This window comes from Crocuta crocuta, unplaced genomic scaffold, assembly GCF_008692635.1.
Source record: "Crocuta crocuta isolate KB4526 unplaced genomic scaffold, BGI_CrCroc_1.0 scaffold445, whole genome shotgun sequence".
Classification (NCBI taxonomy): domain Eukaryota; kingdom Metazoa; phylum Chordata; class Mammalia; order Carnivora; family Hyaenidae; genus Crocuta; species Crocuta crocuta.
In genome coordinates this window covers 2,483,054-2,622,915 of record NW_027530847.1, presented here as the reverse complement: position 1 = coordinate 2,622,915, position 139,862 = coordinate 2,483,054, and the positions used below count along the sequence as shown (strand labels likewise).

Below are 139,862 nucleotides of genomic sequence, written 5' to 3'. Positions count from 1 at the left end.
TCGTGGGACATAAATATGCTTTGGGACAGAACAGGTGTTCTACAGATGCTGACTCCTCCTTTGCCAGAAAGTGGCAAGAATATTAGTTAAGGTCCCATAGACCTTGAGAGAGGCTGATCCATCTGGTAGGTAGAGAAGGACATTGAGTATTCTTTCATAGCTTTATTGACATACGGCTTTATCGAGATATGATTCACTTGCCATACAATTCGTCCGTTTAAAATAGACAGTTGTGTTCTTTTTACCATATCTACAAATATGTTCGACTGTTACTACTTCCAATTTTTGAGTATTTTTTATTACTCCCAAAAAGAAACCTCGTGTGTGCCCTATAGCGGTCACTTCCCGTTTCCCCCCAGCTCTTCCCTTCCCCTCAGCCCCAGGCACCCACTGATCTACTTTTTGTGTGGATTTATCCATTCTGGACATTTCACATAAGTAGGATCATAGAATATGTGGTCTTTGTGTGTGGCTTCTTTCATTTAGCATTAATGTTTCCTCAGTTCATCCACATCATAGCATGTGGCAGTACTTTGTGTTTTTTAATGGCTAAAATATACTCCATTGTATGGCCGAACCACATTTGATTCATCAGTTGGTCATTTGGGTTGTTTCCACTCTTGAGCTGTTATGAGTAATGCTGCTTTGAACATTCCTGTATAGGCTTTTCTGTGTGGTTCTATGTTTTCATTTCTTTTGGGCATATATCCAAAGGTGTATACTTGCGGGACACAGTTCTTGGGTCATATGGTTACTCTGTGTGACCTTTTGCAGAACCACCTATTCTCCAAAGTGGCTGCGCTGTTTTACATTCCCATCAGCAGAATGTATGAGGGTTCTGATTTCTCCAGATACTAAGTGTTAGCTTCTTAAAGGGGGATCTGTGCAGGTAACCCTGTGCATTTCGTATTTCAGATGCTGGTAACAGGAAGTGGAGACTTGCAGTAAGATTCAGTCTTGGGGATGAACGCAGACTAGAAATCATCCAGAGGAACTGCCTGTACCTCTGGGTGAAAGGCCTTATGGGTACTAAATAGTTTGGGGTGTTAGGAAGGTCAGATATTTTTAAGCCTGGCATAATGTGCAGCCTTACAAAATAGTTGCTGGATACATGATTAAAAACGTGGGTGACACATTTACCTCGAGGTAGCCCATCCTTGATTGTTTTAACTTTACTAATCCTTCCATGTTTTAACTTTACTACTCTTTCAGCTTTGCTTACAGAGAAGTCTGTGTGTGTGCTGCTGAAGCGAGCGCATACTTCAGAGAAGTCTGTATATCCTAGGCAGGGCGCTGCTTTTCTCTCATAACCCTCTTACACACCTTCTAAAAGGCAAACAGGGTGTGAGTTATGAGATCACTAGGGGTCATAGCAGTCTCTACCACCCTCCCCTTCCCAAGTCAAGGAGCTTGAGGTTCTAAGGTGGGGGGCAGCTTCCTTCCCAGATGGGAAACCTTGGGCACCTGGCAGCAGCTGGGACTGTGAGCTCACTCCTGGCATGAAGTTTGCCTCTGTTCCATGAAGTTGCCCCATTTGTGGATTTGGTTGGAGCTCAGTTAAGGTGGACCATCTGTATGCACCAGAATGGTGGTGTCTTTCAGGTGATAGTCCTCTTAACCCCAGCGGAAAAAAGCCCTCACAGAAGGGCTCATTCCCAGCACACAAAATGGTGGCTAAACTTGGTACTTATCTCTGCTGCCAGGATAAAAACCACTCTGGGCAATCATGGAGTGCTGTCTTGCATGCTGGGCTCTCTACACTGGGTCCCTTCCCTGCACAGCTGTGGATCGCAGGTGGTCACAACCTCCTCTTGCCCCTTGGGTTCCTTGGGTCTTGAAATTTCTCCTCTTAAAAAAAGCTCCGCTCCTCTCTCAGCTCCACAGAGGCCCATTGCGACCCACAGAACTACTGCAACCCCTAAGTCTGGCCCCGGCATGGTGCGAAAGAACCCTGGTGTGGGCAACGGGGACGATGAAGCAGCTGAATTGATGCAACAGGTAGGCGCCTCCTGTGTGCAAGACAGGAGTCACTTCGGAGGAAAGGACCCTTGGCAGCACTGAGCATGGGAGGGCTGTCTGTGCTCTTGTGGAAAGACCTGCCTCGTCCCCCTGCTGAAGCCGTCCTTGTGACGTGGGAGCATTTGGGGCGCGGTGTGGGGGTGTGAGTGTGCACGTGGAGGGGGAAGAGCGGGGTCGGGCATGTCTAAGGTCTGTGAGTGTGACAAAAACCGATGTCTTTGAAGACACACCGCTGTGCTAGAACCCTGTGGAAGGTTTCCAGAACTGTTAGGGTTCTGTGGGATTCAGAGAAAGTCTCTTGAATTTGGCTCTGACAAAAGGTAAAGGAGAGTCTTTCTAAATAGTAATTAAAAAGAAGATAGCACAGGCTCTCTGCCGCAGTCCTGGGTCACTGAAGAGCCAAGTGAGAGGGGAGCTGGTCTGGGAAGCCTGCTGTTGCTCTTCCTTTCTTGTCAGTTCAGTGACTTGAAATGCGTTCTTCAGGGTTAGGCACCTGAAGGCCCCCGTCAGAGGTGTCTGCAGCTCTGAACAGAGTTTAGACTTTTCAGACATTTTCTCACCAGTCCTTAGAGTTGTTTGTTTGCTTTTGGATGATTCTCTTGATTCATTCTGGTTTTACAATCAGGGATGCTCTATGATTCCTGTGCATTTGGGATTGAATCCTTTTACTTTTCTAAGAGTCAAACCTTAAAACCTGATGCAGTGGCCTCACTTTGACCTGGAACATCTTGTGACCCATACCCTGCTCCTTGGAGATCAGGACGTAAGAGCCTGCCCAGAGAGCACAGGTGTTTGTTTGTTTGTTTTGGGTTTTTTTTTTCAGTCTTCGATTTGTGTGTGCCCTGTGCCCCTAGGTGACATGGGAACATCAAGGTGACTGGGTCACCATCCCCATTAGTGTGGCTGCCTTGAGTGCCCTCTGGGCATGGTCACCGTGAAGTACAGAAGTCCCGGAGAATAAGACTTCCCGGAAACTGCTGGTTTTCTGGCAAGGATGGACGCAGGCAGCAGTCTGAGAGAACAGCCGTGCTGCTCAGCCCCAGGCTGGGTGGCCAGCACAGGGTTGATCTCGGACTCTGGAGGGGACACAGCGGCTTCTGTGGGATGGCTGCTCCTGGCTCAGCTCGAGTCCTGTGCGATGGGGCACAGGCTGTGGGTTGTATGGATTTGGGGATTTTCTGGGCTCTGCCACTTTACTTCTTCTTGGGGTCACTTAGCCCCTCTGAACTGTGTCGTGTGAAGTAGGGCTCATATTTGGCTCATGGTAGTTGAGTGGACTACATGAGCTGATGTTCTGTCCGGTTCCTAGAGTGGGGTCTGGGATAAACGGGGAAATGGCAGCAGATAAAAGACCATTGTAGTTATTATGGTTTTTGTCCATGGTCTTAAGAGAGTGAAATAGATTCTGAATTACTTTTCTTAAAATACTTTTTTTTTTGTTTGTTTTATTTACTTTTGAGACAGAGACAGAGCATGAGTGGGGGAGGGAAAGAGAGAGAGGGAGACGCAGAATCTGAAGCTGGCTCCAGGTCAGCTATCAGCACAGAGCCCGACGCAGGGCTTGAACCCATGAACCGAGAGATCATGACCTGAGCCGAGGTCAGACGCTTAAACGACTGAGCCACCCAGACACCCCTTGAATTGTTTTTTTAAAAAGTTCATGTGAGACAAATTGTTTTGGTGAAATATACAGATGTTAATAATAAGAACAAAAATGGCTGACGTTCTTAGAGCGGTTTGCCATTGCTGTACTGAGTACTTGGGCTTCACTTTTGCATTAGTGCTGTGAGGCCGTACAAACCAGGACAGTGTGCCTGGGGAGGTTATGTGACCTGCGCTGGAGTGTGAGCCAGCTGCCTCAGCCCTACCTCAGGAGTACTTTGGCTTGCACAGGGTTTCCATTTTAATATTTTGTAATGTGAAGGATTTTTTAGATTCTCTCCAGGTTGCCAGAGTCCTTACCTGTAACACCCTGTTACTGCTTCCTTGGCTCATTCACATGATCTGTCTGGCCCCTTGGAAGTATTTGAATTTGTGGCCCTTGATGAAGGTGTGGAGGTCTGGGGGACATGACTGATGTGGGAAATAGAGCCAGATGCGCTTCTTAGGGTAAGAGGACAACAGTGTATTTTTACACAGATTACCTCATAGTATTCGATTCCTTAGGAGAGCTGCAGTGATTCCACATTCTTAAGGCATCCTGGAGAAATTTACTTTTGGTTGATTTGAGTCCAAAGCAGCACTGTTCAAAAGAAGTAGGATGCAAACCAGAAAGCATATCTATAATTTAAAATATTCTAGTAGCCACCGCCATTACTGAATATATCTAAAGTGTTAACTTTTTAACATGTGGTCAATACAAATCAATGAGATATTTTACGTTTGAAGACTGTTACTACATCTTTGAAATCCAGTGTGTGTTTTAATATTTACAGCCTGTCGCAGTTGCATTGGCCACATTTCAAGTGTCCAAATAACCACTTGTGGCTCCTAGCTACCGTACTGGCCAGTGTAGGCCCAAAGCATTCTCCTTGGGTTTCCTAGGTTATGGCTATTACTTTTCTACAAGAGAAGGTTTAAGAGCGGCATTGATTACTAGTCACAGAGTTTTAATAACCTCATTAGTAAGCATTTCGAGGAGTGAGGAGTGAAAGCCAGTGATTTATTAGTGTGTGCTGATTGTTTTGTGTGTGTTTCTTGTGGATACATAGTTATTGAGTGATACTGTAGAGGGGTGCTGGTTTGGCCCCACAGGTAGGGCCCAGAAGGCTGGCTCGTGGTGCCCTTGATGATTTGTAGGCCTCAGGAGGTTTGAGTGGGGTTGTAAGTGAGGTGCTAGTGACTCATGAGTGGTAGACTCCAAAGTGTAGCATACTTTTTGAAGCTATTTTGACTTCCTTTTCATCCTCAGTCCCTAATGTGATTAGAAGACCTCTTGCCTGGCCTCTCATTTCTGGAGGCTTCTTGACGCCTGCTTCTGAAGGGGGAGTTTTCTTCCACCCTGGGACAGGACTTGATCCCTTTGGCTGTAGCTGGCTGCCTGTGAGGCGGTAGGGAAGCTAAAGAAGTGGCTTGCTTCAGATTTTGCAGCTTGCTCAGAAGGCTGGACTAGTTTTCTGCAGTGCCTTTCTGGCCCTCAGAATTCCCTGCTCCCCAGTTGTTCTCTGCAGCTGCACCTTTGGTTTCCTGGCTTGGCCTTCCCTGTGGCCCCAGCCTGTGTGTCCCGTGAGGATTTTATGCTGCATGGTATGTCATGTAATGTGCATTTCATGAGAGTTAAATCAAATGCACACGTCATAGATTTGAATATGCTGGAATGAAGATGTGCACCGTGCTTCAAATACACAAAGGGCCATGAGAGTTGTTAGGACTTTGTTACTCCGATTAGATAGATCTGGCTTAAGCACTGAGATCTGTTTCTTCATTGGCCTTTTGTGGGGAAGGAGAGCCCCCCAGCGGGGCACCCGGAGGACCCTGTAGCACGTGCGACAAGCCGATGAGATGCTCATGGAGCTAGCTGTGGAACGTGTTGGGTCTGCTCCTTGCTTCCGGGTCCTGTCTCCCTTTTGAAACTCTCTTGGGAGAGAGACAGGTGCCAGGATCCTCTCCTCTTTTGAGTCATGGATCTCTTTCCCCAACCCCAACATGCGGCAGCCCAGCAAGAACCATTGAGTTTTCCATGCCCGGGCCTCTGTCACTTCCAGCTGTGTTCAGCTAGCAGTAGTCATCTGTAGTCTTCTCCTCCTGGCTCGCCATTTCTTCCCACTTCTTTGGACCGGACTCTCTCTTTCCATTGACCTCCACATGCAGACAGACTGAATTTGAGCAGTGGCATGCGGTTTATGATTGTCAGCCACCTTGCCGTGCTAGGTTGTGGAGTCTGCTTCGGTATTTGTCTCCAGATCCCCTCCATATCCCCTAGTTTTTTCTCCTTGATCTTTTCTCAGTCCCTGAGAAGTTCCTCATGTTCCATGGTGTGGCTTGCCTTTCCCTTGGGGCTGTTAGAGTCAAGGTGGCCATGAACAGGCCCACTTTATTTACTTGGAACTGAAGAAAACTGATACTGAACTAAAGTGGCGGTTTGTCCCTGCTAGAGAGTTTGATGGAAGGCCACCTCTCCTTTGGGTTAGCAGGTGGTCTGAGATGTTATTGGTATATGAGCGCCAAGTATCTCACCCTTTTCAATGTCTTATACAGGTCAACGTATTGAAACTTACTGTCGAAGACTTGGAGAAAGAGAGAGATTTCTACTTTGGAAAGCTAAGGAACATTGAATTGATTTGCCAGGAGAACGAGGGGGAAAACAACCCTGTATTGCAGAGGATCGTGGACATTCTCTACGCTACAGACGTATGTGTTGACATGAGGATGTTTTCTTGCCATTTGCCCCCAGAGGAAATGTGTTATCTGGTTGGTGTCAGCAGACTCAGTGCTGATGCTTGTTGTGTTCCAGCATAGCAGTTATCAAAAGACTTTAACTTTGACCCCTCAGAGTCACCTGGAGGGCATCTCTGCTCAACCTCAGCCTCTGCCTTGAGGTCTGTGAGCCTTTGAGGCAGGAATAGGACACGGAGGTGGCTGGCTTGCCCTGCTTCTGTAGTTTATGACCACTGATAGGTGATGAGTGCTACAAAATGCTCTTAACACCACCATCCCGTTCCACCCCCTACAGCATGGACCCCTCAGCCTGAGGTGCTATCTCCATTTTATCAGGGTCCCAGGCATGACCTGGGAACCAGTTTGATGTTCTCTGCCCACACCTGTGAGATTGTAGTTTTGTTCCTCCTTCCCAGGAGTGTGCCTGGTTCCTCTTTCCTCACAGTACTTTATGGTCCCGTTTCTTGGGATCCATGTGTATTATTACACAGCGGAAGCTGCTGATATTAATCATGACATATTAGCTGATCAGGGAAGACTGATTTTCCCTAGATTTAGGATTTGGTATCTTGCTGTGTCCACTGTTTAATGGCTTTACTTTTGTGTAAGTCTGCATACCTAGCAAGGTCTGTAGGATCAAGCTACAGTGTATATCTAAGTGTTTTGTAATGTGTATGTATAGCAGTATACAAGTAGAAGGTAATGTTAATATTGTCGTTAACACTGTTCTCTAAACATATCAAGTGAATTTTGGGGGATGAAGACAGATGATTAAAAAAATACTTTGTTCAGTAAACCCTTATTCTGGGCTTGCTCTGTGCGAGCTTGTGAAAACAAAGGGGATGAAGATATAGGGTTCCTTGGGCTGGTCTGAGTAGTACTTTAGTGGTGTCATATCTGAGGTAAATTCAGCTGTAGAGACTTAGTTTTTTTTAAAAAAAGATGGTAGTTGAAGGGAAAGACTGATCTTTATGGTGGTGTAGCCACTGTCAGATGCCAGAATGGCCTGGAGCGAGAATGAGGCCAGAGTGTGAGCCTGTAGTTGTCCCGTGCCGCTGAGGTTGAGTCAGTCTTACGGCTCTGGTGGGTATTGTGGGCATGGTGAGCATCCTGGGTGAACCGCAGCACCCACAATTGCATGTGTGGTTCCTAAGTGTGGTCAGAAGAACGCAGAAGGGAAGAGCAGGCTGTAGGACAGCTGCTGGCCAGAGATGGTGTCCTGCTGGACTTCATCATGACCTCAGGGGCTTTTGAGGGTCACTTTTCTTGTTTTTTAACAACCTTATTGAGGTATAATTGCATAATGAACTGTACACATTTAAGTACAACTTGATGTGTGAAATCACCACCATCATCAAGAAATCAACTTTTGGGAGTAAATTTGTGCTTAGCGCGTGTCTTTTGTAACATGTGTTTCCACTGTCTAATAAAAGTAGTGGTCGCTGGCCTTGTGCTATTAAATGTCAAGGGTGTGGTAGAGACAGGAAGAGCCGTAGACTTTGAGAGGCTTTAAATATGAGGAAAGTGACCCCACAGTAGAAACTGTTCATTTGGTGCTGAATAACAGCTTTCCCCTCTCATTTCCCCATTTTAGGAAGGCTTTGTGATACCTGATGAAGGGGGCCCACAGGAGGAGCAAGAGGAGTATTAACAGCCTGGACCAGCAGAGCAACATCCGGATTCTTCACTCCAAATCATGTGCTTAACTGTAAAATATTCCCTTTTATTATTCTTAGAGGACTCACTGGTTTCTTTTCATGAGCAAAAAGTACCTCTTCTTAAAGTGCACTTTGCAGAAGTTTCACTCTTTTTCCAATGAGTTTGAGTTAGGAGCTTTCACCTTGTAGCAGAGCAGTATTAACACCTAGCTGGCTCACCCAGGAGCAGAGAGTCCGACCGTGGGGCTCCCCGTGTGGATGCTGGTAACACTGATTGCTGGAGAAGGTGTTTTTATGTAAAGCACTGAGGTGGTGGATACCTCAGTAGAGAAATGTAAAGACTGATTTGAATTTTAAGCAAATGTGAAATCTTGGCAGAGAACGTTTTAATAAATAAATGCCTTAAGAGTATTTAAAATATGCTTCCATATTTCAGAATATAAAATGTAACATGACAGATTTTGTCTTTGACATTGTGTCTGGGAAGGAAGGACCAGACCTCTGGACCTTTGGAATCTGCTGTTCACAGGCCTTGCAGGGCTGTTTGAATCTGCAAAGGCCTAGACCTTGGCCCAGAAGGAAAGTATAAAAAGTTGCTCTGTAAAGCCATTTGGTGTCCTTGACCAATTGTATCCCTGCTCTAAGAAGCAAGAGGCATTGTTGCCTGAACGAATAGAGGGTATGTTTCAGCCCTGCCATGTTTGAGTTGTAGAGCTTCAATTTCAGTGAACATTTCTCTGACGATTTTTCCAGTTATCCCCGAAATTTCTGTGTATTGTGTTTTTTGGGAAATGAGGTGTGTCCAGTTTTTAAATCTAACAACTACTTTTGGGGACTTGCCCACATCTCTGGGATTGGAATGGGGGTCATGTCCTATTTTACTGTCTTTTGAGTTTACCTTGAACTTGTTTCTCTTCTCTGCTCCCCTTGCCCACTGGGGACTCCTCTTTGGCTCCTTAAAGTTTGCTGCTTAGAGTGTAAGTTCAGCAGGCAGGTGGTCATGCTGCAAGTTCTTTCTGGACCCCTGGCAGAGGGAGTGACCAGTGAAGGCCGTCGCTACCTTGGGTTCTGCAAGGCTGGGTGTTCTCGGGACCTGCTGTCCACAGCCCTCCACTGTTACCGGAATACTTTGCCAGTGCACTAGTCTCTTTGGAGATCAAATTCATTAGTGTGTTACTAAATGTTAATTTTCTTTTGCAGAAAATACAGTACCGTGTCTGAATTAATTATTAATATTTAAAATATTTCATTCCTTAACTCTTCCTCATTTGCTTTGCCCCTAGCCTGTTCAGTTCCTTTGTTTGGCAGAATTCTGCAAAATGTGTGTCACCCACTACTGAGATTGTTCAGCCCCTGATGTATTTGTATTGATTTGTTTCTGGTGGTAGCTTGTCCTAAAATGTGTGTAGAAAGCAGATATTTTATGATAAAATTGTTGTGTAGTGCATGCTCTGTGTGGGATTCAGAGGAAAACCCAGATTCAGTGATTAACAATGCCAAAAAATGCAAGTAACCAGCCATTGTTCAAATGACAGTGGTGCTATTTCTCTTGTGTGGCCTTTTAGACTTTTGTTGCCCTAAAATTCCATTTTATTGGGAACCCATTTTCCACCTGGTCTTTCTTGACAGGGTTTTTTTCTACTTTAAACAGTTTCTAAATAAAATTCTGTATTTCAAGAGTGTCATGTCTTCTGAAGTTTGTCTTGCCCTGAGTATATTCTTTTAGGTTCAAATGGTAAGGTACCAATTCTTCTTTCTTAAATTTGGACTGATCCTTTCAAACCTTTCGCTGTTTCAAATGTGCTTATTTCTAAGCCTGTTTCTTTTTTCTCTGTTCTTGACATTACATTTATTTCTCCGCTTCCTGCTGTTAGACATTCTCATGTTACTGTGAGAGGTCTTTGAGAAGCCCAAGGCTTGGCCCATCTGCCTTGAAGTCTTTTCAGGCCGATTCCACCAGAGAAACATACGGCTGGATAGTGCTTGCTGGATACCATGGGGAGATAACTTTTTTTCCTGCTGAAAGTATGTTTCAAAGGCAGTGAACACAGTCTGAATCTATGAAATAACCTGAAATTGTCATCATTTTCCCCTCCTTTTAAAAAATTCTATGCCATAAAAAATGAATTCAAAGGGAGACTTCGCTGCCATTTTCAGTATGAAATAAATGGATAGGAGGTAATTTTCTGTATGATCTTTAGGGTGCCTGCTACAATTATGGACACTCTATAAACCCAACTTGATGATTTTGCTTAGGGTTAAATCCATATCCTTGTCACTTCCTCTAGAAGTTAATAGTACGCACCGTTCAGAAGGAATTTGATACCCCCGTGTTGGTAATCTACCGGAAGATACCTCCGGGCATGCTTGGAGTTTGTGACGACGTGTTGGGTAATGTGCACTAAGTTACCCTGGAAGCAGTGAAGCTGCCGCTGTGTGTACCTCTGACCTAAATCTGTTGACCGTGTTCTTTTGGCTGAGGCCTATAAAGTCTTTTGATCTGACTAGTTCAGGTTAGGTCATGTGCAGTTAACTTGAATAAGCTGCTTGGTTTGCTTGGCATGTTCTGTGTTGTTTGAGGATTAGTAAACAGACGGGTCCTCTGGCTGGATTTGCTCAGGCAGGTGGTCCTCCGACGGATGGGCTTCAGAATCACCTGGGGAACTTGACTGACATAACGTGTTTCTGAAGCCCATCTCTAGAAATTCTGAGTTGGAAGATTGAAATTTTTACTGTGTGCTTCGGGTGACCTGGGCTTGATGTAGCCTGCAAGTTCAAGTCTACTTCTGACAGGCGGGAACACCTGGTGTGAGTCCTTGCAGGCCCCTCTTAACTCTGTGACTTCTGAGCTAATAGATCTCTCTTCTGACCTGCAAAATGGGGATGATGAGGTTGGCCAAAGTGCCTCCCTTGCCGGGCTCCTGTTGAGATCAGAATGAGCTGACAGAAAAAGCAGCCCCAATGTAAGAAAAACCTACATAGGTTTTTCAGCTCTGGCTGACATTCTCTAGAATGTCTAGATGAGAAAAGTTTAGACAGGGTTTTTGTGTCCTGAAAATCCAGGAGGACATTGCTTAGGATATGCTTGGAATACTTTGTAAAATAAGTAACAAGTTCTTTTATTGTTTCTGTTTCAGCTTGGTGGTGGTATTGAGGAGTCCAGCTCCTTTAGGTTTTCAGACCATGATTTTGACCCTGTTTTTCCTGAAGTCTATAAACACACATTTCACCATTGTCTTTTAAATAAAGGCTCGCTGATTCAGTAATTCAGATTCATGGATTTAAAAACTTGTACTTTCTTCAAGGTATACTCTCTGGAATGTAATGTGGTTTTGGAAAGGAAGCAGTTCTCTTTTGCTGTAACCAGAGTGACTCTAGAGAAGTTTTTCTGTGAGGATTTCATAGGGTTTTCTGTAAGGTTTGGTATGAGGAGCTCCCTTTGTGATGTTTGCCCCAGTTCACCACAGCCCACAAACAAAACCTAGGCTCCAAGCCTGTTGAACCTAATCAGATTAGCTTGCTACATAGGGTGTGGGTGACCCAAACCTGACCAGTGTCAGCAGAAAGAGTGGAAGTGGAAGTAATTTCTTTGAACCACACTGAACCCTAGCCTGTGGTCAGTGATGACTTAAAATTAGGACTGTGTCATACTTTTGAATTCACACATTGCATTTATAAAATTTTAAGACCGGATGAGTTCATATTTAGTTCTGATACTTGCTTTTTTTTCTTACTGTTTTAACATTTGAGGATATAATTGAGTATAGAGTCTTTTGTCTGAAAGAAACCCCATGGAGGGATTCTGTACTTAACACATTCAACTTGACTGTAGTTAGAGCCATATACCCAGATGACTTCAGCCAGATTGTTAGGCAGTTATAACTGTTGAAGGTCTCTTTCCCTTTGGGCTTAATTTGAATTGGAAAGAAATGTTATCTTAGTCCTGGAACACAGAGGTGGTAGGCAAGCTTCATTAATTTGGTCATGTAGATAAGCAGGCCTGCCCTTAGAGTTGGATTCTGTAGGCCCCTTAATCCGAGACCTTAAAGTCAGGGCCATAAAAAGTAAAATTTAAATAACGTATATTCTTTATACCGGAGGGTTTGAGGTTCTGAATTGTAAAATGAAAATAGCCTGCAGAGACCAGTTTCTGCAGGTAGGAGAGGCAAATCTTTGTCCTGTGACTGTTTGAAAGCAAACCAGGTTAACCACCAAAGCTTAGAACTTTGTAGATGGTATCAGGAGAGAGAGTATTGCAAAGTGATCTGTCAGCGGTTTGCAATTCTGTCAGATGTCGGTCTTTAAAAATTAAAAAAAAAAAAAATCCTCCTTTTTCCTGGTTTATTTTGAATGTTTTCCAGTCTGCAGGAATTGTTGGTGAGGTGGATGCAGGTAGGAGGAAGAAGGAGGAAGAGGAATTTATTTCATTTACTGCTGTCTTTTAACTTTCAGTTCTGGTTGTAGAATGAGACTTGGGGAGTGGGTAGGTGTGATTCAGCCCATCTGGGTACGTTCTGACAGAGCTGGGTGGTTCTTACTCATTTCCAATGGGGGCAGAGATGAGTTTCTAAGATTCAGCCTTAATGGATGACTCACAAATTGCAGTGTATACTATTAAAGTTAAGGCCAAGGTCAAGCATACAAGTAGGTAGACTGAATATATAAAGGGAGGGTGTGGCCATAGTCCTTCTCTGACCTTTTCCAAAATGAACATGGGAGTCACTGCTGCGGTCAGGAGGTCAGGACCCAGGAGCTGAGAAACCATGGCCCTCCTCCAGGGTCCTGCATCTGGGGTCTGCAGAGTACAGCTTTCCCTTGACTCAGTGAGGGTTGGAGCACGGGTGGTTTCCCCAAGATCTCTTCTGGGCCAGAGTTACTTAGGTCTGCAGAAAGCTGATAGGACACCGGAGCAGAGAAGAATGGAAGAGGGCCCAAGTTCTCGCAAATGTGGCTTGCACCTGGAGGCCAGTTTTCATCTGGAGAGGGACAGGATTTGTTCAGAGAAAAAGCACAATGTTTCTCACCATCAGCTACGTACATTTTGCATGCGAAATTTAAAAAAAAAATCTTACTGACGAAATTCTGAAGTGTACAACTTCTGTGTTTTACTATAAGTTTTGACTCTAAAGGAAGGAGCTTTGACAGAAGTGGTCACAAGTGGTTCAACACATGTTTGGCTGCAAGCTTCAGGAAGAACTTTGCTAGTAGTGCGGCAGGCCCCTCCTTACCCTCGGGGGACGCGTCTTCAAGACCCCAGTGGCTGCCTGAAACTGTGGCTGGTACTGATCTCCACATGTACCATGTTTTTTCCTGTACAGATTCACTTATGATGGAGTGATTTACAGATTAGGCACAGGAAGAGATTAGCAACAATTAGTAGTAGAACAGATGGAACAGTATGCTGTAATAAAAGTTAAATGAACGTGGTCTCAGTATATTTGTGTACCGTACACACCCTTCCAGTGACGATGTGACATGATGAACCGCCCACGTAGTGAAATGAGGACAGGGGAATGACACAGGCGCTGTGACGTAGCCTTTGGCTACCATTGACCTGAGGGTATGTCAGGAGGAGGACACAGATGACGGTGGGTGGCAGGGGCTGCAGAGAGGGGGCTGCTGTATGCCCGTCCCTGAATCGCCCTGTAGTACAAGAGTCTAAACACCCCGCACCCAGGACCTGCCATGGCTTATCCCAGTCAGGCATGAGTTAACTACAGGTTCCTTTCCGCTGTTGCTCTCTTGGCAGTTGTTTTATTGTGTTCGTATTCATATTTCTTGTAGTGGGGCCCACTGATAGATTTTGAAGTAGTTCTAGTGATTTTTTTAAGGTTTGTCACACCTCATGGTCATTTGGACTTTAGCATTCTAGAGGTTTCTTACCCAATACTCATTTTTTTTGTATTTTATGTTTTTCTACAAAATGATGTGAGTTAAAACATAACGATTATATATGACTGCTGTTTTTAGTTTAAAATTTAAATCCTGCATGGTTGAATGGAATAAATTGTGTGTGTTTTTTACAGGTAACTCTAGGCTATCCCAGCTTGCTCTGTGTGCACCTCCGTCCCTATTAATTTTAAAGGCTGAGAGAAGAAATAATTCAATGTCGAATGAAATAAAAATAATTTTAAAAAATTCCTAAGAATTTCTAATTCTATGACTTAATATCCCCCTCCCCCCAATCTTTAAGAAGTGTTTTTCTTTTTGGGGGGAGGAGGTGGGTAAGTAGTTACTGAACCACATTGAGAACCTGCCTTTTTCCTTGAATCATGGTATTTTGAAGTCTCTGGTGTTTGAACCTGAGTTTGGCACTGGTGTGGAGAGGAAGAGCATTGTTTTAAGTGTCACATGAGTCTGTAGAGTTGTTGACTCAACTAAGGTGTGATCTTGAACTTGATACTAATCTTCAGGGTCCCCTCCAGTCCCAACAGTCACTCACTTACCTCTTGTTTATTCACGTTCGAAAAGGAAAAGCCTCTCTTTTTGGCTGTCAGTTTGCATATGAAAATTGTTGACAAATTACATAAAGTGGAGAAGAATACAGGTTGGTGTGTGTGTGTGTGTGTGTGTGTGTGTGTGTGTGTTTGACTCTGTCGAGGAATAACTGACACATAGAATTAGGATATGGGTTTTGCTGCTTTGAGCCCCTGCAGTGGTACAGCTGGTTGACCCGGCTGCTCAGTGGAGCGGAGGTGCCGTCTCCACAGTGGGTTCTCACATTTGTCACCACAGCCCTGGCCCTGGGGTTGCTCCTTCCAGCAGCACCCTGGCATCTCTGCGTAGGGGACCACTGTCTCCTTAGGATTGGCAGAGGTCCTGAGCTAGTTGCAGGTAGCTTTTTCCGGAATTTATTCAAGCTTTTTCCAGAAGTATTTTTTGTGCAGAGATTGATCGAGGAGATTTTACTTCTACACATCTTCTCTTCCACCTCTGTTTTTGGTTTTTTTGGGTTTTGCTTTGTTTTGTTTTGTCTTTTGTTTTTTTAACCTGAGTTACTGATGATCATTTTCACTCTTTTTAGGTAGAAGTTTTCTGAACTTTCTTTACCTAAAAAATGAAATGCATCGTAACAGTTCCCATTTTTTTCCTCCTGTCTCTTCCCAGGGAAGGAGAAGTATATTTATTGTTGTTATTATTATTATTAAAATTTAGCATATTTTAGTCCCACATAGAAACAGTGATAAGTGCAGGAGCTACTGTGAGTAGAAATGGTTAACATTGGGCTGGAGAATGAAAATTCCCTCCAAAATGAGTGGGAAGCAGTTAAATGTGGGGGCATTAGCCATGTTTTTTTTAATTTCAATAAATCCTCTTAGTTTATTAATATTTAGTTCAATAAAACTGATTTTAAAAGATATTGTGCACCTTTTATGGCCTTGCATTGAACCACTCTACGTTTAATGTTCTACAATGTGACAAGATCGTGTTTCCATTACTGATGAAATGGGAGCAGACCTTTTTTGTATGTTGGTGTTGTCTTTGTGGCATTGGTCTCGGGAGGTCTTGTTTGGTGGTAAATTAACGTCTTGGTGGCATCTCGGTCGTGAAATGTGATTTAGCTGGGCATCTTTAGCCCTGGAATCCATGTCCCTGGGTGAAATCTTCCCAAGAGCTCTGCCTGTGACCGAGTCACCCTGTTGCGTTGTGCCGTGGGTCAAGATTGAACAGTGTTGCGCCTAGTCCAGGCCTCTCTCAGGCTGACTGAAGGACCCCCATCCACCGTGCCCTGGTAACCTTCCTCTTCCCAAAGAATTGGGGCTCGTGCAGAGGACAGTGTAGAGAGCTGCTGTGCCTTCCAGTGTCCCAGCTCTGGGGGCCAGTTGGCTGTTCGGTTTTGGTGAATCCTGCTTTATCATCCGGCTCCCTGGCGTTTTCCACAGTTTCTGTGAGAGGTGGGCACTGTGCTGTGTATATGTCCTGTGGGTCATTTTGTACTCCTCCTTGTCCTGGCTGTGTGTGCTGTAGCTCCTGTCATTGCTGTAAGTTCAACTTTATCAATAAAAAGAATGTCTCAAATTGGATGAAAGATGGCTGCGTGGTATGGTTTGTGGGCTGGAGTCTGATGTTCCATTTTGTGTTCTGTACATGGAATTGTCCCATCTTCCTGGTTCTTCTAAACATGGCCAGCTGACTCTGCAGTCAGGTGGAAGCCCTCGGAGTTCCACGATGACTTCATAGAGGAGCTACTTTGGACTCAGGGACAGTTGCCAAGATGCCTCAGTTGAAATGGAAGTCAAATACCACTATACCTCTGTCAAAAATAGCCAGCAAGGTTACCTGGGGAGAACAGATTGGGTCAGGGTGAGTGAGGGTTTGGGATTGAAGTTGTCTCCCAGAGATCGGACACCTGGGCCCTAAGATGGATTTGCCTGCAACCAAAGGCTGAGCAGGAGGGCATCTCCAAGCTGTTTCCAGGGCAGCTGTAACTGCTTTTGGCCTTAAGTCACCTGCCCCTACGAGATTTTTTTTTTTCTTTTTTTAATTTTAGAGCATGAGCTGGGGAGAGGGGCAGAGGGGGAGAGAGAGAATCCCAAGCGGGCACCATGCTCAGTGTGGAGCCCGATGCGGGGCTTGATCCCACGACCCTGGGATCATGACCTGAGCAGAAACTAAGAGTCGGACCCTCAACCCAACTGGCTGAGCTGCCCGGGGGCCCCTGCGAATTCTTACCAGGGAATTCAGCAAACCAGCGGTTCTCTCCCTTGCCTAGCGTGTGCCGTGCCCCACCCCGCCGCCTCCCCCAAAGCAGGTAGCTGTGACAGTGCTCGTGGGGGTACTTCTCCTGACCTCTGATTCTACACAGAACACGCTCCACCTCAGTTTCTTCTTCCTCCAGTATTAGAGGACTACTCTCTGCTTCTTACTCTTACCCTTGACCTTTTCTTTTGGATATCTCTTGCCTTCATCCAGTGTTTTCCTCTTATTGTTTCAGTCCACAAACATACACAGAACAGTGTGTTGGCCAGACACACGCTTCTCTCTCATGAAACTTTTAGTAATTTGGAGTAATTAAAAATATTTAACTAGTTGTAAGAATTCCCCTTTGTCCAAAATGATTGTGAACATTTTGCTTTATCATTATATATGTTTATTGAACATTTGAGAATAAATCACACTGTGCCACTTTGCTCATAAATACTCAAGTGTGTATTTCCTAAGAATAAAGACATTCTCTCTTACAACCACAGTACAGTAGTCAAAAGCAGGAAACAACATTAAGGACCTACTAATGGGCCTTAGAACCCCCTGCCCCCCAGCTCTCAATGCTGGAATCCCTGCCCAAAGTGCTCTGAATCTGATTCCTTGTGGGCCTGTTCTCCAGCGCATCACCTCTGAGGGCAGCCCCGTAGGTTTGAGGGAGCCGTGGGGCAGTGGCGGTGAGGTGGCCGTCCACATGCCCTCAGCCATAAGCCCTTTGTCCAGGATGGGTTGGGCATGATAGTTGCACAGAGGTCTTGGAGGATGGCTCTCTCCCCACTGTCAAATTCTGGCACTTAGAGGAGTTCAGAATTCTAATTTTTAAAAAAAATTTAAATGTTAACAGTGCAGTATTGGTTTCAGGAGTAGAATTCAGCGATTCATTACTTGCATACAATACCCAGTGCTCATCACAAGTACCCACCTTAAGTACCCATCATCCATCTAGCTCATCTCCCACCTCCCTGCCTCCTTCCACCAACCCATAGTTTGTTCTCTATCAATAAGGGCCTCTTGTGGTTTGTTTCCCTCTCTTCTCCCCCCTCTTCCCATATGTCCATCTGTGTTGTTTTCTTAATTTCAGATATGAATGATATCATATAGTATGTGTCTTTCTCTGATTGACTTATTCTGCTTAGCATAATACATTCTAGCTCCATCCATGTCATTGCAAATGGCAAGATTTCATTCTTTTTGATGGCTGAGTAATATTCCATTGTATGTATGTGTGTGCATGTGTATGTATATAAATATATGTACACACACCACATCTTTATCCATTCATCAGTGGATGGACATTTGGGCGCTCTCCATAGTTTGGCTATGGTCGATAATGCTGCTGTAAACGTTAGGGTGCTTGTACCTCTTCGAATCTATATTTTCGTATCCTTTGGGTAAATACCGAATAGTGCAATTGCTGGATTTTAAGGTAGTTCTATTTTAGTTTCTAGAAGAATAATTCTAAATTTGAACCTGTTTTTCCAGGTTGCTATGAAAGTATTGGTCAAGGTAGGGGAATAGAATGTGTTTTATTTAATATTATAGTAACGATTTATAAGTACTTAAAACGACTTGCTATGTGGACTTCTTTTTGTTCTCTTGTCCTTGGTCCCATAATTGTTAAGGGTAGTCGTTTACAAATGTGTGTATGTACAGAGACACATGTTCTTATGTGTGTAAATACATACCTATTTATCATTTATAAAAATTGGCGTTATATTATGTGTTGGTTTTCTTTTTTTTTTTTTTTGCATCTTACTTATTAGTAACTCATGGAAATCCCTGCTAGTTGTTTGCTGAAGGCCAGATTCATCCTTTTGAGTTTTTCGGGGATGATCTGAGTGCAGGTGTATTGATTTACTCAGCCATTCCTCTTCCATAGCCATTCACCTTATTTTTTGTTACTATCAAAGATGCTGTACAACCCCTCCTACTCAAGGGTCTTTCACAGGTGAGTGATGTAAATCACTACCCACCACTTGATCCACTTCCAGTGAAATAAGTCCTAAAGATTGCTGTGAAAATTTTTTTGAATTAAAAATAGAGAAACGCGGGGCACCTGGGTGGCTCAGTCGGTTAAACACCCGACTTCGGCTCAGGTCATGATCTCATGGTTCGTGGGTTCGAGCCCCACATCAGGCTCTGTGCTGACAGCTCGGAGTCTGGAGCCTGTTTCAGATTCTGTGTCCCCCTCTCTCGCTGCTCCTCTCCTGACCATGCTCTGTCTCAAAAATAAACATTTTTAAAAAGTTTTTTTAAATGAGAAATGCATTTTAGACTATAGAAATTGTCCACAACCTACCTGCCAGAGATGACCACCATTAAATTTGGAGTATATTTTTGCAGGCTCTTTCTACGCATGTGCCAACACATATGTACCTAATGTTCTTTTTTTTTTTAATTTATTTTAATGTTTTATTTATTTCTAGGAGAGAGAGAGAGAGAGAGACAGCGTGAGCAGGGGAGGGTCAGAGAGAGAGGGAGTCACAGACTCTGAAACAGGCTCCAGGCTCTGAGCTGGCAGACAGCACAGAGCCCAACGCGGGGCTCGAACCCACGAACCGCGAGATCATGACCTAAGCGAAAGTCGGACACTTAACTGACTAAGCCACCCAGGCGCCCCCCTAATATTCTTGACAGAGTAGACTTATAAATGCACTTCTGCAGCTTTTGTCCTTGGTGACCTTTAATGGCCATGTTCAGAGGCTTTGTCTTTTTCCTACCATCTTGGTCCAGTCTGTGGCATCCCTTCCTCCTGTCTTTTGTGTGTTTCCCCTCCTCTTTCTATCCCTTAAATGTAGCTAATTCTCAGTTTCAGGCCCCATATTTCCAGGTTATTTGTTTTTCATTTCTAATTGGACAGCCCAACGTCATATGCATGAAGCCATTTTCCCTACTTGCTTCCTTTCCTGGAAATGTTCCTGGCATTTGCCTCAGTTACCCTGTTTCTTGGCTTTCAAATCTCCTTTCCTTTGGCTGTTATCTCGCCTTTGGTTTTTAAATATGAGCTGTCGTCAACCCAGTTTAGGTTGGAACACTGTTGGCCAGTCTTCAATCTTCCCTCCACTTATGCTGATGAATTTCCGTAATTGCCCTTCATTCTGCTCAGACTCCCTGGCAAAATACTGGAGATTCTACATTCTGCTTCCATTTTTCTTTTCTCTCTTCTCTCCTACTACTCTTCCTTTCCTCTCAGCCCCCACAGCCCTTTGTCAAGCCAGGCTGGCTCTTGAGCTCTGTCTCCTGAGCATGTCTGGGGCTTGACTCTTTCCTGGCCATTCATTCCCACCACCATCTTTAAGTGCTTTTCCGATTCTAGCTGGTGGGGCAGACTGACGCTCTAATAATCCTAACAAAGTGCTCTCTTCCATCTTACACGGAGGAGCCACTGACCCAGTAGAAATATGCCCTTCATATTCTCAGAGCAGAACTCTGTGGACTAGACCGCTCCCACGCTCTCATGGGATCCTGTGTTGCAGTGAGGAGGGCTCTGTCCATTCTCCCAAAGAAGTCTTGTCTCTGGGTGCACTGGAGGGCAGATGAGGGCAGGGGGTATATGTGGTGGCAAGTGGGGCCATCCTTCCCCACCTCCAGAGCAGGAATTTGACCCTTTGGACAAATGCCCATCCTGCAGCTTATTCTCCTGATACATGAATTGTAGTCCACATGGTCTCACTGCATGGCCTCTTAAACCCATTCCCACTCTGGAAGGTGTGGCCTGCTTTGGGAAGCCTCTGGCATTCACTTGGGAAGCCCCAGGGCTTCAATAAGACAGCTCCTCCCATCAGGGGAAAAAGGCTCACAGGGAAACAGCTTCCTGCTGGAGAAGCTCCGTGGGGAAAGGGACGCTCTTCAGATGTGTGCTGGGGTGTCCCTGGGTATAGGGCAGCACCCCACCCCTACCCCGACCCTGGCCCTAAATTCTTTTCCACCTTCCTGTGACCTGGCTAGGTCAGCCTCCCACATGGTCTTACAAGGTTAAAGTGACCATGATTCCTTATTCTAGGTCAAAGCCAGTGTCTTCCGAGGACTTAAGAGAAAACTCTCAGTCTCAAAAGGTAAGAAAGGTCTCTACCAGGGTAGCAAACTCCGATATTCACGAGGCCATGTAGGTACTTATCTGGGCACTGTTCCAGGCTTCTCTTCCCTTTTGAAAGGACTGTATTGGCCAAATGCAACAGATCTGAGGCTACCGATTCAGTCTCCATATGGACTATCCTTCCTTTTGTCCAGTCAAGTTGTGGCAACGGCGGGGTACGCTGTACAAATTACTATCAAGCCAGATAAGTATTTAGCATCTATTGTATGCTTGGGGCTGGGGAATAGAGAGATAATTAGTACAAATTAAATGAAGATTAAATTAAGATAACTAGGCCCTTACCTTCAAAGAGCTCACTCTGAGACAGGAGTAGTAACAGAAGCTGTCATTTCTCGTGTAACTACAGTTTGCTGAGCCTTCCAACACGTCCGGGGGCTGTTTCGGCCTCACCACAGCCCTGCACGGAGGGCACTGCAGATCTCAGTTTTGCAGATGAGAAGCTTGTGGCTCAGAGAAGTGATGTGATCTGCCTCAGATAAATTAGCTGGGAAGTAGAGAGTCAGGCAGAATTTGAACCCAGAGCTCTGGGCCGCTACAGCCATGTGTTTCCTGTCACACCTTGCTGTCTGCATGTACAGAGAGACATGCAAAGCATCATGCACGCATGACAGATAGGAACAGTTTGGGAGCATGGAGGTGGCAATGATGAATGTCACCTGAAAGTTAGGGAAAAGCTCCTTGGAAGAGGTGTCATTTGAGCCAGGCTTTGAAGAATAAGTGGGAGTTCATATCCAGGAGAGATGGTCTGCATTGCATAGAGGGAATATGTGAGTAAAAGTGGGTTGTTGTGTTTGGGGATGGTGGGGAGTAGTTGGTGTGCCTAGGTCAATGGTGTGTGCATCAAAACTAGAGAGGTCAGGGCCACAATGCCAAGGGCTTTGAATGGCACACTCAGGAGGGGCTGTTGGTGGAGTAGCCTGGAAAGTGTCAGAGCCAGGAGTAAAGTCATAATCAGATCTGCCTTCCAGAAAGATGATTGGTGCCAATGTTGGCAGGTGGATTGGAAAGGAAGGCCAAACTCTTGTCCCAGTTAGGGGACATCCTTGTACTTGTCCCAGCACAAGGCCAGTGTCTGGGGTAAGCTGGAGATGTAGAAGAGGAGGGCTTAGGTGTAGGAAAAAGATCACAGTAAGAATCAACAGGAGGGATGGTAAGAATGTGTAGGAGAAGGGACAAGCCAGAGATAATGCTGAGATGTCTAACACAGGGCCTGCGTGGCTGTGGTAGTATTAACGAGCTCATCTCTTAGGCTCCACGAAAGCAAGTCTTCACTCTGTTCACTCGTGTATCCACAGTGCCCGGCACTCAGCAAATGTGTGTAGACCCTGAGGGAATGAATGACATTTCACAGGAGGATGAGCACATTTGCTCGTTTGGTGGGGTTGGTGTAGGGAGAGTGCGCCATTTAACTTACACCTTGTCTTTTGGCTTTTTTGAACCAGTCTTCTTGAGTGCCCAAGACCCAAAGCAGTACATTTCAGTGAACAATAAACACTCAATGGTTAATGGTCCACTCTTGGAATCTTTGATGACCTGAGCCTTTTGTGACCTGAAACATTGTGCTAAGTGTCCAAATGAGTCCCGCAGAGGGGAAGCATTCATTGTTGAGGACTGAAGGGGTGGGATTGGCTATGTGGGGGACTTGGGGAAGTGGGAGGAGGAAGTCAAAGTTCCCTGTCAGGGGTGTCTGCGGGAGCTCTGTGTGCAGACAGATCTGATCTGACCTTGACCCAGGCAGGTGTCTGGGATGCTCAGGACCAAATCAAATTGGCTGGGGAAGAGAGAGCTGGATTCCTTGGGGTCTTGAATTCTAAGCACTGAAGATTGAAACAGCATAGTTACTGAACAGAAGCGTTTTAAATTGGAGTCCCGGTATGTGGGAGGTGAGAGACCTTGGCTGTGCTGGCTAACCTCACTGAGCCTCAGTCATGAGACTTCAAAATGGGAACCCCCCAAAGTCAGGAGAGGCCATCTAGATCTTTCTTGGTCTTCTTAGGTCTGGAGTGGTTAAGATTTATTTGATGGCCTCACTGTCACCCTGCATACCCTGTCCATCCCCAGAGTGTCTGTTCAATGTGATGTGCTTAGAAATGTTCAGCTCAGGAAATCAATCTTCTCAGTCCCTGGTTCCTGTAGTCATGTTTGTTCCAGGCACCCACCCCAGGTGGATTCCAGAAGAGCGAGGAGGTTCTTAGCTCGCCGGCACCATCCGTCACCCTTAGCCAACATGAGTCTCAACTGTTTGCCCAGCTACCCATGGCCAAGATGGAGAAAATGTTTGAGGATAATGTTGACCCAACCGGAGGTAAAGCCGCCTTGTAGGTTCTGTCTTTGGTTTTTGCACAGGGCGGGACCCATACCTGGGTGTGTGAAGGGTTCAGATTTGACAAGCGGGTTTTGCCTTCAGTGTCTCCTTTAAAACTTGGTCATTATATAAATATTATAAGCATATTGGAGGCTATTTCATATCTAGAAAAAAAATACCCCTAATCCAACCACCCAGATGTAACGAACTGTCAGCATTTTGGTGTATTTTCTTCCAAACAGTTCCACAAGTATGGTTTATTATTTATTTCTGTGTAACAGTATTCCCACAAACTTTGAGGCTTAACCCAGGGGTTTATTGTCTCACAGTTTCGGTGGGTCAGGAGTCTGGACATGGCTTAGCTGGCTCCTCTGCTCACTAGGCTGGGGCTGTGGTATCATCTGGGGCTTGAAGGGGAAAGGGTCCACTTCCAAGTTCACTCAGGTTGTTAGCAGGATTCAGTCCTTTGCAGCTGTAGAACTGAGGGCCTCGGTTGCTTCCTGGCTATTGGCCAACAATTGCTCTCAACTCCTACATCTGCCCCTTTATTCCTGGCCATGTGGGACTCACTGACATGGCGGGTTTCAAGGCCCAGGGTAGCCAGGGAGCTCGCAAATCCAGCAAGATGTGTACCACAGTCTTGTAAGTATGCAGTTATGAACGTGTACCCCATACCCCTGTCACCTCTGCCGTATCCTGTTGGTTAGAAGCAAGTCATGCCTTCTGCCTTACTCGAGAGGAGAGGATCATGGGAGGGAATGAACACCGGGAGGTGGGCATCCTGGGGCCACCTTAAGTATCTTAAGATGCCACAGATGATTATGTGTGTTTTCACGTGTCTATAATTGTACTATGTATGTAACTTCAGACCCACCTTTTTCTTAATGTGCAATACATGAAGGGCTTTTACATACTGCTGTGTAGTCTTCCAAACCACCATTACGAATGGACGCAAGTGTTCTGCTGGTGGACTAAGCCATTCCCCTATAGCTGGACATTTAGGTTCCATTGAGTTTAAATAACACTGTTAACAACATCCTTTGTGCATCACACTTTTTCTCTCTCTCAAGCTTAATTTTTCTCCTGGGGCTGAGACACATCAAGGTAAATAATAGGACTACTTAAAGCATCTTTGTTTATATCCACCAGGCTCTGAGTATCAACTCTGGGGACATGGCTCCTTGCCCCATCGAGTTGAGTTTTACAGCCATGCCGTGATGTGGGCGGGGAAGGATAACACATGCCCCGTGGACAAATGGACAGAAGTGAGGGGCAGGGAGGAGTGCTGCATGTCTGACCCAACAATGAGGTGGTTTCTGAGTGGAGCTGTTAGGGGTCGGTGTTTGGCAGCTGGGAGTTGCCACCACCGTGTCTTTGAGGACCCCAAGTGCGCCAAATGTGTCTGCGATTTTTACTGTGTTTTGTTTGAAGGAGGCAATAGATTCATGCAGTTCACAAGTCAAAAAGTGCTTTTCCCATGATACTGTTTTGGTCTAAGTGAAAATATCCCCCTGGGCCCGGCCCTCAGCTGCCCAGTTCTGTTCCCTCAGTTGGTTACTGCTCTCAGTTTCCTGCGACTGGTAGAGGCACAGAAGGTGGGTAGTCCCTGCCCCGCTTTCTAACGCAGTGGCAGCCTCCCGTCCATGCCGTTCTACACCTTGCTTTTTTTATTTTAGCTTTATTGGGCTATAATTGACGTAACTTTGTAATACATTTGAAGTGCCCGCCATGCCGATTCTATATCCGTATGGATTGAGAAAGGATCTCCACAATTGTCCACTCCTGCTCTTTAAAAAAATAATTTTTACCATGTTTCCCCTGTTGCTTTTTACTTAGTATGTCTTGAAATCTTGTCATATCAGTATAAAAAGTACTTCCTCATAAAAACAACAACCTGGCCACGTTTTAAATGGAGGAAAGGAAATTCACCTTTCGTTGATACAGGGTAAGAGAAAATAAGATCATTTTTCTCTTTCAAAATTGAGTCTTTGAAAGAGGTGGATTATAAACAAGGGCTCCAAAACCTTTCTTAGGAACCCTGAGCATAAGTGACTGCCTCAGAGGGAAAAGGGGAGGTACCGGGGTTCTCCTCTCTGTTCTGCAAGTTCCCTTTTGGAGCCTTAGTTTTTTTTTTATTTGTTGATTGGAAGTCTTTGAGAAGGGTCTGTGGTTCTTTTTTTTTTTTTTTTTTTAAGATTTTATTTTTAAGTAATCTCCATACCCAGTGTGGGGTTTGAACTCACAACCCTGAGATCAAGAATTGCATGCTCCATGGCTGAGCCAGCCAGGCACCCTGAAGCTCTATGGTTCTTAAGGGAGTGCCCAGGCATCTCCCAGGACGTCTTCAAAGTGTTCATGTGCCCGTGGCCCTCACCTCTGGGGCCTGCCTGGGGGAGCCTGTGGGCTGCTGGGGGTGGGGGTCGAGGGTGAGCCACTGAGCTGGGGACCCTGCAACCCCAAGCCTGTGAGCCAGTGGGGCACTGACCTTCCATACAGGTGCTCCTGAGGGACACGGATGGCACACTCCACTTTCGCCAACGGAATATTTCATCAAGCACTGCCAGGCACAGTGAGAATTAGTGTCAAGGGGCACCTGGCCAGCTCAGTCAGTAGAGTGTGTGACTCTTGATCTCGGGTTGTGAGTTCAAGCCCCATGTTTGGTGTAGAGATTACTTTAAAATATAAATTAAAAACAATTTTTTTTTAAATTAAAAGATGTTTATTTTTGAGAGAGAGAAAGAGAGTGCATGCACGGGTGCACTTGAGTGGGTCAGGGGCAGAGAGAGAGAAGGAGACAGAGGATTCAAAGTGGGCTCCACACTGACAGCAGCGAGCCGAACACGAGGCTCGAACTCCTGAACCATGAGGTCATGACCTGAGCTACCAAGGTGCCCCTAAAGGAATACTTTTTAAAAAGAATTAGTGTTGGTACAGAGCTTCCTAGATTACCAAGCCCTCTGTGGGATTTGATTCAGTTGTCACGAAGCCCCGTGGCTTTCCCTGTGACTTTATACAGGAGGGGCAGATACAGATGACAGGCCCAAATGCAGGGGCCTGGGCGCCCTGACATGGAAACTGCTTCCGTAGGCAGCCCACACTGCATGTAGCACTTCAGACACCAAATTGAAGGAAGTCCTCTTCCCAGGAGAGCCAGGGGTTATGACCATGCAGTGCTCCAGCTTGGTGACCGCCTTCCAGGAATGCAAGCCCTGTGGGAGCACAGGCATCCTCCCTCCTGCACAGCAGAGGGGAGGCTAGGAAACACTGTCTTCTTAAATATTTTAAATATAGCAGTTGTTTTTAAAAATGCTTGTAAGTGTCTAGAAGAATAGAGGTAAACAGTCCATAATCCTACCTCTTGGCATTACAAAGAAAGAAAGGGCAAGTGGGAGTTTCCCAGGAGATCGGGAGGGCAGATCTCGGCAGGGAATGGCCGAGGAGAGGTGCAGGGGTGTCACTGTGCTGGGGCAGTGAGGGGTGTCGGGGGGCAAGGCTGGGAGGGCGGCGGCCACAGAGGATGCACAGGAGGGGCCCTGAGCCCCAGCCCTGGGCTGGTGGGGACCTAACACACCTGGAGCTGCTGGAGAAGGAGAGGTGTCTCGGCCAGCGGGACGGACGGGCGTGGGAGGCAGGGGACTGGCTGCTCGCACGGCTGCCCTATGGAGGGTAGTGGACATTCCGATGGAGGGGAGGGAAGTCTTCTGGCTTCACATCCTCCCAGCGCCATTATGTGTTCTTGAGTAAGCCCAGAATGTCTCTGTGCCTCTGTGTCCTCACCTGCGAGATGGGGAGAACACCAGTACCTACCCTCAAGAACCAGAGGATCCTTGTGAGGATGCAGAAGGGAGGACACTGGGTGCTGCCCTCAAGTCTGCAGCCCGGGTGACTCGCTGGAGGTGACACCATTAGCTGAGATGGCAAACACAGGAAAGGCCAGCACGTGTTGGGATGAAGATAATAAACTGGATTTTAAACATGCTGAGTTGAAGGGGCCAGGGGGACACTTGGGAGCAGAGTCAGAGACATGGGAGAGACATTGTCTCCTGAGATGCAGAGATGGGTGAATAGGTGAAGTCACTAGAGAGTGTCAGAGAAGCAAGGGGACAGTGGCAAGAAGCGGAGGCAGATGCCAAATGACAGGGCAGGGCAGGCCACGGAGCCTGGGGGAGACGAGAGTGACCAGTGCGGTCTCTGAAGGCAGGAGGCCCCAACGGCAAGGAAGGGTGCCATCAGGGGTGGTCCAAGGTCCCTGGTGGCTCAGGAGAGTGAGCGGGTACAAGTCGGGGTGTGCCGGGCGCTGGAGGGAACTTGCCAGTGGGGTGCAGGTGGAAGATGGAAGGGCGGGAATGAGGGTGGACCCTCCCCTGAGGAAAGGGCCCAGGACCACTGAGACGGGAGAGTTGGCCGTCAGAACACCCCCTCCCCGCCCCATCTTCTGAGCTGGATGGGTGGCTAAGCTTAGAGGCACAGGGAAAGGTGGCTAGAGAGTTCACACTGAGTGCAGTTCAGAAGTTAAATACATGCATCTTTACACTGAGGCGTAATTCTCCTGCCACAAAATGCATGGGTCTTTAGGGTCCAGCCCAGGGACTCCTTCCCGTGCACACATTCACGTAAGTACCACCTAGATCAAGCCATAGAACATTTCCTGCCCCCACAGAGTGTCTTGACTGATTCTAATGGTGGCCCCCTCCCCAGGGAAGTCATATTTTCACCTGCAAGTTTTTATCGATTAACCTTGGTTAATTGAAAACCACCTTGGTTTGAGGTGGGTGAGAGCTGCTTTTTAGGGGGGAACAGGGGCCCTGCCTGGACCCCCACAGTGTACGTTTCCTTTCCAAAATACCTTTGTGTCTATTGCTATTCTCAGAAAAATAGCTGATAAACTGTTTATAAGAAGTGTATTAAAATAACATGGCGGGAACGATATATATGGCTTCTTAGACACCTGAGGGAGGGGCTGGCCCCTGTGGTGCTCTCAAGGGGAATTTGTTCATTCAAAGCTGCATAGAGGCTCTTTGGCCCCCTGGCTCCCTCCCAAATGGAAGGTTCTGTGTCACGGACTGCCATCTGATGGACGCCCAACCCATACCCAGAAGGACCAGATCGCCGGGGTCAGCCTCAGGTGCCACCCTGTGGCCTTGGGCATAGGAGCTCACCGCCATGCGTCACAGCTTCCTCACGAGTGCCTCTCATTACACGATCAGTTTGAATACATACAGAAGCACCCAGTGTCATCGCGTCCACATCCCAGTGTCCACAGTAACACTTGGGGACAAGCGTCTGCTGTGTGCCATGGACCCAGTCATGGAGGGCACAGGCTCCCCCTGCCCTCGCAGAAACCATGGGCGAGGGTGGTAACAAGAAGGTCGTGGGCAGGGGCCTCCCTAGATATTCCCCTGGAAGCCTTCCCTGCAGAGGGGACTGGAGGGTGTAAAGGCCTTGAGGTGGGAGTACCCTCGGTGGTGTGAGAAGTGGCGTGGGGACATTATGGTTGGAGTCAAGAATGTAGGAAATGGCAGTGGGAGGTGAGGTCTGAGAGGAGACAGAAAACGCACGGCCTTCACACTGTGGTGAGGATTCTAGATACTGTTGGGGACTGTAGAAGCACTTTTTTTTAGACTGTGATTATAAAAAGATAAAATCTAGGCAGTGATATTGGCCCACAGGCAGACAGATTCCCTTATAGTCACAAAATCCAGCATGGGGAGAATATCTCATCCCTCCCCTCTGCTGCCCTCCCCTCCCCATCTTGCCCTCCAGCCAAAGTTTGTATTTTAACTGCCTTTGAAAGACTTCACCTCTCCCTCTGTGTATCTGAATTAATTTCTGTCTCTTTGTTGCCATTATTCATTTTTCTTTTGTTCTGAGTTTTCATCTCTTTCCTTTGTCTCAATGCCTGCCTTCCTCATTCAGGAATGGGATCAGATCTTTTCTCACCCAGCGGTGCTGTGAGGCCAACACAGTGCCCTGGCCTGGAAGGTGTGTGGCCGGTATCTGTGGGCTGAGCGAATGCTGAGCAGGTGGCATGCAGGAGACAAGCCTGCAAACAGGGTTTTCTGTGTGGCCTCCCTCAGTGCCGGGACACCCGAGAACACCATAGCCACTGACGGGCCCTGAGACTAGCTGTGCGGCGGGTGATACTCTTTCCTCTCTCTTGAAGCCCTGGACATGCAGGCTTTCATTAAGGCCGTGAAGAAGATTCTGAGCAATGTGTCAGATGAGATGCTCGAGATGCTGTTTCTGAAGGTGGACACAGACTGTAATGGCTCCATCACCTGGGTGAGGACGGGGCCCTGCTACCTCGGGCAGCTGCAGGGAGGCGGGAGGGTCCAGGTGTGGCCCATCGTAGAACACGGGGAGGGTGGAAAGTGGGGAGGTGGTCAAGGCATCAGCCTCCTGTGGATTCTGGGCTGCTTGCTAGAGGGAAGCCTCCTGAGACTTCCGTAGGGGGGCTCATTGCAGCTCCGTGTCCACGACCTTCGCTTGAGACCCCCCAGCGCACAGCGGTGGGCAACAAGGGCACTGCCTGCCTGTCAGGTGGCCTTCCTGCACACTGGCCTCCCGCTCGCCTCCAGCAGGTGCCGTGGCCATCCCGTGGCCCTGCCCTTTATGGTCACCAGGCCAACAGGCAGACCTGTGGATGTTCAATCCAGAAATGTCAGAGTTTTAGCAGATTTTTTTTTCCTGATCCTACATGTTCTATGAAGAGCAGACGTAGCATTTAAGAATACAGAATACAGGGGTGCCTGCATGGCTCAGTCGCTTAAGAGTCCGACTCGGCTCAGGTCATGATCTCACAGTTTGTGGGTTCAAGCCCCACATCGGGCTCTGTGCTAACAGCTCGGAACCTGGAGCCTGCTTCAGATACTCTTTCTCCCTCTCTCTCTGCTCCTTCCCACATGTGTTCTGTCTCTCTCCCTCTCAAAAATAAACAAACATAAAAAATTTTTAAAAAAGAATAGAGAATACAGAAGGATACAGAAAAGCACAAAAAAATTGTCTGACATATTAACCCAGCAAAGCCGACAGTGATAACTAGCCTTTATACGAGGCACTGTGCTAAGTCAGGTCTTTGTATAGTAAAACCTTGGATTGCGAGTAACTTGTTCTGCAAGTGTTCCACAAGACAAGCAAACATTTCTAATACATTTGAACTTGATAAATGAGTGATGTCTTGCAATACGAGTACTACGTGACACCGAATGTCACATGATCACAACTGAGCCAGTGGTTCTCTCTTGCTCACTCACTGTGGGATTGTGGGTGATCATCTCCTATGCTCAGATGCTTGGTCTCAGGCCATGGTGTTTGGTAGAAATCGTTAATTTTTCAGAATGTTGGAAGGTGCCCACTACAGGCGCTAGAGTGTTTTTTGTCACTTCAAAGCACCTGTGGACAGTCCTTTGCTTTTCCACACAAGAGTAAGTTTAGGAATGTTTGCTTCATTCTAGGTCAGGCTGCCTGCAGATAGAGACCCTTTCCTCTGCTGCCTTATTGCCAGTTACATTAATTACAATATAGGATACAATTTATTGGGGTGCCTGGGTGGCTCAGTCGGTTGAACATCCGACTTCAGCTCAGGTCATGATCTCATGGTTCGTGGGTTCGAGCTCTGCATCAGGCTCTGTGCTGACAGCTAGCTCAGAGCCTGGAGCCTGTTTCAGATTCTATGTCTCCCTCTCTCTCTGACCCTCCCCTGCCGATGCTGTCTCTCTTTCTCTCAGAAATAAATAAAAACATTTAAAAAATTTTAAAAAAATTTATTAACACTGTACTGCAGTCACCATCCATTAGTAATCGTGAAAGTTGTCCTACTCAATAACCCTCCTTTCTCTCGTCTCCCTCACACCAGCCGCAAAGGTTTCAAAGGTATATACAGGTTAATTTGCTTATTTTTCTTCATATTTTGTATTTTCATTATTATTCTGTATATTATAGTATTGTGATCATTTTTATATGAATATTTTTGGGTTGTATAATGAATCATCTGAGTTTCCATTATTTCTTATGGGAAAATTTGCTTTGATACACAAGTGCTTTGGATTACAAGCATGTGTCCAAAACAGATTATGCTCGCAAACCAAGGTTTTACAGTATATTATTTGACTTCATGGGAATCCTATGAGATAGGTGTTGTTATGTACCTTAATTTGACAGATTGAGAAACTGAGGTATGAAGTAGTTAAGAAACTTGTCCAAGGTTATAGAGCTGGTTAGCAGCTGAGCTAGTCTCCAGCCCTGAGGAGTTTATTTAAAGAAGTCATGTGTTAACTACTCTGTCCTTCCTCCCCATCGGCTTAGGTACACATTCTGGTTGGTTGGTTGGTTGGTTTTTGTTTCTTTTTTTTTTTTTTTTCCATTTCTCTTAATATTGTACAATAAATGTGTTTCCAGAATTCTCTGCTATCTACACAATGATCTTTCTTAATAACTCCCTCTTTCTTGTGTAGTTTCAAATAGATGTCTGATTTTGGCCTTTGTGAGGCTGGTTAATAGATTCTAGAATTGCCCTATTGTCCTGGCCACTTCTGCTGCTGTTAACTTCTTATATGAGTTGAGGCAACTCATCTCTACTGTTACGAGCCTCAGTCTTATTATCCATAAACTGGGGATGAATAAAGAGAGTCAAACAAAGTGCGGGGTATGGGGGTGATGCGGAGATGTATTTAGCATTAAGGATCAAATTAAGGAGGGAGGTGCTGCTGTGTACTTACTGGTAGGCCCTTCACACATCCCAGATTCCGGAATAGCTTAGTTGGCTTGGCTACTTCCCTTGGCCACCCTCAGGAAGCAGCGACCGGAGCCCCTTGGAAGGGGTTGGTAAAGATAGGGGAGAAGCTGGAAGCCGGGAGTGGGTTCCTGAAGCCCGGTGCGCTGACCGCTTGGCCAGTGCCATCCTGCCTGGCATTTCTTCCCGAGGCAGCAGAAGTACATGGATTACATGATGAGTGAGTTCCAGAGGAAGGAGCTGATGAGGACGAGCCAGTACCGCCTGCACTTCCGCCTCCCCATGAGGATCATCCCCCTGTAAGGAGGCTCTCCTGGGACTGAAGGGGTGTGTGTGAACAGGGCGGGGGCCGGCTCTGCTGGGACCGCCCCTCCCTAGTCCCTGAGCCACTCTCTGTGGGGCCACCAAGGGTCTGGCACTGGGCTCATTTTGGCCCCCCAACCCTGCAGGTGAGCCTGAGCACGAAGGTAGATGATGTGTCCCCACTTTACAGACAAGGAAACAAAGGTTCCGAGAGGTCAGAGGACAGCAGTGGGGTTGCTGTGTCCGACCCCCACCCCCCGCCACCCCCCTCCTTGCAGCATACGCTGCTCCTTCTGCTTCCTCCCACCCCTGCTGCCGGTGGGTCAGGACACAGATGGCTCACAGGGCAAGGCGTAAACGCCATCACAGGAGACTGCTCCTGGAGGCCACACTGGGCCTCCAGAACGGGCGTTGGTCACTCCTGGAGCATGTGGCTCTGGCCACAGCTTGACTGCCTCGACCCTGCCTGTTTGCTCCTCCTCGTAGCTCCTGTACCCCATGCCCTCTGGACCTTCACCTCATCTTCCTTCTGTGCCATGGCCCTGTCTGCCCCCTCCTGCCTGAACTCCCCAAGAATGAGGAGCCCTCCAGTGGCTCTGGCCAATGGCCCAGGTCTTTTCCCGGAGCCCACCTTGGGTTTGCACACCTCCTGCCTCGTGTAGGTGGCCACGGCTAGGGATCTGGGTCCTCTGGTCCAGTGCTTGGTGACCTCCATCAGCGGCCTGGTTAGGAGGGGCTGTGGTCCTCAGGGGACCACCCCCGGAGCAGGCTGCGGGGAAGACCATGAACCAGAGGCAGTCTCTGCCCTGGAGCAGCTGGAGATTCAGAAGGATGGTAATGAAAACCATGAATGGGCAACTAAAATTTTTTGGTCAAGATTTAATTGAGGAATAGCCAGTAAATGTGAATGATGAAGGATTTTATAGCAATATGTTTTGGCCTAAAACTTTGCTTGAGGTAGCCAAGCCTTCACAGGTCTTTCTATTTCCTTGGGACATTTTGATTCCACGGTGCTGAAAGGGCCAGAACCAAAAACATCAAGGAGCCTGTCCCTGTTTCCCCCTATTTATTTTCTCAACCTACAAACCCAGAGAGCATTTCCAGCTGGACAGAGAAAATAGCCAAATCATCTTTAATTATCTTCACGAAAAAGTCATCTTGAAAGTCGGCTCCCCTTTCGTGAGCCTGGGTCAAGCTCACCAAGCACCCGTCTCCCAGGTGCTGGTCTCCCGAGGGCTCCCCTCACCTCTCATGGCATCTACCCCTCAGAGTCTTGGTGGGCCTGACGCGGCAGGTGGCAGTGGGAGTGATAGAGGGCAGACGGGGCAGAGCTGGGGGCTGCGGGTGGGAGAGGGAGGAGCCGTATGCAGACACAGCATCCTCCTCTCTCCTGCTGACAGTGTTTTGAGGTAGAATTTCACAGTGTGGGGTAGCCCTCAGCCGCGGGTCACATGGTGTCCACAGCAACATTTGGAAAGGGCTGTGGCTGGAGTAGGGACCAAGATGCCCATGTTCTAGTTGAAGCTCTACCCACAGCCAGGATGTAACTCTGGGGCAATGCTTATCCCTGGGTCCCTGTGAGGTGAGGGGACATTACCTGCCCCTCTGGGGCCTGGAGGTGCGGGAACACCAGGAGTTTGTGCTGTGCCATGTCCAGAAGTTAAAATGGCGGTGCCCTTTCCTAGTCAGATAGCCAGCTTAGCCATCTTGGGGCAGGACAGAAGGCACTGGAAGGCATGACCGTCGCTTGCTGGGAAGGCGGCTTGGTGGCTTCCTGCAAGTCCCGGCCTGCTGTAGGAGCTGTTTGCTGGGCTCAGCGCAGGGCCTTGGGGGTGAGGAGTTGGGTGCATGGGGCTCTGTTGATACTTTGTCCCCTCGTCCACTTCCACCTCATGCTTGGCTTGTATCCCCTTCTCTACCCTGAGTTGCTGGAAACTGTTATTTTAAAGGTTTCAGTCACGATCCCCCCTCCCCTCACCTCCTGTAGACTTTTTCTTCTAAAAGAAGGTTTGCAAAAGACCTCTGTTCTCTGCCTTCTCTGACCCCATCCCGTCACGAGGAAGCCGGCTGGCTCGTGGAGCCCTGTCTCTCACCAGCGGTCTCTTTTTCTTTGGGCCACAGCTGGTAATGACAGAAGCCTGCCCAGCAGAGCCCTGCGTCTGGAGGAGACAGCTTGAGTTCTCGGTGGTGTGTGTGTGTGTGTGGGCCCACGTGCGTGCGTGGGTGTGGGTGTGTGAGTGGGGCTTCCTTTGTCCTTCCCCCTCTGTGCTCCTTGTTCTGTTTTTGTTTGGGTCCTTCTCTCTCCTGTCACCTTCCACAGGAACCATGGAAGTGAGATTGTGAAGGTGCAGATTTTAATCCAGCGGTTCAAGAAGATTGGGCACCTCCTGACAGTCACCAAGGATGGGATCTTGCAGATCTGGTCTGAGGCCTTCTCACTGATTAGCTCCTTTAGGGTGAGGGGGGCCCACACGTGGAACACACATGGGCTGGTCAGAGAGCCTTTGCCTTTGTACCCTGGCAGTGAAGGTGACCTGGGTCCAGAGTGGGCTCATGCTGGGGTTCATAGTCTAAGCAGCCTGCATGCCAAGTCACTGCTCCTGGGGCCAAGTCCTGGCTTCGCTGTGGGACCGCGACCCTCGCGTTTCTCTTCTGGAAGCAGAACTGCACCTGGATGCCCATTTGCCTTGGGTGTCCAGCAGACACCTCACACCCCCGCTGTCCAGATAGGACGTCACTGCAGCCCTGGCTGCCAGCCCTGCCCCCCCATCCCAGTGCAAGGTGTCACTGTCCACCAAGGTTCCCGTGTTAGCAGTCTGCTTCCTTTCCTTTTCCTGTCACGTCCCCTCTGTCCCCAAGTGTTGCTGATTCAGATCCTTTACCTGGACCAGGCAGGAAATTGCAGTGGTTGTGGGGGCTCCGGAGCCCCACTTAGAACCTGACTGTACCACCTTCCAGCTCTGTGACCTTGGACACTTTGTAGATAGCCCTCCATGCCTCAGTTTCCTCATCTGTCAAGTGGGGTCACAGTAACCCCCTCAGGCTGTTGGAAGAGTATGATGACATAATCCACATATGGTACTCAGAGTAGGACAAGGCATACAGCACACACCCGACACACGCAAGCTGACATCACTGTCTGTGTGCCGTCAGCTCCTGGCCAAGCGTGGCGAGTGAGGAAATTCCCAGCTCTTAGTGTCCCTAGTGCTGCCGACCCAGCCCAGAGTCTGCCAGCAAATGAGGAAGGCGCAGCTCTCCAGGGGAGGAAGGCTTACTGAGCACGCGGCCAGCAGCATGAGGGCTTTGCCCGTGAGACAGCAGAGTGTTTCATAGGCACATCAGGGGTTGCCCCCTGGGGCCGGAGGGCTCTCAGGCACCTGAGGTCCATGGCGGCCCAATGACTCTCTTGAGAGTACTTGGTAGCTCAGGACCAAGGGGGGACTCACACCTGAGTCCCTGAGGCTGGGGTTTCTGGCACCTTCCACCCTTTTTCTTTCTGTGTGTTTATTTTGGTGTGTGTGGGAGGCCACATTATAGCCTGAGCTCCTGGGTGTAGCTGCTACACAGTCACCTCAGCGCCCCTCAGAGGCCAATCTGGGAGGGATGAGGAGCACTGAGAGAGGCTCCCGGGGAGGCCCAGCATTCCTGTCTGAGGGGCTGCTTGGGAAAGTAGATGTTGGCAAGAGCGATCCACTAAACACCATCCGTGGTCATGTAGATGGAAAGCCCTGGAGCTTGGTGTGTGTGTGGGTGGGGGCGGTGCCTGGGCTTTACTTCCCAGCTGTTACAGCTTGGGCAAGTCACTGAGACCCCCCAGGGCTCTGGGTTTCTGGAAGGAACATGGAGGTGCTGGGCGTACCATCCCTTCCATTGTGTGGGGAGTAGAGGCGCCTGGCCCACTGTCCTCGCTGACCAGGTGCCCAGCTGCCGGCAGGGGCCTCCCTGCTCTTGTGTCTCTGAGTCCTGATGGAATAGTCCACTTCCTTCCCCTGCCTTTGCCATCCCTTCTGCGCATTCTCCAGGGTTGCTACCTTAAACCTTCCCCCTCCCTTCTGTTTCAGACTGTGCTCCTGTCCGCTTTCTTCAGTTCAGAGTGTATTTCAGGGAGCAAAACACAAATTCCTTAGCCAGCCACCCCTAACTCCTCCCTCATCCTCTCTGACCCTGAGCCTGTCGGGCCGACCCCCTCTTTTCCCTGGACACCAGAGCCCATTTCTGCTGCCATGACTTTGTGTGGAGGGTCCTGCGCCTGGAATGCCCATTCAGATTCTGTCTGCATGGGTCTTACGTGAGGCTGGCACCTCGCAGCCTGGCAGGGTGATTTCTTGTTACTAAGGTCACTTGAACCAGGTGACACCCACAGACAGTAAACGAGATGCAGACAAAACGAACACAAACTAATACAATGTCATATGTTCATTATAGCTCAGTAAAACTGGGGTGGGGGAAAGAGTCAGACATGCAGGGGGGCAATCAATGGAAAGTCAGTCTCCCTCTCCCAGACCCGAATTCTCTCCTGGAGGCAATTGCTATGACCAGTGTTGGGGCACTTTTCTGTGGTTAGCCTGCACGTACACCCTCCTCTCCCCTTTGTTTTAAAACATACACATGGTAGCACATTATAGTGCTGCTTTCCACCGTGCCTTTCACTTAATAATAGATCCTGGCATGGGGACAGCCCCCTGGTTTGTAACGTCTGGATGGCATCCTATGGTGTGGATTTAGATCTGCTCTCCTTTCCAAGCAGTCTCTGGCCTGTTGCATCACAGCAGTGTGGTAGGGCCTGCCTTCACACGCACTTCTCTGTGAGCACGTGTGAACACATCCCTAGATGTGTCTTGGAAGTAGATCCCTGGATCACAAGCCATGCACATTTACAACTTTGATGAGCTTGTTAAATGACTCTCAAAAGGGGCTGTGAGGATGGGTGTTCTTTAAGCCCATTTCACAGATGTGGAAACTGAGACTCAGAGAGGTTAGGGAACTCCTCCAAGTTCCTGTCAGTAGCTGGTGGGAGTGCTGGGCTCCACACCAGCGTTGTGGCCCACTCCAGGGCCTCGGGTGGCGGGAGAGGGTTCACGGGGTCCCACGCCCTGGCATGCCCTGCCAGGCAAGCCTCCCCAGCCCGAGCCTCCTCTGCTCTCCCTCTGGCCAGCTTAACCAGATCCAGCAGCTCCACAACCAGCAGATGTGGGTCATTGACATGGTGTGTCTCCACAACATGAACCTGATTGCGATTGCATCTACTCACCAGAAGATAGGTGAGTCCCTGATGCCCCACCCCCGGCAGACTGTCCTTGGAGGACCTGTCACCAAGCCAACTGTGGGCATGGATTAGCGCCCTCTGGGGGGACTGTGGCTGGTAAGCAGAGGCTGCACGTTGTCGCCGGAGGCCCCCGAGGCCTGGGGTGCGGGCTTGGGTTCCATGCCTGCCCTCCCCCTCCGTCTCTTCCCCAGAGTTCTTTGATATCAGCAACCATAATTGTGCCCAGGCCTTCACCCTCACGGATCTGGACAGCTGTGTCCTGGCCATGGACTACTGGTGAGTCTCGGGAGATGCATGCAGGCTGGGCAGCAACCATGGCACTCAGTGTGGGCGGGACTCCCAGAAAGCCTCTCTGGAAACAGCCCTGGAGCGATTCCCACCCTGTGCGCTGGTGTCCTCCTCGCCGAGCTGCCCTGCCTTGGGGGGGGGTCACTCAGTCACCTGCCCCTCTTCCTCCCACTACCCAACCAAGGCAGCCACTGAACTCTAGCAGAGGCTTGTCCCACTGTGGCCGAGGGCTCTGGGAATGCCACGGTCCAGCAGTAGGGGTGAGTTGGTAGCAAGCAGCTGGAGGACCAGGGATTCATTTGTTTTAGCTTTATTTTAATTTTAATTTTATTTATTTTTATAGTTTATTTACTTTTGGCACAGAGAGAGACAGAACTCGAGCAGGGGAGGGGCAGAGAGAGAGGGAGACACAGAATCTGAAGCAGGCTCCAGGCTCTGAGCTGTCAGCACAGAGCCTGATGTGGGGCTTGAACCCATGAACCACGAGATCATGACCTGACCCGAAGTTGGACACTTGACCAATTGAGCCACCCAGGTGCCCTTATTTTAGCTTTAAAAGAAAAAAATACTGATTTCTTTTGGACCTGGTTTGCCAATAATCTGGGTGTGGGCGGCTGGGCCCACGTTTGTCAGCTGGAAAGGGCAAGCCTGGAAAATGTGTGGGCACTGGCCTCGCTCCTGGTGGAGAAGGAGGTGGAGGGGGCTGTTGGGGTCCGGGAGGGCGGAGGGTTGCAGTCGGTATGCCCAGCCCAGCCCCTTCTGTCTCCACGTTCCCTCAGGTCTGACTATCACAGAGGTGTGTTCTGCTACGGGGACACCAAAGGCAATGTCATCGTCTTCACCTCCGACAATGTGACCCATGGGCTGTTCAACCCCCGGATCCTCCCCAGGACCTCCAAATGGGGTAGCTAAGACGCTGGGGAAGGTGGCGGTGGGGAGATCAGGAGCCTCTGGCGACTTCAGCTCAGCTCAGAGTGACCCGTGGGACGTGAGGTGATGAGGTGACCTCAGGAGCGCGGGAGAAGGGACCTGAGGAGAGGCGGGGCAGTCTCTCTGATGACGGGAGGTTGCACGGGTGAGGAGGGGGGAGAGGCTCAGGACCCGCCTCATCCCAGCAAAAACCAACCTTGCCAGCTGTGTGACCTTGTGCAAGTGAATCACACCCTCTGGGTCTTGGGATGACGGCACTAACCTCCTCCAAGGTTGTGGGGAGGGTTCTGCTCTCCTTGGCTGGGAGCCACCTTTGGTGGGTAGGGGTGAGGCAGGAGGGCTGCCCTGGAGGTGGGCTCAGTGGGGCCTGGGGGAAGGCCTGGCTCAGCGCGGACAAAACCTGCATAAGCCCCGTGACATTTACTGTGCACTTGCACGCTGAGTGCTTCCTGCACATGGCCCCCTGCCCACAGCTAGGAGGGAGCTGCTGCTGTTAAGCTCAGGAAGAGAGGAGGAATGGAAGTTTAGGGGGTGAAGCACTTGCATAGGCCCCACAGGGTAAGTGTCCCGAAGCAGGCCGTCTGCCTCAGAGTCTGCACCTTAACCCCTAGCCGGGCTGTATCCCAAACTCGCTAAACACGGAAGGACAGTGTTTGGGGCTGTTCTGCCCAGGGAACTAGGTCCTGAGTGTCGGGGACGCGTCTGAACTGGACCCTGTCCAGGATCGAGGCTTCGGTGCATGGTGTCAGGCCTCCAGGCTGCTTCATATCCATCTAGAGGAGGCCCGGTCCACCAGGGGCCCCAGCCATGGGGACACTGACTCCCATTCCATTCAGGACACCAGAGCAGCCCCTAGGGCTTCCAGAGTCCCTGAGCAGGACACANCCACCCATCCCAACCCCCAGCTGGCTGGGAGATAGATCCTGCCCGGGATACAGCAGTGGGGCGCCACCCTCCTGCATCCTTTCCCATCGGCCTCTGCCCCTGGAGCCTGCCCGGCTCGGCCCCAACCCACTTGCCTTGCCCGGCTGCAGTCACGCTGTGTCAGCCTGGGAAAGGGCGTGGGAGGTGGTGGTGGTCTTTGAGCTATGTGTTGGACGGGAGGTCAGAGCGGGTATGGATGAAGCTGGGGCGTGGGATGGGAGTCCTTCCATGCCACATGCTGCCTGAAGGCCGGGGGTGAACATGAAGGTGGGCTCACTGGTGTGTTGACCATTGACCCCTCTGTACCTCAGTTCCCTTTAAAACAGGGATGAGCATGCTCAATTAGAGGCTTTTCTGCAAGGTGGAAGGAGGGCCTACAGTGTGAGGCACACAGTAAGGACCAGGGGATCCCTCGGCTGACCCCCTGGGGCTCTCCCAGCACACGGGAGAGGCAGACGGAGAGGCAGACGTGTTTCTAGTGAGGCCCCTGGCTAAGCTTCCTCCTTCCTGCGCCCGCCCCACTTCTGCAACCCTCTACCCCTTGGTACTTCCTTTTCAGGCTTCTTCCTGCTCTTGCAAGGTGGGGCTGGTGACTTTGCAGCACAAAGTGCTTGGCATAGGCCCCCAGGCCCCTGGGAGCTTCTCTCAGACTTGAGCCCAGCCTGTCCCAGTCTTTCGGCCCCACCTCCTTAAACCCTGCTCTACAGGGAGGCCCAGGCTTGTCCCCATCACCGCTGGCTCCGTCTGTCTGTGCCAAGCCTTTCTTCCTGCACCCCGGGGCTCTCCTTGGAGGCTCCCAGGCCACCAGCTGGCTGTGGAAGGTTTCGGGGGCCAGGAGACCCCCCTGGATGCCACGAGGGCCAGGCTGTGCACAGTGTGATTGCTCTGGGCACAGTTGCCCTCCTTGGAACTTGTGTTTGCTGGACAAGGCGAGGCGTGTAGTTTGAAGCAGGCTGGTAAACTTCCAAATGATCCTTTACAGAATAAATAGGGCCGAGGGTCTCAATTTGTTCTCTACTCCAGCAGACTTGGAGGTCCCTAAATGAGAATCACCTTGGGGGCCACCTAGGCGGCTCGGTCAGTTGAGTGTCCGACTCTTGATTTCGGCTCAGGTCATGATCTCATGGTTCAGTTTGTGAGATCGAGCCCCCAGTCAGGCTCCATGCTATCAGCACAGAGCCTGCTTGGGATTCTCCCCCTTCCTCCCTCTCTGCCCCTCCCTCACTTGTGCTCCCTTTCTCTCTCTCTCAAAATAAATAAAATAAACTTGAAAACATAAATGAATATATAAAAACTAAAAACAAAAAAAGACAGAGTGAGAGCATCACCTTGTTTAGACTGCAGCAGGCGGGGAGAGGGAGGAGGCCCAAGATGTGGGGCCAGCTCTGGGCTCTGAGCACAGTGTTTACCTGCCCATGTCTGTGCTCTGTGTCAAGTTCACCCCACTGAACTCACCAGGACACAGGACGGCTGGAATGAGCATTTGGATGGAAAAGTGTTGGGACATGCAGGAGTTACAGAGCAACTTGAGGTGTCCCCTGGCAGGGCTTTGCTGGTCTGGCAAGGCGGGGAGCTGGTGATGTGGACCTTGGTTTTTCTCTTATTAGATCACTGCATCAGGGTTTCTGCACAGAAGCTCCTAAATGAAAAGTCCCCTTTGTATAGAAGTTACCGGTTAAAGGTAAGTCGTAGCTTTCCTTGACCCATTACCATGGTAATTATCTGCACCCCAGCACCACTTGACAATAAATATAGGAAGTGGATTTGCCCTCTGGGCTCAGTCTTAGGCCATGAGGCTCCGTCTCCGGGAGTGCGGAGGCAGCTATTGGATCCTGCAGCTCTCTGTGCGGAGAACAAGGTGTCCCCGGGGTGGCTCGCCCCTCGCTGTTGCTCAAGCCTGGTCCTGGCAGACACCACCTCTCTCCTGGATGGCTGTAGTGGCTTCCGGCTGTTTCCACACTTCCTTTCTCCATGCAGTGCTTGACTCCATTCAGCAGCCGGAGGAATTATGAGCAAGAAACAGCCATGTCACTCCTTTGCTGCAAACCCCCAGTAGGCACCTGGGCGGCTCAGTCGGTCGAGCGTCCGACTTCGGCTCAGGTCACCGTCTCGCCATTCCTGAGTTCGAGCCCCGTGTCGGGCTCTGTGCTGGCAGCTCAGAGCCTGGAGCCTGCTTCGGATTCAGTGTCTGCCCTTGTCTTTGTCCCTCCCCTGCTCCTTCAGGGCCTTACCGGCCATCCCGGAACAGCCCTGCTGCCTGCCTCTGCCCGTGGCCCTTCACGTGGCAGCGCTTGTATGACTGACACCAACTGCAAGGTGATTTTCCCAAACCACCATGCAGTTCTCAGGCCTCAGCTGGGTGACCTACAATTCAGCTCGGTTCTGGCACTGTCTGGCCGGGGTCAGCGTCAGATCCTTCGGGGTAAGGGTCAGTCCCTCAAGACCGCCCTCCGCCTCAGAGGCCGGTTACAAGTTCAGGTTGTCACCCGTGTTTCTGACCCACTGGTTACAAACGAGAGCTTCCCATCACTCTCTGGGTTCGCTTAAATTGCTAGAGTGGCTCACAGAACTTGGAGAAACATTTTACGACTAGATCACCAGTTTATTATGAAAGGATACAACTTAGGAACAGCGAGATGGAAGAGATGCACAGGGCAAGGTATGGGGAGCAGGGGTGTGGAGCTTCCCTCCTATCTCTGGTACAAGGCTCACCCCACACCTGCACATGTTTACCAGCCCAGAAGCTCTCTCTGAGCCCTGTTCTTTTGGGTTGTTGTGGAGTTTCATCACTTAGCACTGGCCCTTGGCGACCAATTCAGTCTCCAGCTCCTCTCTTCACCCCAGGGGCCAGGGGGGTGGGGCTGAAAGTTCCAACCCTCCAGTGTCGTGGCTGCTTTACCTGACAACCAATCCTCAAGGGTTTTCCAAAAGTCACCTCATTAATGTAAACTCGAGTNGCTACACATGGCCAGATATCATTGTTTCTCATTGCCATGTAGTATTCCATGATATAGATAAAGCACATCTTCTTGATCCATTCGTCGGGCACCCTCCTACACTGTTGGTGGGAATGTAAGCTGGTGCAGCCCCTCTGGAAAACAGTGTGGAGGTTCCTCAGGAAACTAACAGTAGAACTCCCTTATGACCCAGCAATAGCACTGCTAGGAATTTACCCAAGGGATAGAGAAATGCTGATGCATAGGAGCACATGTACCCCAATGTTCATAGCAGCACTCTCAACAATAGCTAAAACATGGAAAGAGCCTAAATACGAACACTTTCTTATCAGGAAGTTCCAAGGGATTTAGGAGCTCTGTGCCAGAAATGGGCATGAAGACCAAATATAGACTTCTTTTTTTTTAATTAATTAATTTATTTTTGAGAGAGAGAGAGCATGTGAGTGAGGGCAGAGAGAAAGAGAGAGAATCCCATGAGGTGCAGAGTGAGAGGGAGAGAGTGTGGAGCCAGAGCAGAGCTTGAGCTCATGATCTGAGCCGTAGTTGGATGCTTAACCAACTGAGCCCCCCAGGTACCCCTAAATATATATCTTTTATTACAAATCACGACATCACAGCTCACCACCCCCCAGCTTCCTATTGTTCACCCACTGGTTTCTCACCCTGTTACCATCTCAGGCTGGCAACTTCTAAGTACAGGCACTCCGTGTGTTGTCCTGTCTCCAGGACAGTGCCTAAAGGGCTGGGCCTCAGCGGGCTTCCAGGACACTTGTTGAACAGCTAAATGAATGAAGTAATGAACCTGACACTCAGGGCAGCCCGGGTTGTGTGGTCCCAGGCTCTTAAATGCTTCTTTCCCCGCCAGCAGGGTGGCTCCTTCAGGCCCTGGGACCACCAGGAAGAGTCCCTCACAAACACTTTCTTTTCCATCTTCTGTGGGAATTTCGTCTTGGGCTTGGTTTTCCACCCCAGTTGCTGAGTGTCCCCGGTCGTTCGGCGCCTTCACCATGATAGATGCACAGTGAGGCAGTGCACGTAAAACCTAGCCCAGTGCCAGACAGCCCCCTCTGTTGTCCTGAAGAGGGAGATCTTCAATTGGGAGGCCAAGCATGGGCTGAACCGTAGAGCCAGAACCTAGAGAATTCTGAGCCTGGGCCGTCAAGGCTGCCCTCTGTTTAGTGGCTCTCTGCTTTTTGTTGCTCAACTAGCACCGGAGAACATTCCCAGGGGAAGCATCCAAGGCCCCCTGTGGATAGGAGGGACTGAAGGCTCCGCTACCTCCAATCCATCCTTTCTCCCGCGTGGGATGAGGTGATGGTGATGTCACATGGGCCTGACCTTGCCTGTCCTCTAACTTAGAAACAAGAGTCCACGTGATAGCGGACTTGGGCACTATTCGCCTGTCTCACTGACCAGTGATGGCACAGGATTGGGCTGGGACCGTGGGGCCATGTCGCTGTGTTAGAGCCATGATCCCTAGCGGGCACGAGATGTGGTGGCTTCCTGGCCCTTCCAGCCCCTACCACCGTCCCTCTCTTCCCAGGCTCTTCATCCCAACTGGTGCCAGCAGGTCAAGTTCATCCCCCAGCTGAACATGGTGGCTTCCTGTTCGGCCATTGAGAAGTCCTCTCTGGTGCTGACATTATTGCCATCCAAAGATCTAGAGAGCCCCAAGTGAGGAGCATCTCTCTCCAGCCTGGGGTGGTGGGGTGGGGAGGGGGTGGGTGTGACGGTGCCTCAGAGGGTCTAGCTTCACCTCAGCCACAGGTGGCCGTCCCTGCTGAGAGTAGGCCCGCCCTCAGGACGGTGGCATCCTGTGGATCTTGCTGGGTCCAGGGAAGCAGCGTGGTCCTGTGGGCCAGCAGTGGGGGCTGGTGGTTAGCAGCTGGGCTCTACGGTCTATTATTTTTTAAATTGAGCTGTAACTGACCAATAGCATTAGGTTAGTTTCAGGTGTACCACATAATGATTTGGTATTTGTATATACTGGGAAACGATCAGCACAATAAGCCTAGTTAGCAGCCACCAGCACACAGTTACCATTGCTTTTTCCTGCTACAAAAACTTTTATGGAGTCTGGTTTTAATCATCGCCACCAGCGGCAAAAACGTAATAGGCCTCTTTTGTCTGGTTTATACACAACACTCAGCACAGGAGCCGGCGCACAGTGTGGGCTGGTGTCGGGAAGATATTTTCTCAATGAAGGAATGAATGTGAGTTGCTTTACCTCCGTGTTCCTCACTCGGTGTCCCTGTCTGTAGAAGGTGGTGATAGCTTCCTTCCCTCAGTCTAGTCTCAAGGCTTAGCGAAGTGATGCTGTTGGTGGTGTATGATCAGTGATTGGCAGCACTTACTTATGGAGATGGTTCTAATCTAGTTCCTTTATTCTGAGTTTTTCTACCCCAGAGTGAATTCTTTTCCTTCCTTTCCTTTCCTTTCCTCTCCTCCCTTTCTTTCTTCCCTCCCTCCCTCTCTTTTCCTTCCTTCCTTCTTCCCTCCCTCCCTCTATTCCCTCCCTTCCCTTCCCTTCCTTCCTTCTTTCACAATAGTGATTAGTCCCACAAGTCTATGTACACATGTTGTCCCTGTAAAAAAGTAAAAACATTATAAATAACCCTGCACTCCTCCCCTTGCCCGGTCCCCATGTCTCACTCTGCTCTCAGATGTCCTGCTTCTATCATTTTCGTGTGTACCTCTCCCTGTGCATTTCACAGAGAGACCCTTGGGCCCTTTAGGTCTGTGACATTTTGCTCCTGGGCAGGTGGAACCAGGAGGTGCAGCCCCGTCTCCCCATGGGAACAGCAGGAGATTCAAGGCCTTGCTGGGGGAGCAGCTGGGTGACGCACAGCTGGAAGACAGAGGGCCACTTAGGTCCCATCTCTGTCCCTTCCTGTCCCAGTTGCTTGCCAGAGGGAAATTCAATCCTGGGATGGTAGGGCTAATTTAGGCTAAACTCCTCATTCTACAGATTGGAAACTTGAGACTCAGGGGGAGGAAGTGATTGTCTTAGAGCAGACGTTTGAGCTGGGGACGTGTCCCGGGTCTCACTGCACGCCCAGTGTCCTATTAACCAGAGTACTCTGCGCACACCCTCACCCAAGCCCTGGAGCTAACTACTGGTTGGGCCAAGCGCCTCAGAGAAGGCTGAAGTGGCGGGGTTCGCTTGGGGCTTCCGTGCATGGAGCCTCCGTGCCTGGAGCGGGGCAGTGTGGCGGGGTTCGCTTGGGGCCTCCATGCCTGGAGCGGGGCAGTGTGGCAGGGCTTCACTTGGCGCTGGTTTGCAGCAGAGGCTCATCTCTCTGTTCTGATGGAAGTATTCCCTCATGTCTGCGATATGTGTTTCATTCAACTTCTTGTTTTATTGGGTCTAAATGGCAGGTGGATATCACAGGATCACCTCATCCTGGCCGTGAAGGTCTCCATGGTCTATCCCTAATCCCTCCCCTTCTACTGTCCCACTCCAGCTACATGGCCCCCTTGTGGTTCAGGTGTTCTCCTGCCTCAGGGCCTTTGAATTGCTCCTCTCTGTCTGGTACACCCTTGTTTTTTGTTGTATGTTGTTTGTTTTTATTTTTTCAAACATTTCATTACTAAAATTTCAAACTCACACCAAAGGAGACAAAATAGTGTAATGCTTTATTTTTAAATGTTTTTTTTAAGGTGTTTTATTTATTTTTGAGAGAGAGAGAACGAGAGAGAGTGAGCATGAGCAGGGAATGGACAGAGAGAGAGGGAGACATGGAATCCAAAGCATACTCCAGGCTTTGAGCTGTCAGCACAGAGCCTGACGCAGGGCTCAAACTCATGAACCGTGAGGTCATGACCTGAGCCGAATTTACCGACTGAGCCACCCAGGGACCCCAATTGTATAATGCTTTAATATCATTAGTACCAAGTTAATCTTCCCCCATTTGTCTCAAACATATATTTTTACAATTATTTGGAAAGAGATATGAATAAGTGTCTAGATCGTTGAGCACGGGAACGGTGTGGTCTGATGCATACGGCATCCTTTTGGTCACTCTGTTGCAAATGGAGTGGGCAGGCATGGAGATGGGGACTCCAGTGGGGGCACCATTGTAATAATTCAGGCTGCACATGGTGATGGCCTGGACACGGGCGATGGAGGGGAGACAGGGGACCTGAGATGTATTTTGGGGGCGGGCTGGAGAATGTATTCATACACATACCTGCGCATACCCTTCGGGTTGCCTGCATGCAGTACAAATGTCAGCCGGCAGGTGGCACTATTGACTGATTGCTGGTCTTCAGTTCCAGGCAAGCACCTCTTAGGGCGTGGCCTCCACTGGTGGGGTCTGGCATTGTCACCCCAGACTCTGCCTCAGCTTCCGAGGCAGTGTGGGCCTGAGAGTTGGCTCCCTGGCAGCCAGCCTGGGCTGAGCTCTTGAGGCGCTTGCAGCCAGCAGTGAATCTGAGCGGACGGCCTGGGTGGAGCCCGAGGGAGCCCGTGACTGACCCACAGCCTCTCCCCCGCTTGCCCCCCTCTTCTCTCACTTCTGCCTCCGCCACCTAGTTGAAGCCACCTGAGCTGCTTGCCATGGCCGCCTCCCCTGAATCCCCTCTGACCTTCCAGTCCCTTCTCTGCCCCCCAGCCATCTGCAGACTGGTCTCCGTCAGCTAACCTGTCAAGGCCACCTGTTTATTTCCCTGCGGGACCTGCCATAATTTGTGCATGTCCATCTCCTTGTCTCTCTGTTCATTTATTTGCTCCTGCTGCTTCTCTCTGGAAGGAAAGCTCCATGAAGGCAGGGCCATCACATCTGTGTCCCCAGTAATCCTGGGAGGGCATAGGAGCCAGTAAATCTTTGTTGCATGAATGAGAGAGTCAGCCTGAAATAATTTCTGGTGATGTTTTGATGACATTTCTTTTTTTTTCTTTTAGTGTTTTATTTATTTCTGAGAGAGAGAGAGAGAGAGAGAGCAGGGGAGAGTTGGAGAGAGAAGGAGACACAGAATCCGAAACAGGCTCCAGGCTCTGAGCTAGTTGTCAGCACAGAGCCTGACACGGGGCTGGAACCCACGAACTGTGAGATCATGACCTGAGCCAAAGTCAGATGTTCAACCGACTGAGCCACCCAGGCGCCCCTTGGTGACATTTCTTCCAGAAGATTTCTCTGTGCATATATGCACAGAGGGAGATGTATCTGGTTTGGCAACAAATGAAATATGTTTATTTGATACGTTCTTCTTGAAAGTTTCAAATTTTTGAGGAAATCTTCTGGCAGTAGAAGGGAGGGCAGGTTTGGAGGGGGTGTAGGACTAGAGGTCAAGAGATGTGCCAGGAGGCTGGCACAGAAATGAAGGGGGCCTGAACTAAGCCAAGGCCAGGACGATGGTGGAATGTGGGCAATGAGGGTTTGGGGCCCAGCTGGTAATGGGAATGCTGGAGAGGGGGTGGCAAAGGAACCAGGTCAGGGACAAGTTCAAGGAAGGCGAACTGTGATTGAGGGCTTGGGTACCATACAATGGGGGCCTCTGAGTTGAGTTTTGAAGGGAGCGTGTGAGTAGAAGGAGCCAGCAGGGCAGGATGGATGGGTAAGAGGGAACAGCAGATGCAAAGTACTCTTGGGCCTGACCTCCCTGAAGCCCTCGCCTGGGTCACCCTGGCCCTCTTGAGCCCCATCTTTCCCTCCTGCCACACCCACCCTGGGTCTGAATCCTGATGTCCCCACATGGCCAGCCTCATGGCCTTGGGCAAACTCCTTAATGTCTGCTTTCCGTCTGCTTAATTTTTTTTAATGTTTATTTATTTTTGAGAGAGAGACAGGGTGAGTGGGTGAGGGGCAGAGAGAGAAGGAGACACAGAATCCAAAGCAGGCTCCAGGCTCTGAGCTAGCTGTCAGCACAGAGCCCGATGTGGGGCTCGAACCCACGAACCGTGAGATCATGAGCTGAGCTGAAGCTGGATACTTAACTGACTCAGCCATCCAGGTGCCCCATTCTTCTTTTCCTTTAAGTTATTTTAAGTCTATTTATTTATTTATTTACTTACTTATTTATTTATTTATTTAGAGAGGGAGAGAACATGGGAGCAAGTGGGAGAGGGGCAGAGACAGAGAGGAAGAGAGCATCTCAGTCAGGCTCCATGTTGTCAAGGGCAGAGCCAGATGTGGGGCTTGAACTCACAAACCCTGAGGTCATGACCTGAGCTGAAATCAAGAGTCAGATGCTTAACCCACGAGCCCCTCGGGTACCTTAGGGAATCCCCTTCTTTTTAAAAATTTGTATCATGGGTTGGGGGGACACTCATCTAGTATGGTTGAGGCGAGGACCAGGTTAGGTTTGCCCTTGGCACGAGGCACACGTGTCACAGTGGTAAGGAGTTGCTCCCGCCCTGGGGTTGCTGTCCCCTACAGGTGAGGGGTGGGCGCCTCNGATACTTTCTTGCCTCCCTGCAGCCCTGCCTCTGGCCCCTCCCCACCCCAGCCTCAGAGGCTCCCCTGGGGACATGGCTCCCAGCCTGCAGCTTTCCCCCTTTGCTGTTGTAGGTTATCAGTGCTGAACTTGAGGAAAGGGATTCTCTGCTTTGATTACTGCCCAGACAAGAACTTGGTGGGTAAGTAAGCCTCATGGCACACAGAAACCACTGGCCTGGCAGAAACGGGGGTGCGGGCTGCTGGGGGCATGGGGACCACCGGGGCTGAGGAGGGGGCCTTGCAGGGCCCAGCTTCCTCTCGTGCTGCTCCGGTCCCTGCTCGCGGGCACCTGGGGCAGCGTGGTGACTCAGTCTCTGCTCGCGTGGAGGGGGAGGTAGTGGGGCAGGAGCAGCAGAGGGGTGGATCGTTGGGACCGCCCCCCCCCCCATCTGCCACACCTGCCTGGGGTCCAAGGCGTGATCCCAGGAGGAGTTCTCAGCAGAGGACCCCAGTGCCTGACGCCCGGTTTTTGACCCCAGTGACTGGTGGCTATGACCCCCTCATCCGCCTGTGGAACCCCTTCTTCTCAAAAAGGCCCGTGTGGCTGATGAAGGGGCATCAGACCTCCGTGACGCACATCCTTGTGAACAACAGAAACGGCAGCATCCTCCTCAGCGTCTCCAAGGACAAGGTACTGTCCTCGTGTGGCGTGGCTCTTACACCCGCAGCTCCTGTTCGGGCAGGACGCTGACCCTGGGATGATGACCTGGCTCGGTGGCCAGGGGGCGCCAGTTGGCAGCAGCCTGGGGCCCAGGGGAGTGGCGTGACCTCCCTGCCCATGGCTCCACACCCAGCCTGGGGCGTAGAGGGAGGAGTCGCCAAGAGGGGCCTGTGGTGCTCTGATAGCCGCCCCCCTCCCCCAGGCCTGTGCCTGCTCTGAGCAGTCCGCCAGAGCTGCACTCCCATGTAGCCTAGCCTGGCTTCTTACTCTCTGCTCCTGGGCAAGGCCCTGCCCTCTTCTGAGCCTCAGTGCCCTCACCCACAGGATGGGTTTTTGGGAGGCTGAGAGCAGGGCTGGCAGTAAAGCAGCTGGGGCGTGTCTGGCACACAGTAGGTGTATAATACATGCAGGCCATTCCCTCGCCCTCCCCCTGCCCCCAGACCCAAACTCACACCTCTGTTCTCCCAGGGGCCCCTCCTCGGCCGCCCAGGATCTCAGGGCCTGACTGGACCTTCTCCAGTGCCCGGGGCTCCTCGCTCAGGGCCTGTCACTTTGCGGCCCTGCATCGACTGGTTCAGAGGATTGCCCCATCTACTGTTTGTGTCTCCTGGGATTCAGTAGATTGAGAATTGCGGAACCCTTGGGTCACCCAGGCCACCCCCCCGACACAGCCCACGCTGGCTATTGTCTGGCATCCTCCCGGCAGCCCCCAGAACTGGGTGTCATGGGCTGTGCTGAAGGATCTGAGGCTGGGGGTGGGGAGGGTCGGGGGGCAGGTGGGGCAGGTCCCAGTCCTCACAGTAGCGCTGGGCAGAGCCAGGGTATGGAGCGGAACCTGTCCATCCCAGTCCCTATCCTTTCCTACTTGCTGCTGCTGTCTCCAAGCAACCAGTGTCCCCGGGGACCTCCGTGGGGCCTCTCCAGGGACAGCTCCTCACCCTTGAACTCAAGGGGCTGCCCTGGGGACAGGTGGGGTCTCTTGGCAACTATGTTGGTAGCCACTGTGCGTCCTGCCTGGCGTTAGCTGAGGCAGCCAGAGTGGATCAGCACAATACCTATTGTGAAAGGGAGAAGAGAAAAGGAAAGGAAAGGAAAGGAAGGAAAAGAATTCACTCTGGGGTAGAAAAACTCAGAATAAAGGAACTAGATTAGAACCATCTCCATAGAGTAAGTGCTGCCAATCAGTGACCATAACCACCAACAGCATCACTGCGTCTGCAGGGGCGCATGTTGAGTGGAGGCCATGGAGGGAGGCCCTTGGGGGGGATTGCCTCAGTTCCCTCCTCGGAGCCTAAGACCGGCATCTCTGTTGGGCGGTGGGGATTGCGCAGTGGGTGTGCCGGCCGCACCCCCAGGCCCACTTTCGGCCTCTCTGCCCACTTCCCACCCCCCAGAATATCCGCGTGTGGGACATGCAGGACTACATATGCCTCCAGTCCTTTTGTGGGAGGCTTATTGCCCTAGGAAACTGCCCCATCACCAGCATCTACTTCCACAAGAATGAAGACAGCCTCATCTGCACCACCTATTCCGTGAGTGCTGCGCAGGAGGGAGGCAGGGAGCAGAGAACACGTTCTTTAGACACCGTCCCATCCCTCGAGGAGCCTGTGAGGTAGACGAACAGAGAATGTCCGAGAAAATGCTTCGTGTTGTGATGGAGATTTATGCCAGGTGCTTCTTGGAGCATAGAGAAAGAATCCTTAGCCTAGCCTTAAGTGGGGTGTAGTCAGGGAAGTCTCCCTAGAGGAGGGGACACCAGATTGAGGCTTTGTGCTCCCCAGAAGTTATGAGGGACCCCACGGAGTAGGGGTGAGAGGTATCGGCAGGCATGCTGAGGAGCCAGGAGGCTTCGCTGGACTCAGGCCCACACACAGTCAGGATGTCTTAATGTTGCAGTTTATTGGAAGTTTTGCCCTGGGGCCAGTCCCTGAGGGCAGAGCCCTTCTGACTGCCCAGCTGCCTACCCCTCTCCTCACCTGCAGATTGGGATCCTAAAAGGGTACTTGGAGACCGAGGGGCCTGAGAAAGGAGGGGAGAAGACCTCAACTTACAGCACACCCTTGTGCACCGTCCTCTACAGTAAGATCTTTAAGCAGGTGAGTGGGCTGGAGCTGGCCGTCCCTCGGCTGGCAGGAGTGCCAGGTGACACAGGGTAGGACCCAGCCCTCCCGCCGTGCCCGGAGCTGCGTCCAAGCAGCAGTCAGCACAGTGAGGGGGTGGGCTGCAAGTCATAGCGTTGATGGTGGTGTGGGACAGCGGCTTGGGGGTGAGAAGCAGCCCCGCAGAGGGGTCAGTGGCCCGAGGGGGGACCGGGAGCTCCACCACTTTGTTAGCGGATCACCTCACTCCCTGAGCCTGCGAGCCCCTGGCCACTGCCGCAGGCCACTTCTGCACGCGCGGCCTTCTGTACGCAGAGTAGGCGATGGAGCACAATGTGTGGGCCGCCCTGCGAGGTTCCCGGGGTGGGTGTCCTTATCCAGGAAGGCCCTAGTCCAGGGAAGACTAGCGCCCTGGTCCGGAGTAGAGATCTCCGGGTGGAGCAGAACAACTGGGCATGTGGTTTTTGAGCGGTGGGGACAGAAGGGGCTCCCAGGCCGTCTTCCCACTTTCACTGGGACCCCTTTTCTGGCCTGGGCTCTGAGCGGGACAGGCTGTATTTGCTGCAGGGATGGCCTTTGGCCATCGCTTACCTCTCTGCACTTCTCTCCCAGGCGGGGTCCTGGCACCACCACCCCGCATGCCTTAAGGCTCTTAGAGGCCTTCAAACAGTTAAAAAAAAAAAAAAAAAAGAAACAAAAACCCAGCTTTTGTAGCAGGAGGGTTGGTCTGAAATAGGCTCACCTGCTACTGTTACATTGTAGTGGAGTGACTATCCTTTGTTCTCAGTACTTTCTTTCATAGAGAGCAGTTAGTGCATTTCCTGTTGTTTTCTCCCTCCACGATTCATGATGCTTCAGTAAACATCTTTTCTGATTTAAGAGATTATTTTCTCTGGATAGATTCTGAGTTAAAGGGGATTTCACCAATGTGGTTCCTTCTGAAAGAGTTGTGGCTGTTTGCACTGGCCTGTGTTACAGAGCAGAGGAAGGCCTGTTTTCAAGAGAGGCTTATCCAACAGCAGGAACGCCTCGAATGTCTGTCTTCCCAGTGCATTGCAGGGAGGCGGGGGGCTGGGCTGGTCCCAGACATGACAGGTGGAGGCCACCCTTGGGAGTTGGGACGCTCTCCTCTCCAGAAGCCCCAGCTGTGTGCTCCTCACAGGTGGTGAGCGGCTGCCTGGGCAGCCTGGTGAGTGTGTGGGAGATGGCGACGGGCAGGCGGATGATGGAGTTCTCTGTGACCGGGGAGCAGCGCGTGGAGCTGACTGCCATGTGCCTGGACGAGCCAGAGCGGCGGCTGCTCACAGGTTTGCGCGACGGCACCATAAAGATGTGGAACTACACCATGGGCGAGTGCCTGCTGACCTTCCCCAACCCGGACCAGCTGGAGGTCAGTCTGGCCGGTCAACCGGCTCCAGGGCTGCCTTGTGAGAAGCAAAGCACACCTCTCATGACCCTGGGGGTGCACTGTCTTTTTTTATGCCTCCTTCTAAGGCTGTGCCTACGGACGGCCTGGCTTCTTGCCTCCCTGAGCCCTTGCATTCTTGCCTGTAAGGTGAAGCTAGGGAACAGCATCTGCCCTTAAAAAGGATTCTACAAATGCTAGCTACTCTTGTTCTTTTAATTTGTGGGCACTCCCTTCCCCAAGTAGGAGAGCTGTGGATGGCGTTCCTAACGGCGGGGCCGGGTGAGCCCCACGCTCACTCCTGAAATGCCGGGTCAGAGGGACAGGGTTATAAGGACAGCCTGTGGGTGTGGTGTGGGGCAAAGCCAGCAGTCTCACGTTGGGACCTGAGCCCATTACTAAGTCTTATGAAAGTCCTTGAACCAACTCAGAAGGAGCACTCGGCCATGTAGCCAGGGATCTGAGTACTGGTCCAGAGCCTATCAGTTATTTGGCCTTCCCAGTCATCCTTCTATTGAATAGTCATGGATACATACCCTGTCTACCTCCTCTGAGTCTATCAAGTGAATCATGTGATGTGAGAGCGCTCTGAGAAATATATGAGGACTCTTAGCATCATGGAAAAGGTTGACTTCTTGCTTGGTCCAATGCGGAAGAGATTCGGGGCCCAGGACCATTTTCTCTGGCACCTTAGGGCTCTATTTTCTTTCATCGTCAACAGATTAGCGGGATTGTCCCTATGAACAAGGTGTTCTACGTGACTGGGTGGAGTAAGAGAATCAGTTGTTTCATGTGAGTAGCAAGGGTGTGGGGCAGCTAAGGGCGGCTGGTTGTTCTCTCTGCTTCAGGTGGGTCCCCTATTCCTAGTTTCGCTAGCGGCAGGAAGACAAGCAAGAAATTCATGGTGGGTAACGTCCCTTGCTTCATCTGCTCATCCATTGTTTGTCCATGGTTCCTTGAGGCTAACGTGTTCTAGGCTTTGTGCTATGTGCTGGGGGTGGGTGTAAACAAGAATGGTGGGGTCTCCATCTTCCTAGTGGAGGCAGATGCTAATCGAATAACTTCATTTATAATGGTAAAGTCTATTGAGTGCTGTGGTGGGGAAAAAGTACAGGTTTGTTTTGTTGTTTTGTTTTGTTTTTTAATATTCTTGAGAGAGAGAGAGAGGCAGAGTGAGCAGGGGAGGGGCAGAGAGAGGGGGACAGAGGTTCCGAAGCGAGCTCCGTGCTGACAGTACAGAGCCTGATGTGGCGCTTGAACTCACAAACCACGAGATTGTGACTGGAGCCGAAGTCAGACATTTAACCAACTGAGCCATCCAGATGCCCCCAAAGTATAGGTTTCTACGGGAAGGGAATGGAAATCTGATCTAGTCTCAGGGATGGTCAGGAAGCGCTCATCTGAGAATGTTGTGGGTGGAGTGGTGTCTTCTCAGTGAAGCAGCAAAGGGCTTGTGGTAGGAGGAACATTCCAGGCAGAAGGAACAGAAGGTACGAGTCCTCTTCCTCTTCAGAGGGCCTTTCCTGGGCCATGGCTCCCCTCCTTTAAGCCTTACTCAGCGGTCTGAATAAGGCGAATCTGTAAGATTAGTTGATGTAAACCCCTAGGCCAGGCTCTTTGTAGTAGTCACATAGTAGGTGCTTAGTGAAAGAGGTCAGCTGAGCAGAGCTTCAACCTGAGTGTCCTCTTCTCAGCCGCCTCCCAGAATCTGAAGGCCTCGGGGACCCCCTACCCCCACCCCATACCACACTAAGGCCAAGCGCTCTGCCTGGAATCTNAAGGCTGAGCACTCTGCCCCCCCTCCGCCCCCGGCCCTGTGCGCAGGCTCCACAAGACCAAGCCGATGGTCCTGTACCACCACTGGCAGCACTCGCACAAGGAGGATGTGCTGAGCATGGCCAGGTACCAGAACCAGTTCCTCGGGACCTCCTCGTACAACGGGGACGTTTTCCTCTGGAGCGTCAGCCTGTTCAAGCCCATCCTCAACTTCAACGCCTCCAAGGGCCCCTTGCCTTCACTGCCCACGAAGGTATGGTCAACAGAAGCACCCCTCACTGTCTCTCTGAGGTGGGCCAGAATCAGCTGTAGGGCCCCGGGGGTAGGAAGGACCCCCAGGAAGGAGAGGGCATGGGACGACCACTTTGGGAGGAGGCTGGGAGCCATGCAAGTGGGTGCTAGTGTCTGTAATTATCCTCATTTGACAGACAAGGGAACTGAGGCACAGAGAGGTTAAGCATCTTGCCTGAGGTTGCACAGCCAAGAAGGGATAGGTCCAGACCCAGGTAGTCTTGACTGTGGAGCCAGTGCACTGCTGATCCTGTTCTGTCTCATAGATGACTCCCTTCCTGAAGACAGCTCATCTCTTACCCATCACTCTCATGCATCACCACTGTGGGCTCACCGGGCCCATGGTAGGGGCTTAGGAAACCCACACCTTCTCTGAATTACCCTCTCTCTGCAGATTAAAGCTGGAAGGGGACTTTGGGGTAACCTCGTCCAATAATTTTCCAAACATGCTGCAGAGAGATGCTCTGAGGCTACTGCAGTGGCTTCTCAGCTTTTTACCTACTTTATACTTTAGAGCTTCCCTTAAGATTAAAAAAAAACAAAACCCTCCAAAATGTTTGGAGACCATTTTATGGATGGGGAGATCGAGTCCCTCACGGGAGCAGTCTTCTGCCTGTGGGTACTCTGGGCATTTGCAGTTGGCCCACGGACAGGGTTATAAGCTCTGGTTGATGCCTGTAAAGGTGCTGGGTTCCTAGGGAGCAAGCCCTGGGGCGCCTGGGGGGCTGCAGTGTTAGCACTGGCCAAGGAAACCCCACGTTTCCCTCGGGGACACTGCAGTGCGCAAGGGCGCTTGTCTCCCCGGCACAGATCCAACAAGTGGACAACCCCCCGGCAGAGGGTTTCAGGTCCAGCAGGCCCTGTGCGGAGCACGAGAAGTGGGCACACAAACCCTCAATACGGCGCCCGCGCCCCGGGGCCAAGACCACGGCCAGTGCCAGCCTGCAGCGGAACCTGGCGTCGGCTCCCCCGCTGATGAAATGCCCCAGAGACAAGGAGCCAGAGGGGCCCCTGCCCCCCCAGGTAGGGACGGGAGCTGGCCCGGTGGCTGCGCGGTGTGTGTATGTTCTTACACGGAGGCACTGTTTCCAGCTCCTTTTGAGCACTGCAGACAGGCCATCTCCCTGGCTGAATTCACCTCATCCACCCCTCTCGCTGCCTCAAGCCTGGGCACGGTCCCTTCCCAGAACATGGCTAAGATGGACCCACATCTCTAAGCTTGGGGGCAGGAGCTGGAGGGAAGACAGTCCAGGCATCCTAGAGTCACAGGCCCGATCCTGGGCTACTTCCTAGTTCCTCCAGCGAGTGTAACCTGGCAGAGATGAGCCACTGGGGCCCGCCAGCCACCCCCACCAAGCCTCATCTCCCTGGAGGCCAGGCTCCAGTGGTCTGAGGCCTCCACAGAGGCGGACTACTTCCCTTCTCTGAGCCCTCAGCTCTGCTGCAGGATGTACCCTCCCAGGCTTGTCAGACAGTCTCGTGTTGGGGGAGTAGGAGACAGAGCAGGGTGGTTTGGCCTCCGCGCTCAGCAGTGGATGCAGTATGTCTTGTGTGGGTCCGGGGTCGGAAAACGTGAGCAACTGAAGCCTGATTCATGTTCTGGGAACTGAGCCTTGGAAGAGGAGCCCCGTCTTCCCTGAACACTCGAGGCCCATCAGGTGAAAGCCGCGCACACTTCTGTCCTGCGCAGCCCCCTCACTCGAAGACACTCGCACAGTGCGTGACTCCAGGACACGCGGACAGAGCCTCGGGGTGGCGCCACCACCTGCATGTTTCCCAGAGCCACGAGTATGCGCTCCCCAGGCCTCCCCTTTGGATGGGGTATCTCCTCCAGGACAAAGAGGGGGTTTCCCCAAAGGCATGAGTTCTCTGCCCTGAGAGCGGAAGCTCCTGGTAGTGCGAGAGGAGTCTCCACGGCTTCCGAGTGTCTTTACGGTGGGACCCATTAGACACCTGGCTGTCCCTTTCCCAGGGCGGTGGGTCTCCTGAGGGCGGCCGCAGTGCTCCTTCTTTCAGCATCTGTCTCCGGTCTCTGTCCCCCACAGGATGGGGAGACACCCCCCACCCCACCCCATGATGACTTGGGGGGCCCATTTTGCTTTCCAGAAACCTTTCCGTGCTGAAAGCCCTAAGCTGTTCCGAATACCCTATGGCAGATGGTCAGTCCTCAGAGAGGCTCAGAAGAGAGGAGGGGAGTTCCGGAAGAAGGTGCTGCTGCAGTCCAGTGCATCAGTGGAGAAGGTGGGCCACACTCAGGCAGCGTCTGGGGTGTGAGCCGGGTGGGAGCGGGTGGGCTGGGGTCAATGCACTGGGAAGGGCAGGGCCTAAGGCGCCAGCCCCTTCTCCCTGAACCCGGAGGGGCATGGTGGAGGTGAAGGCACCACTCAGGATGCTGGCTTTGGGGCTGCTATGTCTGGGGAAGAGGGGTGTGCAGGGTCCCCCCCTGCTTTGGTGGGCTGGCCTGGGGCTGGCCTGGGTCGGAGGAGAAGCAGCATTGCTGGGACCTGCTGGTAACCCCTACCCCTGCTCTGGGAGGATGTCTTGCACAACAGGGGAGAGGGGTCTGGGTCATCTCTGCTCTTCTCCCTTCCTCCTGCCCCTTTCCCCCTTCTGACCCTGGACGCCCCTCACTGTGCTGTCACCACTAGACCAGGTGACCGTTCAGGCTCCTTCTAGCTTCGATCTGCAAACACAAGGTAATTTGGAGACTCTCTGGGTTTCCTAAGTCCCTACCAAGGGCCCAGTGAAAATCCAAACCGTCGCCGTGTTAGGGTGTGGCAGGACCGCCCCCTTCTGCAGCTCCAGGGCGCCAGGGACTTGGGAACGGGGACAGTGCCCAGCAGAGCTGGGCCCCGCGCCTGCAGAGTGGAGAGCTGCGAGCGGCCGGGCAGTCTCTCCTCCAGGTTCTGAATGTGCTCTCCCCTCTTTTAAAAAAATGCCNACCCAACAGTAGCAGCCCTAGTCACCACCGCCGAATTGGTAGGCTGGGTTCGCCTTCATCCTTTGTATTTTTAGACCAGTAATGTAAAATTATAGCTATGTCCTGCCATTTGCTTTTTAAAAATTTAACTATATGGCATGAATATGTTTTCATCTCAGTAATTTAAACTCATCTTATTCTTAACTTTTTTTGTAACAATTGCATAGCACCCCCTAGTGTGGATGTATCACACTCTTAAGCCAGGCTTCTCTTGATAGACATGTAGGTTGGTCTCAGTTTTCAACTTTGAGCAGCTCTGCATCGTAAATCCCTGTGCCTATGCCTCTGTGCGCCTGCGCGAGTGCATCAAAAAGGTGGATTCCCAGAACCAGAGTTGCTCAAAAGATCCCATCCTTTTCAGCCTCTGAGTCCCACCGAAGTAGATGACTCAAAGCCCAACCTTTGACTGTGACCTAGTCTGCTCAGGGCCCAGACAGTTATTCATTGAGTGTTTCCCACGCGCCAGGCCTTGGGGAGGCAGCAGTACATAGCAGAAACAAACCTGTGCCCTCACGGAGCTGACATTCTAGTTGGGGGTGAGACGATTAACTAGCTAGTAAAATAAACTGTAGGTCACAAGGGGAGCAAGTGCAGCAGAGAACCAGAAAGCCAAGGCCAGGGTAGGGGGAGTGGCATGGGAGGTAGAGAGGGTGTGGCTGTTTACATAGGGGGATCAGGGAAGGCTTCACAGAGGAGGTGGCATTTGCACAGAGCCTGAAGCCTGCTGTTATTTGGAAGGATGGTGCCCCTGGCAGAGGGAGCAGCAGTCACAAAGATCCTCACAGGAGAGCTTATTTGGAATGTTCAAGAAAGAGCACTTCTCTCTCTCTCTCTCTCTTTCTCTCTAATTAGGAAGTGGTACCTGTCCTTCATTTAAAATGAAAAGTTCAAGCCTTATAGGGGTGTATGAAGTAAAAGAATGACTCACCTTCTTCCCCAGTCTCCAGGGGTGACTAGTGTTAACGCGTGTTGTGTCCTTGTAGACATTTGTCTGTGCGTACACGATCATATACGTGTACGAATGCATATATGTACCGATAAATATTTTTTCAGCAAATAGTATCATATTATACATACACGGCTCTGCAATTTGCTTTTTTTCACACAATACCTCATGGCATCTCTTCCTGCCCATGTTTGGGAAGCCACGGCCCTCTCGTAGCAGCTGCGTGGTATTTTGGTGTATACAGTACCCGATTTATCCAGCTGGCCTGCTGTTGCTGGAAGGTTAGATTTCCAGGTTTTGCCTCTATAGCTAACATTGCTATGGACATCTTTGTACACGAATTTGTTGGCTCTCTTGTCTATTTCCCAAGATTAGAAATGCACTCTTAGGAAGCTTTTGATATGTTGCGTTATGTTCCAGCCTATGAATAGTATCAGCAGTAGTTAATATTGCCTGAGCTCTAAGTAGATGTGAGTTGCAACATTTACACGAATTATTTTTCTCTCTCAAACAGCCCTGGTGGGTATGTACTATTATAATTTCCGTTTTGTGGCTAAAGAGACTGGGGTTCAATGAGGTAAGGTGACTTTACCAAGATTCTCACTATCAGAAAATGGCTGAGCTAAGGCCTGATTCCAGATCTGTTTGTTTTTAACATTTGTGTCCTTGACTATTTATACTGCTACCATTGGCAACTCCTTGGCTTTTGTAATCTGGCCTGGTGATCTGAGTATGATNTACATACAACACCCAGTGCTCATCCCAACAAGTGCTCTCCTCAATGCCCATCACCTCCCTTCCCCTCTCCCCCCACCCCCCCTCAAATATTGGTATTTGTTCTCTGTATTTAAGTTTTATTTTATTTTATGTTAGAGAGCACGTGTGTGCACAAGCAGGGGAGGAGCAGAGAAGAGACAGAATCTGAAGCAAGCTCCAGGCTGTCAGCACAAACTCATGAGCAGTAAGATCGTGACCTAAGCCGAAGTCAGACGCTTAACCGACTGAGCCACCCAGGCATCTTATTCTCTGTATTTAAGAGTCTTTTATGGTTTGCCTTCCTCCCTCTCTGTTTTTAACTATTTTTTCCCTTTCCCTTCCCCCATGGTCTTCTGTTAAGTTTCTCAAGATCCACATATGTGAAAACATATGATATCTGTCTTTCTCTGACTGACTTATTTCACTCAGCATGGTACCTTCCAGTTCGACCATGTAGCTGCAAATGGCAGTATTTTATTCCTTCTCATCACCAAGTAGTATTCCACTGAGTATATAAACCACATCTTCTTTATCCATTCATCAGTTGATGGATGTTTAGGCTCTTTCCATGATTTGGCTATTGTTGAAAGCGCTGCTATAAACATTGGGGTATACATACCCCTATGCATCAGCACTCCTGTATCCTATGGATAAATTCCTAGTAGTGCTATTGCTGGGTGGTAGGTAGTTTTTGGTTTTTTTTAGTTTTTTGAGGAACCTCCACAGTGTTTTCCAGAGTGGCTGCACCAGTTTGCATTCCCACCCACAGTGCAAGAGGGTTCCCGTTTCTCCACATCTGCGCCAGCATCTGTAGTTTCCTGAGTTGTCCATGTTAGGCTGGCCCCCTTCGGACGCCGGCTCTCCTTCCTGGCTTCCAAATGCTCTGTCTTCCACCCCCATTGTTTCTTAGGCAGCAAAGTCCTTTCCCTCTGGGGAACTGGCAAACAAGGGAGCTTTTCAGGATGGTGTCCTGGAGAGGGTCCGGAGATCCTGGGTCACCCTCAGTCCCAGCCTTTCCTTTGTGGATGAGAGAGAGGGTGGACTGGGGCAAGGACGCCTGGGGGACTCTTACCTGTCAGGTCTCCTTTGCCACTATTTCTGTCTGACCATCTCAGGAGACGGCAGGGTATGGCAGAAAGGACACTTGGAAGGAGACAAGGGAATAGATCCAGACACAGCTGTGTCTCTTAAGGTCTGTAGATGAACCTCGGTCCTTGGCTCTTTCCTTAGTGGGGAAGGACCAGATGGGTGGGGAGTGCAAATCCCTCTGAAACACATGGGCAGCTTCAGCTTCTGCTGATGGGGTCTCCAGGCAGACCTTCAGGCCCTCTGCACTTGAGAACTGTCTGGGACCACTGGGTTGAGTGAGGCTGGAATATCCAACATCAGTCCTGAGGCTCTTTCCGAAGTGGGCAGGGGACTGTCTTTGAGGTTTCAGGGGCCAGGTACAGAGTGCAAAAGGCAGAGCGTGGGTTACCTGCCCTCCACCCACAGGGATCCCGCTCTGTCCTGTCCAGGGTGGGGTATCCTACTGTGGCCCCTTCACTTTGTCCACTCCCAACACTGGCCACACAGCCCTGACCGAGTGCTCCCGCAGGCAGGCCCACGGCCCTCTCTGAGCTGCAAAGGTCTCTGCCCATCACATAGCTTCAGCCTGCCCATTCAAGCTGTCCCAGGGTTGAGGAGGAAGCTTCAGTTTTCCCCAGTTCAGAAGTGGGAGATCTTTGTGGCACGTCATTCTAGTGAATCCTGTGCAGCTATGAGGAATCACATTGTAAGAGAATGCTTGATATGGAGTATAATTATGACAAAATTTACTTTAAGAGTGATAAATAATGAGATTTTTAAAAAATGGTTTTTATTTATTTACAGAGAATGCATATAAGCAGAGGAGGGTCGGCGGGGGGTGGGGCGGGGACACAGAATCCAAAACAGGCTCCAGGCTCTGAGCTGTCAGCACAGAGATTTATTTCTCTCTCTCTCTCTCTCTCTCTCTCTCTCTCACACACACACACACACACACACACACACACACACACACACACACACACAGAGTATGGTGCAAGCAGGGGAGGGGCAGAGAAAGAAGGAGACAGAGAATCCCAAGCAGACTCCACGCTGTCAGCGCCAGAGCCCTATCTCATGAACTGTGAGATCGTGACCTGAGCTGAAATCCAGTCAGATACTTAACTGACTAAGCCACCCAGGTGCCCCCAGTAAACCACATCGTCTTTACTCATTCATCAGTTGATGAATATTTGGCCTCTTTCCATACTTTGGCTATAGTTCTATTTAAAATTTTTTGAGGAACCTCTGTACTGTTTTCCAGAGTGCCTGCACCAGTTTGCATTCCCACCAGCAGTGCAAGAGAGTTCCTCATTCTCTGCATCCTCGCCAATATCTGTTGTTGCCTGAGTTGTTAATTTTAGCCATTCTGACAGGTGTGAGGTGGTATCTCCTTATGGTTTTGATTTGTATTTCCCTGATGATGAGTGATGTTGAGCATTTTTTCATGTGTCTCTTAACCATCTGAGTGAGAAAGGGCAATAAATTTTCAAACTTACAACTGATCATCGCAATAGTCACCACAAGTTGCTAATTCCTCCTGGGATCTTGGAAGGGCCTTGAACTTGACCTTGAACTTTGTCTTAAGCTTTATGAACTTCACTGGTAAGTCTGCCCTTGGCTGCAGTATATTTCTTCGGATTCACTATAATTTACTTAATGAATGCCCAGTTGATTAGACGTTTAAGCTGTTCCTAGTTGTTTGCTATTATAAACAAAGGTGTGATTGAGATCCTTATAGATCTGTCTGTGCAGTTATGCTAGATTTTCCAGAAGTATGATTGATGGGTCGACCAACTGAACACAGTTTACATTTTAATGGATGAAGCCATTTTGCTCTCCAAGAAGACTTCCCTCCAACAGTGTGTGAGTCTGCCTTTGTTCTTACACTAAGCCAGGAATGGATATTAGCCTATTCTTAATTCCTGCCAGCCTGGTGGGTGGAATTTTTTTTTAAATTTTTTAATGTTTTATTTATTTCTGAGAGAGACAGAGGAAGAGAGAGAGAGGCAGCAAGAAAAGGGGAGGGTCAGAGAGAGAGGGAGACAAAGAATCCAAATCAGGCTCCAACAGAGCCCGACACAGGGCTCGAACCCACAAACCGTGAGATCATGACCTGAGCCAAAGTTGGACGCCCAACTGACTGAGCCACCCAGGCGCCCCTGGAATTTTTTTAAAAATGTTTCTTTGATTATTTGTAATATTGAGCTTTCTAAATGTTTGCTAGATGTTTGTATTTCTTCCATGAATTAAACATCCATTTATATCCCTTGTCTATTCTTTTTTGCATTAATTTCTTACAGCTCCTTAGATGTGCTTTGCAAAGTGAATCCTTTGCCCAGGGTGTATTGCAGATATTTTCACCTCATCTGTCTTTGTGATAGCACATTGAAGTTTTAGTCTTTATCTAGCCATGTTTGTTATTTTCCTTTGTGACAATAGAGAAAGGCATTATTTATCCCAGGATCACAGAAAAACTTGTCGTGTTTTCTTCTAGACATTTATAATTGTATATATATTTAGTCATCTTCTTGTTCCATCTAAGTAGTTTTGTGTATGGTGTGATACATGAATCTAAAAATATTTTTTCTAAATCGATAGCTACTTGTTCAAATGCCACTTATTGCATAGTTTATCTTTTCTCCACTGGCTTGAAATTCTATTCTTATATAATAGGAGAGTCTTTTATAATCTATTTCTGGGATCTCTCTTCTTCCATTGGTATTTTTGTCTATTTTTACATGTATATTTTATATTTTAAAAATATAATGAAAGTCTTTAAAGGCAATGCATTAGGGGCGCCTGGGCGGCCCAGTCAGTTGAGCGTCCAGCTTCATCTCAGGTAATGATCTCGGAGTTCGTGAGTTCGAGCCCCGCACCGGGCTCTGTGCTAACAGCTCAGAGCCTGGAGCCTGCTTCAGATTCTGTGTCTTCCTCTCTCTCTGCCCCTTCCCAACTTGCACTCTNGCATTAAAACCTTCATGGTGATTATTTCTGGGTATTGGCATGGGGGGGGGGGTGATTTAAATTTCTTCTCATTTTTGCTGTCCACATCTTGTAGTATGTGCAAGTACACTTGCATAAAGTGGGGGAAATGCTTGTCCTTTGTCTCTGGTTTAGGGACTCCTGGTTCTCTGACCCTGCCATTTGGGCCAGCAGGAAGCAGGGTAAGTGTTTTGTTTTGGACGTGTATGTCAGTTGGGATATTTGAGCATTTTTATTGTTGGTGACACATAAGCCACCACACTGCAATTTCTCACATAGCATGAATGGAAGGCCTCCAATTTCCCCTGTCTGGCCTGATTCACTCTACTGCCTGTCCTCTCATGCAAGGTGGGGGTCAGGAGAGCAGCTCTCTTCTCATTCCAGGCATGCATGGTAACTGTCAGCCCCCCATCACCCCTGCCTGGGCCACAGCAGTGACATGTAGGGTGAAAGTGAGCAGAGGGGCGTGATCAAAACAAGACTTGAACAAGAATTTGGTTAAAATGCTTTCTTGGCAACTGGCTGGAAAATATGGCATTTTACTGTAGACGTATGTGAAGCAGAATGGAAGGAGAATGAGTATGGTCTTCAGATCTCTTTGAGTGGAGTTATAGGTCTTAGAAAATCTTGTTTGAGCCTTAGGATGCATCAGATTTGTATGCCTTCATTCAATAAATGCTCACTGATTATGTACCATGTGTCAGCACCATGGTAGTTGCTAAGGGTAAAAAGAGTGAGCAAAAAAAAAAAAAAAAAAAGGCACAAACTCCTGCCCTCAAGTAGCTCATAGTGCAGCAAATATTCCTTGTAACCAGCTACGTGGGAAGTGTGGTAGATCATCACCTTTCTAACTGGGCATCTAGGAAGTTGGGGGAGCGAGGGGGTGTGGTGACTTGCCCGAGCCCCTCAGGACCATGTGTGACGGTGGCCGGGGTGAGCCCCAGCTCACAGCACTGTTGAGCGGGCCCGCCTCTCTTGCACAGATCATCTTCCTGCAGACCAGGCCCCGCCTGCCACGCACAGCCGCGCTGCTGAGCAGCTGCACGGACGGCCACATCTATGCCTGGTCCATCCACGGAGATGGAGGCCTGCTGGGGAAGTTCCCTGTGGGCTTTGAAGACAAGGAGGATGTGGTTGTGGGCGCCATGGCCACGGATGAGAAAGACTTGATCCTTGTCACAGGGGACTGTAAAGGATACATCAAGGTGAGGAGGCACGGGCTTGAGATTGAGGGGCTGGCGTCTGCCAAGCTCCGGTCACCTCTTGGCTCCATGTGGCGCTGGCCTTGTCTCATCTCCTTTTGGGTACTGGTTTCATTTGTAAAACAGTGGGCAGTAAAACCCACAAGTGAGGACATGGTTCCAAAAGGACCCCCCAGTAGGTCCCCTATTCCATTGTTCTCTTCCTACAACTCCCACACCCCCAGCTATGCATCTCTCTGTGAACAGCTGTCTCAGGAGCCAACTCCATGCTTTGGGGTGAGACATGAGGCAAGAATCTCCTGTCCATGGGCCAGTCACACCCTCTCTGTGTGCCAGCTCATGGGTCTGGCCGACAAGTTCCCTTGGGTCCCTTCTGACCCTGAGCGTCTGGGTATCTCAGAGGTGTGAGTGAGACCTGCCTCACTCGCACCTCAGAGTGAAGAGAAGTAGCTTGGGAGGGGTCCACAGCGTGAGTTGGTGTTGGTGTCAAGGGATGCCGGGCCACTAACCCACATTTTGTGCCTAGATCTGGGACATCAAAGATTATTGCACATTCAGTGACAATTGGCCACTTCAACCCAATGGAACAAACAAATTCCAGCTCTTAATTCCTGAAGAGGCCCAGATCAACCTCCCACACTACACCCCCTTGAAGGAGAAGGAGGTAGGAAGATTCTGGGGGAATTTGAACCCCACTAATGATCCAGGGCTGTGGCTCTCTTCCTGAGATTCTGGGTCTTTCATGTTTCTTGTTCAATGTTGTCTGGTTGATGCAGAAACATTTCTGCTAGCCCGAAGTCACCATTAATCAGTAAAACACAAGTATGTACCCATGCATATACATGCACATGTATACACGCATGCGCGCGCGCACACACACACACACACACACACCTTCTATGGGCTTTAATCTTTGCAATGCAGACCCTGGATTCATGAATTCTTTTTAAAATAATGAAAATGTTTATGTATTTTCTTGAGTAGGTAATATATTTCCATGGTTCAAAAATCACTTGATATTTCTCTAATGACTAAGGAAGCTGAGAAACTTCTCCTTAATTATCAAGCAAATGCAAATTAAAACCACAGTGTGATACCACTACATACCCACCAGAATGACTAACACTAACGAGCCAGACAGCTCCAGATGTTGGCAAGGATGTAGATGAACTGGAATTTCCATTGCTGGCAGGAATGCAGACTGGTCCAACCACTTTGGGGAACCATTTGGTGCCACCCACTTGAATATATGAATATATGTCTACACTATGATCTGGCAAGTCCACTGCTAGGGATATATCCAGGAGAAGCCTGTGCTCTGAAAGATAGTAACTAAGAACATTGATAGAATTAATAACCCCACATCTGAAACAACCCAAATGCCCATCAGTGTAGACTGGAAAAATAAATTGTGCTATACGCAACGTATGGAATAATATCCAGCATGAGAAATGAATGATTTGCAACGATTCATTACAAAATGGGTAATTATTTGAACAATGTAAGTTACACAAGTCAGACAACAAAAGAATATATATTGTAAAGTTTTAGAGTTCCATCTATATAAAGTGCAAAACCAGACAAAGCAAACGTACCCTAGTAGAAGTGATTATCTTTGTGGGGGCAGGGAGTGGTTGGAAGGAGTCCTGAGGGGGACTTCTGGGGGACGGACAGTGCCCTGTTTCATAACCTGGGTCTGGTCATACAGTTGTGTTCAGTCTGTGAAAATTTATTCACGACATTTATCATAAGTACGCTTTTCTATATGTTATATACTAGTGAAGATTTAAATTTCTTTTTTAATGTTTTTTATTTATTTCAGAGAGAGGGAGAGAGGCAGCGTGAGCAGGGGAGGGTCAGAGAGAGAGGGAGACAGAATCCGAAACAGGCTCCAGGCTCTGAGCTGTCATCACAGAGCCGGACGCTGGGCTCGAACCCACGAACCGTGAGATCATGACCTGAGCCAAAGTCAGACGCTTAACTGACTGAGCCACCCAGGTGCCCCTACACTACTGAAGATTTAAAATCTCAGGGTGGCAAAAGGCCTCTAGTAAGGACTCAGTCTTACTCCTCTTCCCCCTCCCCCAAAACCAATTCTTGTTCAGCCAAGTCTTGTTCTGTTGATTTTTGGTGACTCTTCCAGTGTTTGTTTATGCAAACAGAAATGTGCAAAGTTCTCTCCTGTTGTTTCTCCATGAAGGTAGCATGTTATACACACTGGTGCTCACCTTGTATTTCTTATTCCATAATATATCTTGGAGATCTTTGCATACGAGTACGTAGCGGTGTAGCAAGCCATAGGGTATGTTATTGATGAAACTCCCTTGGAAGGGAAATTGAGGTTGTTTTCAATCTTTTGTTCTTAAACAAAAGTGACGAGTGAATGTTATTTCCTATGTGTGAGAAATATGTATGAAGGATAAATTCTTGGAAGTGGGGATGTCTAGATTAAAGGGTTGTATGCATTTGCAGTTTTGATAGCCATCTTGCAGTCTTAGGTGCCTTTTGAATCTCTGCACAAAGATATGATGTCTAGCCTGGTTTTAGTAAGATGAAAATTTCACTGCATTCAGATCCGTTGGGAATAAGTCACCCATGGGTTCAATATATGAGGAATCTATAAAGTTAATACTATCGTTATAATAACAGTCAGCCTCATTTATTTAGTGTTTACTGTGTTTCAGGAATTGTGATCACTGCTTTTATGTATTCTCTTACTGACTCTCTGTCATTGCTCTGGGAGGGAGATGTTACTTTTCTGCTGAGGAAGATAAAACTGAAGAGTTGTAGGGATCTAAGTTCACACAACTACCCATGTTGGACCTGGGAGTAAACTCAAGTCTGACTCCAGGATCTGTCTTCTCTTAGTGTTATAATGATACATTATAAACAAATTGGGATTATACTGTACGTAACTAGAATTTCCCAAATTATCAAACATTCCTGAAAATCAGACTTTCTAATGATAAAGTAATATTTCACTATATAGAGGTACAGTCATTTATTTAACTTATTATTGTCAGACATTAGAGCAATTTTTAATTTTTCATTATCAAAAAAGTGATAGAAAGTGGATACATTCTTAGAGATGAACTGCCAGAATGGGCTCAAAAAGAAATAGAAAATCTAAAGAAATAGAAAACTGAATATCGCAAGAGATCGAATTAGTAATAAAACTTCCCACAAAGAAAAGCCCAGGTACAGATGACTTTACCGGTGAATTCTACCAAATAATTAGAGAAGAATTAATGTCAGTTCTTCAAGAATTCTTGCCAAAGAGTTTTCTATGAGGCCACCGTTACCTTTTACCTATTACCTATTACATTTCTTCAAGAAGATCTACACATTGCCAAGAAGTATATGAAAAGATGCCGAACATCGTTAGCCGTTAGGAAAATGTATATCAAAACCGTAATGAGATCCCACTTCACACTCATTAGGATGGCTGTAGATAATAAGTGTTGGCTAAGACGTGGGCAAATTGGAACTCTCATACAATGCTGGCAAACACGTCAGGTGGTGCAGCCACTTTGGAAAACAATTTAACAGTTGCTCGGAAAGTTCAACGTAGGGTTACCATATGACCCAGGAATTCCACCTCTAAATATACACCCAAGAGTAACGAAGAGGCGTCCATGCAAAACCTTATATATGAGTGTTTATAGCAGCATTATTTATAACAGCCTGGAAGTGAGAACAACCCCAGTGTCCACAACTGTTGAATGGATACATAAAGGAATGACCTCCTGGTCCACACCACACCATGATGTGCCTTGAAAACATGCCAAGTGACAGAAGCCAGTCATAAGCAACCACATATCACAGGATTCCATTTATACCACTGGTGGGGTGATAAGATGATCTAAAATTGAACGTGACGGTGGTTGTAAACTCCGTGAATATACTAAGCGAGCACTTCAAATGGGTGAATTGAATTATATTTCAATAAAGCTGCGTTGAAAAGCTAGAAAAATGGTAGAACAATTTTTCTCTTTCACAAATCTTTTTTGGTTTGTTTATTTGTAGCTGTTTATCTGTGCAGCTGGTAATTTATCTCATGGAAAGTAGCAGGAGAAGAAAGCATAAATCTTTCTAAGGCTTTTAATCTGTACGGCCAAACTGCACTCCAGAAAGTTTATATAGTTTTGCATTTTACTAGCCTATTTTACTTTATCCTTGCCAACATAAAGTATTTATTATTAGCGGTATTTATCCAAGTGAGGGTTCCTTGGGTCTATCAGAGTGCCTCACTTAGAGAAGGCATTCAATAAATAAATGGTTGAAATAAAAAAAAAAAGACCTTTGGCCGATTTTTAGATACAAGTGATTTCCTTTGATTTTAACGAAGCTATCTTTCTTATTAGTGATGTTGACATCTTTCCTTATTTTATTGGCCATGTAGAGTCTTGGGAATTGTCTCTTCACATCCTTTGTTCATTTTCCTTGTCCTAGCCTCGCCACCATGTGGCTCTGGGCTCAGTTCTCTCCTCAACAAAATGGTGAGATGCATACACATCCTGTAAGGTTGTTACGATGTTCAAACGGAATCATCTGTGTAGACACAGTTGGTAAACAGTATAGCAATATGTGAATGCTTTTTTATGATTTTACCAAAGGGATCAGTGAACGCCAGAGAAGTACCAGGATTTACCTGTGGTCACCAGGAAGCGAATGTGGGGACATGGCTAGAACTAGGTCCCGTGTCCCGTGTCCCAGGATCCTTCCAGAAGGCGCTGCTGCCTCCAGTCTCACGTGCCTTCTAGTGAACCTGTGACTTGGGATAAGTAGTTCTCCTGTGTTGTCCCCTGTAGGTCGTGGCTGGCCAGACCATTTCCTTGGTTCCTCCCAAGCTTCTCAATTCCTGGAAGGGCCATTTGGACAGTGTGGCAGACGTCTTGTATGTGGATAGCTTCCAGCTGGTTGTCAGTGCTGGCCAGGACTGTAACGCCAAGGCCTGGAAACTCTCCGGTGACACCATTGGTATGGGTCCTGCTGAAGCTCAGCTGTGTCACATGGCTAATCGTGGCCCTGTCCCTGTTAGAGCACAAGCTGGCACAAACCTTCTGTCCTGTGGGGTGGAGTTTCAGGCTACAGCAGCTGCCTTTGCTCACATAATGTCACAGGATATGAGTCTTTCCAATTGTCCTGTCAGCAGCCTGTCCATTCATGCATCAGCTGTCCATCTACCCCTCACCCATCCACCCAACATTATTTGCCTGTGTTGGTTTTACAAATCATGTATCTGAGAAGGCACATTCTTTTCTCTTTTTAAAAATAAACTTGGGGCGCCTGGGTGGCTCAGTTGGTTAAGCATCTGACTCTTGATTTTGGCTCAGGTCCTGATCTCACAGTTTGTGAGTTCGAGCCCGCATCGGGATTCTCCCTCTCTTCCCCTCCAGCACACTCATGTGCTCTCTCTCTCTCTCTCTCTCTCTTTCAAACTAAATAATAATTGTTGAGTTATAACCTATATAAAGTAAAGCACACAAACCAAAAGGATTCAGCTTGGTGAATTTTCAGAAAGTATACATATATCCTTATAGCCATCACTGAAAAAGCACCTTATACTTTCTTACACTTAATACTTGCATTGTCTATCTCTCAACTCTTCTACCCTGCCCCCAACCTTCAGTGGACTGTAACCATATACCCTGTGAAGGTCTGAGGGAAACTGTTCATGGGCAGCTAAAGACTTGCCCTGTGGCTTGAACATCCTGGATTATAATCTGTCATGTCACGTGAGGCTGTTCACAGTTCACTAAGGACTCATCTGGGTTTATCCAGGGCTGAAAGCAGCCTTGGTCGCTTGTCTCTTGTCAAACGCTGTTCCTTTCCTTGCATTTTCTGCTCTTTTATGGGTAAAAACCTTTTTGATTATTTTTAATTTATTCCTGTTCTATGATGGAACTCCTCACTTTACACTTTATATTCTTGAACATGTTGCCAATGTTGTTTTAAAGTCATTGATAACAACAATATCTGGTCCACTTCTGGGTCTGTTTCTCTTACCTATCATTTCTGTTGGTTCCAGACATGATAGAGTAACAAGGACTGGATTTACATCCTCACTTTAAACAACTCAAAACATGAGCAAAATATATGTAACAGCTTCCAGACATTAGACAGCAGGCAGCGAGAATAGTAATCCCTGAGATATTATAATTTATACATAAATAATATGTGTAATATATTAGTACATGTTATATATATTTGTAATATTATAAATTATATACTGTATTATTATATAGTATATACATTTAATAAGTATATATTTATACTACACATTTTTACTATTTATATTTATAAATATATTTATACTATATATAATATACTACATAATATAGTATAAATATAATATGTAATATTAGTAAATCTATANGAAATTAGAAATTTAAAAAAACAATGTCTGAGGTAACAATAAACTGGTTGGGATTAATAGCAGATTAGACACTACAAAAGAAGAGACTGGTGACTATGAAGACATAGTAATAGAAACATAGGAAAAAAGACCGAGTCAACTGGTATTGTATGTGTATAACATGATGATTTGTATATGCAGTGTATATGCATACACTGTGAAATTATCACCACAGTCAAGGTAACTGATATATCTATCACCTCACATAGTATCTGTGTGTGTGTGGTGAGAATTCTTAAAATCTACTCTCTTAGCAAATTTCAAGTATACAATATAGTATTGTTAACTACAGTTGCCATGCTATACATTAGATCCCCAGAACTTATTCATCTGACAACTGGAAGTTCATTACCTTTGCCAACATGACTTTTCAAACTATCTCTGCCCTTTTTATATGTTTGACTTTGATGTGCCTGAGTGTGCTTTTATTCATATTCATCCTGTTTGGAGTTCACTGATCTCTTTTAGTCTGTGGGTTGATATTTTTCATCAGTTTTGAAAAGTGGGTAAATATTGTCTCTTCAATACTGCTTTTGCCCATCTCTTCCTCCTCCCATTATGGAGTTCCAATTATATGTATGTTAGAATATTTGACTCTGTCCCATATGTCTCTTACGCTCTATTCTGTCCTTTTGTGTTTGTTTTTTGTTTTTGTTTTTTATCTCTGCATTCTAGTTTGTACATCTTCTGCGGACCTGCCTTCTAGTTCATTAGTTCTGTCTTCTTCTGTATGCAGCCTGCTATTAAACCCACTTAGTTAATTCTTAATTTTGTACTTTTTTTAGTTCTCAAATACCGATTTGGTTCTCTCCTGTAGACTCCAATTCATTGTTGAAATTCTCCTTCTTTTCCTTCATTTTGTTTGTACTTTCCTTTATTTTATATAACTATTTACAATAGGTAAAGTTTTATCTGCTAATTCCAGTGTCAGAATTATCTGTGGGTCTGATTCTAATGCTTATTTCTTCTCTTTATTATTGGCTATACTTTCCTGTCTTTTTATATATTATATACATAAAAAAATCTACCCCTCCAAAACCTCCCAAAACAAAAACAACACCCCCCTAAACCAAAGCCAAGACTTTTGGGACTTTGTATAAAAGAACCACAGAGACTGAAAATGATGTGATTTTCCTCTAGCACATGTGCTTGTTCCTCTGTGTGACTTATCTCACTGCAGGCAGGAACGGAGCTGGGTTGGGTCTGGGCTGCAGTGTTAAGAAGACTCAGTTTGCTTCCATCTTCCATTGTGAAGTCCGGCTCAAGGGTGAAGTCTGTTGTGTTTGTCAAAGTTTTTTTTTCCTCTAGTGGGATTTGTCTCCCAACAGCCTCATTCTATCTGCCTGACCCAAATTCCAGGCCCTTGGCTCCCCAGTGCTCAGCAAATGTCCTGTGGAAAACACAGCTATGCACTTGTGACTCTACTAGACCTGATCCATCCTGCCAGCCAGAATGGCTAGCAGAAGCTCTGATGGTTTCTTTTCCTTCCAGTGCTTTCTGCTGCCTAAGCAGAGCTTGATTCTCACTTAGCTTCTGCCCAGACTCAGAAAAGGCTCCCAGAGAGGGAATCAGATCTCAGTTTCAGTTCTTCTTGGAAGGGCCCTTCCCTCTCTGTAATTTTATTTTTTATTAAAAATTTTAAATATTTATTTTGACAGTGAGAGAGAGCAAGCAGGGGAGGGGCAGGGGACAAAGTATCTGAAGTGGGCTCTGTGCTGATAGCAGAGAGCCCGATGCAGGGTTTGAACTCATGAAATGTGAGATCATGGCCAGAGCTGAAGTCAGACGCTTAACTGATTGAACCACTCAGGCGCCCTGCCCCACACCCAGTGCGGAGCCTGACATGGGGCTCAATCCCACGGTGCCACCCTGATCTCACATCTGATGGCTGCCTGATCACTTTGTGTCATTGATGCTTTACACATGAGCTACTTAAGCCCAACTGAGGATCACTCAGTCATTGCCATAGTGGTCTTTCCATCTCACGTGGGGCAGGATGCTCTGGCCTGAGCTCCAAGTGTACTGTAGGGCCAGGGCTAGTTCCTCCACGTATTTATTAAGTAGCCAGCACAATGCCTGGCATGCGGTAAGCATCATGAGGTGCAGGCCAAGGGTAAGGGGTTGCTAGCTGAGTCTTGAGGGTGGAGAATGAGGGGCAGAAGGTTCATAGAGAGGGAGGTAGGCCAGTTCTTGTGACTGAGTTGGATCTGCTTAAATCACAGGGACGTTTGGCCTGAGTGTCTGGAAAAGGTTGCAGGATATTCGGATGGTTGGTGATTCTGAACTGAGAAAAGAGTCAAAGGAGGAGGATGACTCTACAGTTGCTGCCCAGAAGGCCTTCCACTCAGAGCCACAGTGAGTTATCACAGCCCACCTGGTATCTACTGGCCCAGGCCCCAGGCAGCCTCATCTGGGTTGGGTAGCACCAGGCATATTTGGCGAAGGCCGAAGGCTTGGGACCTGCAGGCAACTTGACTCTACAGGTGGCAGCTATGGCCTGAGAACCCAGGTCAGCCGAAAGTTTGAGTGGTACAAACCAGCAGAAAATATGAAAACGCAAGCCCTTAGGTGAGCCTGTGCCTCAGAGCCAGGTTCAGATTTGCCCGAGCTGGCTTCCCTGCCGAGGCCATTTCTCTGTGCCTGGAGGCCCCTGGTAGGAGAGTGCCCAGGGCTCTGGTCCCGAACAGACACTTATGTTATTTCCCTGATCCATGGGGACATCTGGCTGCTTGCTGCTGCTTTCCTTCACACGTTCCTTCTCCATCCATGTTCCAGTCACATTCCTGACCAAGTCTCAGATGATTTGGGGTCATTCCAAAAAGTATTTAGTGAGGGGCTGCTGCCCACCAGCCTCTGTGCTAGGCTCTAAGAGATCCAGAACAACCCAAATACGAGTCCTGCCTCAGAGAGCTCACAGTCCACTTGGGAGATGGACACGCAACCTCATGGTTGTTGTTTCATCCGATAAGCGATGGGACTAATAAGAACAGGAATGGCTCAGAGGACAATCATCTCATTGGATGGATCAAGTTAAAAAAAAAAAAAGCTTCATAAGAGAAGCGATTCTGGAATTGGGTTTTGGTGTGTACGTAGGAGTTTTCCAGGCACCCATAGAGTCCTTGTGGCTCCTAGTGTCTTGTCAAGGCATACATCTTTACAGACCTGCGTGGGGTTATCAAGCACAGCAGAGGCAGGGGGTCCCTGGGAGGGAGAGGAGGCTTAAACAGGCCACGTGGGGAGGTCCAGGTGAGATCAAGGTGGGGTGTTAGGCCTCCATGGGAAGAGCTCAGGGTGGTAGGAAAGGTCTCGGGACTTGTTGGGGGTCAGTTTGGTCTTTGCTAATGTTAACTGGACACCTGTTTAGAGTGGGGTCCTGGGCAGTGTGGGCTCAGGAGAGGGATAAGAAGGTAGAAGAAGTCTGGGCGCAGGAGGGAGAGGCCGTTTGTGGTCCCTGGGAAGGCTGGCCCACTTTTGGCATGGGGGCATCTGAGAGACAGCGCCTTCCATCAGGGAGGAGCGGGCTCTTGCCGAGGCCCTGGTGTACCAGCGGCGGGAGCAGGCAGCGCTCCTGGCGCTCCTGAAGGGGAAGGCGGACACGGAGGCTGAGGCTTGGGCTAACCTGCAGAAGATAACCCAGACGTCCCCGTGGGCTGGAGAGCGCTCCCTGGAAGACATTGAGAGCAGCTGGCGCAAGTGGGAGTCCAAGGGCAAGCAGGTGAGGCTGGGTGGGGGCCCCAGGGGCAGAGAGGGACCCTCAGCTGTCACCCCCGAGGCCTCACTCTTGCCCCTGACTCCTGCAGGAGAGCAGCATTGTGGGAGCGGCATACAAGCCCAAGGAGCGGTCACGGAGTCCCGGCCTCCTGTCCGCCAACGTGCGGTACGGCTGGATGAAGTACCAGGTGAGGCATGGTGGGGCTTGCCCTCTGCGGGGCCGGAGCCTCTGGGCATCCCATCTCCATCGATGGCCACGCTTGAACCCACAGGGCCGCCCAGTGGGGGCGAGGGGAGCATCAGCCCTTTAACAGAATTCTGGCATGAAGCCAGTCAGGTTGGTGTATTTGCCAAGGCCCTGGTTGAGGCCATGGACACGGGTTTTCTCTTTGAGGACACACCTCATCGAGCCTGTGGGAGCAGGTTCTCTGTGGACCTGGGACTTTTTTTTTTTTTTTTTCCCTAGGAGAGAGAGAGAGACAGCGTGAGCAGGGGAGGGTCAGAGAGAGAGGGAGTCACAGACTGAAACAGGCTCCAGGCTCTGAGCTGGCAGTCAGCACAGAGCCCGATGCGGGGCTCGAACCCACGAACCGCGAGATCATGACCTAAGCGAAAGTCGGACGCTTAACCGACTAAGCCACCCAGGCGCCCCTGTGGACCTGGGACTTTTGAAAGCCTTCAAAGACTGTCCCAGAGTCCGTGGCTGTTTGTTTGGTTGCCTAGTGTGCACACTGTGGGCTGCTGGTGCCACAAGAGAGACGGAGGGCATGGAAGGGGTGCTCTGCTTGGGGAAAGAAAGAGGGAGCCGGGGGCTTTGCAAGACGGCTTTGAGCCCCTTCACGCAAGCCTCTTGCTTGTGCAGACTCCAGCCTCTTCCAGAGACATCTGCCATCAGGGCATTTATGAGGGCTTCCTCCCTCTGTGGTGGGCACTGAGTGAAGCGAGAGAACCCCTCTGTCCCGGGCTGGGAGAGGTCAGTGGGAAGGGGGCCCGCCTCCCTGCCTTCTAGAGATGAGCCTCGAAGCGCAGCGTGGTGACTGCCGACAGGAGAGGAGGGGCCTTGTCTGGGGGCTCCTCACAGCTGAGCCCCGCTCGGGTCCAGCTTGGGGCCTCATTCTCAGATGGGAACAGTCCAGTGCTGACCTCAAAGTGTTGCTGCCGGGCCCGGCGCACGGTGCACACACAGTTCCGGTCGGCTGTGGACATCGGTGGCAACCACGCTACTCTGGACACACACTTGTACAGACGAGCCCAGGGCGTGTCCTCCCCGTGCGCCTGCGCCGCGTCCTGGGTGAACCCTGCAGACTCCCCTGCTCTGATCCCCACAGATTTCACCTCAGGTCTACCAAAGCCTGCACTTCAACAACCTGTCGCCCACCCACACGCCTGACCTCGTGCTGCACAGCGTCCTGGAGCAGCATGGCCAGCGCACCTGCCCGCCCACCCACAACTGCCAGAAGGACCTGGATGCCTACAGGGAGACCACGCCCAACACCGTGACCAGCTCACCCGCTGTCTCCCTCTCTCCCAGCGACTCCCTCTCTTGGACGGCCTCAGGCTCCGGCTTCCTGGAGGCCACCTTGTCCACCTCCCTGCACCTCCAGTCCCCCGTGTCGGCCTTGTCCCAGGCATCCAGGTATGACGCGCAGAGGTCAGCGACCCCCATGCCCGTTCCCTCGTCCATCAAGCAGCTCTCAAGATCTCTGAAGGCCACCCTTCTGTCCTCCGCGAAGAGCTCCCACATCAGGTTCTGAGGTGGCCCACCGTCTCTCCAGTCCTCTAGCACGGTCACCAGGCCCTCGGGGGTGGTCCTGTCTGTCCTTGGCTCACCCCTGCCAGACCCAGAGGCTATAGACCTCCTTCTGTTGACCCCTTTCTTCACTAGTCCTGGAGAAGAAAATAAATATTGGCAGACATCAGAGTCCCACGGGCTAGAAGGTGGGCTGTGTCCCTTTACCCCCTTAGGTAAGAAAGTAAAGACGAGGCTGCATTACCCTGATGAGGCCCTGCCTGGCTGGATGCAGCCCCCAGGACGCCCGGCACGGCTGTCCAGCAGGTGAAGCACAGGGACAGGCTCCCTGGTGACGTGGCCAGAGGGTTGCGCCGCTGGGGTGAGCCGTTTGCTCCCGAGAGCTGGTTCAGCCTTATGGCTGCAGTGAGGCCCCGCCGCCATCCGGAGGTGGTTTGTCCCCTGCCCTGCTGCGTGCCCGTTCTCCCCACTCTCAGGCACTCCGCCCCTGGGAACCCTGCGCTCACCGACTGTCCTGTCCCCCAAGCGTGGTGGAGGGCACCCTGGCCTGGCTCTGCGATGGGCGCTTTGGACCCAGGTTTTTCTGAGCCAAAGCCCCTTGGACCTTCTGCTGTGTGCTGCTCTGGGCAGCGACTTGGGTGGAGAACTCAGGGCATTGGTAAAAGCAGGGCCGAGGCCTCTGCCAGAGGCAGAGGCAGAGGGAAGGACATTAGGGGTGGGTAGAGAGGGGTAGGGACGGGATGTAGCAATTACCAGGTCTCAGGGAATTTTCTTAAAGGCTTGTGCACGGCCCTTACCTGGAAGGAGATTCAGGGTCCCCTCTGAGACCTGAGATCCTGACTTAGGGGCCATCTGGCTGGACACCAGGGGTCAGGACAGGTCAACCTCGGGGGAAGCTTCTGCATGACTCTGGGGCTCAGTGAATCCTCCTCTCCATAGGACCCAGCCCCTTATGGGAACACTTTACTGCCTTTGCCCACGTGTTTCAGTTAAAGCACAGTGTAGGCACTTAAGAAAACAATAGTGCGAGTGTCCACTCCTAGCCTGGACACTGCTGACTGTGGGGATGTGGCTCTGGCTGTGGGGACTTGCTGGCTGCCCCTCCAACCATCAGGCACCCACGATGCCGAACCCCAGGCCCAGTAGGCACGGCAGGGCTGAGTTCTACCTGTGGCGATGCGAGCGACCCTTTGTGTCTCCTGCTGCTCACACCCAGCCCCTCCAGGCCCACACCCTAGACAATTCTGGAGCATCGGGGTTAGGAGCTTAGAACCCAGATGGAGAACTGGAGGCCAGTGTCACACAAGTTGGTGAGTGAGGAAGCCGGGTTGGTGGCCCAATGTACTGTCTCCTGGTCATCTGTGCTTCCCTGAGTGCCCCTCTTCACCTCACCTGTCCTTCCCTGAGCACCCCCCTTCACCCCCCGGGCCCAGGTGTCTACACAGCCACACCAGTCTCCTCTCTGCCTGTTCTCCGCCTTCTGCATCAATGGCCTGAAAAAAAACTACTTATATTTAGCTCTCCTCTGATTCTAAAAGTAGCCCAAGCTGAGTATAGAAAAATCAAGAAAATACCAAAAAGCGTAAGAGCCCATAAAAACCATCTGGATTCTATTTCCCAGAGATCAGTTTGGCACATTTTCCTCTAGATGTTTTTCTGTCTTTCTGCACACGTGTGCGCTCACACCCTCAATTCCCTCACGCTCACTCCCTCCTCATACACTCACACCCACACAGCCCATAACCTCGGCATCCCGGCTTTGAATGCAGCCTGTCGCCGTAATTCCTTGCGATCCTCGCCAGTAATGGCTGCATTCGGCCCCCGCCCTGGGTCACCTTCTTCAGGATTTAGGGCCCCTGCCCCACTGCGGAGTGTGGAGACAGCCCTGTCCTCGGGGAAAAGCCATCCTTGACCTTGTTTTCTGGCATCGCTTCCCTATTTCACACTTGTTCAACACTTACTGAGCACCTGCAGTATGCCGGGCTCTGCCCTGGACACGGGACACCAGAAAGAAGAACGCCCAGCCTCTGCCTACTGGGGGCACAGACTGCTCCTCTGTAGCGTGGATGCATCTTCTCACTGGTTTATCTGATAGCTTCTCTTACTGAGGACAAGGATTGGGCATCCATGGGGCGGCAGGTGGGGCTCGTGGGACAGTGTGCAGATGCAGTGGGGACTGGGGGAAGCAATCTGAAGTGGCTTCCTGGAGGAGGGGGCCTTTAGCCCCGAGCCAGCCAAGACCTTTGTGTTTGCTGTCTGCTCTGCCTGAGAAGGGCTTCTGGCAGATCACATGGCCTCTCCTCCAAGCCCTCCTCAAATATCCCTTCAGGGCCTGACACCTCTGCACTCTTTACCCCTGCCCTGCTTTATTCTCACCACAGTATTTCTTTGTGTGTCTATTTACCCCTGTACCCCCTCCCCCAGGGCAGGCCCGCGTCTCCCTTCTTCCCACGCCTGGCACAGGACTTGGCACACAGCAGGCATTGGGTGACTATTTGTCCAGTACAGAGCCGTCACTGTTAGCTCAAAGTCCACCTACCAGGAGGTCCTCTGAGATTGATCTCACCCTGGTTTTCTCTCTTCTGGGCCTTTCTGGACTATGGCACGTCCCTCCCCAGTGGGGGATGGCAGACCCTGTCTCTCAGCCCCAAGGGGCTGCTGGGAAGGGGCAGAGGACTGGGGGCCTTGAGGTCCTGCCTGGTTCTGGTATCTGGGCTTCTCTGGATTCTACGCTGAATGCATTGTGACCAGGGCCGGGGAGGGTGGGCAGGTCTCGGGTTGGCTGGTGGTGGTGTCAGTCAAGGGAAACCGCTGGGGCAGAGGCGAGAGTGGGGCAATGAGGGGAGTCGGGGAGCTGGGCTGGGGGTCCCTTGGGCTTGACCGAGGCTGGGTGTTGAGCATGCCAAGTGCACCGTGGACATGGCGCCACCTTGTCCTGGGCTGGGGGAGCGAGCTGCAGATCCGGAATGATGTGTCACCCACCCCCTCTACACACACCACATCCGTCATGTGCCCATCCTGAGTGGCAGCCAGGGGCCCAGGGAGGGTAGGTGTCTTGCCCAGGGTCACCAGGCCTTTAATGTTGAGCAGTGGGGTCTGGGCTTTGTGACCTGTTTCCAGACCAGTGCCAGTGGGGGCGGTAGGGAGGGGGTCTTCCGGCAGAGAGAACAGCCAGGGAAGAAGCCCCCAGATAGGAATGAATTGGCACATTTGGAGGCCAGTGTGGTTCAGTAGAGTGAACAGGAGGGAGGCGCCGTGGGAAGAGACCCTGAGGGGCCAGTGACATAGGGCTTTTTTTCTCTTGGGAATCCTGAGGGCATTTTCATAAAAGGTGCAACACAGTCTCACCAGTGTTTTGAAAAGCTTCCTCTGGCTGCCTAGTGGGGATGGACTGTGGGGCAGGAGTGGCTCTGGGAGATTGGGGTGGCCTGGACCAGAGTGGGGCAGAGCCTCATGGCCAGGGGCTGGCTGTGGGAGCCTCTGAGCTGTGCAGGACAGGAGCTCTGGGCTGCTCTGGGCTGCTTTTCCTTCAACACCCTTTTTTCCCCCTTTTTATTTCAAGAGCTTTTAAAAACTATCCTATTTCTTTAACTCTCAGACATAATTTTTAAATTGTATTTAAAAACAGTTTCAAAAAGGTTTCAGAAATTGCGATGTGTCTCATAATTGAATGATTTTTTTTCCCCCCTGCAAAGCTGGTGTTACTTTGATAGGAACAAGGCTGTGAGGACATGCCTGCTGGAGTGGGGGAGCGCCCCCTGGTGGAAGGAGACGCGGTCACACCCCCAGTGGGTTCAGAGGCCCAGAGGAGGGGATTCCTTCCCTTGGGCAGGAGTTGGGCTAGTGGCGGGAACTGAGGGTGGTGGGGAACCTGTCGTTCTCCTTGGAGTCTGTTGAAAGGATGTGACGGGGTGGGGGTGGTGGCAAAGAAGCTTTCCAATTTGCCAGATGTTTTACACACAGTTTCTCACAAAGTTCCCATGCTATAGACCATCTGTCTCCATTTTACAGATGAGAAAACGGAGGCTCACACAGAATGATGAGTTGCCCAGGGTCACCCAACCTGGAAATGTCAGAGCTAGGTTTCCAACCAGGGAGCTTAGGTGTTTCTGCCACTTCTGGGCCAAGATCCTTAGGATTTGGGGGTGTTGCATTTGGGTGGGGCGTCCCTTGGACACTGGAGACAGAAAAGTGGTGGAAAGATTCCTTGTGACAGGAGACCTTCACCTCCTGTGGCACACAAGGTCAAAGGTCAGGAGAGGGAGCGTCTTGTTGCCCCGAAATGCTATTCAAACTTTCCAGCTCGCTGGGTGAGCAAGTCCCTGGCTTTCCCTGAGAGAGCATTTTGTCTGTCCTCCTGACCTCTAGGCTGGGGCACTTTCCTTGGGGGTGGGGGTGGNTGTGCAGAGGGCTGAGGGGAAGTCGTGGTAGATGGAGACTGTCCCATCAGTCATTCCCCTCAGCGGAGGGGACTCTGAGTCCCCAGGCCCGGCTTCTGATTTGAGTTGAGGAGGGAGCCCCCAGCCCATCTGGCCCATCCAGCCTCAATGGTCTCCTTGCCCCACTCCGTCACAGGGGCCAGGAGAACTGGACAGAAAGGTTCTCTTCTCCCAGCCTTCTCTCAGTTGCTTTTTTTTTTTTAAAGTTTTAAATGTTTATTTCTGAGAGAGAGAGAGCGTGAGCAGGGGAGGGTCAGAGAGATGGGGAGACACAGAATCTGAAGCAGGCTCCAGGCTCTGAGCTAGCTGTCAGCACAGAGCCTGATGCAGGGCTCGAACCCACGAACCATGAGATCATGACCTGAGCCGAAGTTGGATGCTCAACCAACTGAGCCTCCCAGGCGCCCCTCTCAGTTGCTACTTCTTAACATGCAGAATTAAGGAATAGTAAAATCCCCCGAGCCCTTTAGATTTTATTTGTTCCAGGGTGAAGGGTGGGCATGAATAGGTGGCATGTGTTGTACCCCTTCCCTCCCCCTCTGACCCTTGGAAGACAACACTACTGGATCATGCACTTCCTCGCTGAGCTGCATGTGACCTCAGAATCTTTTTCCCAGGCAATCCCAGCCGGCACTTGGGATTCAACTCAGTTATTCCCAACTGCCTAACATACCCCACTTGGCCAGAGTAACAGCTTTTTATTGAGTAATTATTTTGTACCAGGCATGATCACATTTAACCGTTAGGATGATAGGACTCAGAGAAATTGAATAACTGGCTAAGGTCACACAGCTAGGAAGTAGCCATACTCCTAACCAGCCCTCTATCCTGCCTCTGTGGTAATAATAATGACTGACATTTACTGAGTACCTACTTTGTGCCAGGAACTGTGCAAAAGACTTCATATGTTCTAAAGTCTTTACTTTAAAAAATTTTTTTAATATTTATTTTTGAGAGAGAGAGACAGAACATGAGCATGGGAGGGGCAGAGAGAGAGGGAGACACAGGATCTGAAGCAGGCTTCAGGCTCTGAGCTAGCTGTCAGCACAGAGCCCAATGGGGTAGGGACCCCTCCCTAAGGAGAGAGAAAGAGAGGAGAGAAGACTTCAAGGTCACCTAGATATGTGCCTAGGTGCCTACATTCCCCATGGCCTTGTAAACTGAGACAACTTAATCAGACTGCATGTTTATGTGTGTTACCATATATGGGAGACAAAGAAATAGAAAATGCATAAAAAAACTATGCCATGTGATGTGGGCTGCTCAGTTCTTTGGGTACGAACCCAACTGAGCGGTGCTGGCACGAATAAAGTTGATTCCTGGAAAGAAAAGCCTCAGTGTCACGACTCTCTGTGCAAGAATCCTGCAACACCAACATGGGGCTTGAACCCACAAACTGCAAGATCATGTCCTGAGCTGAAGTCGGACACTTAACTGACTGAGCCACCCAGACTCTCTAAAGTCTTTACTTAAAATCTTCCCAGCAATTCAAACAAGTGGATGCTGATATCATTCCAATCTGCTACATAAGGAGACTGAGGCACAGAGAGGCACAGAGAAGTATCTTGCTGATTCGTAGGGTTGGGATTCGAACCCGGGAAAAAGCCTGGCGGCAGAGCCTGTTTTGTTTTAAGCAGCCCATGTTTTTGAGCAGCACATTATCTTGATTCTCTGAAGGGACTTAATGCCCCGTCATTGTGAGCTATTATTGTGACTACACTGTTATCACAGGCACAGGCGGGAGGTTTGGGGAGAGGGGCAAGTTGACTACAGGGCACCTACACCCTGAAAGAATCAGGTGTGTGGGCAGAAAATGGTCGACGGTTCAGTGGGGAAGGGGTTAACAGCTCCTCTGTGTGGCCGGAGCCACCTCCTTTCTGGAAAGAATTCCATCAAGATAGAATAAACAGAGACGTGGCACTGCCGAGCTGGACCCCTGAGGACAGGAAATTGACGTGGAAATTCACATGGGTGACAGCGCCGGAGATGGTGCCTGCCAGCGCCCGTCTGGTGTACCTCTTTACGCGGCCTAATGGCTGCAGTCTTGTCGGAGCCTCAGAACAGCCCTTGCCAGGCAAAATGATTACTCCATCTTACAGATTAGGAAACAGAGGCCCAGAGAGGAGTTTGACTTGTCCAGTGGCACTCTGGCTCCCTGCACGGACTTCCACCCCCAGACTGGAATGCTCACACACCCAACGTGGGGCGTAGCTACTCTGCCTTCACAGGCATGGGGTACACCAAGGCCTGGGTCTTTGCCGCTGCTGTAACCTGATGTTGTCGAGGCCCAGGCAGGGATTGACTATTAGGGCCTGGCATGTTTCGTTTCCAGACTCCTTGAATTCTTTATCCCAGTGACAGAATCACAGGAAGTAAAGGCCCAAGGAGGTCTGGCTTCATGTCCATTTTTGCCAGACGTCCTGGGCGTCCTCGGGCAAGCTCTGGGCCTCTCTCAGCCTCAGTTTACCATGCGAGGCTTAAATTAGATTCACGTTTCTCAGAGTGAGGACCTTGAACCATACACGGTACGTGAGATGATTTCAGGTGGATGTGGGGTTAAATAACAGCTGATGTACAGTTAGAACAAATATTTTGTTTTTACTTTTCTCATTTAAAAGATTTGCATAGAAATGATATTTCTGTTTTTTTTTTATTAAGGCTTTTAATTCCAGAAGAGTTAACATGCAGCATTCTATTAGTTTCAGGTGTACAATATAGTGATTCAACAATTCTATGCATTACTCAGTGCTCATCATGATAAGTGTACTTCGCCGCCTCCACCCATCCCCCCCACCTGCCCTCTGGTAATCACCAGTTGGTTCTCTATAGTTATGAGTCTGTTTCTTGGTTTGTCTCTCCTCCTTTTTTCCCCTTTGCTCATTTATTTTGTTTCTTAAATTCCACCTATGAGTGAAATCAAATGGTTTTTCTCTGACTTACTTCTTTCACTTAGCATTATGCCCTCCAGCTCCATCCATGTTATTACAAATGCCAAGATTTCATTCTTTTCTATGGCTGAATAATATTCCATTGTATACAGATAACCACGTCTTCTCTTTTTAAAAATAATTTATCTTTTTGTTTTAAATTATTTTTGAGAGAGAGAGACAGCGTGAGCAGGGGAGGGTCAGAGAGAGAGGGAGACACAGAATCCAAAGCAGGCTCCAGGCTCTGAGCTAGCTGCCAGCACAGAGTCTGACACGGGGCTCAAACCCACGAACCATGAGATCGTGACCTGAGCCAAAGTCAGATGCCCAACTGACTGAGCCACCCAGGTGCCCACTAAATTTATTTTGAGAGAGAGATAGAGAGCAGAGGAAGAGCAGAGAGAGGGTGAGAGAGAATCCCAAGCAGGTTTGGCATTGACGGCGTGGATCCTGATGTGGGGCTCAAACCTACAAATAGCGAGATCATGACCTGAGCCAAAACCAAGAGCTGGATGCTTAACTGACTGGGCCACCCCATACCACATCTTCTTTATTCATTCATCTATAGATGGACGCGTGGGTTGTTTCTATAATTTGGCTCTTATAAATAATGCTGCAACAAACATAGGGGTGCATGTATCTCTCTGAATTAGTGTTTTTATTTTGGCAGTAAATACCCAATAGTGTAATTACTGGTCATAGAGAGTTCTAGTCCTGACTTTGAGGGACCTCCATTCTGTTTTCCACAGTGGCTACTCCAGTTTGCATTGCGAACAACAGTGCACAAGGGTTCCTTTTTTTCCACATTCTCATCAACACTTGTTTCTTGTGTTTTTTATTTTAGCCATTCTGACAGGTGTGAGGCGATACCTCATTGTAGTTTTGATTCGCTCCCCCTGATGATAAGTGATGTTGAGCATTTTTTCATGTATCTGTTGGCCATCTATATGTCTTCTTTGGAGAAATGTATGTTCAAGTGTTCTGCCCACTTTAATTTTTTATTTTTTTATAGTTTATAGTCAAGTTGGTTTACATATAACACCCAGTGCTCTTCCCAACAAGTGCCCTCCTCTATGCCCATTTTTATTTTTATTATTATTTTTTTCTTAAATAGTTTATTGTCAAGTTGGTTTACAGTTCTGCCCATTTTTAAATTGCATTATTTGTTTTTTGTGTGTTGAGTTGTATACGTTCTTTATATATTTTGGGTACTAACCCTTTATTGGATATGTCGTTTGCAAACATCTTCTCCTATTTGTCTTTTAGTTTTGTTGATTGCTTCCTTTGCCATGGAGAAGCTTTTTGTTTTGATGTAGTCCCAGTAGTTTATTTTTGCTTTTGTTTCCCTTGCCTCAGGAGACCTATCTAGAAAGATGTTGCCATGGCCAATGTCAGAGAAATTACTGCCTGTGCTCTCTTCTAGGAGAAGAGGTCTCACATTTAGGTCTTCAAACCATTTTGAGTTTATTTTTGTGTATGGTGAAAGAAAGTGGTCCAGTTTCTTTTCTTTTCTTTTTTCTTTTTTGCATGTAGCTGTCCAGTTTTCCCAACACCATTTGTTGAAGAGACTCTTTTTCCCCTTGCATATTGTTGCCTCAAAGATTAACTGACCATATAATTGTGGCTTTATTTCTGGATTTTCTGTTCTGTTCCATTGATCTATGTGTCCATTTTTATGCCAGTACCATAGTGTTTTGATTGCTACAGCTTTGTAATATGACTTGAAGTCTGGAATTGTCACACCTCTAGTTTTGTTGTTGTTGTTGTTTTCAAGTTGCAATGTTGTTGGTTCTTCAGGATCTTTTGTGGTTCCCCACAAATTTTAGGATTATTTGTTCTAGTTCTGTGAAGGATGCTATTGGTATTTTGATAGGGATTGCATTAAATCTGTAGTTTGCTTTGAGTAGTGTAGAATTTTAACAGTAGTTGTTTTTCCAACCCATGAGCATGAAGTATCTTTCCATTTCTTTGCGTCATCTTGAATTTCTTCCATCGGTGTTTTATAGTTTTCACCTGTTTGGTTAATTTTATTCCTAGATATTGTATTGTTTTTGGTGCAATCATAAAGGGGATTGCTTTCTTAATTGCACTTTCTGCTGCTTCATTATGTGTATAGGAATACAACAGATTTCTGTATATTGATTTTGTATCCTGCGACTTTACTGAATTCATTTATCAGTTCTAGAATTCTTTTGATGGAGCCTTTAGGGTTTTCTATATATAGTATCATGTCATCTGCAAGTACGGTGAATTTTACTTCTTCTTTTCCTTAACAATTTGGATGCCTTTTATTTCTTTTTATTGTCTGATTGCTGTGGCTAGAACTTCCAGTACTATGTTGAATAAAAGGTGTTAGCTGTGGGCTTTTCATATAAGGGCTTTATTATGTTGAGGTATATTCCCTCTAAACCTACTTTATTGAGGCTTTTTAATCATGACTATATGTTGTCAGAACTGATATGTCTTCCTTAAATGTTTGATAGATTTTACCAGTGAAAACATTTGGACTTGAAATTTACTTTCTTTGATAATGAACATTCATATTTTCTATTTCTTCTTGAGTTAGTTTTCATTACTTATGTTGTTAAAGAAATATATCCATTTCATCTAAGTTGTTGAATTTATTGTCATAAAATTGTTCATGATATTCCCTTATTTTCCTTTTGATGTCTGTAGGATATGTAGTGATGTCCTGTGTAAATTTTTATATTGGTAATCTGTATCTTCTCTTTCCCCTTGATCAGAAGAGGTAGAGGCATTCGTTTTCAATTTTACTTTAATCCTTCTCATGAAGCTGAAAAGAAAGTCTATGGTGCTGGCAATACTTCAAAAATAGCTCTAATGTTCACTGCTTGCCTTTTTAAAGAGGGAGGTGGAGGGAGGGGGAGGGAGGAAGAGGGAGAGAGGGGTAGAGGGTGAGCAACCAGGTCAGAGCCTTTAGCATCCAGCTACAGTTTAATCACATTTTGGGAAAAGTTTATTCACTCTTCAGTTTGCTTTGTATCTCTAGAGAATGATTCTCTGTAGAGATTTTCCATTCACACTAGGCAGCTGCAGTTCCCTTTAAAAACAAATTTATTTAAGTAAAAAGGGCAATAGTCTGTATAAAAAAAAAAAACACACACACACACAACTATTGAGTTAGCAAGAAGAGAGGTAGCTCACAGACTTGCCCAAAGGAATGGCTGCAGTGAGGGCCACCGAGTCAGCTGATCTCACTAGCCAGGGCTGGAGTCCCTAGCCCTGGGCACCCTGTCTTCCTGCCTGGGAAAGGGCAGGACATGGGTTTGCACCACGAGGTCCTGGGCCCTGAAGACAGCGACACTGGCTTGTCCCCAACAGCGCCCTGACCATGACTCACTTAAGAATGTTATCTTCAGGATGTCCCTGCCTTGGTAAGTGGGTCCTGGGGCTCTGCTGGGGGGCTGGGAAGTGGTGAAAGGTTTGTGGGAGTCTAGAGGGTAAGGCGGTGGTAGAAGAGGTAGTCTCAAGTGTGTGGGTGTTTGTGGGGAGAGGGTCCAGGAAGGGACATCATTAGGGGAGGAAAACCCACCTGTCATCCCTGACTGAGCATATTACATGGACTCCGCCCTCATGGGCATTTTTCTGCTCTCTAATTTTTAGATGAGGAAACTGAGGCTCTGAGGAGTTATGTGGGTTTTGTCCAGCTCCCTAAGGCATTAGAGGTGCTGGAAGTGAGGGGTGGGATGCGCCGTAAGGACCCGGGAATCAGTGGTGTCTCAGGATTGACCTGAGGCTCTGCGGAATGTGGGCCACAGAGCAGGACCAAGTTGGGCTCAAATCTTAGCTTCTCTATTCATTCCTGCAATGACTCGAGGCCAGTGACAAAACCTCCCAGAACCTCAGTTTCCATCTTTACAAAATGAGGATGAACGTTTGGTGGTCGAATTCCCAGGAGGGAAGGGGAAGGGGACCTGACCTGGCAGCAGAGCCTCTGGGTCCTCATAGAGTTTGAGGTCGGCGGTGGATGGCCCTCTGTGCCCTTTGGGCCCGCCCCTGGGGACCCTGGCGCTAGAGCAGGGAGTGTTGGAGGAGAGCTGGGTGGCTATGAAGATATGACCCTGGGGAAGCCAGCGAGTGGCCAGTGGCTCGCTGGTCCTGCTGCTCAGTCTCCAGGTGCACAGGGGCACCCCGTCTTCCTGCTCCTTCCCTCACCATCCCTGCCTCAGCAGCCCTTAGGAAAGGCTCTGCTGGACCCTTCCCCACCAAGGTGCGAGTGGCTGAGAGCCACACAGTGCAGGCGCAGGGAGCTGTACCTCTAGGCAGATCATGGGAAATCCCACAGGAAACTGAGGCCGGGGAGGGCCCTGAGGGGTGGGGCATCACTCTGGAGCCTCTTTGCCTTGACCCGCCCTCCTTTGCAGGACCCCGTCCTCAAAGTCAAGTGTATGACGTCTGAGTGCAAACTCACGGTCACCATGGACACATCAGTCTCCAGACCTACCTCCTGCCTGCCCTTTTGTTGCCAGACTCCCAGGAACTTGGGTGAAGCCACATGTTCGTCCAAACCTGCTGAGACAGGGGACCCCTCCCTACCCACTGCAGGGTATAGACACTTGTCCCGATGCCACTTGTAGGGTTTGGGGGGAGGTGGGCTTTGTGTCCTGTGGCTTAAGAACACAGGCTTTGACACCTGACTGATCTGGGTCTAAATCCTGAGTTGCTGTGTGACATGGGCAGGTTACTGCGCTTCTGTGGGCCTCAGTGGCCTCATCTGTCACATGGAGGAAAGCAGAAACATGGACATCCTGGGGCGGGGAGATGGGCAGGTGACAGGCTTGGCTTGTTGCAAGGGCACTATCTCTTACCACTGCCGAGAGCTGGGCAGGGCAGCCAAGTCCCGCCAGCTGCCTGGTGCCAAGGACCCAGGCTCATGTCCCAGGTATTGAGCTGGTGGTGTCACCATGAAGATTACCCAAGTGAGCCCCCAGGCATGGGCACCCCCTGACTCCTGGTCTGCTTGCGTGCAAGAGCTTGGGACTGTCTTAGGGCCCTGGCCTGCCACACCTCAGTCCTCCTGGGTGACAGGTGACAGCTCGCTGCATCTCTAAAGGCCTCTCCTACCTCGCATCACCCAGAGGAGGCCAGAGGGCAGAAAGCAGCATGCCCTCTAGTGGTGCAGTGACTGAGGCCCAGAGGGGAAGTGGCTGGACCCCAGGCCTCCCTTATGAGGGTCCTGCCCGTTTGTGGTGAGCCCCATGCTCTCCAGGGAATGCTACTGGCCCTAGGCTTGGTGAGGACCCTCAGGGAGTGTCCCCTTGAGACCTGGCAGAAGCCAGGCCGTGCCAACCCTGCCCATCCTTAATGGGCCTCATGCTACCCCAGTGCCCTGTTGCAAGTAAATGCCCTTGTTTGGTACCAGATTCCCAGAGTCTGAGCCTGTGTTGTCCCCACAGCTGGGCAGTTCAGGGTGTCAGCACCCCTCCTGTGTGAGGTTCACTCAACCGACTTTGTTTCTGGAGCGCCCACATGTAGAGGCTTTGTGCTGGCTCCGGGGACACAGCAGGGTAAGACGAACACGGGCCTCACATGCAGCAAACGAGGGAGCAGAGTAAAAATGATCAAATAATGTAGATGCCCATAAATAGCTGGGGGTAGGGGGGTCAAGGCAATGACGAGGTGGGAGGCGACAGAGAGTTAGCTTGGACACATGATCAGGGAAGGTATCTCTGAGCAGCTGAGTGGCGACCTGCAGGACTGAGCAGCCAGCTGGGTGAAGTTCAAGGGCAGAGAAGTTCAGGAGCGGCATGGCCGAGACATCACTGCTACAGGAGTGAGGCCGGTTTCAAGCAGCAGCAAGGTGTCTGACGCAGAGCGAGCAGGGGTGGTGGTGGAAGGGGAGAGCAGGTGAGGAGAGGAGGTCAGCCAGGCAGGCAGGGCCTTGCGGATCACGAGTTTGGAGGTTACTCCAGGTAAGAGGCGTTTGGTCAGAATGGAGGGGAGTCAGGAAGGAGGCTGCTGTGAGCAGCGAAGGTAGAGCCCTGTGCAGAGGGGTGAGGCAGGGGGAGGTATTCAGGAGGTGGAGGCAGGCTGGACCCGTTTGCAGGAGTGAAGTGTGGAGAAGGGAGGCATCTCACTGACATCCCTGGTGTTTGTCCTGACGCCCTGTGCACTGCAAGGGCCCCTGAGCTCCCAGAGAGGTGGGTGGTCTTCGTCCCATTTTATAGAAGAATAGTGGTTCAGGGTGGGGAAGGGACTTGCCAAGGTCACCCAGCACAGAAACCAGAATGGGATTTGCATCCAGGCCAGGCCGACCCCTACCCCTGCCTCCCCGCCCCCAGGGTCTCCGGCATGCCTTCCTGGTTCTGCCCCGAGCTGCCTAGGTGACCGTGGGCCAGTGGCTAAATCTCTTCCAGCCTCACCTGAAAGGTGAAGCAGCCCCTCCTGGTGATTCAAATAAGAAATGCCAACATCCAATGGGTGGCACTCGATAGACAGTCCGGGGCTGAGGGCCCCTCAGGGAGGAGGAAGAGGGAGCCACTTCTAACACCAGGTCTGAGAATCCACAGGGTTCTGGGCTGGGGAGTAACCCCACACCCACCTGGGCTCGCAAACCTCCTGGGACGGGGGCTCTGTCCCTACAGAGTTGGCCTATTAGAAAGTCCTTCCTTGGGTAGCATCCACTTCTGCCTCCTGCTCTGGCCCAACTCTGCCCATGTGGGGTGTGTGGGGGGGGTTTCCCTCAGTTTCTCACAGGGGCGGTGGGAGAGAACCAGCCACGCCGGCTGGCGGGGGCCCAGCACCCCCTGCCTCACCCTCCCTGTGGACCCACGGCCACGGACCCCTGTCACTACCAGCCCTCCCCTCCTAGATGTGCCTCCAGCAGGGACTCCAGAGCTAGAGAGCCAGCCTTGAATTCCGGCTCTGTGGCTCACAAGCCGTGTGACCACATGCAGGCCACGTTCCCGTCCATTCCTCCGATGGCACCTCCCTCGTGTGGACATGAAGGCACACAGTAGGTGCCCAGCTCCATGCCCAGGAGGTCCCGCCCTCCATGAAGGGTGCTTGTCGTTTGTCCTTTGTATGCTCACCCAGCCTCACAAAGCCCAGGGTCTCCAAGCCTCCTGGAATGGCACCTGGCACATCTGTGCCGAGTGGGAAGGACCATCTGGGAACTTCTGTCCTGTCCCAGAGGGGCCTTCTGGAGGTCCAGGCCCTCACTCGGGCACATGGCTGGCTGGTGGCATACTAGCAGCATTGGCTCCTCCTTTCTGGGCGAAGTCATCCCCAGAGCCCTGATAGGGTGACAGTGACCTGAAAAATGCACAGGAGCTTGGAGCCAGGTTTGACTTGAGGAAATAATGTGGTACTTCCTTCACTCTGTATGCGAGGGGCTCATACCCACCACCACAGTCAATGAGGACCAGCATTTGGGGGGCCTCAGGCCACCTCTGGCTGGGACTAGCCTCTCCTGGGTGCATATGGGGAAACTGAGGCTAACAAGGTGACTTCTTCCAGTTACACAGTGAGGGAGCACAAGGCAGGGGTGGGGACCAGGGCTTTGTGTTATCGCTGGCCCTGGGGTTTCTGAGCCTTGGAGAAGCCAAGGCCCCTCCCATCTGCCCTACCTGGCCTGGTGTCTGGGGATTAGTGGAATTAACTCAAATCCTGAGGCTGGAGCTAGGCTTATCGGAGGCGGAGGCGCCATTCTGGGGGCCTTAGCGGAGAGGTTTGGCACTCTGTACCTCCGGTTCTGTCTTGGTCGCGGCAGAGTGGACTCCCACCCTGGCCAGCTGCCCACTCCTCTGCTCCAGTCCCATGGGTGGGCCAGGTGGCGGGTGGGCAGCCCCATGCACTGTGGACCTGGCGGGGGGTGAGGGGGCGTGAGGCCTAGAGGTGGCCTTTGTTCTTCTGCAGGATGCCACCAAGCAAGGAGCCCCTCCAGGGAAGAGACAGCCCCTGGCCCCCTGCTGAGCTGAATAGGTTTGTGCAGTGGGTCTTGGATGAGGCTGGGTCTCTCTCAGGGCCTCTCTCCTTATCAGTGCCTCTAAGCACCCTGTGGACTGTGCCACCCAACCCAGAGCCCATCGACCTTGGAGAATGGGCTGTGCAGCAGGTGAAGGGGAGACCATGGTGAATAAAGGGAGCCTGATCTTATAGGCGGGGGGCTGGGCTGAAGCAGCGGGTGCCCCTCCTGAAGAACAGGACTCCCCGTGGGTCACGTGTCTCAGGCGTCACCCTTTCAGGCCGTTGCTGTGACTGCACAGGGACCTGGGTGGGATGAGGGGGCCGGACAGCTCTCAGGGCCCAGAGGGGACAAAATGCAGGAATCCTGTCCTCTACTCATAGTTCCATAGTCCGTACACCCAAATGCGCTGGAATTTGAAATTGCTGTGGGAAGGATTGAAGGGAGAGCGGGCGCTTTGGGGCCCGGGGGCCGGGCTGGTGTCACAGCTCCCCCATAACTGACTGTGTGGCCTGAGGAAGTGGTTCTGCCTCTCCTGGGCCCAGTTTCTCATCTGCAGGGGTGCTGGGGAGACGAGAGGAGGGGTGGGAGTGAGCACACTTGTGCTTTATGGAATGTTTGTGGGGGTGATGTGAGTGTCCCTCCAGGACACTGAGGAGAATCTACTGGAATCCTCCAGACGGTGGGGACCGTGGAGGGGAGGAGCGCCACGTGAGTGTCAAACAGCAGGGGCTTCCTCCATAGCTGCTCTAACTGTGGAAATCGTCACCGAGGGTAAAGGTCCCAGCCACAGTCACCCTACCGCTGGTAAAATATCCAGGATTAAATCTGACAAGAAAGCAATGACACGTTTCTAAAGCTGCTGAAGGAAAATCGGAAGACATGGAGAGAAGATTCCACGTTGCAGGAATGGGCAAGGGGCGTCTTCTCCGTTCATGGGTCCACAGGACCACTGCAAGCCCAGCGGCTAGAAAAAATAATGCAACTGGACGGACAAGCTGATTGGAAAGCTTGCCTGGCAGAGGAAGAATCTGAGAGACAGAAATAAAGAGCGAGGTGCTCGCGACAGCACACACCAACACGTGCTCCAAAGCTGGAGTAATTCGGAAGGTGTGGTGTTGGTGCAGCGCGAGGCGGGGGGCTCGGTGAAGTGAAGAAGAGACCAGAGGCTGTGCACAGAGTCTGGCTGCAAGCAGAGGGAAGATGGTCTGTCCAATAATGGTACCATACTGTGGTCTTTGGGTAGCAATTTAGCAAAAATTAAACTAGACCCCTACCTCACGCCGTACGCGAAAATAAATTCCAGATGCGTTAAAGAGCATTTATACATTGGAACCTTGCGTGTGCGCACCAAAGAGCATATCCATCATCTGTCTATCACGTATCTATTCTTACAAATGTAATACATATAATATTGGTAGAAGAGGGAGTAGGATATATTGCTCTAATTTTGGAATGGGGCAGGTCCTTCCTGAGAAGCATACAACTTAGAATCTATAAAGGAAAAGATGATTTAACTACAGAAAATTTTCAAAAGTCTCTGCTGAACAAAATACACTTTATACAAAGTTAAAAGACCAATTACTGGAAGAAAACATGTAGAGCAGCAGAGTGAGGCTGGGAGGGGCGTTTGGAGGAGGAAGTGAGGAGTCTGTGACTCTGCTTTTCATCAAACCTCCATATGGTACGGCTTTTTAACAACAAGAATGGTTCTCTCTCTTTTTTAAAAAAATATTTATTTTTGAGAGACAGAGCATGGGCAGGGGAGGGGGAGAGAGAGATGGAGACACAGAATGTGAAGCAGGCTCCAGGCTCTTAGCTGTCAGCAGAGAGCCCGATGTGGGGCTCGAACCCACAAACCGCAAGATCATGACCCGAGCCGAAGTTGGATGCTTAACTGACTGAGCCACCCAGGTACCCCAAGAATGGGTCTCATGAAATCTACAGAAATAATTCCAGGCTGGGTACTTGCCCTGGTCCACTGACTGCTGACCACTAGCAGCCAGAGAGTGGCAAGAGTCTGAGGTGACCCCTGAAAGCCCATCCCCCCATGGAGACCTTCGGATGGCAGGTCCTGGGGCCAGGTGCTGGTGAGGAGTCTGGCAGATGGCCAGAGGGACAGACTCTGGCACGGGGCAGGTGCCGGTCCAACAGCACCTCCCAGGAGACAAGCACATTTCCGATCTATCCGTCCTTCTAATGCCCAGCTGGACCTTCGCCAGCCTTTACACCTGCCTGCCCCTTGTATGAATTCCCTCCCTGGCAGACTCCAGTCCCTGTGCGCTTTCCGGTTTGGCCAGCCTGTCCCCTTCTGGGGCCCTGCTTAGGACTGGGCCTCCTATCACCTGCATGGCGATAGAGGTTGACAGTTGCCTTGGTGATCATTTATTTACCCAGCACCGACTGTGTGCCACGCTCCGTGCTGAGAGCTCTGTGGACGGAGACATGGTAGGCACTGTTTTCAGCATTTCTGTAAGCTCGTGAGTAAATGCTGAACAGGTGAGACTCAGCTGAGGCACAGGCAATGCATGTAAAATATGAGTGACTGCTTCAGGGAACAGAGGCTTTAAAAAATTTACACCTGCATTTTAATAGTATACAGTAAAGACAGAATGTGCTATCAGAATTTATAGGATTTTCTTGTTTCTGAAGTTTCTCAGATTTTCTCCGTTAAAGGACTTAAGGTATTTCTTGTTTTTTTTTTTTCAAATTTTTATTGTGGTAAAATACATGTAATATAAACTTTACCATCTTGACTTTTAAAATGTACAGTTCAGTGGTATTAACTATATTCGTAATAATGTGCAACCCTCTCCGCCAGCCGTCTCCACAACTCTGTCCATTTTGTACAATCGAAACTCTCTATCATTAGACCATTAACTCTCCGTTCTCCCCTTCCCCCAGCCCCCGGCAGCCATTCTACTTCCTGTCTCTGTGAATTTGGCTAAGTATCTCATATAAGTGGAATCATACATACCGCGTTTGTCTTTCTGTGACAGCCGTATTTCATGTGGCATGTCCTCAAGGTTCATCCATGTTGCAGCATGTGTCAGTGTCCTTCCTCTTTAAAGCTGAAGAATATCCTATTGTACGTATACGTCATATTTTATCTGTCCACCTGCTGTTGGACGCTAGGGTTGCTTCCATATTTTAACTGTTGCGAACAATGCGTGATGAACATGGATGTTCAAATACTTCCTTGAGACCCTGCTTTCAATTCCTTTGGGGTATAAACCTGGAAGCAGGATTGCTGGGTCATATGGTAATTCTATGTTTTTTAAGTTTATTTTATCTATTTTGAGAGAGAGAGAGAGAGCACGTGAGGGAGGAGCAGAGAGAGATCGAGAGAGATTGGGAAAGAGAGAATCTCAGGCAGGTTTCTTGCTGTCAGTGCAGAGCCCAACGCGGGGCGGGGCTCATACTCACAGACCGAGAGATGGAGACCTGAGCCAAAATCAAGAGTTGGATGCTTAATGGACTGAGCCACCCAAGTGCCCCCTGATAATTCTATTTTTAATATTTTGAGGAACGACCACACTATTTTCCACTGACTATATCATTCTACATTCTCATCAGCAGTGCATAAGGGTTCTGAATTCTCCACATCCTCATCAACAATAAGTGCTGATTTTGTTTTATTTTATAGTGGCCATCCTAATGGGTGTGAGGTGGGATCTCACTGGAGTTTTGATTTGCATTTCACTAATAATTAGTGATGTTGCGTGTGCTATAGGCCATTTGCATATTTCCTTGGAGAAATGTTTATTCAAGTCCTTTGCCCATTTTTTAAAAATGTTTTTATTTCTGAGACAGAGAGAGAGACAGAGACAGAGACAGAGCGTGAGCAGGGGAGGGTCAGAGAGAGAGGGAGACACAGAATCTGAAACAGGCTCCAGGTAAATGGAGTAAATGGTCTGTGTGATGTTGAAATACTCTGTGCTTGGCAGGGTGGGACTTCTCATCTCCCACCTCATCTGATACAACAGCCATCATCTTGTTCGCATTGTACAGATGGGGAGAGTGAGGCCCTGGAGGGCTGGGTCTTGCCCAAAGTCACCCCTGGGTCCAGGGCAGAGCGTGACTTGAAGCTGGGGAGATGACATATGTACAGATATGAGACTGCCTGGGTTTGAATCCTGGTGCTGCCCTTTGTGAGTTGTGAGCTCTGGCAAATTTTTTCTCAGAGCCTTCACTGTCCCCATCTGTGAAATGGGGCCCCATGGGGCTATTGTGAGGGTGCCTGGACACTTAGGACACGACTGAGAATTGCTAAACGTAGCCTCAGACATCACATGCTGGCCTACCCTCACTCTTTGGAGCTGAAAGACATTCAGACTTGGGCTGGACTGTGAAGAATAAACTTTAATCTCTCTCCGGGTAGGGGCTCTGATCCACCTGCTCTCTGGCGGGTGGGGTCACAGAACCGTGCACGCGCACTCGGTACAGGCAGGTGAAGCGTGGGTTCCCCCAGTTGCTTGATATCTTCACCTTGACGGCACCAAATGCTCGGACAGGCTGATTCTGGAAGAGTCACAGACATGAGGCCGTTGGCCTCCACTCTGCCTGTCCAGACGGGTGTTTGGGGGTAAAAGGGAACCCTCCTGTTTCATGGGTGGAGAAACTGAGGCTCAGAGAAGGGAATGAACTGTCCTGAAGCCACACAGGAAGTTGATACTCAGGGACTGGGATGGAAGGTGCTGAGGTCAGAAAGAAGGATATATTGTGATGGGGAAAGTATTCTGGCCTTAGGGCCCTGAACAGTTGGCTGTGGGACCCCAGAGCAAGTCTCTGTCCCTCCTGGGGCTTCAGTTCTCGCCCGCTCCCCCTCCCCCCGTAAGATGGGTTGGGGGAAGGGTAATATCTGCTTTCCAGTTTTGCTGTGAGCATGAAGCAAGGTCCTGGAGCTAGGTGGCCTGTAGTAGTTATTCGGTGAGCATGCCTCCTCCCTGAGAGAGGATAGAGCCCGGTGCAAAAGCTGAGGCCTTGGCCTCTGAGATCTCACTGGATGCTCTTAATGTTCCAGGGAATTATACAAAGGTAAACAGAGGCCCAGAGATGAAGGGAATGGTCTAAGATCATGCAGATTTGTGGCATCAGGATTCGTGTCCGTGTCAGCCTGATTCCAAAGTGTAGACATTCCACTGAGTCTCAGGGCCATTCTGGCAGCCACCCCCGTGTCCTGCTTCTGTCCCCGACTCCCTCCCCTTCAGGCCTCAGTTTCCCCTGCTGTGGTTAGATCAGGTGCTGACAACGGGGCCTCCCAGTATGGAGATGCTAAGTTGGAAGCCAGCAACCCTGGCCCAGTGGGTCCCCCGTTCAAGATCTCCTGTCCGTGGGAGGACTTGCAGTGGGGGCGCTCCTGAGCAGGTCAGGGTGATGACGCACGGCTAGCAGCTGGACGGGTCTCCTCGGGGGCCTCCCTTTTGGCCCTAGCAGTGGCTCCATGCTCTGAGCCTCAGTTTCCTCGTTTGTCAAGGGAGTTAGTGGCAAGTGTGCACTGCAAGGCTGATGGGGGAAGAACCGGGGTTCCCTGGGGAAGGCCCTGCACGTGGGGCACATTCGCTATTGCTCATCACGGGCAGCCTTTCTCTGGCACCTGGAGTGGGAACATCTGAATGATGTTTTCCGGCTGAAACTGAAATGCCCCCAGGAACACCTCCTCCTTGGGAGAGCCTTCCATGCCCTGTGGAATCAGAACCAAGGAGAAAGTGTCAGGTATGGGCAGGGCCTTCAGAGGGCACTGCCCCTCTCCAGCTGAGACTTGCATACCTCCTAGGATGGGGAACTCCCTATCTCTTTGGGCACCTTTCCAGTGCAGCACAGAGGAATGGATAGGCAAGAGCACTGGACTGGGGATCAAAAGGCTGAGGGCTCTCTTCTAACTATGCCACTGAGTTGTAGGATTGGGTGTTTCCCTGACCCTTTTCTGGACCTCAGTGTCCTTATCAATATCTCTGAAGACTGAATTGGCTCTGAAAGGCTTAGGTTGAAATAAAGCGGCTGTTTATCTCCTATCCTTAAAGGCTATGATCAGCCCCGGAAGCTGGTCATTCTCAGCCTTAACCAAGCCTCCTCCAGCCCCTCTAGCCTGCTTGTGCAGACAGGGTGCCTGGAGCCCCACCAGATGAGGCTGTCCCCTTAGTTAAGCGCTGCTCCCCGCGGGGGCGCTCACATAAATGACGAAGTCCTTGGGGGCGGTGTCCAGGTTGCCCGACAGCGAGATGGTCTTGGGGATATGCTGCAGCGTCAGGTTGGACAGGTAGACCTTCTGGGCCATTCGGATGGTCACCTGGCCTCGGTCACCCGAGAAGGCCCAGCAATTGCCAGGTGTCACATTGGGCTGGACGGGGCAGATGCGAGAGGGTATGCTGGGCAGGTGGGTGAAAGTGAATTCCCCATCCCACCCTGGCTTCCCTAGACCTCCTTTGCCTCCTGGATGAGCCAGACCCTTCCATCTACAAAGCTTCCTTTAGCGCCACCAACTCCAGGAAGCTCCCCTGATTGCTGGCAGTAAGAATGAATCTTCCCGTCGGCCCAGTGCCGGGAAGGCAGGGGTCTGCTTGGGACTGTGAGGGTTCCTTGGCTCTCAAGTCTTGCAGGGCCCTCTTACAGTTGCCCCTGCTCCTGCCCAGCCCCTCCCCCCCCCGCAGTGTTTCCTGCTGTCTATTCTTGCTTCCTGCCCTCCTCGCGTCTCCCTCTCCTGTTCCTATCACTAGACCCCCCCTGGGCCCCCACCCGCTTTGTGTGCACCCCCAGTGTCTGCTTCCAGGTGCTGGCCCCAGGACCCTGACCCCCCTACCCCCCACCCCTCCTGCCTCGAGGATCACGTCGGGGGGCTGCGCGTAGTTCCAGAGCCGGATCCAGTTCCAGCAGGAGCGAGCCTTGTCGTAGTTGTATGTGCTGGACGTTTGCTCAAAGTCGATAGAGGCCCCTGTGTGGGAGTGAGGGTGTCAAACTGGGCAGTGACTCTGCGCCGGGCGAACACTCCAGAGTCACTGGCCCTCTCCAAACTTCAGACATTCCCTGGGTGATGGGGAAGAATAATAGAAGCCATAATAGTGATAACACCCACCTACCTCACAGGGTTGCTGTGAGATTGAAATGAGTTAATACATCAAGGTCTTCCAGCCAGCCTCGTTCTCATTGCCATGGCTGGTGTTATGCCTGTTTCACAGAGGAGGACAGCCTGGCTCTGAGAGGGAGACTGAGGCCCCAAGAGCTTAAGCCTCTGGCCTCTGACCCCACGTGCCCCTGGGCCGGAGCAGGGGGTGCTGCCTGACCGCCCCCACCGCTCCTCCTTCCATGTGCCCCCCCCCCACTCCTGCTGTGCCCCTCACAGGGGGCCCGTTCACGTGGGTTTCCCTGGGTCTGGAGCACTTTTCCCTCCTCGCCAGGCCTCAACTCAAGCACTCTCCCGCACAGGCCTCTGCCCAGTCCTTCCCATCCCAGCCCCCTGCTTCGGTTTTCTGCAACACTGATTCCCAACCACAGCTGGGCCTGTATGGGTGTTTTATATGGCCAGTCTTTAGACTGACAGAGGAAACAGAAAATTGCAGCAAAAAAAGTCATCTGGGGCGGGGGACGGTTAGCTCTGAGCATGAACTTCCCTGGAGCAGAGAGGACACCAGACCAGAACTGAAATCCACCCACTGAGGAGTTTTTGAGGAACCTGAGGCAGGTGGATTGTAGGGTGGGGGCGGTGAGGGGGAGTTGCTTACCTATAGACTTTAGGGCAAAGTCTGGCTTTTCAATATAATCTCCTTGTATCATCTTCATGATTTTCTGGGCCATTTTTTGCTGAGAAGGCAGAAAACACACACAAGCCGTGTGCTGTGTGTTCTTACAGACCCGCCCACATGTGCGTTGGCACCAGGTGACAGGTGGCTGCAGGTAGCCCCTTGTCCCTGACTGCTTACCCCTGCCTGTGGAGGCCATGGCTGGTCCTGGCACAAGACCACCCAGGTGACACAGTGTCATCCCTGCCCCACCCACTGGGTTTACTCAGTGCCTCCAGTGCACCACGACAGGGTCACAGGTGGGACCAGAGTCTCAGTGAAGTTAAGGACAGAGGGTCTGGAGTCAGAGATAGCAGCAAAGATTTTAATAGCCACATGGGACTAAAAGGACAAAATTGGAGACTTGATGAGCCTCAACCCTGAACAGTTTTCCCCATAAGATGTTAACTGAAACCCAGAACTATGGAAGAGGCTGAAGAGCTAACTTGAGAGCTTCTGAAAGACGTATTAAAACTTCCAGTCTCACAAGGCTTGGAAACCAAGCCCCTTTCCGTGAGGAGACCCCAAAACAAAATAAGCGAGAGATTAAAACCTTACAAACATCTTGGTATATATATCAGAATCATGTGCAGGGCTTGTTGAAAGGCAGATGGTTGGCTCCCACCCTCAGTAGGTCTGAGGGGGCCCATTAATTTGAATTTCTAACATTTTCCCAGGTAATACTGATGCTGCTGGTATGGGAGCCACACTTTGAGAACTGCTGCCCTAGAAGGAGTGGTGAATATTGAGAGAGAGGCTGTAGCTGGACCTGGGGACACTACACCAATTATGGACACAATCAGAGCCTGAGAATCCACGCTTGCCCCTGGCAGAGAAGGTTACCACTAGGGCGGGAGATTTTGCACTCATGCAGGGCTAGGAGACGACATTGGGGCCCCTGAGTGGCTCAGTTTGTTAAGCATCCAACTCTTGATTTCAGCTCAGGTTGTGATCTCACAGTGTGTGAGTTCAAGCCCAGCATCAGACTCTGTGCTGACAGTGTGGCACCTGCTTGGCTCCTACTCTCTCTGCCCCTCCTCCACTCGTGCTCACTCCCTTTCTCTCTCAAATTAAATAAATAAACTTAAAACAAACAAAAACTTAAAAAAAATTAATTGGAGACTTGAGAAGCCTCAGGCATATGGTCAGTCTTTCCCATCAAGACATCTAACAAAAGTTTGAAGCTTCATGGGAAGGACACTAAAGGATTAAGCTGAAACCTTTTGACCAAATCTTACACAAATTGCAATCCAGGTCTGAAACAGCTCAATGAACATCTACATAGAAGTGATCAGTGTATTCATCTTCCTCAGGGGGAACTCTAGTTGAAGTTATACCTATCTGGAGCACAGAGCTCTTTTGTATACAAAGTCCAGAAAAACACTAAAAAATTACTGGACATGAAAAGACAAGACCATATGATTGATACTCCAAAGAAAAACAACAATAGAAAAAGATCATAGATGATCTAGGTATTGGACTTACAGATAAGGATTTAAAAATAGCTAGGACAATAAGTTCAATAAAAGAAAAGAAAAAATGGACGACATAGGTAAGGTGTTGGAGAATTTCATCATAGAATTAAAGTTTATGAAAAAGAATCAAATATATATTCTAGAACAATGCCGTATATGAAATTTTAACAGTAGATTGGACAGAACAGAATACAGGATTATAGGTGAACTTGAAGAAATGTGAATAGAAAATATCAAAACTTGAACACATAGAGAAAAAGGATGAAAATCAAGCACACCAGGTAATAGCATAAGAATTATGTGGAACACATTCTAACAATCTAGCATAGGTATAACTGGAGTTCCAGGAGGGGACATAGATAATGGGGAAGAAACAATATTTTAAGAGATAATAGCTAAGAATTTTTAACAACTATTGAAAAAAATACTATAAATCCAATAAGCTCAGCAACCCCATCCCAAGCAGGTTAAATATGTGACATTATGGATAAAAAGAACATCATACAAACACCCAGAGATTAAAAAAAAAAAAAAAACAGATCACACTCATAGCATCAATAATAAGAGAACTATTAGACTTCTTAACAGCAACAATATAACTAGAACACAATAGTGGAATTCTCTCAAAATTTTCAGGGGGATCTTTCCTATCTAGAATTCTATACCCAACCAAACTATCAATCAAATAAAAGGGTAGAATAAAGATACTTTCAAATGTGCAAGTTCTAAACAAATTAATATGCCTCTTATTTCACTCTTTCCTAGGAAATTATTGGAGGATGTGCTCCACCAAAACTTGGGAAATAGGGAAAAGGTCATCAAAGAAGTCAGGTGTTTTGGAGTGGAATGGCCAGTATCTCACCTCATCTGACATGGCTTCCATCAACTGGAGCTTGGCAATGAGTTGGGTCATGTTACCTCGGAGGTCCTGGATTTCCCCAGTGTGATGCCGCACCTTCTCCTGGTACATTCTTACAAGGAGGGAGTAGAACATCGACTGACTGATTTGTGATGCTGCTATTGTCACCCTCAGCTTCTACCTTCGTCAATCAGCCTACAGAGAACTAGCTACACATTTCCTTACTCTTCTGGGCCCATCCCTGGCCCTACCCAGTAGGTTCTTATCTCTAAAGCATTACTCATGGTCTTCCTCCTACTTGGAATATCTTTAACTCAACTTATTCCTTCGAAATATTCCTGAGTATTTTGCTTGCAATTAAGGATGAAGTCACCAGGTGGTATCTTGTTGGTTAAAGTTTCTTCTCAGCTTCCACTTGCTGAGTGTGAACTATAGACCAGTAATTATTCAGGACAGCTGACATATTTAATATTCATAATTACCCAGAGCAAGGTGGATGTTATGCTTCATCTCATAAATGAGGAGTCAAAGGCCTAGACAAGTGAAGTGACTTGCAAAAGTTTAGCCAGGTAGGCAGTATGGGAGCTGGGATTTAAACCTCGGTTGATCTGACTGTGGAGCCAATACATTCTTAGCCAATATATTACAGGTCCTTGATGCAGTTCTGGTTTTTGGGTGATAATAAGACTATTTAGTAGATTCTCCTTACCGCAAGCTCTGCAGTGGACTATTTATGCTGTCATCCTGGTAGGGTGTTGAGGAAACAAGGAATCTTTTTTAGATGGCCTCATCTGGGCCCAATAGAAACTCCTCCATTCATTCTCCCACAACTGTAAATCCATCCGTTCATCTGCTTTCCCATTTACTCTTCCATCCATCCACTCACCTACCATCTATCCAAAATCCAGTATATCCTCCATTTTAAATCCATCCATCCAAATCCACATCCATCCACCATCCCATCCAACCACCCTTTCCTACCCATCTATTCCTCCATTTATCCAACCTTCCTCATCCATCCACCTTCCTACTCATCTAACTTACCTTATATATTGACCCTTTCACCAATCAATTCATCCTCCCATCTACCCACCCTCCCATCTATCCAACCTCCCATTAACCATCTGTCTATTCATCCATCCATCCATCCACCCATCCATATATCTATTCTGCCCTTCCATCTGTCCATCTGTCCATTTCTCATCCATTCAGTCTTCCATCCATCCATACATCTATCCCTACATCCATCACTTCTATTTTCCCATCCATTCTCCCTCCATTCCAGTTAACCAACGCTGATCATCCAGTTAACCAACACTGATAGTGGCAACTTTCTGCCCGACCCTAAGGTGGACATCACTGGAGTGAATTAGACCTGGCTCTACCTTCAATAGCTCCCAAAATAGTTGGGAAAATAGTCATGATTGCATTCACGATTAGAGAAAATTGTGGGAGGAAAGGGGAGTGTCACCACCTTCACCTGATATTTCTGGGGGAAGTGACATTTTAGCTGGATCTTGAAGGATATGAAGGAGTTTGTAAGGGGAGAAGGGGAGAGGGAGGGACAAGTTCATCAGATCTTCGTTCTTTTTAGGCATTCTAAGACTCTTTGCTGTCCTCTGACAGGGAGCTCTAGCCATGATTTCCTCCTCTTTTCTCCCCAGGATCCACAAAGCAAATGGTCTCATTTCATTTGAGCAGAAGAACAAACTTCCTTGAGTAGAGAGAGAATTGTGTTCCAACCTCACTATTCTGCTTTAGGAAGGAGCCTTGATAAAGGAAAGATAGGTCACCTCTGGGAGGGAGAGACAGGAGAGCCATTCTGTAGGATGGACTACTGTGTCTGGTCTTTTAAAGTCACATTTTGGTGGGAGAGATAGGTTCCAGGTGGGTGGCATTGCAAAGACAGAGGTTTGGGGCTGGGATGAGTCAGGAACTGATCAAGGTCCAGATGTGGTCAGAGTGAGAAGCCGTTGTAGGCAACAGCTAGTTGGGGTGAGGCCAGTCAGTGCTGAGGCCTGAAGAGAGCACACACTTACCTGCCAGACTTCCATTTTAGATGGTACGTGCATAGAAAACATCCAGAATGCTGTGGGGCCAAGAGAATGAGAGTGGGCCATTTAAGATAGAAGGTTAAAAGCTGAGGCTCTGGAGTTAAGGCATCTAGATTCAAATCCCAGCTTTGGCACTTACTAACATTGTGCAACTTTGGAAGAATTTACTTAATCTCCCTAGACCTCAATTTCCTCCTCTGGGAATTTCCTCCTCCTAAAATGGGAATAACAGTAATATCCACTTCGTGATCAAATGATATCATATATGTAAAGTGTCTCATGTAAACCAAATAATCCATGTCCCCTCTCTTGCCCCTGTTCCAATTCTACTGGGGATAATCGATGAAGAGAAGAAAATGGGATGGTGTTCCCTGCATTTTATGATCTCTGTGTTACCTGAAATCCTACCATTCAAGCCATTATTAAAACTCTTTAAAACCTATTCATTGTTTATGATAAAACAACAAACCAGAAATAGAACTCCCACAGTCTGATAAAGCTCATTTATGAACACCCCCCACCCCCCAGCTAATAACATACTTAATGGTAAAAGACTGAATGCTTTCTTCCTAAAATCAGGAACAAAACAATTATGTCTACTCTTGCCATTTCTATTTAACATTGTCCTGGAGGTTCTAGTCAGGTCAATTAGCCAAGAAAAAGAAAGAAAAGGCAGATGACATAATTTTGCATATAGAACCTTAGAGTATCTAAGACTGAGAGTTTTGCCCAGTGTCAAAGTAATAAATGACAAGGTTTCAGGATACAAGATCAGTGTATGAAAATCAGTTATATTTTTAAACACAAGCAATAAGTAATCTGAAAATGATATTAAGAAAACAATTCCATTTACATTAGCATCTCAAAGAATAAGATACTTGAAATAAATTCAACATAAGTGTAAACCTTGCACTCTGAAAAATACAAAACATCATTAGAAGAAATTAAAGATGACATAGAGATATCTATTAATAATAGAAAGACAGCCCATGTTCATGGATTGGAAAACCTAATATTGTTTAGGTGAGACGACTCCCCAAATTCATTTATGAATCAATTCAAGCTCCCTCAAAATACCTGTGGCCTTTATTTTTAAGAAATGGAAAAATTGATCCTAAAATTCGTATGGAAGTGTAGGGACTATAATTAAAACGAACAAAGTTAGAGAACTCATACTTCTGGACTTCAACTTATTACAGAGTTATAGCAGTTAATCCAGGGCAGTACTGGCAAGCTGATAGACCTATAGATCAAAGGAGTAAAATTAAGAGTCCAGAAGTAAACTCTCACATTTATGGCCAATTGATTTTCAGTGAGGGTGCCAGACAACTGAATAAGGGAAAGAATAGTCTTTTCAATAAATGGAACAACTGGATATCTACATTCAAAATAATGAAATTGGACTCTTACCTCACACCATATGCAAAAATTAACTAAAAAAAATGGATCATGGACCTAAATGTAAAGGCTAAAACTATACAAATCTTGGAAGAAAAAGTGGGAGTAAATTTGTATAGCTTTGAGTTAGGCACTGGTTTCTTGCATCTGACATCAAAGTACCTATGGCAAAAGAAAACAGATAAATTGGACTTTAATCAAAATTTTAAAAAGTTGTGCCGCAAAGGACACCATCAATAGAAAGTGAAAAGACAAGCCACAGAATAGGAGAAAATAGTTGCAAATTGTATATCTGATAAGGGACCTATATCAGACCATACAAGGAACTCTCATAACTCAAAAATAAAAAGACAACCCAATTTAAAAATGGGTCAAGAAATTTAGACATCTCTCCAAAGAAGATCTACAGTTGACCCATAAGCACATGGAAAGACGCTTAACATCGTTAGTCATTAGAGAAATGAAACAAAAACCACAATGAGGTACCGCACTTCATGGCTAACATAAAAGACAGATAATAACCAGTGTTGGTGAGGAGGTGGAGAAACTGGAACTCTCATACATCCTGGTAGGAATGTAAGATGGTGCAACTACTTTGGGGGAAAGTTTGGCAAGTCCTTAGATAGTTAAGCATACAGTTGCCACAAGACCCGGAAATTCCACTTCTAAATAGATGCCCAAGAGAATTTAACACACATGTCCACACAAACGTTTTATAGGATCATCCACAGCAGCATTATTAATGGTAGTCAAAAAGCGGAAACAATCCTAATGTCTATCAACCATTGGATACATAAGTAAAATGTGGCATGTCCATACAATGGAATATTTTCAGCCATAAAAAAGGATGAAATGCAGATGTATGCTATACCACGGATGAACTTTGAAAACATTATGACAAGTGAAAAAAGTCACAAGACCACATATTGTATGATTCTATTTATATTAAATGTCCGGCACAGGCAAATCCATAGAGACAGAGAAAATAGATTCGTGGTTGGTCGCCTAAGACTGGGGTGAGGGGGGATGGGGAATGACTGTCTGGGATGGGTGGGGATTTTTTGGGGGAGTAGTGAAAATATGGAATTTGATAATGGTGATGGCTGCAAAACTTTGTGAATATACCAAAAACCACTGAATTGTATACTTTAAAATGGTGATCTTTCTGGTAGGTGAACTGTATCTCAACAAAGCTGTTATTTAAAAAAATCTTATTTTGGGGCACCTGGGTGGCTTAGTCGGTTAAGCGTCCGACTTTCGCTTAGGTCATGATCTCGCGGTTCGTGGGTTCGAGCCCCGCGTCGGGCTCTGTGCTGACTGCCAGCTCAGAGCCTGGAGCCTCTTTCAAAGTCTGTGACTCCCTCTCTCTCTGACCCTCCCCTGCTCACGCTGTCTCTCTCTCTCCTAGAAATAAAAAAAATAAAAAAAATAAAAAAAATATTAAAAAATCTTATTTTTTAGGTTAAGTTTCCTAGGAATTTCTAATTTCTTAAGACATTCTCTCCACCCACCCCGCTCCCCTGCTCGCTGGGCCAGTGTATTTGATTGAGGGGAGGGAGGAGACTCCTCTGCTTGAGAAAGCAAAGCTGTGACGTGGGAGGTGTCACGGAAGATCAGAAATGTGTAATAATGATCATACCGTGGTTGGAGAACTTTACAGTTTTCAATGCTTTTTGTAGTTTTCAAAAAATGTCCTTGGTCATCAGTTCATTTTATCCTCACAGCAACACTCATTAGACAGAGGGGAAACTGAGACTCATAGAGGGGCCGTGTCTTGCCCAGTGTCACATAGTGCCACAGCCTTCACTCTTTCCCTCCCCAGGTTGGGCGAGAGCACAGGGACCTGGGATGGGCCAGGGCCCCGGAGACGTACCAAAAGCACAGAGGATGAGAACACCTGTCTTTTCCATGAGCTTCTGGAAGAGCAGCCTGCATCTGGAAGAGAGAGAAGCAGCAGTCAAGGTGAAGTGGGGCTTTGCATAGGCTAACAAGTCCTGGCCTGGCCCTTGCCCTCTTCTATCCCTGAAGGGCAGGACCCTCCTGGGAAGTGATACCCCCTCCATGATGCTGACCTCGTGCTGTGCCCGCACAGCCTTCCCGAGGAAACGGAGCTCTTACCCCAGCATGTGGGGCCGTCAGAGATCCACTCACTGAGGTCCACCCCATCCTCTTCACACCCCGTCTCCAGCTACGTACTGGCTGTTCCCTCCCATCTGTCCTGGTGAGCGCACCCTTCGGAGTTCAGCTCAGACAAACGTCCCCTCCTCCTATGACCTCCAGAGTCAGCGCTGCCCACCCCCACCCTTAACACTGGGTTTGTGTCTGCCTGCCTTCCTCTCTGGGAGCCCAGGAGTGGTGAGGGTCAAGGCTGGGCCCAGAGTAGGCAGTGAGATGTTTAGGATGCACGCTCTAAATGAATGAATGAGGGGGAAAGCTTTGCAGCACTTGGGAGGGGCTGGTGTGGGACAGACGACTGAAGGGGAAGGATGGGACAGGCATTCCAGGAAATAAAAACAGCATGCGCCAAGGTGCTGAGGTGGGGGTGGGAACGGCGGGCCCGGGGGGTGAGAGCCTCGTCTTGCTGGCCAGTGGGTCCACAGCAGGATGCAGAGGGAGGGCAGCATGGAAAGGAAGGCGGGGCAGGATTCCAGAAGGCTGCAGGCCAAGGTGTTAGAGCACTGGGGAGCCATAGTGGGTTCTGAGGCGAGGGAATACGCTAAAATCCAGGTTTGGGCTGGCTGATCTGGTCTGGTGATCACGGGGACATTCAGACCAGTGAGGAGGCTGCCATGGTAGCGGGCTGCATGCTCCCAGCCTCCGCCACCCTCCCCTCGCCTTCCCCTGCCCACCTGCAGTTGTTGAACAGGATGTGGTGAGCCTGAGTCCTCAGGAAGCAGGCCAGACAGGTGATCCAGGCTGCAGAGGAGGCAGGAGAGCAGGAGTCGCTGCAGCCGTGTTCTCATCTACCAAGCCTTGCAGGAGGCGGTGCCCTACGCTGGGACACCCTCTCAGTCTTGTAATGGAGCCCAGGGTAGCCCTGCTCTGCTCCCGGGTAAACACCAGCTCAGAGGGAGGGCAGGGCCCAGAGGTGGGCACTGCTTGCGCCCGGCAGTTAACAACCACCTAGCAGTGACTCCGGAGCACTCGAAGTCTGGGATGTGCCAATGCCCGTTCCCAGACACTGGGGGCTTCTCAAGGGCAGGGTCCGTGTCCCATTCATCCCCGGTGCCCAGTGCTGCCCACCATGGAGCTAAGTAAAAAGTGGGGATTCAGGATGGACGAGTAGGTGGGAGATACGTGAACGGACAGAAGAATGCTGAGAGAATGGTTTGGAAGGTGGATGAATAGGAAGGCGGATGAGAAGATGGGCAGACGGAAGGGTGGGTGGGTAACTGGATGGGTGTGAGTATTAACAAATAAGGGTATGGGTGACCCGATGGCTCCCTTAGTGAACAAATGGGGTGCATGGATATTACAACAGATGGATACGAGGACAGAGGGCTGGAGAAATGACCGAGTGATGAGTAAACGGAGGGGCGAGTGGGTGAACACTAACATAGAAGGCCGATCTTTAGGGGGTGGGCAGACCACGTGCCCGAAGTAAGGGTGCACCACATCACACCATTCCGTGGCTTCACCAGTGGCCTCCCGGCCCAGGGGCCAGGCTGGCAGGAGAGTAGGGAGGGCTGACAGTTAGCTCCAAGCAGCACGCCTCCCTCCTGCTCCCTCTCTCCAACCACCAAAGGAATGACACACCTACCACCTTCGCTGGGAAGACCTCCAGGGTTCCCTCCCTCCCTTGCAGCCCAGTGCAGGCCTTACCCACCCAGGTCTGCCTGGCCTGAGGCTGGGCCCTCTCCCCAGGCCCACGTTGATGGCCAGGGCGCCTCTTCAGTACATACGTACATATACACGCCAGCACACACTGGGCCAGGTTCGGGGCCGGGGTACTGATGCGGATGGGCAGCACAATGGAATCACCTGCGGAGAGCACGGGGCTGTCACGTCAGTGCCTGCAGACACCCAGAGCTCGCTGCGGCCATCCCCGCCCCCTAGCCTGCCCTTTGCCAGGAGACTCTGGGCTGCCCATCTGACATCTCTGAGCCTCCGCCCCCCACTGCTCACGAAGACCCCAGGGCTCCCCTCTTCCCTCCCTGCTCACGTGTGTTTGACACGGCGTCCCCCTCCATCCTGCAGGTGTTCCGGCCTCGCTGGGCCGCCCTGGGGGTAACAAGACTCACAATTGCATCTGATAATTTTGCAAGAAACATGGTGTCTTCACGTTCTACGTTGAGAGACTGAGTTGCAGACAGGTTCGCCCAAGACTACCAGCCTGCGAATCAGGGACATACCCGGGTCTGACCGACCCCAAACGCAAGTCTCTTTTGAGGAGGGGACCCAGTGTGCTGCTATCACCTCAAAGCCAGTCGCTCCCCTCGCCGGCCGGCGGAAGGCTGACTTAGGTCCCGCGGCCGCTCCCGCCCCGTGTGATTTTAGGCAATCCCGATGGCTCTACGCCCTGCTGTCCTCGTCCGGGTCCCTTTGCTGTGGCAGGCGCCAGGGGAAGCTCCGCGGGGTGAGCTGTGGGGGTGCGCTGGGTTTGGAGGTCTGGCACTTGGGGGAGAGGCTTTCTCGTTGCTAAAGTGAGACCCGCAGGAAGCAATGCCCACCCTCCACGCACCCTATGCAGCCATGCTTCCCCGTGCCCCCGGAACCGTGGTGGCCGCCTGTGGTGGCCAGGAGGCCAGCAGGAAGAGCAAATGACAGCAGGGAGCTGGATCTCAAGAGACACTGCAGATCTGCAGAATTAACGCGTTCTGGAGCCACACACATCTTGGGACTTCTTGGTATGTGAGATAACAAACTGTCTTTATTTCTTTAGGCCATGGTCCCCCAACAGTAATGATCAAACCCCCCCCCCGCTGTGTTTATGTTTATTTATGAGGCCATTATATATGTAATACCATATGTATATATGTATGTGTACAACTGTGCTAACATGTTATTTACTTTTTCCAGTATTTATACATTCTCAAGAACTATGAATTAAAAGAGGATGAGCTAAAAATATACGCTGAGGTTCTAATGCTTTGTGCCCTCATTTTTTTTAGTATGCCGGCCCAAATCCCTAGAGGGATTGTTTTGTATACCCGCTTTTAAAAAAGAGTTTTAATGTTTTTATTTTATTTTTTAAGAGAGACAGAGCGTGAGCAGGGGAGGGGCAGAGAGAGAGGGAGGCACAGAATCTGAAATAGGCTCCAGGCTCTGAGCTGGCTGTCAGCACAGAGCCCGATGCGTGGCTCAAACCCACAAACCATGAGATCATGACCTGAGCCGAAGTCAGAGGCTTAACTGACTGGCTCCCCTGTTTTGTATACTCTCTTGGGATATACACCCCATGTTGGGGGCCCAGAGTAGGCAGACGGACAGCAGAGGTACGTCCATTTACTGTCTCCCTTGCTGGACTGTGACCTCCATGAGGGCAGGAAGCATGTCCACCTGGCGCAGCCCTATGCCCCCAGCCCCCTGCTCAGTGCCCACACACAGTAGGTGCTCAATAAACGTGTGTTGAAGGGTGACTGCCCCACCACTCGCTTGGCTGGGAGACTTTAGGAAAGCCACAGTCAGACCTCTCTGACCTCAGCAGCTGCCTCTGTCACGGGCAGCTGGTGATGCCCGCTCACCTCCAAGGAGAGGGCAAAGGGGCAGCATTTTGTACACCGCAAAGAACTGGGCAGAGAGGGGGGCTGCCGTCCTCACCTCCTGGGTCTGGCATCCTGAGGCGGGTTACACGGATCCCCGGGGCTCCTGGAGAACCGCGGCATCAATCTCCTGGTCTGGGAACTCTAGAGGAAGCGGTGCTGGGGCTCTCCGGTAGTCGGCGAGGGGGCAGAGGCAGTCACTGCTGCCACCTCCTAGCGTGCCTTGGAAGGTACCATGCGGCATGTAGCCGAGTCAAGTGGAGCCGTGGGCACTGTGACCTCACAGAGCAGGGGGTGGGGCGGGGGGCTCTGCCCGGTCTCCAGCTTGGCTCCAGAGCTTCCCCTTGGATGAGCCCATTCTGACCCCCTTCCTACTTTTAAGATGAGGAAATTGAGGCCGCAGGATGGAAAAGGCCACACCGGGATCTCAGGGCCTGGGCAGGGGTGAGAACTGAGGCTCCCGTACCCAGGCCATGCCCCCAGACCCCTTCCTGCCTCCCGCTTCCCAGCCTCACCACCTGCTTTGGCAAAATACACAAAATAGTGTATATGGGGTTGTTTTAATCAAGTTCTACTTTTCCTGGAGAACAATAAAAGCAGAGCAGAGTGGAAATGTCTGGCTATATGTTTGTCTCCGTCAGCCCTGCCTATGGAGAGCTTATTTGGATTGTGGAGCTAAAAGGAACTCACTTGTGCCCCTTGCTGGTCATTGTGCAAATTGTAGGCTAAGTTCCTGCGGTCTGCAGAGTAACGGGCCCTCAGGGAGGCCGGCATACTAAAACCAGAACGTGTTCATGTGTGAGGTTCCAGAACAAAGATCTGACACTAGCAGATGGGGTTAAGGTTGCTAATTAACTGCCCTTGAGATAGGAGAATATCCTAGGTCACCCAGGCGGACGCAGTGGAATCGGTCCTGTACATGCTGGAGGGAGGCAGATGGGAAAGGGTGGCCGCATGAGGAGCCCTCAGCCCAACTTGCTGATCTAAAGGTGGAGTGAGAGACTATAAGTCATGCAGTGAAAATAGCCTCTGGAGGCTGGAAAAGGCAGAGAAATGAATCTTCCCCTAGAGTTTCAGGAAAGTAACAAAGTTCTGCCAATACCTTGACTTCAGCCCAGCGAGATCCATTTTGGGCTTCTGACTTCCCCAGATATGAGACAAGGAAGCTGTGTTTTAAGTCACGACGTTTGTAGTCATTTGTTATAGCAGCAATAGGAAATGAATACAGTGCCCTTAAGAATACCCGGTGAAGGGGAAGCCCTGAAATGCTGCCCCTATAACTGTTCCAAGGGTCTTTCAATTGTACGTGCATGCATTCGTTCCACAGATGTTTACTGAACACCTACTATGTTCCAGGCACTGGCTACAGAGGTGAGCAGAACCAGCTCCCATCACCAGGGAGGAGGGTAAAGGGGCTGGCTGAACCCCACGCACATAGCAGGTGCCTGCCCACACTCGCCATTGCTGTAGGGAGGAGGGGCTGGTGAGACTCTCCCTCATTTGTATCCACAGGTTGTCAGTCATTATCCCCCGTGCTGGATGTGTTGAGGAAGAGGAAGTGTCTGTGCTGAGAGCAAACACTGAGAGTGGCTTTGGTCAATATTTGTGTCCCTCTCCTCTGAGTCTGCTGTTTGCCCCGGCTACAGCGAGGCCCTGAGGCCAGGAGTAGGGCATTAGGGAGCCTGTGGCTGGCATATGCATAGGGCAGGGGGGCTCTGTCCTTTCAGGGGAGGGCTCGCTGATGTCTGTGGTCCCTGCCAGTCCTGTGGGCCCTGGTGGGGATCCAGCCCGGGGTGGGCGTGGCTCTGGGCCTGGTGTTGGGCTGCGTGGAGTCGGTGGGAGCCGTGCAGGGCTCTGGAGTTGGAGCCTCCCCAGCTGATCCACACAGAGGAACAGAGGGGCTTTCCCCGCGGTTATGCTATCAATTCCCGTGGGCGTGTGTATGCACACACACAAACACATCACAGCCTCCCAGTGCCAGGAAGCAGTCAGCTACTCACCCATCATACACACGTACTCACGCCTGCACCCGATACCTACACTCACAGACACACTCAGTATACCAAGCTCACGTGTACATACCGTACACAAAACCCCGTACCTCACTCACGTGGGTTCATGTAAACGGGCAGGTCACATCATAAACCAAGATGCCAACGTGCCCACTTCAGGTACACACTCACACACACACACACACATACACACACACTGTCCTCTGATGTTATTATTACCTAACGCACATGTGTATGCATGACTACACACACACATGTAACCCTCATACATATATACAACACATATACATACAACATATATACACATATATACAAGCTTCTTCATGTGGACACACAGCCCGTGGGCCCCAGATGGCCAAGGTGGAGCCTGGAGTTTCTAATGCAGGAAGAGGCGGTGGGCCACATCCATGACGAGGGAAGTACGCATTTGGAGAGAGCCTGAGGTGGTAGGTAGCAAGGACTCGGCCATCCACGCACCCTCTCATCCGTTGCCCTTTGAGTTAGGGTTCAATGTGGGGCCAGGAGCAGGGCTCAGTCAGTGACTGGGGTCAGGGCTCAGGTAGCCCCCTGTTCTTCCTGAAAGAGCCATGTTTCTGAGAGAGCTTAGAGCCCCAGGCCTGAGAGGGCAGTGAGTGGTATCCCTGACTTGGGGCACCCACATCCTCCTGGACCTGGCCAGGCCCGGCTGGGGTGCTGAGGGGGCCCTCCTAAGCGCAGTCCTCTTTCCAGAGATCTCCTGGCTGAGGGGGCCCAGGGCGGCCACCTTCAGGGTCCTGCAGCGCTCGGCAGCAGCCTGGTTACGTGGCAGCCCCACCACAGAGAGGATGAAACATTTTGGCAACGGCCATGTTTGCAGGGAAAACACGCGCAATCCACAAGCAAACCTGCCCCTCCCTGGGTCCCTTCGCAGTGGGCGCTGCATACCTGAGAGCCTCATAAAACAGCTCCCACGCCTGCTAGGGGCTGAGAATCCACCGGTCCCAGAAAACCACCTGAGGTAGGAATGGGAATGGGGCTGGCACCCCTCCAGGGTGGAGCCTCGACTTCCCCATCTGTTTAATGGGAATACTACTTCCAAGCACCTTCTACAGAAGGGTCCGTCCCCAGTCTTGTCGTGGGACTTTGGGCAAGTGCCACCTCGCTGGGCCTCCACGAGCCCATCTCAGCAGTGGCCCCTCGTTGCTAAGTCAGACACAGATCCGTCCACTTGGCTGGGCTGGGTCTGGAGGGGCTGGGGGGCCATGCTAGAGGCCTGCGTTTAGGACACTCCTCACCTGGTCCAGGATAGGATGAGGACAGGAGCCACCCTGGGTCTTCCCCTGGCTGGGCTCAAGCAGCTGGACCCTAGGATGGGCTGTCACAGGGCGCTGGACTCCTGGCATCAAGAAGCACGGCCCTGGGCCTTGGGGTGGTGGGCTCGGGCTCTCTCCTCGGGGTCGGAAGCTGCTCTTGATCTCCCTAACCAGGAATCTCCTCTGCCTCTTCTGGCATGGCTTGGGTCCTATACCAGCCTTAGTTTGCTGTGTGGCCTTAGGCAAGTCCATGTCTTCTCTGGGCCTTGGGGCTACTTCCAGACAAGATCTCACTGTGGTTCCTGAGGAAGCAGGCTGGGAAGGTGATACCTCCCAATGCAGAGATGCAAAACTGACATGCAAGGGTCTTGGGTAGGGCTGGGATCACCACTCAGGGCTTGCGACCTCCAGGCTGGGGTGGGGATCAAACAGCTGGAGTGGTGGGGGGCACGTTCGGGACAAGTTCTCTGATGCTTGTCCCCACCCTGGCCCACAGATCTCGGGGGGGCAAGGGCCAGGACAGCCATGGCTCCGGCATGCAGGCTGGGCCTGTTACTGTCCCTGCTGCTGCTCGCGGTCGGTGCCTCCCTGCCAGGCACAGTGGTCAGGCTCAACAAGGCTGCGCTGAGCTACGGTAAGAGGTGTGCTGCTGGGGTCTCCCGTGTGTCCGTGCGTGTGGATCTGTGAACTCAAAACCCCACGGGGACCTGGATTTTATCTCTGGGGCCGGGCGTCCCTGGCCCCCAGATCACGTCTGACCAAGTTCTAGTGAGTGAGGGCATATGTCCTGTCCACCACGCATGTGCGTGTGCATGGCGTGCCTGTGTTGTGGGCACAGGTTGGTGTGAGTGGCTGCTGTTGCATGTGTGTGTCTGCGTGTAAGCCTGAGAATTCACGGAAATGTGCCCATGTGTGTACTTGAGTGTCAGCACATGTGCTGACTGGTATGTGTGCAAGTGCCATGGCACAAGCCTAGTGTGTGCATACAGTGTGGCCGCCCAGCCTGCACACGTACACGCGACCGTGCAGGATGGGGATGTGTGCACACACGTGTGCTGGGGGAAGACATGTCTAGCACAGACCTGGAGCTAGATTTCTGGGGTTCATGGGAAGATTAATGTTTACTTATTTTTGAGAGACAGAGAGACAGAGTGTGAGCGGGAGAGGGGCAGAGAGAGAGGGACACAGGGAGCAGGCTCTAGGCTCTGAGCTGTCAGCATAGAGCCCGATGTGGGGCTTGAACCCACGAACCGTGAGATCATGACCTGAGCTGAAGTTGGATCCTCAACCGACTGAGCCACCCCGGCGCCCCTCTAAGACCTGCTTTATCCCCCAAGAAAGGCATAATGAGAAGACCCAGGCCCAGGGAGGGACAAAAGCCACCCCCCAGTGCCCCTGGGATCCCACCAGAGCTGGGTCAGGAGCGAGAAATCAGAAGCTGTTTCCCCCAAGTCCAGACCAAATTCGGATTCCAGTGTGAGGCACTCAAGCCAGACCGTAGAAGGGACTTTCAGTGGCCCAGGCCACGAAGCACTGAGGCCGCAGTGTCCCCTGGCACACACAGCCTTCCGGGACCTTGTATCCGGGCAGGTAGGATGGCAGTGAAAGGGGTCAGTGACCCGTGTTAGTCTGTCACCGGTGCACGGAGCCATGCATAGAAACTGTAGGCAGGGACGAGAGGCCTGCTGCCTTGTGCCGGCCCTCCTCCCTCTGCCTGTCATGTGTGAGCCTCCTTTGTCCCCGAGAGCCATCCAGGCGCACCTGCCTGTGTTCTTGGTGGAAACCCAGCAGGAGACTCCAGCCGCACACATCTCTTTCCAAAGGGGCGCCGGGTGGCTTCTTAAAAGTGTCTTTCCAATCCCATCTTATAAGCCCTGTGTCAGGTGAGCACTGTAGATGGAGTCCAGGGGCCTGGGTGTGAGTCTTGGCTCAGCCACAAAGGGTCAGGAGGGAGAAGGGTATCAAGAACATAGAGACGGCTGGCCCTCTGCTCCAGGTCTAAGGAATTTAAGGGCCAGAGAGGCTCATGACTTCCGATTCCCACAGTGAGTCTGGGTGAAGTCCAGGCCTCTGGACTCTTCATCTGGTGCTCCCTTCTGGCACCATTACCTCTCATTTTCATCCCGCTCATGTCGGATGGGTCAATGAGCACCTCCCTGGCCTGGCCGCACAGGTGCACAAGGAAGTCGAGGGGCCGGAGGGCCGGGCACCTCAGCCGGTCCAACTTCCCCTTGCCAGCTGTCCTCGCCTCTCCGTAAGCCGGGCACAATGTGGTACTGACATCATAGAATTGTGAGGAGAAGCAAAGCACTCAGAGCAACTGAAGGAAGTGCTAGCAAAGTGACAGTCATTATCGTCACACAAACAAAAAGCAGTAAAAGCTAACATCTACTGAGCACTGAGGCTTTACAAGGACACTGTGTGACCGGTACCTTTATAATCATTGCAAATTTACAGATGGGGAAACTGAGGCACAGAGCAGCCACAGTGATAGTGAGTAGCAGAGCTGGGATTTGTACCCAGAATCTGAGGGGCTCCAGAATCCTCAGCCTCTGCCCTCTGCCCCACTCTACTGGCCCCTCTGCTTGGGGACTTGGGAGAAGGCACCAGAAGAGATGGGATTCAATCAGAGTCTTGCAAAAGGGCCAAGGATGTTCTTGTTTTTGAGGAGTGGGGCAGACAAGTAAGATTTAGAAAGGCAGGGGACGCCTGGGGGGCTCAGTCGGTTGGGCAGCCAACTTTGGCTCAGGTCATGATCTCACAGTCCGTGAGTTCAAGCCCTGCATCAGGCTCCGTGCTGACAGCTCAGAGCCTGGAGCCTGCTTCGGATTCTGTGTCTCCCTCTATCCATGCCCCTTTCCCTCTCACACTTCGTCTCTATTGCTCAAAAATAAATAAAAATTTTAAAAAAGATTTAGAAAGGCAGAAGCAAGAAAGGGAAAGGCATGCCTTGCAGGGCCCGGTGTGAGTAATGCATGCGTGATGGGCTCATGGAGACCCAACTGTATCCCCCACCCCTTCCCTGCCTATGAGCAAGCGGGTCTCTGAGTCCTCTCTGCCCAAGATGCAGGGCAGGCGGTGGGGGGGTGGCGCAGTCCTGCTCAGTAGCTCCTGAGGACAGTCTGACCTCACCTGCTCCGGCCCCGCAGTGTCTGAAATCGGGAAAGCCCCTCTCCAGCAGGCCCTGAACGTCACAGTCCCATATTTCCTGGACTGGAATGGAGAGGTGCATCAGCCCACAAGGTGAGTGCTCCCACCCACTGGGAAGAATGCTTCAGTCCCACGTATAGGTGAGTGCTCCCTACCAGCTCCAGAGGGGCTTCCTCCACCAGGTACACCCACCCTTTAGGTGAATGGTCACAAGATGACTAGGGAGCTGGGACCAAGGTGGAGACATTGGGGGGGGGTGCGGTTCCTAGGGCCTCTGAATTAGTAGATTCCTGCTCCCAGGAGCCAAGACTTAGCTCCTGGGTCCCCAGAGCGGCAAGACCCTGGGTTACTTCCTCCAAAAGCCAGACACTAAGTTGAGACACAAGTCTGAGCCTAAGTACCCCCACACCCCCTGTAATGAAGAGAGACTCAAAGGCAGAGGTACATGGGGGCCATCTCCAACTCAGACACCCCCAGGGGCTGGGCCAATTGTCCCCACCATGTGGGAACAGATTCACTATTGCCAGATTTCTGGAGACCCAAGACAATTTATATATATATATAAAAATATATATATATATATTTACTTTATTTATTTATTTAAAATCTATCAATTTTGGGGCACCTGGGTGGCTCAGTTGGTTAGGCGTCCAACTTCGGCTCAGGTCATGATCTCATTGCTCTGTGCTGACAGTTCAGAGCCTGGAGCCTGCTTCAAATTCTGTGTCTCCCTCTTTCTCTGCCTCTCCCCCACTTGCACCCTCTCTCTCTCTCAAGAATGAATAAATGTTAAAAATTTTTTTTTAAAACTTTAAAATCTATCAATTTTGAACGATGGCAGCTTACTAGAAACCACTTAAAACTTTAAAACACGATAGAACAGCAGCTGGTGTGGAGGCCCCCAGTTTGAAGCTCTTAGGGTAGGCCTGGGGCACTGCTCTCAGCTTACGGCTGGCCGGGAGCTGAGAATGACATAAATACCCAAGAGTCGAGAATTCCTCACCGTTTTCTAGTTGGCCACATGTGTCCTTGTTTGTAGAAGTGGGAAGATGGCTAAGGCTGGTGTCAAGTGAGAAGAAGCGGGTTCTAGACCAGCCTGTGTCCCAAAGAGAGTCACAGAACAATATCAGCTAAGTGCTAACAGTGAGAGTGTTTGAGGGCGGAGTTTTTTTGTTTTTGTTTTTTTAAAATGTTTTATTTATTTCTAGGAGAGAGAGAGAAAGAGAGACAGCGTGAGCATGGGAGGGTCAGAGAGAGAGGGAGTCACAGACTGAAACAGGCTCCAGGCTCTGAGCTGGCAGTCAGCACAGAGCCGGACACGGGGCTCGAACCCACGAACCGCGAGATCATGACCTAAGCGAAAGTCGGACGCTTAACCGACTAAGCCACCCAGGCGCCCCTGAGGGCAGAGTTTTGATGTGACTTTTAAATTTTATGTCATCTTGTATTGTCTGAATTCCCACCTCCAACTACTGTGCAAGGAAAAAGATGGCTCATTTAGGAAAAAAGGACAAGATAGTTAGAAAGTGCTTAGCTGGGGCACATGGGTGGCTCAGTCGGTTAAGCCACTGATTTTGTCTGACTCTTGATTTCGGCTCAGATCATGATCTCACAACTGTGAGATCAAGTCCCGAGTTAGGGAGCCTGTTTGGGATTCTCTCTCTCCCGCTCTCTGACCCTGCCCCCTGCTCTCTCTCAAAAAAAAAGTGCTTAGCGATCAGAACAGGCAGCTTTGAAGGCAAGGAGTCTCCTATCTCTGGAGGGCTACAAGCCAAAGCTTTGACTAGAATGCCATGGAGGGCGTTTCTGCCTTCTGTGGAGCCCACCTTCCAAGATTTCCTGACCTCTGTCAAAAACTAAAATCCCTCCAAGACCTGAACAGTCACCTCACTCAATTCCTGTCCAGTTCTGGGAATCCTCTCTGCGTCCTTTCCCTGCCAGTTGATTGTCCAATAGCGACTTGCATGCCCCCTAGGGTGGAGAACTCACCACCTCTTCCTCATGCCATGTTTGCTACAGTCAGAAAGTCCTTCTTTATAAGATCACTAGTGTGGCTATGGCTCAGAACACCCACCCCAGAGGGAACTCCAAGGTTGACTGGGGGCCTCCCCGTCACCCCCACTCCCATCCCACAGGATCCAGACTTTGAGCGTCCATGTGTCCCACTTCCACCTAAAATTCGTGGCCGATTTCGGAGTGCGCCTGTTGGTAGCAGCCAACTTTACTTTCAAGGTCTTTCGGTGAGTGGCTCTCCCTGGGGGCGGGGGTGGGCAGCGGGGTTTTCAGGGAAGCTCCAAGGGGCAGAGTGAGGGGACGGGGATAGCAATTCTCCGGACCTGCACCCAAGTCCTCCACTTCCTGTCCAGTGGGGGAGCGAGACAGTGAGAGAATTTCTGAGGACTAGGACCCTGCTCACAGCGGTGCCACCGGGTAGCCATTTCACTCCTGCAGCCCTCAGTTTCCTCCTCTGTGAAGTGGGATGAAACCCGGCAGCACTGCTGGGAGGGACGCAGTGAATGGATCCATCGCTGTAATTAAAATCACACCCTCCCCCCTTCCACACGGCAAGGCACATAGCAAGTGCTCAGGAAATGCAACGATCAGAATTATTTCTGTGTGCCAGTCACTTCGTGTGCATTTGATTTCCGAACTGCCGGCTTGGGCATCCACAGGGGTCTCTGTTTTAAGTCCCCTGTGCTGACACTAACACTGTATGAGTGCTTGCCATGGGCCAGGCTCCGCCGGGGCATTTTCACATGGCCACCTCGTAGAAAGCTCAGCATGGCCCTGGGACATAGGTACCGTCACTCTTATGTCCATTCCACAGAAGAGGAAACTGAGGCTCAGTATAGGGAGGGACTGGCCAGGGTCTGGCAGTGAGAGGGCATGGGGAGCCAGAGTTCAAGCCCATCTGCTGCAACGTCTGTGACCCTGAGTGGAGCGAGGAGTGCTCTGAGTCTGCCCAGGTGGGGCCAGCTCATACCTGCCTGCGTCAAGTGGAGGGCGGGCTCAGGCTGGGGGGTGTAGGGTAGGCTCTGTTGGGCAGTGCCACCGGGGCTCAGGAATGGTGTCCTGCAGAGTCCCAGAGCCCCTGGAGCTGAGGCTGCCCGTGGTAGTGCTGGCCGACGCCCGCGTGGCCCAGGGCTCCGTCGGGACCCCCGTGGTCAGCATCTCGGCCTGCTTCCCACTCTTCAGCGACACCAAGGTGCCCGACGGCAGTGCCGGGTGAGTGTCTGGTGAGGGCGGGCTGCAGAACCCCGGCCGCAGTGCTATTTCTCGAGTTTCCTACTCAAGCCTTCGTCCAATGGCCACAAGGGGCTTAAGAGACCCCCAGGATCACACGTGTTTTATGGCTGAGGACACTGAGGCTCAGGGAGGGGGGACTTGCCCAAGACCACACAGAGAGGCCGGGTGCCCTCTACTGCCCCCCTCCCCCCGCCCAGCACATGACGATGCACGGCCATTCCCATACTGCCCAGGGAGGATGCTGAGCCTCAGAGGCCTCAGAGGTCTCTCCGTGCAGAGATGGGATTCTGGAGCCCGTCGCCCTCACTGGGAGTCGGGTGCATCTAGAGCTGACAGCGGCTGCCGCCTGCGGAGCACCTGCTGTGCGCAGTGCGGGCTCTAAGCCCCCCACCACACACAGTATTCCTACTGGAAGGTGCAGTTGCCTTGTTGTACGAGGGAACAAATGGAGGCACAGAAGAGTTAGGTAACGTGCCCACGTCACACAGCTGGCAAACGGTGGAGTGGGTTCAGACCCGGTAGCCTGACCCGCCTCCTGCATGACTTCTACCTTCTCACATGAGAGCTGGGGGGGCACCGGAGACTGGCCTCTCTGGGGGGCTGGGCATGAATCTTCACCATCTTCACATGTAACACGCGCCCCCTCACCATCCTCATGAGCAGGGGCTGCTCACAGATTGAAAGCCCAGACGTCAATGGCATGAAAAACACCGCTAGCCCTCTCCCCTCTCCCCTGAGGGGCCATTCAGTGACCTGGGGCTGCAGCCTGGGTCAACATTTATGAATGAGGGGTGCCTGGGTGGCTCAGATACTTAAACGTCCAGCTTGGGCTCAGGTCATGATCTCGCAGTGCGTGGGTTCGAGCCCCGCCTCGGGCTCTGTCTCTCTCAGAAATAAACATTAAAAAATTAAAATAAAAACCATTTATGAATGGATAAAGAATACATAGAGCGTGCACACACACACACGCACGCGCGCACACACCACACACACACACACACACACACACACACACACACACAGAGGAATATTACTCAGCCATAAAAAAGAATGAAATCTTACCATTTGCAGTGACATGGATGAAAGGAACTAGACAGTATTTTGCAAAACAAAATAAGTGAGTCAGAGAAAGACAAATACCATACGATTTCACTCATATGCGGAATTTAACAAACAAAGCAAGCCAGCAAAGGGAAAAAAAGAGAGAGAGAGTCAAAACCAGAAACAGAGTCTTAACTACAGAGAATGCACTGATGGCTACCAGAGGGGAGGGCTGAGGGGGAGACGGGCGACGGGAAGGCAGGAGTGCACTTGCTGTGAGGAGTGCGGGGTGATGTCCAGACGTGTCGAATCACTAAGTTATGCACCTGAAACTAATAGGACACTGTGTGTTAACTATACTCGACTTTAAATTTAAAAAACCTTAAAGAAAAACCCGAGGGAACCACAGTCCTATGCATCCCCACTGAGAAACAACTTGGACCCCTCTCCTCTTGTTCAGAGGGGAAAGTGAGATGCAGGATGAGGAAGGGACCCTCCCGGGCGTGTCCCAGAGAACTAGCACCCCAGCTTGCTGGGCTCAGAGCGGCCACGAGGCCGGTGGGCCAAGGACGGGGCCGAGTCCGCTTTCGCAACACCTTCTCTGTCTCCCCCAAGCCTGGCCTCATTGTCACGTTTTGGCCACGTACAAACCTCCAAGCCAGTGACCTCTTTTCTGAGGCCCGGTTTCTCATCTGTGGGGACAACGGTGTCAGCGCGGTGTCTGGCACCCAGCAGGGGTGGAAAGGGACTCACTGGCCCCCTGGCTCGGGGGGACACCGGTCTCTCAGTGTGTGGCTCTGCCGGGAGAAAGGGGTGGAACGCGTGTCCTGGGCCTCAGGAGCGTTTTCTCGGTCTCTCCCTCAGCCTGGCCCGGGGGCCGCTGGCCCTGGTGCAGAAGCACGTCAGAGCCATCCTGCGGAACAAGGTAAAGACCCCACCCCCACGTCTCCGGGGAGGGGGCCCTTGCTCACCTCTGGAGGCGCGGTGCCTACATGGGGCGTTGCAGGCATGGGGGAGATGGGGACCGTTAGCGCCTTTCCTAAACTAGAAGGCCCTTGATGGGACTCCTCCGATTTTCCCAGGAGGGCAGGAAAAAGGCTGAGGGGACGGTCCAGGGCAGTGACAGGGCGGACGAAACAAGGGGGGGCTTGGGGGCCGCGGGGAAGGGAGGCCCCTGCTCCCGGGCCAGCCCCAGTTCCACGCCCGAGGGTCGGGATGGGGCCAAGGGACTTATGAAAAAGAGACAAAGGGAAAGTGGACAACAGCATGGGCACTGGAGCCACGTGTGGCCTGGGCTTGAATCCTGGCCCCCTCCTTCCCGGCTGTGACACTCGGACAAGTCGCTGCACCTCCCTCTGCCCCCAATTCCACATGCACAGCGCAGAGAGAGTTGAGCCCATTAACATCCGTGAAGAGCTTACAACAGTGTTGGCAAAGGATTTGGCTGTGATTCCTGTTGCTATCTCCACCCTTGTCAGTAGTGGCTTGTGGCTGACTTGGTGACAGACAGGTGCCCCTGGAGCTAGGGTCACACTGACAAGGGGGGGGCGCTTCTCCATCTCTGTCCCTACCCACACCCCATCTTCTGATTTGGTCCCTGCAATCCCAAGTCAACCCACTCGGTGCCATCCCACACCCACCAGGCGTGGGCCCCAGTGTTCCCATCTTGCAGACGGGAAGACTGAGTCCCAAGGGCTGAAGGCAGTACAGCCTGACCTGGCCCTCTCCTCTGTCACCGGCCTCCCCTGGCCCAGCCCCACCAGCTTTGCCTGGCCCAGGCTGTGACCCCCCTTGGCCTTGCGGGTGGTCTCTCCTTGCCCCACTTTCTATCACACTGACCCCAGCTTAATATACTTCTCGGGCTGCCCACTGTGCCCAGAACTCCAGTCTTGCTCGCTGACCACCGCCTGCCTTCACCGCGTGCAGCGCCCTTCCCCCAGCAGGCCCTCTGGGCCCCAGTGCAGCGGGCTCCCTGCCTCGACTGTCCTGGCCCAGCTGTGGTCCCCTCTACTGTGTCCCACTGCCCCCGTTCTTTCCTCGACGCCCATGGGCCCAGCTTCTCTGAGTCCTCAGGGCCCAAGAGAGATGCAAGAGGCCCACTGGGTGGAAGGAAGGGACTCCAGGCCTTGGTGTGTGGGCCCGGGGAGGCTTCCAGACTGGGACCCTAGACCCGCCTGGCCTCACCCCTCCAGCCTGATCAGCCTCCGCCTCTGTCTTGCCACAGCTGTGCCTGAGCATCTCCAACCTGGTGCAGGGCCTCAATGTCCACCTGGGCACTTTAATTGGTAAGGACTGGGGCCCGCGGGGAGGGTGCTGGGACAGTGTGGGTCAAATATCCGGACCTTGATGAATGTGAGCTCCGTTCTTCTCCTGTGGTTCCTTCTTGCTTTCTTCAGGGCGTATGTGTGCACAGAGTGACCCTTCCCCTTCCTTCTAATTTGGCGTCTCTAGTCTTCCACTGATTAGGAAAGCGAGACACCCAAACTGCTAGAATCGTGTCTACGCTAACGGTCCACAGGTTGCTAGTGGCTGAATCTTGGGTGCGTGTGTTTTGTGACCTAAGTTCGCCTCCTCAGAGGCCTTCTTTCTTACCTCCTCTGCTTCCAGGCCTGGGTGTGGCTGGCCAAGGTCAGATAGTTGAGGTTTCTGGATAGAGGAGGCATTGGGAGGTAAGGCTAAGGATGCCATCTTTTCTCCTTCATCCTGCTTTTGTGTAGGCCTCAACCCTGTGGGTCCAGAGTCCCAGATCCGCTACACCATGGTCAACGTGCCCAAGGTCACGAAGGACTACATCTCCTTGGATATCAACGTAAGTGTCGCCTTGTCAGCCCAGGGCCCTTGGGCTTGTTGCTTCTGGGGTCTTTGGACTAAAGGAGCAGGGGTGTTGGAGGGAGGGGAGCTGGAATGGCATCCCAGGCGGGGGCAGGGCACGCAGGCAAAGGTGTGAGGCTGGATGACATGCGGCGTACGGGTGGGTGACATCTCAGAGCCCAGGGATCTGTGACGGAGTCGCCTCCCTCCTGAGGCCCCGCTGCTTTTCTCCCTCTCACCACCCCCCAACCCCACAGGCCGTTCTCTTCCTGCTGGGCAAGCCCATTGTCCTGCCCGTGGATGCCACCCCCTTCGTGCTGCCGCTGCACGTGGGCACCAACAGAGCCATGGCAGCCGTGGGCCTCTCCCAGGACCTGTTTGACTCTGTCCTCCTGCTGATGCAGAAGGCTGGAGCCCTCAACCTGGACATCACAGGGCAGCTGGTGAGGTGCCGCCCGGGGCACGTGGGACATGCGTGTCCTGGGGCCCAGCCTGGGGAGACCCCGCAGAGGTCAAATCGTGGGGGGAGGTGCAGCTCAAGATCTGGGGCCACGGGTGGGCTGTTGGAAAGGCTGAACGGTGGTCATGGGGAGGCAGAAGCTGGTCTAGCTCGGGGGGCGGCTGCCCTAAGGCCCATTGTGATGTGGGGGCTCATTTCAGGAGTCGGACGACAACCTCCTGAACACATCCGTGCTGGGCCGGCTCATCCCTGAGGTTGGTGACAGTTCTGGTCATTTCAGGGGCCAAGGCCCAGTTGGGACGGGGAAGGGAGGGTCTCGGCTGGCTGGTATCTGTCCCGCAGGGGCTTCAGCGTCTGTCCTTGTATCCTCCATCTGAGGACCCTCCCCCCTTCTGCCTGACAGTCTGCTGTTCACCGCCCCCCCATGCCTCTGTCCAGGTGCTGCCTCTACCCAGAGGGCCTTTTCTGCTTTCTTTTTTCTTGTTTGTCTTCAAGACCAAGCTCAGGGTTGCCTCCTAGGGCAGGGCCCAACCCCTAGCCCCGTCCAGGAGTCTTCTCAAGCTCCCTTGGCCCCTGAGCTCCCATTCTTCCTGGCACAGATCACAAGGCTACCGCCCCCTTCAGGCGGGACATCCCCAAGGGCAGGGGCCTGTGGCCCAGTCATGTCTGAGCAGCGCCTGAGGAGTGATGAGTGCAGAGACCACCCAGCCTTTGCCCCTAGGTGCCCTCCTCCCTCTCTCCCTCCCTGCCTCCCCAGGTGGCCCGCAGTTTCCCCAAGCCCATGCCAGTGGCGCTCAAGGTGCAGCTGGGTGCCACGCCCGTGGTCACACTTCATACCCACAATGCCACGCTTCAGCTGCAGCCCTTCGTGGAGGTCCTGGCTGTGGCTTCCAACTCGGCTTTCCATTCCCTCTTCTCCTTTGATATGGTGAGTCAGGTGGGCTGGTGGGGCTGGCTGGAGGGTGGCGACACCCCACATTCCACTTCCTGCCCCACTTTCCTCACTTGCTCTGCTCTGTTCACACTGGTGTCCTTGCTGTTCTTTCGCTATGACATGACATTCCTGCCANCCCCCCCGTGCCCAGGACACTCTTCTCCTAGCTCTTGGCATGGTTGGCTTCTCATCTTTCAGGTCTCAGCTTAAATGTTGCAACCTTCTTCTTGGACCACCCCGAGAAAGATGGTCCCCGTCAGCCCTCTCCATGCTACCACACTCTGCCTTCATGGCACCTGACACTCTCTGTAAGGATCTCATCTGGTTACTTTGGTTATTGTTCACCTGCTCCCCTGGCCTGTGACGGTTCCCCAGGGCAGAGACCTGGTCTGTCTCATTTATGCTGTGTTTGCTCCCAGTGCTCTGTGCGGGGCCCGGCACATCGGGCGCTCCACAAACACCCAAATCTGTCAGGGGCTGGGTGGCAGCTGGTGGCCAGCTGAAGGCTCCCTTGTGGCTCTGCACTCTTTGACCTCGCTCTCCCTTCGTGCCCAGGTTGTGAACCTGAGCCTCCAGCTCTCTGTGTCCAAGGTGAAGCTTCGGGGAACCACATCTGTGCTGGGGTAAGAAAGGCCTCTTGGAGCCAGCGGCCTCAGTGTATTCCTCTGGGGAATGGGTCTGCAGCCCCTTATCACAGTGTCCATCAGAGGATCCTGGGATGCAGCATGTGTGGTATGGGCGGGGGGGACTAGGTCCCAGCACTAAGCCTCCTGCTTCTCTTCCAGGGACATCCAGCTCACCGTGGCCTCTTCCAATATGGGCTTCATTGATGTGAGTGTGGGGCTGGGATGTCCAGACACCCCCTCAGTGGGTGGGGCAGGCCTTGAACTGTGTGCCCGCACATGAGTGCCCCTGTATGAACCACCACGATTGAGCTTCCTCCTAGGGCGCTTGGGGATAGTAGCCAGTCTCTTTCCCAGGCTGCCTGTTGGCTGGTCAGGCGGTCAGCAACCTCAGTTCTTCAGTGGGGTCCGTCAGTGAGCTGCCTGTCACTGCTGGTGGCCAATGACTGGTCAGGCCAAGAATCACTGAGTCTACTGGTAAATCAGACAAGCCAGCATTGGACAGTGTTGGCTGCCCCCTCAGCCACGTGCCATGGCTGGGCCGTTGGCCACCATGTGGTCCTTTGTGGGCTGGCCTGTCAGTCAATACGGCACATCAGTCTGTCCACCATCAGTCCATCCGTCCATTGGTCAGCACCAAGAAGGCGGCCAGTCTCCTGGCATCAGGCAGCCTGCCCACCACCTGCTGGGCACACAGTGTCAGTCAGTCAGGTGCTGGTCTGTCTCCTCCCCGGAGGGCAGTTCCGGGGGCCCAGATGCTCAGACAGCTGACCTGACCCCAGGGGTCGCTGGGCTCTGCTTGAAGGCAGGACGGGGGTGACCTGCCTTCCTCCCTCCACCCGTGCCTCTGCTATTTTTGTGCCTGTCTGTGTCTGGCGTGTTCACGTGTGGCCCCTCTGCCTGTCTCTCTTGGCCCCTCACTGGAGCGGGCCCGCGGCCCCCCATCTCCCTGACTACGTGGCTGCAGACAAATCAAGTGCACCCATTCATGGACGCCGTGTTCAAGAGGCCGCTGCTGGATCACCTCAACGGTGAGCCCCGCCCTCCACACCAGTTGGCCCTACGGTCCCCTGCTGGCCCTCCTCCGCTCTAGGCTCCCTCCCCCACCCCCACCTAGCCCCGGGGCTCAGAGGTTAAGGGGGGGGGGTTCAAGTTTTCTTTTTTTTACTTCCCGAAGCTTCAATTGTCCCTTCTGTAAAATGAATATAATAATAATGGTGCCTGCTCCCCGGCTGTCTGTGGGGCTCAGTGTCACCAGGCACCTGAGGACTTCAGCATGGGCCCGGCTCCTGGTGGCACTCCGCTGGGGCCTCCTGACTGAACTTAGTTGCTCCTTCCCCTCCTGCAGCTCTCCTGGGCATGGGGGTCGCCCTCCCCAACGTGGTCAACCTCCAGTACGCCAACCCTGAGGTCTTTGTCTACGAGGTGAGCCTTTGTGTGTGGCGCACGGGCTTCCTCCACCCTCGGACGAAGGCTGGGCTCAGCGAGGCCCCACTCTCCCTTCCCGCTATACAAACAGTGAGGTCTCCGGGTTGGCCATGCCTGAGGGTGTCCCCCTCAGGGGGACATTCCTGCCAAGACCGTGCCATGAATCCTTGGCTGTAATGAGATGGAAAATTTAGGACGTTTAGAGACATTGGTGCAAGGGTCCTCATCAAATATGCCGGGCCACTTTCGGGGGATTCAGTCATCCCACGATCTATGCCCTGGGCTGGGGGCACAGCCCCTTTGGTGTCTGGGGGAGATGACACACAGGCTTCTTCCAGCTTTATACACATATCTCTATAGGCTGGATGGGGAAGGGGGCTTCCAGACCCTTCTAAAATCACTTGCCCTTATGCGAAATTGGTGGGGCCAGGGTGAAATTCAATCTCCACTGCCCAGGGTGAGACCCTACAACTTCTTTCCGTGTCACCTGGGATATAAATGATAATATTTTTTCTATTCATTCAACAAGACATATGAAGGACAGAAAGCTTAGCCGAGGCCCCTGAAGCCCAGCATCTGCATGTGTTATTCACATCCTCTGAGTGGGACCCAGGGATGTTTTTCCAGGGATGATGCCCGTGTCACTTTAGAACTATGGTCCCAAGGCACGTGGGTGAACCACTCCCCCGCTCCCCAAAAAGGAACAATTAGCACATATTGGAACCTGGGCCATTAGTGAAAATTTCCTGGAGACTCTCCCAAGCAGGCAGGGTCAGTGACTGACCCGTCCACTGTGGTACTCACAGATCTAGCCAACTGGGTCCAAAGTCAAAGGTCCCTAGCCCAGCCCTGTCCAAAATGATGTTCTGTGAGGATGGATATCTGCACAGTCCAACACGGTGGCCGCTATCAGCCCCTGGGCATGTGTGGCTGTTGGGCACTTGAAATGTGGCCAGTACAGCTGAGAAGCTGGATTGCAAATTTTATTTAATCTTAATTGGGTTTAATTTAACAATGGCTACTGCCTCGGACCGTGTATGACCTACGCGTGGGAAGGGCCTGGGTCTGCTTATCTCCAGCACGTGTAACAGGACGCGGCTTATAGCAGAGGCTCAGTGAAGATTTGTTGAATGAACAGGTGATGCTCAGCAGGCCCTGGGCACGTTTCCGCAGGGCAAGGCAGAGAGAGAGGATATAGGGAAGGTGCTTGGTGCTCCTGGGGAGCCCTGGACGTGGAGAATATGCTCGTGGTTTGGGCTCCCAGTCCTGACACAGCGCTGGTCCCAACGGCGTCCATAAGCCCGCACTGAGCCCCGGCCCCGTGCTGGGGGCTCTGCCCACGTGCCTCCTCATCCTAGGCCTGCAGGGTGGGTGCTGTTACCACTCCCAAGTGACAGCAGGAGGCTGAGTCCCAGAGAGGCGACTCAGGAGGCCTGCAGCCAGAGTGGCAGAGCATGAGCTCAAAGCCAGGCTGATGGGGCGGCTGGAGGTGTTCCTGGTCCTCGTGTGGCCCCCGACCTGGCCCGTGGTTCTCCTTGCCCTCCAGGGCTACGTCGTGATATCCAGCGGACTCTTCTACCAGCGCTGAGGTGGGACCACCAGGGCAGCCGAGAGGGGGCCAGCTCCCTGCCTGGGAAACTGAGGCAAAGCCACATTTAACCATCACTGTCAAGCTGGATGATCCAGCCGGGCTGTTTAATCTCCACTGGGTGCCTGAGCTCCCCTCCCTCCCCTTTCCCCCCTGCCCGCCTCTGTCCCTGTGAGCCCCAGACCCCTCCTCCAGGCTGTACAGACCTGTCCCCTCTCGCATTAAACATTTTCTCTTGAGCTGCAACCTCCATCCAGACCCAGTGAGCTCTGTGCAAATCCGAGGCCAGCTGCCTACGTCCAGTTCTTGGGTCCTGTTTGTTCCCAGGGCCACCAAAGCCACCTGGCAGAAGAAGAGGGTGTGGCCACGTCTCTGTTGACCATATCTGTTGACTCCCTCACCTCCTTGCCCCGGGAAGCTCATGCTTTGCAAGGGGACCCTGGAGAGCGGCACGGATGGCTGGCAGTTACCAATGTCATGGTGGCACCTTGGGCACTCTATCCTCAGCTGGTGGCATTTCCCCTCTACAGTGTCACATCCCATCTTGTTCCTAGCACCTCAGAGGAGCCTCATGAGTCAGACAGGCAGGCTGTGGGGTTCCATTTGGCAGATGTGGGGACTGAGGCCTGGCGAGGAGAGGAACATGCCAAGTCTCCGAGTGGGACGGTGGCAGACTCCTGGGATGGCGCCCTTCCAGGACTCCAGGAATAAAAGGTCCAGTGCCCTCTCCCGTCACCAGCACCCCATCCAGGGTGTCCTTGGCTCACAAGCCTCAGGTGACAGGGAGCACACTGCTTTCTTGGGCCGCGTCTCTGTCTTTGGCTTTACCAGGACACAGGCAAGTGTCTGTTGGAAGGAGAGGATCTCTCTCCAGGGCCTGTGGCCTCAAGTGTGTCTAAGTCCTTTCCCTCTGAAAGCTCTTCAGACCCAGCGGCTCACACACGACAACATGGCCTAGGGAGGACCAAGGGACGCGAACCCTGGCAGGCCAAAGCCACGTGATTTTCTTTCCTTGATAAGCTAAGCTCTTAGCCAGACAGAGTGTTCCTTCCTGCTGAGATATACAAGATTCACATTCTGTTTATGTTTCTCTGGGGCTAAAAGGCCTGAATTCCCACCATCAGTAAACAAGACCTTTGGGAGAGTGTGACTCTAACTGGTCCCCTCCAAGGGTTACAGGTTCACCCCAAAGTCTCATGTGACAGGAGGGGCCTGGAGCGAGCCCAGGGTCTGGGTGGTGGGGAGGGGTGTGGGCCCCCGCACTGAGAGAGGGAAGGGCCCGACCCTAACATCCAACTTCGCGATTATGCTCTGGACAGCACAGCTTTTATTTCATTTGCTTGCTTAGTGAGTTCATTCATTAATCCTACTTTTATTGGGACTTAAAATAGGCTCAGCCCAAGGCTAGGCGATTTGGAATACGAGAAAGGCAAAAATTTTAAGAAAACAGACTCAACCAGGAGAGAAAGTTAATAGCTTAGAAAAAGATTGTAAGCTCCGTGTACAGGGTCCGTCTATTAAGTGACAAGTCCAATGATCCAACCACCCTCCCTTCCTTCCATCCATGCATCTGTCCGTCCACATATCTACCCATTTATCCAATTAGCTCTCTCAGCCAGATAGGACTCTGTACCCATGATGTGCCTTGTTCTACAATAGAAGTCCCTTCTAGAGGTGGGGATGAGCACTGGGGAGGCGGGGCTCTTACTCCGGCACGTGGCTGGGCTGCGTGCAGACATATGCAGGTACTTACAGAGGGAGTCTGGGCCCTGTGAGTGCAAGAGGCTTTCAGCGTGGATGCACCAGAGAGGTGGCAGGGGGGGTGAGGGGGAGGTGAGGGCTCTGGCATGTTTGGAAAGGGCTGTGGAAAGCCTGTCCCAGACTGAGGCTGCAGGGTGGCAGAGGGGTCACATTCTGAGCCATTGTTGGACAGCCTCACAGCCACATGATTAAGTAAGTGCAGAAGCCCCTTCCTCTTGCACGTCCCTCCTGTGCCCATGGCTGAGGGCACACTCACTCTAAAGGGGAGATGCCCAAACAAATCTGAGTGTTTTTTGGACGCATGCAGAGCCAAGGGGCAGCCACTGCTGACACGTGGGGCAGAGAGAAGGTGAGCCCACGCCCTCCCAGGTCTGGTCCGGCTCCTCAGAAGCTGCATCCCCCCGCCCCCACCCCCTACTCACCTTGCACACCCTTTCTCTCTGACCCATTGCCCTCGCTCTTTCTCCCCCTGGGACACCTTGACCTGAACTGGTTTGCCCCTGTCTACCAGCTCAAATGCAGTCTTCTTCGGTCACACCCAAGCCCCTCCACCCTGCTGACTCTGATGTCCTTCAATTCCAGACCACTGTCGTTGGTGTCTGTGGCTTCCCTCACAGAGCCCAGCACACGGCAGGTACATATAAATGTGTGGTTAGTGTGCTGCTGACGCTTGCATATGCTTGGCCCGGGCTTGCTACAGCCCCCGACCCCAGGAAGCTGCGTGAAGACCAGTCCCCATAGGCAAGTGGGGAGTCACCTTTGTTGTGTCCCCAAAGCAAGTGCAGGGAAGAGGAAAGGTGGCATGGAGCTTCAGGACCAGCCTGGTCTTCCGTGTCAGAGAGGTGTGGGGGCGGGGGGGCAGGGAATGGTCAGGAGGGTTCCCTGGAGGAAGCAGCCACAGCTGGTCCCGGGGGATGGCTGAATTTGGAGCAATGGGGCAGGTGTTATAGGGGACCAGGCAGGGGGATCCTGGGGTGTGCAGAAGGGAGGTCAGGCGGGCAGGTGTGCCTTGGCAAGTCTTGGCCTGGGATCTGGGGTCCCTTGGATCCAGATTCAACTCCTGATTGTGCCATCACTTGCTGTATGACCTTGAGCCTCAGTTTCTCCACCTGTAAAATGGAGGAAATTGCCAAAGTGCTCATCTCATAGGGCGGTCCTAAGGTTTAAATGCTCTAGTGCAGATCAAACACTAAGCACGATGCTTGGTGCAGGTCACGGGCACAGTAAATGGCCCTCTTATTGCTTTTATTATGGGCAGAATGAAAGCTGAGTCAGAGGGGCTTTGAGAGGTCCAGCCACAAGCTTACTGGACCAGTCTTCCCCTGGGGACCCTGAAGCCACGCGGCTACCCAGTGGCCCAGGAAAGACTCTGTGTTTCCCTACAATAATTTTAGTTTTAGGGAATTTACCTCCTACCTATCCATTGGAACTTGGTTAGGACCAATGTACTTTGAATTTAGGGGAACAGGGGATGACATGAAGGTCCTTTTCCCTCTCAGAAAGCTTCCTGTTATTCTCATACATTATAAAGAGGGTAAGACAGCAGCCAAGGCCACACTGTGAGGACAGTGGCTGGGGCTGGGGCCCAGATCGCTGGAACTATGCACGGGGTTTCTCTGGCCTTCCTGCTCTCCTCACAGTACCTGGGATGGCCCTGGGAGGGGGGGAAGCCAGGTGACCTGAGGCACATGGGGGTGGATTTGCACTGAGTGTGTTGGGGGGTGGAGGTGAGGCTTGTCTGTCCCTCCGTCTGTCAGGGGCAGGTCAGCAGGGATAAAATGATGCTATCTGTAGACTGGCTCCTCAGCTCAGGGCTCAGATCAGGATGAAGCCTGGCTGGGCCAATCCAAGCCCTTCTCTCCTCCTGTCCTGACCTGGCTTCTGTCCCACTGACCTCAGGCAGGCCTTGGCCCTCTGGCCTCAGTGGCCCCATGCGCACATCAGGCTCGGCAACGTCCTCCAACATTCAGACCCATGAGCTCCCTGTGGGGCAGACGAGGAAAACCTCTGGCCTCCAGCAGCCCCCCGGGACTTCCTAGCACTCTCGAGGTGCCCCCAGCCCGGCCCCCTGAGGGCCCCGTGGAAAGCACACCAGAGGCGGGACACCCAAGACCTGGGTCCCAGCCCCAGCTCTGTGGCCAGCCTGCGTGTGGCCCGGGATGACTCTGCCTTCATTGTCCTCTGGGTTTGGACCTAGAGAGAAGCTCACCTGGTATTTACCAGCTCCTGGCTTCCTCTGGAGGTCCCCTCTGATGGCACCCCCTGGTTCATTAGCTCCTGGTGGCCCCTGGGAGTCTCAGATGGTCCAGGCAATGCCAGTCAGGCCTGAGACACCTGTCCACTGCCTTGCAGAGCTGCCTCGGCTCCGACGCAACATCAGCTCCTCGGGCATCAGCTCCGACGCCCTCTGCTCCAGGAATCTGGCTCTAGTGTCAACCCCTTTCTNGTTCCCAGCACCCCTACCTCCCCAGGAATGACCTGGTTCTGTAATTGTTGATTTGTCACATGCCCATCCCCCGCTGTAGGCTACAGGAGGAGCCCCAACACCTTTGTTCACTGCAGCGCCCCCTCGTGCCCCATGCAGGCCTGGCACACAGTAGGTTCTCCATGTTTGTGGAGGAAACAGACTAGTGCCCACTATGTGTCTGGCCTGGTGGGAGGTGCCAAGTCCAGAGGAGGGGGCAGTGTGAGCCCTGCCGCCCACTTCAGCAACTGCGTCCCCTGCCCAGTGCCCACCGTCATGCAGCCGCCCAGGCTCGCCCCCGCTCTCCTCCTCTGGGCTATTTACATTGGAACAGACTGAAGATCACGTGAACATCGGGGCTCTGTTCTTCAGACCTCTAGATAATTATCTGGGCCTTATTAAGCCCTTAATGATCCAAACAGCTGATCAGGCTCCTGAATATAAGGACTTTCTCGTCCCAGGGTCAGGAGGCAGAGGTTGGTCATCTGCAGAATATCCTTGGGCTCAGCAAGGTAAGGACAGGCCCCACCTGTGGAAATTTTCCCGGAGAATGTCTTTTATAGATGAGAACACTGGGGCCCAGAGAGGGGAAGGGACTTGGCCTGAGATCACACAGCAAAGGCTTGGACCTACACCCTGACTGCTTCCCGGTACTCCCCACCTAGCAGGAAGCCACTGGACAGTGAAATCTTCAGCTGCTGCAGGGCTTAGGCAAGATCAAGGAGGCAGAAGAGCTGAGGGGCCTCCTTGGGAAGACCGTGGAGGTTCTGCTTTGCAGGAGCTCAGAGCTGAGCTGGGGCAACGGGGGCAGGGAGCGGGCAGCTAGGCATTCGGCAGGCAAAGAGAGGCAGGAAGGGACTTCAAGTGGAGGAAAACGTGTGAGAGGATGGGGTGGGAGCAGCAGGGAATGCTTATCTTGGGTGGGACAGATTAAGAACATAGTCAAAGTCAAGCTGTGATCTTTGAAACTGAGGGTGGCTGGGGATTGAGGGGAGGCTTCCAGATGGAGGAAGCAAGGACTGAAATTAAGACTTGACAGACAGGCAGGCTGTGGATGGATGGAGGGAGGGCATTCTAAGAGGGAGGAATAGCTTAGATGAAAAAAGACAAGCAAAGTCAGAAACAAAACCCTGGCATTGACTGTTTGTCCTAGAAATACGTGCATGACACTGTTACCCCAGCTGCTGATTATACTAGGAGGACAAAAATCCTGCCCGAGTAGCCTTAATACCTGGCAATAGGTCTGGCCTGGGAATGGGGAGCTGAGGTGGTGCTTTCTTGGGGCTCAGTCTTCCCAACCGGGAGACGGGCGGGGGGTGCTGGGGCTGGAGGAGACCATCACCAAGCCTCCTCCAGCTCTGACGCTGAACTTCACAGTTCCCTGGGGGTGATTTTCAAAGACATCCAGCACTGGGCATGCATGTACCCAGCACATGAGTGCGTGTGTTCATAGAGGTCAAGGGAACACCAAAAGTGATTATGCTTGAGCCCAGAGAGATCTTTAAAACTTAAATGGGATTAGAGAGAAATAGATCACACTTTAATTTAGCAAATATGGTAATTATAGACCTGAATGGTCTTCCTGGGTTTTTCCCCCCCTATTTATTTTGAGAGAGAGAGAATAGAGCACACAAGAAAGAGTTGGTGAGGGGCAGGGAAAGAGGAAGAGAGAATCCTAAGAAAGCTCCATACTGTCAGTGCAGCGGGGCTCGAACTCACGAACTGTGAGATCAAGACTTGAGCGGAGATCAGGAGTTGGAAGCCCAACCGACCGAACTGCCCAGGTGCCCCTCCCTGGCTTTTTGAAAGCTGCCTGCTTCTCATCCTTCAGATCTCAGCCTACATATCTCCTCCGAGAGTCCTTCCTTGACCACCCCAACCCGTGCCCTGTGCGCACGCACATACACACGCATGCACTTTACCCCATTCTATCACTTGTCTTCGAGATTCGGGAGGAACAGAACTATCTCTGCCATGTGAACCTTGTAGCCCGGTCTGCCCGGCACATAGTAGGCACTCAATAAATATGAGGCAAATGAACGAATGCAGGTACAGGCCCAGACTGGAGAGGCGGCCCCGGTAGGCGCCCATCTCTCTGGGTCCACGCAGCCCTCAGTGGCCCAGCCTGCTGTTGGCAGGAGTCCAGCTGGAAGGTCCCCTCTGGGTAACACAGGCCAGGCCCTGTGGTCCCTCCCAGATTCTTTTCAGCCGCAGCTCAAACCTGAAATAAGTGGCCTCTGCTTGGGAGAATTTCAGGTCTCAGTAAGTGAGAGGGAAGGGTTCTTGGGGGTCCAGGGTTGGGGTGAGGCTTTTCTAGGAATCTTGAAGAGCCTGGAGTAAGAGTTTCTTATTCAGTTCTCTATTCACTGCCTGTGAAGCCATGGATGTGTGCCTCAGTTTCCATTTTGGTGTGGTAGTATCTCATCTCAAGGGGTCTTAAGGGGCCATAAGTTGAGATTTCTGGATGAGACTGAGCTAGAGGAAGTGGGAGTGCCACTGTAGTGTCAGGATCGGGGGAGCAGGGGGTCCCCCATTCCCATGCTGCATTGGGAGGTGCCAGGCCCCTCTGCGGCCCCAGATTGGCACTGAGCTGCCCTTGAACTCATGCAAAACTGTGGCTGAACCTACCCCTTTATGCAGGCTGGTCAGAACACACATCACGCTGACAGATGGGGAAACTGAGGCTTAGAGGGGGCAAGTGAGCCTCCCTGGGTGACACAGAGGCCCTGTGTTCAATCAGAACACTCTTTGACCCCTCTGGAAGTCAGGAATAAGGTTTGCCGAACTGGAGTTCAAAGGCCCCTGGACCCCTGAGACCATCCAGGAGGCCCGTTCTCTTCGGGAGCACAGGAAGTCCCCGGGGGGGCCCGGGGTCTCGGGGGCCTGCTCCCAATTCAGGCCCCATGGCACAGGGCGAGCCATGCTGCAGATCCTGTTTCTGGCACTCTGTGGCCTGCTGACCCCCATGCGAGCTGACCCCGGGGCGCTGCTGCGGCTGGGCATGGACATCATGAACCGCGGTAAGCCGGAGGGCCCGGGTGGGGGGCTGATGGCAGGTGGCAGGCAGTGACCACTCGTGTTTGCACGGCCTTGAACATCCTGTGATCCTCAAGGCAAAGTTAGCAGCAATGGCATTATTCTTCCATTTTATACAGAGGAGGAAACTGAGGCCCAGAGACAATGGGCTGACTTGTCCAAGGTCCCTCCACAAGTCAGAGGCAGAGCAGGAAATGCTGCTTCCCTGGGTCCCCTCCTGGCCCCAATTGTAGGGCTGGTGGCCATAAGTGGGCTGTGGGGATGACAGACATGAGCCAAATTCCGGCTCGGCTACCAATTTGCCGTGTGACCTCAGGCGATGTGTTCTTCCTCCGCGTTACCGTTTGCTTGTCTGTAAGTATAAAATGTAAGGAAATGTACAGTAGGGAGCTGGGTCCTTACCTGGGCAGATCACATGAAATGTGAGATTAAAATCTCCTGGAGGGACTTTAGTAACACTTATTTCCCGTCTCCCAGCTCCATGACTTCGAGGGAAACGAAGTCACATGCAGGTACAGAGGGCTGGTGGCAGCTCTCTCAGCTCAGTGTGCGTCCCTTTCCGGGAACCAGCCTATGACCATTCTGCAGGTGTTTCTGGCTTGGTGACCCTCAGGGTTGGGGCCTCCTGGCCTGGGGAGCGAGCAGAATCTGCATCTTTAACAAGTTCTCAGATGAGCTCCCTAGTGCCCCGGCTTTGAGAGCAGCTGGGCCACAGGATGTCTTGGGGTTTAAGGCCCCCTCATGGAATGCCCCCCACAAGCTGTTTCTAGTCTCTGCCACGTCCCTCCCCGCCCCTCTGGCCATGCTGGCTTTCTCGCTTCTGCCTCACCATGCCACCTTCTTCCCTGCTTCTCCACCTCTGCATTTTTTATACCCTCTGCCTGGAGCGACCTCCTTTACCTCTTGGCTTCCTGGTGAAAATTCCTACCCTTCCCGCAAGGACCAACTGATATGGCACCTCCTCCTAGAAGCCTTCCCTGGCTCTTGTCTTCCGGCCCAAACCACGCCTGTCGTTCCTCCAGCTGCCCCAGTGGCTCTTGTCACTTGTCACTGTCCCAATTCCTGGTAACCACCTCTCTCGTGAGGCCAGGGGAAGGCAGGGGTCAGTCATGGTTCCTCTCTGGGTCTCCGGCTCACCCAGCCCAGGGGCACAGTGACTCTGGGCCCAGAGTGGTGTCACTTGTGAGGGGCCTGTGCCTGGGACGCCTGGGGGTTGGTGCAGGGCAGGAGGGCAGCGGGGAGGCCTGCTAAGTGGATACCCCCCTTTTCCAGAGGTACAGAGCGCCATGGATGAAAGCCATATCCTGGAGCAGATGGCGGCCGAGGCTGGCAAGAAGCGGCCGGGGGTGAAACCCATCAAGGGCATCACCAAGTGGGCAGGGGAAGGGCCTTGGGGGTGGCAGGGTCGGGGGTGGTGGGGAATGCTGGGCCCAGGACCTGCGAAGGCAGGAGGGAGCTCTGGGCAGACATTGGGGCAGGGCCTGGGGCCTCTTCCCTGCTTTGCTGTTGGCTTGCTGTGTGACCTTGGGTAGGTCACTGCTCCTACCTGGGCCTTAGTCATCCCTTGGAGACAATACCTGCCTCTTGTGAGCAGGATTGTTGGGAAGCGGAAGTGAGGTTGAGAAGTCAAATCCCACCTCCCTGCACACAGCAGAGGCTCACTGAATGCATGTGAAATTGAAGGAAAGTTTCTCAAATGACAGAGCCAGAAAGGTATCAACCACCGTCTAATGGTGAGGCAGATTGGTTCCCCTGCAAGCGCTCCGTGGGATCGATTGGTAGGGGCTGCCTGGAATGGTGTGCTGGGAAGGGTGGGCTCCGAGGCACAGGCTGTGATCAATTAGCAATGTCTGCCCAGAGCTCCTGAATGGGGGGGAAGGTTAGATGTGCCACATCTTCGTTATCCTGGATCCTGACTGGTGGTTCTCAGCCAGGGGTGTTTTGCCTCCAAGGGACATTTGGTAACATCTGGAAACACTTTTCCTTATCACGCTTTGCTGGAAGGGTAGGTGGAGGTGCCTCTAGTGCCTCCAGTAGATGGAGGCCACAGATACCGGTAAACATCCGACCAGGCACAGGTCAGCCCCCCACAACAAAGAATTATTCTGCCCAAATGTCAATGGTGCCACTGTTGAAAAACCCTGATCTAGGCAAGCCTCCCCATTTTGCCAGTGGGGAAACTGAGGCCCACAAAGGGGAAGTGCAGCCCAAGGTCACACAGCCTAGTGTCCTGACTCACAAGTGACAAGTACTTCCATGTACAGACTGGTTCGTGTCCAGCCTTTGCATTTCACAAGAACCCCACAAGGCAGGCTTATCCCTATGACATGGGGTGGGGGATTTTGCCAAGACTTCCTGGCAAGGTGGTGGAGGAGGGGGCTAGGAGCAGGGTCTCACCTGCCTGGTTCTCATTGCTGTGGG

The 139,862-nt window shown here is 50.9% G+C and overlaps 5 protein-coding genes across 5 annotated transcripts in view; 4 read left to right on the top strand and 1 right to left on the bottom strand.

Annotated features, from left to right (window-relative positions):
* Positions 1-9,734, top strand: part of MAPRE1 (microtubule associated protein RP/EB family member 1) — a 28,775-nt gene extending 19,041 nt beyond the window's left edge. The window contains exons 5-7 of the mRNA XM_077769320.1: positions 1,877-1,998; positions 6,217-6,369; positions 7,991-9,734. Of these exons, the coding sequence (XP_077625446.1) occupies positions 1,877-1,998; positions 6,217-6,369; positions 7,991-8,047 (332 nt within the window). The 3' untranslated portion in view covers positions 8,048-9,734. The remainder of the gene's footprint in view (positions 1-1,876; positions 1,999-6,216; positions 6,370-7,990) is intronic.
* An 11,009-nt stretch (positions 9,735-20,743) lies between these two features.
* EFCAB8 (EF-hand calcium binding domain 8) lies at positions 20,744-77,208 on the top strand. The gene is made up of 26 exons (XM_077769377.1): positions 20,744-20,812; positions 23,005-23,158; positions 29,322-29,440; positions 32,085-32,188; positions 34,513-34,648; positions 37,348-37,453; positions 37,650-37,734; positions 38,526-38,650; positions 41,208-41,281; positions 44,101-44,231; positions 49,067-49,134; positions 49,474-49,625; positions 51,050-51,187; positions 51,638-51,751; positions 52,917-53,144; positions 53,881-53,951; positions 54,984-55,188; positions 56,037-56,249; positions 57,333-57,467; positions 64,942-65,163; positions 65,687-65,824; positions 69,972-70,140; positions 73,801-73,933; positions 75,089-75,293; positions 75,379-75,477; positions 76,618-77,208. Exons 1-26 carry the CDS (start codon positions 20,744-20,746, stop codon positions 77,041-77,043), a joined length of 3,819 nt encoding a protein of 1,272 aa, XP_077625503.1. The 3' UTR covers positions 77,044-77,208.
* Positions 77,209-96,674: 19,466 nt separating this feature from the next.
* On the bottom strand, positions 96,675-111,825 carry SUN5 (Sad1 and UNC84 domain containing 5). Its single transcript, XM_077769401.1, has 13 exons — positions 111,654-111,825; positions 110,056-110,114; positions 109,800-109,874; positions 108,743-108,809; positions 107,767-107,828; positions 104,481-104,530; positions 103,151-103,185; positions 102,445-102,553; positions 100,051-100,129; positions 99,148-99,263; positions 98,505-98,672; positions 97,929-98,015; positions 96,675-96,853 (listed from the first exon to the last, which is right to left on the bottom strand). The coding sequence occupies exons 1-13, from the start codon at positions 111,716-111,718 to the stop codon at positions 96,695-96,697; spliced, it is 1,131 nt and encodes a 376-aa protein (XP_077625527.1). The 5' UTR covers positions 111,719-111,825; the 3' UTR covers positions 96,675-96,694.
* A 3,599-nt stretch (positions 111,826-115,424) lies between these two features.
* Positions 115,425-130,387, top strand: BPIFB2 (BPI fold containing family B member 2). Its single transcript, XM_077769400.1, has 15 exons — positions 115,425-115,533; positions 118,049-118,142; positions 120,185-120,289; positions 121,128-121,254; positions 123,175-123,261; positions 124,561-124,621; positions 125,054-125,145; positions 125,405-125,590; positions 125,808-125,861; positions 126,365-126,535; positions 127,097-127,164; positions 127,327-127,372; positions 128,132-128,195; positions 128,513-128,589; positions 130,139-130,387. The coding sequence occupies exons 1-15, from the start codon at positions 115,425-115,427 to the stop codon at positions 130,178-130,180; spliced, it is 1,383 nt and encodes a 460-aa protein (XP_077625526.1). The 3' UTR covers positions 130,181-130,387.
* Positions 130,388-137,325: 6,938 nt separating this feature from the next.
* BPIFB6 (BPI fold containing family B member 6) overlaps positions 137,326-139,862 on the top strand; it is a 12,186-nt gene continuing 9,649 nt past the window's right edge. Inside the window, exons 1-2 of the mRNA XM_077769413.1 lie at positions 137,326-137,422; positions 138,714-138,813. Coding sequence (XP_077625539.1) covers positions 137,326-137,422; positions 138,714-138,813 — 197 coding nt within the window. The remainder of the gene's footprint in view (positions 137,423-138,713; positions 138,814-139,862) is intronic.

What these genes read in the sequence shown, in the direction of transcription:
- EFCAB8 (XM_077769377.1), top strand. Translation starts at nt 20,744, where the DNA reads ATGATTCCTTATTCTAGGTCAAAGCCAGTGTCTTCCGAGGACTTAAGA. An exon ending in AGGGGCCCCTGCCCCCCCAG is followed by an intron (nt 56,250 to 57,332) that starts GTAGGGACGGGA and finishes TTTGCTTTCCAG; the next exon opens with AAACCTTTCCGTGCTGAAAG. An exon ending in ACTGTAAAGGATACATCAAG is followed by an intron (nt 65,164 to 65,686) that starts GTGAGGAGGCAC and finishes TTTTGTGCCTAG; the next exon opens with ATCTGGGACATCAAAGATTA.
- SUN5 (XM_077769401.1), bottom strand. Translation starts at nt 111,718, where the DNA reads ATGCCGCGGTTCTCCAGGAGCCCCGGGGATCCGTGTAACCCGCCTCAG. An exon ending in GTGTGTGCTGGCGTGTATAT is followed by an intron (nt 108,810 to 109,799) that starts GTACGTATGTAC and finishes CCTCCTCTGCAG; the next exon opens with CCTGGATCACCTGTCTGGCC. An exon ending in CTTTGCCCTAAAGTCTATAG is followed by an intron (nt 99,264 to 100,050) that starts GTAAGCAACTCC and finishes ACTCCCACACAG; the next exon opens with GGGCCTCTATCGACTTTGAG.
- BPIFB2 (XM_077769400.1), top strand. Translation starts at nt 115,425, where the DNA reads ATGGCTCCGGCATGCAGGCTGGGCCTGTTACTGTCCCTGCTGCTGCTC. An exon ending in CAAGGCTGCGCTGAGCTACG is followed by an intron (nt 115,534 to 118,048) that starts GTAAGAGGTGTG and finishes CCGGCCCCGCAG; the next exon opens with TGTCTGAAATCGGGAAAGCC. An exon ending in GCTGCTGGATCACCTCAACG is followed by an intron (nt 128,196 to 128,512) that starts GTGAGCCCCGCC and finishes CCCCTCCTGCAG; the next exon opens with CTCTCCTGGGCATGGGGGTC.